We start from the raw sequence: 109,353 nt of genomic DNA on the forward strand, positions 1-109,353 counted from the left end.
CGATGGCAGATTTAAATTCAAATAAAGTGCAGAATTTTTCCCTGACGACGGCGCAACACTGACAGTTTTAGGCAGAATATTTGAATTTTAACCAAGATGCACTGAACTGCCAAATTATTGACTACACGTGTCTGTAGCATGATTAGACACTCCTTTATATAGTTTATCAGCAAAAAAACATGATTTGGGGTTGACTTGCTCTTTAAATAACTATAGATTAGTTCTGACCAGAAAGACGAGCTAACACTCACAAGTGCCTCAATCTCAAAAGCTTTATAGCACTTTATGAAAAAGCTGTTTTGTAACCTTTGCCATAAATTTCCCATTTTATGATAATTTAGTCAAAATGATTTTAAAAATGACCACTTCAAGTGCACAAGTAGCCAGCTCAGCTGATTTCTAGTGCAAAACAAAAACCATCCATGTAAATAATCATAATATGACATTCATGGTGGTGTATACATTTATAATGTTTACATTAATTGCTTTAAAAGAAATCCTTCTCAAAATGGAGGTTGTTCAAAGAGCTTTTTGAACTTTTTTTTGCTGAAAAATACTTATGTATATCTCAACTATCTCTTTAAATTTTTATTTTTAATAGAAGGTCAAACAATTTGTAACAAATTGCTTCACTAACATTTTTGTCTTATTCACATCTGTCTTTTGAAACATTAATTGTATGAAAAGTCATAGAAATCAGTTAAAACAAGTAATATTTTATGAAAAACATTTTTATTATTGTAGCTCTGCCTTTTGTATTTGGAACAATAAATATGCATTCTTCAATAAAAATTGTGTTTTAAAAAATGTATTCTATTTTTCTACACTTGAAATATCTTCTGCTTCATGCTATGACAAAAGTCACGTGCAGGTTTTTGGGCAAACCTTTATTTTGCATTTTTTTCTTCTTAAAAATCTTTGATTGAAGTTAATTATATAACAACGACTAAATCTTTCACATTTAATGATTCTTAAAGCTTCACCTGTTCTTCATTCGATACAATGTGTAGTTTTTACCTTTAATCTCTGGAAATATCCATTCAAACTTTGTTGAAAATTAATAAAATGATGTCCAGTTGTTGCAAATATTGGCAGCTTCGTACCATATAACCATACACATCAGGTCTAAAGTACATAGTGTGCAAGTCTAGCATCTTTAGGGGGATGCCATATTAGATGCCATGTTTCCTTCTGGCCGGCTTGGGCTACTGTGCCTGTTGATGATGTCACACTAGATGAGTGGCTGGATGTACGACTTATGGAAGTACATTACCATGTTCAAGAACATTTAGGCGGTAAGAAACATGAATTTAGTAACAAAACTGCTAAACTCTTTCAAAAAAGAGATGCAATACATTTTAACCAAGCGGTGTTGCCGTAGTGGAATGATGACGTCATTGTCAGACTCTTCGAGCAGATACAGAAACTAAAGCACCAGAAAACTCTCTCGATGGAGTTTGTTGGGTATTTTTATAATTGTACCTTTTTGAGGCCTAAAAGATGCCCATTTTGTGTTATTAACACTTCATGAATCTCTGTTTTTACCAACTGTTGCTGTTCATGAAAGGTTGAGCAAGATGTTGATTGTGGGTTTCCAACTGAACTGTACCTCTGTAACCTGAGAAGGCCCGCCTTCTCCCCCATCCTTGATTAATAAAGCCCCTGACCAACTAGGAGCACACGGGAGTGACGTGGGGAAGCCTCGGAGGAGGTTTCTCTGCGTTAACTCTCCATGTTTTGGGGATTCAGGGTAAAATGTCTTCCTTGTTGTCATGTGTGTTTATTTCAGGTTCCAGGGTTATGGAGATTAAATATTACTTAACATTTAATTACCAAACATCTTGGTAGAGGGTAGGCAGAGCTGGTAAGAGGTGAAGGCTTTGAGGCTGGAGCAGAGTGGGGGCTGGTTGGTTGGGCCCAGCTTCTCGCATGTTGATTCGCCCACATGGACATTACAAATAATCAGTTTACTCTCTCTCCCCGGGTGTGTCGTCCTTTAAGGTAATGTGGGATAAATCTAATTACCTATCAGAGTTATTTGAAGTACCATCAAAATCTGAGGAGCCATGCCAAGGCCGCACGCTTTCTGCTCCCCAGTTAATAACATTAACTGTAATTTTTTTAAAACTAGCAACAGTCACGGCGATATGGTGTAAAACTTCCCTGAACTGTATATACTGTCCCCTAGTGGCATGAAACTACACACTACCACTTTAATATGCTATAAAATCTACCATAACAACATATCATTTAGGCAGTGTGATTAACATTTTCCCAGAAAGATCAATTATCAGCTTAGGTTCCAGTCCGGCTCACGCGTCCACCCACTTACCCACCAGTTTCCAAAGAAATATCACGTTTACTCATGATCTGACATACTGTAACAGCTAAAGCCCTTTCAAAAGGAAGATTTTTTTTTGTCTAATTTTTCTGTGTCAAAGCACCCACTCAGACATGTGGATGAATGGAACATTTTAATAAAATCCCCCTTGGTTGCGTCAGTGGTTAATAAAATACATTTATTTCTTGATAAGAGGAGACTCAAGCATGATTCTCAGTGCTCACAGTTAATTTTTCTGCCGTGCCACGAAACTTTCATCTCACAGTTGAATGCTGGAAGCAGCTTTAGAGGCTTCTGCAAAACCGTTAATTTCTGACCAGTCTGACCTGAGGCAGAAAGATACTACTACAAGTTTGGGAAACGTGGCTGTCACACAAACGATCGATCTTCCCCTCTCCTGTCTCAGCTAAAAATCAATAAACGGCGTCAAATGTTCTCCCACAAAAATGTCAGTCAGCAGAAACACACCTGGGGCAGGTCTAGTAGTCTGATTAAACAGAAACCACTTGAAAATGCATTTGGGTCAGAAAAATAGTTAATGTTTCAAGAAATTGGCTTCATTAAACTGTATTCAGAGAAGAGCTGATTGCTGAATTCAGTTGCTCTGAACAGAGGCAGAATGCTCAGCGTCTTTTCAGCTGATTGCCAATTGAGGTTGTATGTGTGTGTGTGTGTGTGTGTGTGTGTGTGTGTGTGTGTGTGTGTGTGAAGCCCTCTGGGTGAAAAATACACAAATCAGAGCAAGTTAAGTCAATCTTCCAGCAGACAGCTGTTGCTTAAGGGTGTTACCATGGTGACAGGAAGGGGTATTGTGACAGAGGAGATTGATGCTTGTCCACGCTTGGGTGTGTATGTGCATTTCCTGTGTGGGCTTAAAAGAGCAGCTGCAACACACAAGCTACATTAGATTTCACTCTCTCCCATCACGCTCACACCCACATCTCTACAGCCAGCAGCATGGCGCCCCATGGAGGTGGAGCTGAGAAAGCAACAGCTGCAGGTCTGATTAACGTCTGAGGGTGACATTTTAGACCAGAAACACGAGCCCTAAACATCTCAAAATCTCATCTTTGTGCGATAATCAGCAGAAAATGTTTACAAAGATTTTGTCTGTTGGAGGGGGAGTTCTAGGATAAACAAAACACTCCAGACAGCGGCAATGGAAGATTATTTGTTTGAAGAATTCATAAATTAGACTTGACAGAATGATTATGAGACAAACAAGAATATTAGAAGTGCAAACATTGATCCCGAGACATTACGTCTGGAAAATGAGTAAACAAACTACTTTGCTCTCATGAGAATAAAACAAAAAGTAATCACGCAAGACAAGAACAAGGCAGAAAGTGAATTGCTTTGCACGTATCTGCTTTGTGCACCTGTTCATGACCAGAGGCAAAGTTTTGTATTTTCTACACATCTTTGTCAGGTCAAATTTTCCTTATGAGTGTCACAAAATGCCAGCTCACTACTCTTGTGAGCTGATCAATCATTCAGTCAGCATGAATCAGTCACCGTTAAAGCCGAGGCCTGTGGTGTCCCTCTCGCCTGATTAATTTCAGCAACACTTCAGAATGTATTTATCAATCTGCATTTGTGTCAGGAAAGTTGGCCCATCAGCTGTCTGTGTGCTGTTGCTGTTTTTCAGAGAAACGAGACAATCGAAGTGATTCAGAAGAAAAGTTCAGCTTTTACTGAAGTCAGTCTTTTGTCAGTCTTTACTCCACCATTATTCCCACTTTATCTCTGACTCACATAAATGTGTGAGCTAGTGTAATTTCCTCTGCCACACAAAGAAACCACTAATTTTATTTTGGATGAGTCCAACCTGTTAAACAACTTGAGGCTCCAACATTCACCCGGGCCCTGCACTGATCTGAAGAGAGGCCTCAGAGAAGCTGAATTCAGGGACGAATTATCAACTATTCAAAGTGAAACTAGTTGATATACACAATGACCTCTGACGTTGTGCAAGCCTCCACTGGGTTGTTTATTAATGTCCTCTTAGGGTGAGTGATTGTGAAAAAGAGGATTTCCAAGGTGAAGTGGATGAAAATGTCCTGACAGACTGGATATTGATGACTCTTCGCTCAACTTGTCTGCCAGCTACATTTCTGTCACACTCCAATGAGCCTGCTCCTCTAATGGAACCCTCTTCTCACCTTCTCCTTCTGACAAAAGCAGTTTCATCCCTTTCTCCTGGCCCTTTGTTTGGCCCATCACTATGGTTACTGCAGAGGCTCGAACAGATGTTAGGGGGTGCTTTTGTCTGAAATGTGTCTGATTTTTATTTCAGTAATGAGTCTTTTTTTTACATCAGGAGGTTGCTAGCTCAAAACAGAAGAAGAAGAAACAATATTTTACATAGTGCCTCTCAAAATAAAATCACGAGGCACTTCACAAGGACAAAGATAAAAAAACAACTAAGATTAAAAAATGATTAAATAATCATAAAATTAGGAGAAGTAAAAAATTGTGATTAAAAATGTAACATAATACAAACTGAATTTTGAGAGAATCTTCTTCTGGCTCTTGGAGGGTGCAGACGCTTTTTTCCTCCTCTCCTCCATATCTTATCCTCAAGGCCCTTTGTCTGTCTCTGTGTGCTGGGTGCACAGCTGCTTCTGCATTTTTCTGGAAACTGGAAACTGAAATACGTTTAAATGGATCTTGTCAGCTGGTCTCTCAACGCGATTGATACAATTTTTTCAACGATTAGAACGGGAGAAGGGGCTCCCGGATGCCCCTCCGGGACAGACCCAGTTGGACACATCATGGACACTTGGAAACAGTGAAACTTGATTTGTTTATCTCAGCTGTCTGTGGAGGACTCTGAAGACGTGTGGATATTCGTGGTGTTGGTGTCAGGTTTCCTGCTCATTGGCCTTGGAGGCTACCTGGCGTACCGTAAAATTAACGAGCTGTCGAGGAATATTGGTGTCATGTTCTGCGGGTGGAGGTGGCAGACCATGTGTGGTGGTGGGTTCCGGAGGCAGATGAGCAGGCAGACGGATGTAAAAAATAAAAAGATGTTCTATTTCGTCTAGTCTTAGCCCTTAAGCTAGCTGCTATTGGAAGGATGATCTCCGCATCAGCCAATCATGAAGAGCTTAAATGTACGCCCACCATTAGTGGGCCCCCTCGTGGTATATAACCGCAGTGACCCCACTGCTCACCTCCTTTTTCTCTTCATGCCAAGCTTGAGAGCTTTATTAAAGAGCAAATATTATCTCAAAAGAGCAAATTATCCGAAGACGACTTACCAGCCATGTCCAGCGACACCAGACCCTGCCCGACCTGCCAGACGGGCTCCATTTCCAGCGGCGACCTGCACGCTAAGTGTGAGGTCTGTCTCGGGGCTCACCACGCTGGCCTGGCCTTGACCCCGCAGGCCTCGTGCCCGTTCTGTGCCGCTCTGCCCGTGGCGGAGAAGATTCGCCAGGTCGAGTACTTCACTCCCGCCGCCGACGAAGAATTTCCGGTGGCTGACTCCTACCCGCTGGACAAGGCTTTGGTTTTCTTCGACGACGGTCAGGAGCCGGCTGGCTTCAACCGGCTGGATGACGTCACTGACAGCGAAAACTACGATGAGGCGGCGTCCCTCCTAGACATAACGGAGGTCGACGAGCTTCGCTCAGCGGGTCCTTCTGCCCCAGTGGCTTCTCGCTCCTCCCTGCCAGCAGTAAGAGCACTGCTCCAGGAGCTGCCCGCCATCATTTCTGCGTCAGCAGCCCGCAAGGGGCTAGCTGTGCCAGAACCGGCCCTGCCTGAAGCGGATGATTTGGCGGGAATTTTCGGGGCAACTCAGACACGCTGTCCAGACCCTGTCTGGCCGCGCTTCCCCGCTGCTATGAGCTGCTGGTCTGCCGCCTTCTCCGAGCCTGCCAAGCTCAAGGCGCCAGTCTCCACATATGCGCCCATCACCAAGGTCGAGGGGTTTTCCGACCAAGGCTGGCCGTCCGTTCCTCCACTAGAGCCGGATTTGGCCTCGCTGTTCGGCGCCAAGAACCACCTCGCTGGCCCGCGAGCTGTTCCCGCTTCAAAACATGACCAGCTGCTGACGCGGCTCACCGACCGCGCACATCAGTGTGCCTTTCAGACCGGCGCTGCAGGGAATAACATTGCCCTTCTTGCCTTCGGCGTCTCCAAGATGATGGAGGAGCTGGAAGCTCCCGAGGAGTCGAAAGCCGTCATAACTAAGACTGCTGATGCCATCCTCAATCTGTGTGCTGCTGTGCTCACCGGTTCTGCTCGCATCGCTGCCTGGCAGACCCTCATCCAGCGAGCGATCTGGCTGAAGGCCCTGCCCTCCATTCCGGAACATCTGCAAAGGGAGATGCTGGATGGCCCCATCACCACCGATGTTCTGTTTGGTCCCCATCTTAGGGGCGTCATTGAGAGGGCTCAGAAGACGGCCGAACTATCGGCTACGGTGCGAGACCTGGTCCACCCTCGGTCAGCCTCGCACTCCGGCCGTTCAGCCAGAGGATGGGACGAACGGCGCGGAAGCTTCAGACGTCCAGCTGCACCGCCCGCTCCACGGAGCCGGCCTCCCGCTTCGGCTCCACATCAGCGGGACCAGCGAGATGGCGGACAACGGTTCTGGCGGGGCCAGCAGACGCCGTCTTGGCAGTCCCAGGTGCAGGAGCCTCGCCGAAAGCAGCCACGGAAGTGACTCTTTAGGGGGAATGTGTGTGTTACTGATTGTTCTGATGTTGTTGGTTTTGAAATAAAACCCAAAAAACGTCACTCAAAGAGCTCAATCCTACAGTCCTCCGCAGAATCCTCTGCCGAGTTTTCACACATGTTCCCCACACCAAGCACTGCTGCACGCACACATGTTCCTGCAGGTAGTCATAATACACGGCCAGCCGTAAGGGTGCGCTCCATTTGCGCTCTGGCCCCAGCATCCGGCCAGGCCCAACTCGTCCCGCTCTCCCCACGCCGTTGGGTGGGGCGGGATGTCATGTCGCTGTCTCGACCACGCGCAGCGGCACAGTGCGCGGCTCCATCCGCTAGCACTCTGTCGCCCCCGTGCACAGGCCCGGCTCCCACTCGTCCTTCACTCTCGGACTCCACGCTCCGCGGTGTGGACCAGCCTGTTCCAGCTGTTTCGCACTTGCCCTTTCGAGCGCAGCCCTCCATGGGTCGCCCCCAGTTCTCTGGTACGGGCGACGGCGGTAAGGGCGCATGCACAACCCTCAGACGTTGTTCACGTGACCGCGCACACGCGTCCATTGTCGGAACGCGCGCACGAGTGGCGCCGCCTTTGCATCATGAGCAAATGGATATCGGACACCATTCATTGCGGTCACACACTTCATTTTCAGGCCACTCCACCTCCCTTCAACGGGATCGTGGAGACGACGTTCACATCGCAAGTACAGTCTCAGGCGCTAGAGCTGGAGCTGCGGGAACTTCTGTCCAAGGACGCTATTTCACGAGTCCCTCGCGGACAAGAGCTCTCGGGTTTCTACTCCCGCTACTTCGTAGTACCGAAGAAGTCGGGAGGAATGAGGCCGATTCTCGACCTGTCCCTGTTCAACTGCTCCATAGCAGTAATGCATTTCCGCATGTTAACGATGAGACAAGTCCTGGAATATGTGCGCCCCGGGGATTGGTTCACGTCAATCGACCTGAAAGACGCATACTTCCACATATCAGTAGTTCCAAACCACCGGAAGTTTCTGCGTTTTTCGTTCAAGGGAGTTCAATATCAGTTCAATCGCCTCCCTTTCGGCTACTCGCTAGCCCCGCGCTTTTTCTCCAAATGTCTGGAGACCGCGCTGCAGCCACTGCGCACGGAGGGAATGAGGGTCTTATTTTACCTGGACGATCTTCTCCTGTGCGCTCGGTCCGAGGACGAGGCGTCACAGCAAACCAGGAGGTTGACAGAGCATCTGTCAACCCTAGGGTTTTCTATAAACTGGGAAAAGAGCTCCATCCTTCCATCCCAGTCGATTGTGTATCTCGGGGTGGAGTTGGACGCCTCCCTAATGAGAGCACGTTTGTCGCCTGCAAGAGCGGCAGATCTCTCCACGGTGATCTCCCGTGTTCAACCCCGCAAGATCGTGAGAGCCCGGTTAGTCATGAAACTCCTGGGCATGATGTCCGCAGCCCATTCAGTAGTGCCGCTAGGTTTGCTGCGCACGAGGCGCTTGCAACGCTGGTTCGTCCGCCTCCGGGTACACCCAATACGTCAGAAGAGACGTATGTTGAGGATTCCCCCTTCAGTGGGCGGGGACCTCGCTCACTGGGGGAACCCCTGCATCCTCTCACGCGGGGTTCCCATCGGACGACCTGCGTCACACGTATCTGTGTTTACGGATGCGTCACTGTCGGGGTGGGGGGGCACGTGCTTGTCCCACACGGTGGCAGATCGCTGGCCCTCCCACACGCACGAGCACATAAATGTGTTGGAGCTTATGACAGTGAGGAATGTGATCAGACACTTCGCTGCCCTTCTCGAGGGCCGTCATGTCGAAGTTCACACAGACAACCGGGTAGCGGCAGCCTACATAAATCGCCAAGGGGGAGTTCGATCCCTCCCACTGTTGCGTGTCGCCACAGATTTACTGTGTTGGACACATGTCCACCTGCTGTCCATCAGAGCCATCTACATTCCGGGGGTACTGAATGTAGCGGCAGACATCCTGTCGAGAGGGGGACCCCGCGACTCCGACTGGCGTCTACATCCTGCACTGATATCACAGATCTGGATCAGGTTCGGGGAACCGTCTGTGGATCTGTTCGCGGCTCGCGAAAACGCTCAGTGTCGCCTGTGGTTTTCCCTGAGTCCCCGGGACGGACCCCCGCTCGGGGCGGACGCCTTCTCACACCAGCCCTGACCTCGAACGCTCCTTTACGCGTTTCCACCAGTCCCTCTGATTCCCCGTCTCCTGGACCGAATTCGGTCGGAACAGCTCTCGGTGATTCTGGTGGCTCCCAGGCGCGTGTCCGCGTCATGGTTTCCGGACCTGCAAGCGCTAGTGTCCGGCTCCCCGTGGAGGCTCCCGTGGAGGGCGGACGCCCTTCTCCAGGCGGATGGGATAATCAAACATCCTCCGGAAATAGGCCAACGGCTGTGGGTCTGGCTGCTGAGCGGTCACGCTTAGAGGCTTCTGGGCTGCCGCATGATGTGGTGGCCACGATTCAGAGTGCGCGGGCGCCCTCTACCATTGCCTCTTACGCTGCTAAATGGGCAGCTTTCCAGAACTGGTGCGCAGAACGGAATGTTCAAGCGCTCTCCTGCCAGCTGGCGGATGTTCTATCGTTTTTGCAGATACTGATGGACAGGGGCCTCGCATTCAGCACTGTTAAGACATATGCTGCAGCTATCTCATCATGTCATCAGGGTTTTGGAGATAGATCTGTTTTCAATCATCCCCTCACAAAACGTTTTCTAAAAGGTGTCAGAAGGAACAGACCTGTGTCCCGCCCGCTTTTTCCCCAATGGGATCTAACGGTGGTTCTGCACGGCTTATCTGAAGCTCCATTTGAACCCTTGGACCAGGTCTCACTCAAGTTCCTGTCGCTTAAAACTGCATTGCTGCTGGCGCTAGCATCAGTTAAGAGAGTGAGTGACCTAACCGCCCTCTCAGTGGCTCCCGCATGCCTCAGGATCCGGGAGGATGGCGGGTCTGCTGTTTTATGCCCCAACCCAGCCTTTGTGCCCAAAAGCATTAATGCTTCCTTCAAATCCAGGTCAATTTCATTGGCTGGACTTTTTCCTCCTCCCCATAATTCTGAGGAGGAGGCGGCTTCTCACCTTCTCTGCCCGGTGCGCGCGCTTGCACGATATGTGTCACGCACTTCAGGGATTCGTCGCTCACAAAACCTGTTTGTGCACTACAGGGAGTCCTCCGTTGGTCAGGCGCTGTCGGCCCAGCGCCTTTCACGCTGGCTGTGTGATGCCATTTCCCTCGCTTACACATCATCAGGGCGGGATCCCCCTGAGGCACTCAGGGCTCACTCGGCCAGAGGGATTTCCTCTTCGATGGCGCTCCTCAGTGGTGTGTCAATGGAAGACATTTGTCAGGCTGCTTCATGGGCTTCACCCTGTTCCTTTACTCGTTATTATTTACGAGATGTGTCTTCAGGTTCCATCACTCGTTCAGTGCTTGGACCCCAGCAGGCTAAATGAATGCTTATGGCACCTCATTGGCCTTGCTGAGATGGATTCTATCCTCTTGTGGATGATGTTTTTTAGTGGGGGCCCCTCTCTTATCGTGCCTGCCTCAGTCTTTAGGCCTGGTCTGAGGCTGAACGTCCCCCACTAGAGGAGATTTGATTGGGTGTGTCCATTGGTTGTGTTAACCAGTGGGGCGTAACCCCATCCAGCTGCGCCTTATTCCAATAGCAGCTAGCTTAAGGGCTAAGACTAGACGAAATAGAACGTTGGTTACGTATTGTAACCCCAGATTCTATGAGTCTAGTCGCAGCCCTTAAGCCACTGGCCCCACTGGTTATGATGGGAATAAGAGCCATTGGAGGTGAGCAGTGGGGTCACTGCGGTTATATACCACGAGGGGGCCCACTATTGGTGGGCGTACATTTAAGCTCTTCATGATTGGCTGATGCGGAGATCATCCTTCCAATAGCAGCTAGCTTAAGGGCTGCGACTAGACTCATAGAATCTGGGGTTACAATACGTAACCAACGTTTATTGTAGGACAGGAGCACAGGACGAACGAACATGGACAACGACAATGAACCGACAAAGACAACAACCAGGAGGGAGTTATAAATACACAAGGGAATCAGGAACACATGGGCAGAGTAATCAGCGGCAGGAGAGAACAATTAGGCTAATCAGGGCAGGAGAGACACATTCAGGGAGGCTGGGGCAGATCATGACAGTACCCCCCCCTCAAGGGGCGGATAACAGACGCCCACAAGCCACAAAACACAGGAGACACGAACGAAGACCAGACCAGGGCACACATGACAAGGGAACACAGAAGACGAGACCAGGGAACAAGGAACACCATCCAGGCTGCGGAGCAGAGGCCTCTTGGTTCAGGCGGCACTCCGTCTTACGACCACTCAGACGTGTCCAAGAACTCAGTCCAGGGAAACTCGGACTCGTAGACTTGGGCACAGGGGACTCGTAGACTTGTCTAGACTGGACACGATGGCTTGACTAGACTGGACACGATGGCTTGACTAGACTGGACACGATGGCTTGACTAGACTGGACACGATGGCTTGACTAGACTGGACACGATGACTTGACTAGACTGGACACGATGACTTGACTAGACTGGACACGATGACTTGACTAGACTGGACACGATGACTTGACTAGACTGGACACGATGACTTGACTTGACACGATGACTTGACTTGACACGATGACTTGACTTGACACGATGACTTGACTTGACACGATGACTTGACTTGACACAATGACTTGACTGGAACACTTGACTCCAGGAACACAGGACTCCAGGAACACAGAGACGAACTGCAGCAGCAGGCATGGGACCCAGCAGGAACTGCAGCAGCAGGCATAGGCCCCAGCAGGAACTGCCGCGTGGAGAACCTGCAGGCACAGAACCTGCAGGCGTGGACCAGGAAGTGGTTGAGTAGCGGGAGCGACGCGTGGAAGCCCAGCTCGGCGGCAGGTACTCGACATCCCAATCAGAGCAGGTGCACATCCGATCTGCTGGGTCCATCAGCGGAGGCTCGGGTGAAGGGAAGCCGGAGAAGAGTGGGGAGACCAGCCCTACCACACCGGAGAATAATGGCGTGCGTAGGCGGTGTAGCTCCCTTGAGGCTCCAGGATCCGCGGCTTCAGGAGACGAACGGGACGGGGCTAAAACAGCTGGAGGAGAACGACCCTGGCCACCCCGAAGATAAATAGGATGCGCCAGGATCTCCCAGAGGAACTTCGACCACCCCGAGAACAGGTAGGATGCGCCGAACACAAACTCCAGGCCAGAAATCTCCCACAACTGAAAGGGACAAAAAGAAAAAATAATCCTCCAGGAACAGGTGTGTTAGCTCACCACAGGTCCAGGTTTGGTCGGTTCATTCTGTCATGTTCTGCGGGTGGAGGTGGCAGACCATGTGTGGTGGTGGGTTCCGGAGGCAGATGAGCAGGCAGACGGATGTAAAAAATAAAAAGATGTTTATTGTAGGACAGGAGCACAGGACGAATGAACATGGACAACGACAATGAACCGACAAAGACAACAACCAGGAGGGAGGTATAAATACACAAGGGAATCAGGAACACATGGGCAGAGTAATCAGGGGCAGGAGAGAACAATTAGGCTAATCAGGGCAGGAGAGACACATTCAGGGAGGCTGGGGCAGATCATGACAATTGGCCTAATCCCGGAGCTCAGAGATGGTTTGCACCACGCTGCAAATTCACAGACTCACATAATTGTCGAGATGAATCGTAAGCTTGGGACTTTGGTGGAGATTCATTCTTTGGCACAAAAGATGGATGCCATGAAGGAGAGAGTGGACGAATCAGCACGGATTGGGATAGTTTAATGTCCATTATTGGGATTTCGAGAGGTTGAGGACCAACAAACTGTAAGACAGAGAGGAAAATATCTCTGTCTGGCCACAAAACAATTTCTAATCGGAATCTGGCGTCCTTGAGCCTGCAAGGCTCCAACGAAAACTCCCCCCTCAGAAGATATGTGGAATGTGCCGTCGCTATGGCAACTCAACTCTGCCTCCTTTCCCAGCCTGGGCGGGACAGCGGGAAGGCCGCCGAAGCGCCCAGGGTCACTGCAACCCTCCAACCCTCAATGCTCCTCCCCCTATCCACACTGAGGTGACATGCGCTGTGTAGCGTTAGGAAGTTTATAATGGTCTGCCCTTAACAGCTGCCCCTTCACACAGTAACACCGCCAAGGTCGGACGCTTGGTTCAGTATGTTTACATTCCAGGAGAAGAGACAGAAGAACAGAAGAAGAACGTTTTTCATTGATTAATCAAAGTACTTTATTTGTGATAAGCTAATCAAAGCATTTGTTGATCATTAATAATCAGGTGAATGATCTGTGAAATAAAGATGTCATGAGTTATGTGTTTAAATGAATAAACAGGGCTGCACCAGACACACTGATTTGCATTACCATGGAAACGCATGACACATTGTTTTCAACCAATCAGAACTTTCGTCTGTGGTAGGGCAGAATCTGGTTTGTTTATGAAAGTAGTCCAGTCCGGTTTACTAAGATTCTTAAACAACTGGGAGATATAAAAAGAAGGCAACGCCATTTTAAGTCAGTTCCACGTTAAGTTCCACTTTGACATCAGCTCTGCTCGATCCGAGCTCCAATGAGTTACATCATACTCTCAACATTGTTTTCAACCAGCTCAACCCATCACCGCAAAGAGGAATACAGGCTGGCCATCTGTATTTCCTGTTTTAAGCTGAGATCTGCAAGCTGGAGATTTCCGTCGTTTGTACCAACGAGACACCATTCCTTCAAAATAAGAGTGAACTTGCTGATGCCTGCCGACTACTACCGGAGTGATCCTCAGACGGGCGTTGTGTGCTGTGACCGCTGTTTCAACCAGCTCCAGTACAACCGAGGTCTTAGAACCTGGCAATTCCTGATCTACACGGGAAACTCCCTACGGTACGTGGTCACGGCAACATGGCGGCTCATGTCATCAGCTTCTGAAGCCTCGTGGTAGCCTAGTCATAACAAACCAGATTCGCTACGTCAGCCTAGAGATTCTGAACAAAACACACACACACACACACCAACACGAAACATCTAAATCCATATGCATTCATCATTGAGATAGTCCTGGTAGATTGTAAGAATTTATAATTATAGAAATTAAAGATTCTTAAACGATCCCAACTCTCTCTCTTTCTTGTCTCTCAGTCAATACAAAGTGTTTAAGTAAACTCCCTGATGATAAAAACAACCTATTCTGATGACTTTATTAAATTGTATAAATATACAAAATCAGGTAATTAAATTATTTAATTACAGTATATAAATATACACTTCAAATCACAACAGCTGCTTATTGTGGCTGCAGCAACTGAAGTTGGGATAGTCCCAACCCATCACCCCTCCTAGTGGACACTTATGTTGTGTTGTCTGAAGTCTGTTGCATATCTCTGTCTGAGGTGTTTTTTTGCAGAGCAAAGCTGCCCTCCCGGTGGAGGGTAACTCTGAAGTGCCTTTTTTTCCCCCTCCACCTGAACCAATCCTCATGTAACCCTCTGATCTCTATTAAGGTAGCGCGACTCAGGGTTGCGAATGACCACAGTCACCAATTCTTGTCATGTGTTTTGCCCACGTATGTCTGATCTCTGAATTGTGTGTACTGAAACTAATTTCCCTTTGGGATTAATAGAGTATCTTTGATATGAGAACATTTTTTAGACTAATGATAGTTGAAGGAGTCACCGCTCATCTTGGTGAGGTGCTGGATCAAAAGTAGAATTCAAAAAGATCAGAATCCACCCTACGCACTCACACCTCTGGTCGGTATTGCACAATTGAAGTGCGCGAGGGTGGAAGTGCGAGTATTAAGATTGGGCCTGAGTTTAGATGAAGCCTACAACAGATGAACCCAAATAAAATATTTCATGTATCGGCAGCAAACCTGGTTGTTCTGTTGTTGCAACTACAACCTCCAGACACCAGATGTCACTTTGGTGTTTGTGTTCCATATTACACCTTTAATTTACCAGTAATTTGTCTGTCTTGTTTTATTAATTACAATGTATTTAAAGGAGAATATTTTAAAAAAATGCAAAAATTGGCTCGGTAACACTTTACAATAAGGGCCCCTTTATTAACGTTAGGGCACTATTAAGTATTAATAAACTAATTGTCCCATTATTGTTAACTATTAAGTGTCCTTAAGGTTAGGACAAAGGACCGGCGGCAGGGTATGTGTGCTTAGTAATGCATTACCTTAGATGTATTTCTGCGGCTTTGTGATTTTGAGTAGTTAAGCAATTGTTAATATGTTATTTAAGAGTTTATTCAAGTTTAATAATGCACTAAGTAATATTAATAAAGAGACCCATATTGCAAAATGTTGCCATTTTCTTTGTTCCCATGATTCAAGGGGAGGCTCCGTTAGAAATGTTCGTTCTGTTTCTTGTCTTTTTTTCCATTTTTGCTTAATCCTGAAAGCTATTAATAGCCTGAGCGTTTCTCATGACAACCAATTACCCCTCACAAAAGCAACAAGGCTAAGTAAGGCAATTAAGTGGTGAAATAAAACTAATGCAGTGTGTCTGCTCATGAACATTTGTGTAAGGGCAGTGAAAACTTCTCATATGGCTTCTTCATAATACTTACAGTGTTATGTGCTTCCCTATCAAACACAAAAAAGTACTTAAAAAATCCCATTCCTGTATTCTTTTAAAACATATTGTTACTGTAATGCTATCTGACAGATATCCTATTTGAAAATAAGAAAGAGTGATATAAACATTTTTACAAGTTGGGGAAATAAGCTTTAGTAACCAAATGTAAATTGTATAGCTCTTAAAACACTAAAGCTTGATTGCCTTAAAATAAATAATTTATTGCTTTCAGGCATAAATAACAGATTATTTTCTGCTGAGATCATTTAGAAAAGCCCCATTCAAATTAGATGCCTTTAAACTTTCACATCTCTGTTAATTTATCGATCTATGTAGCAAACAGTGGAAAGACTGCACATGTGGCTCAGCTCAGTGGCCTAGTAGTGTCCACCCTGAGACTGGGAGATCAGGGTTCGATTCCTGGTCAAGTCATGCCAAAGACTTTGAAAAAACTGGGACCCAGTGCCTTCCTGCTTGACACTCAGCATTAAGGGGTTGGATTGGGGGGTTAAACCACCAAATGGTTCCCGAGCGCGGCCGTGTCTGCAGCTCACTACTCCCCCAGGGGATGGGTCAAATGCGGAGAACAAATTTCACACACACATCAGTGTGTGTGACAACTAATGGGACTTTAACTTAACATGTCAGAGGCTTTGCTAGATCATTGTCTCCATCATCACTCATCCAATATGTGGCTTTTAATTGACAAGAAAGATTCGGAGCACATCGTGTAAGAACAGAGGTTCATCTTCATTTGTGTGAACCACCAGTGAGCTTTTTGAGGTAGTCAGGTTGTCTTAGAGAGCCTGCAGCAGTTAAAAGGCAAACCTGGTTTGTTAAGCTTAATGGCCCTTGTATTGATTGTCTGGGCTATCCTCACAAATCGTGAGGACTATAATGACCAGTGAGATGCTCATTCAGGATATCTAAATGCATTTCAGCTTGCACTTTTATTGACCCTCCCAGAGCAGTCAGAGCAGCGTTTATTACGCACACGACTCGCAAGCTGGTTTTACAGCCTCATGATGGATCAGTGCAAGAAGTGTTGAAGGAAGTATTGTTCACCACCTAGATGACTGGTAATAGTGGAGGTGAAAACCTTTTACTTACGTAACGATCTGCCTGTTTCTGGTTAGTCGAGTTTAAAAAGCAAAGCAATCAAACCTTGATTGAGTAAGTTACATTAGAAGGCAAGGTCATGCTGAAAAACAGCAGTCAGCACACGGGAAGACATTGTGCTGACATCACAGCAGGTTTATCGCCTGGATGCTGCTGCATCTGTGCCGTTACTGTGGCCCATCACTAATCTTGGCCTGGATCAAATGATGCAGCTTCTCACATCTGTGATAAGAGTCTGAGGAAACTCTGTGTTTCCATGATGTAGTGTGTGTGTGCTAACACATGAATGGCATCAGAACACCCGTTCCTAGTTCACCTCATAGAGCAGGATGGGTATTCATGTGTAGAAGTCTCTAATATATAAATATATTTTCATAACTTTACTTAAACGCTAACTCCATTACTCACCTTTCTAAGAGCATTTCCTATTTTAGTCATCCTTTCTTGGCCATTTGTGTGAATAAGAAAATATTACATCAAGTTTTTTTGAACATCAAATACCTGAAGTATTCCACTAATTTCTTTTGACAATGCCATGTTTACCTTTTTTCCTGTGTGGCCTTGGGGAAAAATACTCTTTGTTTACTTTTTTAATGGACGTAAGTCCGTAGAACTGTACTAGAAGGAGGCTTAGAAACCTCGGGTATACTGTTACCATTAGCCCTAATGTACTTTTAAAATGGAAAGAGCATCAGAGCCCACGCACAAGGGGACTGCTGCATGCGCTGTTTGCGTAATGCAACCTATTTGTCATCATATCCAAGGTCGTTTAACTGGTCCTCGTCATGTGTACACAAGCACATTACAAATTAGTCTCTCTAGAAAACAAAGAACACTCAGAACCTGATAGTCTGTTTTTAGCATTTCTCTCTTCAGCACTAATGTTTGTAAAATTATAACTGGGGTATTATCTTTTTAAATACTGATAACATTTCGGAATCAGAATCAGAATCAGAAAAACTTTATTTATCCCCGAGGGGCAATTAAAAAAAAACAGCAGAGCAGCATGACGTTGGACATACGAACGTTGAATAAATAGGCAATAAGAAAGTAATAAAGCAGCAAGAAGATGGATAAAATCAGTAAAATATTCAAAAATCACTGAATAAGTGAATAAAGTGACTAAAGTGTCGTCTGTATAAAAGTTAAATAAATGGAGAGCCCAAGGAGAGGGTTTATGGGGTGGGGGTGGGGGGTGGGGGGGCATTTCTTATCTGCTGGAGGTAAAGAGCAGAATGGCTTTGGGGACAAAGGTGGCTCTCCTCCTCTCAGTCTTGCAGGAAATGCAACGGAGGTGTCGCCCAGAGGGGAGCCATTGAAATGCGGGGTGAAGAATGTGAGCGAGAAACAGCAAGCTGCAAAGAAATATGCGGATGCAAAACATGGTGCAAGAGTGCCAAAGATCAGGGAAGGAAGCTTTGTGAGAGTACAGAAACCATTCCATGTGAAGAAAGGATTGTCCAAGTTTCAGGATCCAACCAGAGTTATAAGGCGAGTGGGTTCACATTCGTATGTCCTAGAGAATGGGCGTACATGAAATGCTTCTCATCTGTCTCTTATCCCGGAAACATCAGAGCCAACCTTGTGCACCTGACCCCATACAACAGCAACCAGTAGGTCCACAGAGGCCTGAGAGGGTCAGAAAGACAACCAGCATGGCTGGAGGACTTTGAACACTGAATGTTCATCTATGACCTTTGGGGGGAGTTTGGGATAAATGTTCTAAAGGACATGAAGAAAGTCCAGATGCTGAAAAAAATAAAATAAAAAGAAGCTACGTTATTGTATTGTTCTGGTCTTAATGCACAAATGTTACAGGAAGGTTAAAGATGCCGGTTAAGATGTGATTGTCACGTATGATATTGAAGTTTTTTTTTTTTTACATTCTGAACTATATTTTTTTCATAGGCTTAAAGCAGTAGGAATAAGTAAAGTTTATAAGCCTCGGGTGTTCGGTCAAGTTATTAGAGTACATTGACAGGTCTGGAATGCGTCTGGAAAGCTAATCCTGATGAGTTCAGTTACAACTGTGTTTCTTATGTTACCCGTGAGACCTTTCCAAACAAGGGAATTAAGAATCTTTAAGAATCACCTAAAAACACACCTCCTCCGCTTGGCGTTTCCAGAACATGTTTGATTTTGGCCCTCTATTATGTTGAATCCATTCCACAGTTTTCATTGGTACACTCAATCCATCCACTCAATCCAAATGTGTTTCACTCATTTGTCCTTTACCAGAATGGTTCATCTATCTTATAATTTCCATTTTGTATTTTGTAATTTGAATTTCTTTTATTGTTGATTTTTTCACTATATTTGCTTGCAACTGTACCATGTTCAGCGCTTTGGGCTTCCTGACAGGGTTGCGGAAGGCGCTTTATAAATAAAGCTTTGATTGATTGATTGATTGAAGGGGGAAATACGTTGTGTTCTTAGATGTAGTTCCTGTATCTGACCTAAAGGTGGCACTGTGATGAGTGCTAATGTGAGTTGAGAAGAAGAAGAAGAAGTAAGTAAGTAAGTAAAAGTTTATTTATATAGCGCCTTTCACAGATAGAAATCACAAAGCACTGTACAACATGATAAAGATCAGGGCAAATACCTCTAACCAGTAAAAACATCCGAAAAACAATAGAAGTGATAAACGTAGAAAATAAAATCATGAGTATAAACAAAGTGAAGGTGTGAACCTGAACAAAGCCATCTTTTTGAAACATTTAGGGAGGGAACGCCCTGATGAAAAGATGAGTTCTTAGATGATTTTTAAAGACCTCTACAGTGTTAGAGAGACGGAGATTAGAAGGTAGACTGTTCCAAAATCTGGGTGCAATAGTCTGAAAGGCCCTGTCCCCTTTGGTTTTCAGTCTGGTTTTAGGAACAGCCAGGAGGTTTTCAGATGTGGATCTAAGGTTCCGGGAGGTGGTGTGTGGGGATAAAAGCTCAGATAGGTAGCTTGGAGCCTGGTTGTTAAGAGCTCTATAGGTCAGGACTAAAACTTTAAACTGAATTCTATATTCTACCGGGAGCCAGTGGAGGGACTGTAAAACTGGAGTGATGTGAGCTCGTTTGCTGGATTTGGTTAGGAGTCTGGCTGCTGCATTTTGGATGGCTTGAAGGCGTGAGAGGGAGGTTTTGCTGAGACCAGTAAAAAGAGCGTTACAGTAGTCTAAGCGTGATGACACAAAGGCATGGATGATTTTTTCCAGATCTGCAGTAGAAACCAGTTTACGGACTTTTGAAATGTTTCTCAGTTGAAAGAAACAAGAGCGGGAGATGGTTTTGACGTGTGAGTCTAAACTTAAAGCTGGATCAAAAATAACTCCTAGGTTTCTAATGTTGGCCTTGGCTGATGGGCAAAAAGAGGCAATTCCTTGCTCGATTTTTGGCTGAAGTTCCGGGGGTGCAGCGATCAGGGTCTCTGTCTTGTTAGCATTTAGGACAAGAAAGTTGCTGGACAGCCAGTTACTGATCTGGGTCAGGCAGAGTACAAGTGTGGCCATGCCTGTCCAACTGGTGTGGCATAAAGGACATATAGAGCTGAATATCATTAGCGTAGATGTGGTAGGAGATGTCTGGGAAAGATTGAATGATGCCAGCTAGGGGACGAATATAGAATGTGAATAGTAGAGGCCCTAGAACTGAACCTTGTGGGACCCCGCATGTTAGAGTGGCAGTGTCTGAGGAGAAGGTTTCTGACTTCACTGTGAATGTTCTGTTAGTGAGATAGGAAGAGAGCCAGTCTAGAGCAGAACCTGAAATCCCAGCCAGGGCCTTTAACCTGTTTAGTAGAACGTTGTGGTCTACAGTGTCAAAAGCTGCACTGAGGTCAAGCAGGACCATGACAGAGCATTTTCCTGCATCAGCAGCCATCAGGAGGTCATTATGCACCCTTACTAGAGCAGTCTCAGTTGAGTGCTGCTTCAGAAAGCCAGATTGGAAGGGGTCAGAGATCTTTGACTTAGAAAACCAGGATCTGAGTTGGGTTTCAACAACCTTCTCAAGTACTTTGCTGATGAAAGGTAGCTTAGAAATGGGCCTAAAGTTACTGGTGGAGCTGGCGTCAAGGTTGGGTTTCTTTAAGAGAGGGGTCACTACTGCATTTTTAAAAGTAAGATGGAACACAGCCTTGGCTCAGTGAGCTGTTGATTATAGTCAACAGAGATGGACTGATAGAGGCAAGGGACCCGACTAAAACAGAGGGAGTTAAGATATCTGATGAGCATAATGAGAGTTTCATCTGACTGATTATTGAGGTTAAGTCATTTAGTGTAATTGGGGAGAAGGAGGTGAAAGACTCGGAGCACTGGGGGGCCTTCCCTCCTGAGGGGAGGAGGGCTGGTGGAATACTGGATCTCAGATTCAGCACCTTGTTTTCAAAACAGTGGAGAAATCTGTTACTGTCATCAGCTGAAGATAGCTGAGCCTGCTGCGGAGGAGAAGACACAATGCTGGAGATGGTATCAAACAAAACCTTAGGATTATTCTTATTTTGACATATGAGGTTGCTGAAGAAAGAAGACCTGGCATTTTCTACAGCTTCGTTGTATGACTCGAGAAGTTCTTTAAAATATTCGCGATGAACAACCAGACCTGTCCTCTTCCACCGTCGTTCCGCTTTTCTATAGGAGCGTCTAAGTTCAAGAATCTGGTTGTTCAGCCAGGGTGAACTGGAGGGACTGGAACTGCGGCTGGTTTTGTAAGGGGCGACCTGATCTAGAATTTTGAGGCAGTGATCATTAAATGAGTTGGTAAGGAGCTCTACGTCATCAGAGGAAGGAGGTACAAAGTCAAAGAGGGAGGAGAAATTTAAAATGGTAGAACTGTTGATAATACGTCGTTGCTTACCAGAGACTGGTAAAAGAGATTCAGAATTTAGGATAATATGAAAAGAAACTGACTTATGGTCACTGAACACAACATCATTTTTCTGCAGCTTATCAAAAAGAAGTCCATGAGAAAAGACCAGATCCAGGGTGTGGCCTGCTCTGTGAGTGGGACCAGACACGTGTTGAGAGAAGTTAAAATAATTCATCATGTTTAGGAACTCCCTAGTGGAGCAGTTAGATAGATCCTCAGTGTGGATGTTGAAATCTCCAACAATGATTATCCTGTCTAGTTTAATAGTTGAAGATAGGAGATTCTGAAAGTCAGACAGGAAGGATGAAGTAGATCCAGGTGGGCGATAGACCAGAATTCCATAAACTGGTTGAACTCGACCAATTTTAATCATGATCATCTCGAATGAGCTGTAGGAGTTTTAGGATATAATTTGGCACAAAAAGTGTTTCTTAAAGATAACAGCTGTTCCTCCACCGCGGCCTGTGGTTCGTGGAGCAGAGAAGAAAGAGCAGTCTTGAGGACAGAGCTCACGGAGATGAGTGACATCATTTTCGCGCTGCCACGACTCGGAAATCCACAAAAAGTTTAATTTTTTGGTCCAGTAGTAAGCTGGAGAACTAGCTCGGTGAGTGACTCGAGCTTTGTGGCTTGGCGATCAGCTACAGCACGGAGCTGGTTCATTTCTGCTGTATGCTGATCCATAGCTGCGCGCAGTTGAACCACTTCAACACGCAGACGAGCGAACTCCGCTGGGTCAACTTGGGACTCTGTCATCCTGTCAGGTTTGGTGGCAGAGCTGAAGCGTGGATGAGAAGGTCTGTTGCCCAGATGTGGAGTGGTGGAGGTAAACAGCGTAGTTTAGATCCTTTAGGTTAGGTTTGAGGGCTGGTAAGCCTGAGAACTCGATACAAAGTCTGGTAGGAACGATGACAGAGTAATGAATGAACGCCGGCACTTCCGTTTATAGTGTCGGCGTGATGACGTCGGTGGCCACGTCGGTGGCGGGAATGTTGGGAAGTGGTGGCGAGAATGCCGGGAAATGGAGTCAGCTGGAGGAGTTCGTGACACCAATCAGTGTTTGGTTTCAGGAATTACCGTAATTTCCAGACTATAGAGCGCACTTCAATATAAGCCGCACCAACCAAAAAAAAAAAAGGTTTTCTACACACACACGCCACACTCAAATACAAGCCGCGGCGCAGCAGCCACATGCAGGTCTTCGGCGCACAGCACATGTATGGCCATAACATAAGACAGAAAGACGCTACACAGAGGTTTTTTGTTGTTGTTTTAATTCAACAAAACGAATTTTAAACAAGGGTGAACGTGCCTGCAAGTTTAGAAAAGAAAACAGCACTGATAGCATTCATATTTCTGGATGGTTATGAAATAAAAATAGAACTGACACGTTATTACCGTTATTTTGCATGCATGTTCAGAAGAAAAGAAAAGCGCTGACACAGCATTAATAAGCCCTGGATGATTAGAAAATAAAAACTGCACACAAAACATGCCTGGTTAGTAAATAAAACACACTTGCCTACCAGAAAAAGTCATTCGCTCTCATCTTCCTCTTGCGCACTAAAGCCATTAAAGTCCTCTTCCTCAGAAGAGCTTCGTCACATACCTTTTCTGTGGCGATGTCAGTGTCGCTGTCCGTGTTGCTGTCATCATCCCCAGGTGAAGCTGGCTTCAATGAGTTCTTCCCGCTGCCGTCTCCAGCGCCAAACCATGGATTCATTCATGCCAAGCTTACGTGCGGCAGTACTGTTTCCCTCCTTTACTGCCAGATCGATGGCCTTCAACTTAAATGCGGCATCATATGAACTCGTATGTGTAGTTACCATGATGAGGGGGTATGGATTTGAAAAAAATTCTTCGTCGTGCCGGCTGCTTGCATGTGCTAAATTAAAATGAGCACTTTCTTCGATTCCCACTTTTGACTTCCACCTGTTTCACTTTCTGCTAAAGCGCCCCCTGGCAGGTGAAGGAAAATCTTCAGTGAAGCCGCACCTCATTATAAGCCGCATGGTTCAAAGCGTGGGAAAAAAGTAGCGACTTATAGTTTGGAAAATACGGTACAAGCTTAAAACTAGCTGTTTCAAAAATACCCTGTTTGTGATGTCACAAACGGGGAGCATAGAACCACCTTTACACAGAGCCACACTTTATCTGAGCTTTTCCACGTAGCCTCCAGAAATGGTCAGTTTTTCATCCACAGTGTGGCCTCTCCAGTATCTGGTCATATGGAGACACAAGTCTTAACTGGTGCCTTTAATCTGCAAGAAAGATACTCTCTCCAGCTTCCTCTTATCTAAGACTGCTTTGCTTCACAGAACAAGAAGGATGAACTTTCATGATTAGATCATATAATGAAATGAACTTTTATAAGAATGAACCGTTAAAATAACAATGAAATGGAATGAACAATATGGTTAAATGTTACCTCTGCTGGACTTGGTCAGGGGCCACACCGAATCGAATTGCAGGTCCGGCCTGTTTCCTGCCCATCTGCTTCCTGCCTATGGATTTCACTAAGTGGAATTATTATTGCCCGTTTGGAATTATTACTTCCTGCTTGGATTACCGTTGACTTTTCTCCGGTGTGGGGGTTTGCTTTTCCTCACTCCTGTTGCTCCTTGCCTGGGAACTAACCTTTCCTTCCTCTACTGAGTCCTTAGGGCCTCTGGGATTGTTCAACGACTCGTGGTTTCTGCCAGGACCCCATGTACTTGAAAAGGGGGTGTCATGATAGAGGGTAGTTTTTTTTTACCCACGACATGAAGAATCATCACGGAATCAGAGGTAAGTAAAAATTCAATGTTATTTAGAGTTTGTGGAGGAGAGAAAACGGAGATCCAGAGGGCTGAGGAGCTTCGGGGTGTTCTGGAGAGAGAATGGATATGAGTTTGGATAATGATGCAGAGGATAATCAAAAGGGGAGAGGAGGCTTATGGTCTTCAGGAAGTTGGGAAGCGAAGGAGGGAGGCAGGTCAGGTCTGGCTGAGTGGGAGATTGAGACACTGAGGCTGGGAGCTGAGCACAGGGAGTAGGCTGCAGGTGTTTCCAGGTGAGCAGGTGAGTGGTGGAGAGCTGATGGTCAGAGGTGAGCGACATGGCTGAAGGCTAGAGTGAATCCAAAGTTATTGCAGCGTGATGTTCTTGACAGGTGAGGGAAATCTGGATGGGTCAGGAGAGCAGAGCAGATTAACGCAGAGTCAAGACACAACAAGACAAAAACAGGTTCTGTGACGACAAGCGCTAGGAAGTGGCTAGAACTACCCAAGACTGAGTATCATCGGCACTGGTGAGTTGACACGCCGCTCCTGAAACCCCCTGACCACTGATGGGCTGAACAGCAACAGCTGTGCTCTCCAGGACACGCCCACCTGCAGACAGCACTCAGAGGGAAAAAAACAGTTTAGCTCAGCACAGACCATGACAGGGGTGCTATGTAGCCTCCAGAAATGGTCAGTCAGAGTTAGGCTCAACTGACTAAAGCTTGGTTTATGCTTGACGCATTCACTTTCCGTGCGGTGATGCGGCTCGCGGATGGAACGCTCTTCACAACTCGCAGCGTTTATGGTTCATGCGGCTCGTCTCTGCGGTGAGCCAATATTCTCCCAAACTGAACGGGGCAGCATGGAGCTCTACAGCATGCATCCAACACTACACCATAGTAGAAGTAAAAATTACTGTTTACAACATGGCATTCCAGCATTTTTAACAGTGTCTCCTCGTCTTTTCCGACAGTGCAGATCTCTGAGAGCTGAATCATACAAATGTCTGTATTTACGAACCTCTGCCATACTAGTTCTTGCCAGTCCGCCATGTTTTTCCACGTCCGACCGTCCACGTGGTTAGAAAATTTCCTAGGTGTGCATTGCGGAAATTTTGGGCCGTGCAGAGGCGCGGTGGAGGGGCGTGGTTGTTAAAATGACGCAAAATGATGCAACTTTTCCGCGCTGAGCCATTAAGATGGTGATTTCACATTTCTGTTTATAAATGTGCTTCTTGGCCGACAAATGGAGCTAAAACACACTGTTTTACGAGTAATTTTCTCACACCATGTTGTGTTTTCATATATTTATATTTTAGAGACTTACTTGTCAGTGAAAAGTTAATCAACTCTGCATCGACCGAAGTATTCCTTAAATTTGACGCAAATAAGTGGTAGTCTAACGCTATTGGTTAGCTCTGGTCGACGCTCAGTTCCCTATTGAATGGAGTTCTGCAGGGCAGGGGGCATGCTGAGCAAAAAAACAAAAAAAAAAACAAAGACGTATTGCTTACATTTTATCACAGTACATGATGAGATAATCACTTTTCTGGATTTCTGAAAAATCATACATCGTTTCTGAAAGGGGAAAACTCTGGAATGCAGCTTTAATAACGGCCATATGAGGGTGACTAACGCACCACCAAAGGCAACTGGTTCCAAAGTGCAGGTGCCAACACAGAGAACGCACGGTCCCCCCGTGACCTGCACTTAGTGCGTGGAATGATTAACAGCTCCCTGCCGGCTGAGCGAAGGGCCCGCGAGGGGGCATGCCTATGCAAAAGGTTGCCAAGATATGCTGGATCAGTTCCTTGTAAGGCCTTGTATGCTACTGCCAAGACCTTGAATTTTGCCCTGTATTGCACAGGCAGCCAATGAAGGGATGCCAACACCTGGGATGCTGTACCTTCCTGTCAACCCTGACTGACGAGCAAGTGGCTACCTAATCCCAGCAGTAATCCAAAACCAAGACACTGCCCCTTCTAAATTCATGGTGATGAGAGTTAGCCAGAACCTCATTTGCACATTAAATTATTAAAGTAGAATGCCTCATCATTATTTTCCACATGACTGAAAATACAGTTATCTCCAGGAAACCAGAACTGACCTGTGTAGCATACCCAAAGGTCAAGTATTCACATCAACAGTGACCAGAAATTAACTTTTAATTTGCAGACACAAACTGTGTCACGCATCCAGGGACGCATTACATCTGTCTGGCCTCCAAACAAGAAAAGCAAAGATCTTCGACTGTGCAACCAGATAAGTTAGCCTAAGAGCTTTCATTATCTTTGCGAGAAGACAAGGCCAATGCGGAGGACGAGACTTCTGCACTTTCATTCTGAATACAGTTAATCTTCCTTGATTCCTAAATGACTTTACAGCTTTATAGGTTGATATAAACAAATGTGCTGAATGAACAAGATGTTTTAATCCCAAAGTGTTTGAATAATCTGTGCATTAAACAATGATGTGTTAATATGAATATTTTTCCTGCGATGATTAAATTCAGATCTTAAACTACACTAGATCAGTGTTTGTTGATTTAATGTTAATCTATGCAACACATTATAATAAGATTATTATTAATGTTTAACATTTTTGCTTCACAAAACCTTTATAACATTTCCACTTCACACTAAGAGTTAACCTCTGAGTTTCTGAGTGAAGGTGTGATGTTTGAGGTATTTTGGTAACCCCTTTTTAAATGTGTCAAATTCTGATTAGCCAAACTTATAAACAAAAGTTGATAAACACAAGAATCACTTCCTGATCTAGTTAGTTCTCCTGCTGCCTCCTGGTTCGGCCGGCCAGTGAGAAAGCATTTGGAGCCATTCTCTCTTTTGACCCTAAGGTCAAAGCCTCTCTGCAATGCTTGTGAGTGGTATCAGACAACGGCTCTTTTAAGAGCCACCAAACAGTCTCAGACGCGAAATAGACATTGCAGCTTCCTGCCGTCACCTGAAGATAACCCAGACTAGACAGATCATACTCAAAGCTGCCTACAAGCTCCGAGGTCCACGCCATCGGCAGTGTCCATCTCAACCTCCTGACCCCCTGGATCGCATGGGGATCTTCACACAAGGGTGCGTAAATCGGCACAAATTGCGTTGGACGGTTTTATATAAAACAAATTGAAGCTTTCAAACCTTACAGCCAAACTGATTTTACGACGCAGACTTCACAAGCTCTCTCTCAGATACTGACAAGGTTTTGCTAGAACATCTAGCTCACATTCATCATCTGTTATCTGTACAACCATCATTTCGTTCATACTTTGTCATGTATTTTTATTTAGTTTAGGATAAAAATAATGAAAATATTTTTTTTATGCTAATATTATTGACTCTGTCTGGATTAATGGGAAGTGTGTGTTCCCTGAATAGTCAAAGAAACTAAAGTCTGTTTAAACATTCAAAGACCGATCAGATTGATAATTCATATTCCTATGGAACATCACATCTCATTGATCATTTAAAATATCTGTAGTCACCCGTGTATAGCAGAACACCTTGTATGATCCAGCCAATTCTGCAATTTACCAGTGAAGGTGAGAAGCTTATCTCTGCGAACCAGAGTAGTTTCCTGTGTTTTAGGCAGTGTGGAGCAGAGAGGCACCGCCTATAAGATAACACCAAAAAGAGTAAATGAAACCATCAGATACGAAGATGACATGTGATCTACAACCACTATTGTTGTAAGCTCATTTTAGTAGTTGCTCATTCACATCACGCAACACCAAACAGCGCTGAAACATAGCTTTGTATTTGAGTTTTTAATTTTTTAACTCTCGTGAAATGATTATTTGTTCAGTTTCTGTTGTTTCCAGAGGAGTGACAGCTGATTACAGTTTTAAAAAATTCATACATATCCCAAACCGTAAAGGGTCTTACTGGTTGTTTAAGTGTTTATTTGATTCTGACAACAAAAACAAGCTACGGAGAGCAGAATGGAGATCAATATCCTGTCTGCTTGAAAGGGTTGTGGTAAAGGCTCCGAAAGCATTGTTATGGTTTCGTTTATTACTGTGTGTGCATGTGTGTGTGTGTTAGGGGTTGCATGACTTAATTTTTTTTAAAGTCGACAGTCAAGTAATGAAAATCGAGTTGACTTCGACTAGTCGTTGATGACATCATACACCTGAAGTGGCACGGGGGGGGGGGGGGGGGGGGGGGTCGGTAGGTTTGCTGGAGTTTTTGTCAATTAAAATTGCGCCCACATTTTCTAAGTTAAACAGATCTCTTTTAACAACGGTAGTTTCTGCATCCTACTTCAGCCCTCTCCCCCCTCCCCCTGCTTCAGCCCTCTCCCCCCTCCCCCTGCTTCAGCCCTCTCCCCCCTCCCCCTGCGCTGCAGCCGCAAACTCACTGATGCGCCTGCAGCCTCTCAGAGTTCCTGCTGCTCTAAATATTAAAATAATTATTTCATTTTCTGTTCCTCACTTCTGATTACCTTCAATGGTGTCTGTTTGTTGCAACCACCAGGTACAAAAACAAACTTGTTTTTATTTGACTATTTTTCTGTCCTGCCTGTTTATTATCTTCCTGCATCTCCTCTCAATCCTAAAGAAAAACTGCTACCTGGGTTCATATATATTCACCTCATGAGTTACCTTTGAACTGCAGTTCTAAAAGATCTACCGACCGCAAAAACAGCGGAGTGCCGCTGCTCGCCGGCCGACTACAACGGGACCGTTTTTGCTGTGGAGTTCGTGCCGGAGCGGAGCGGAGATAGTGGAATTTTGGGGGTGCGCCGTCACCAGAGGACAAAACAGGTTATGCGCCTCGCTCCGCAGCAGCGAAACGCATCAGGCACAAATAACAGACAGAAAATATTAAAGGAAATGAGCCGACATGAACGATCGCGTGTTTAATTTGTTTTTGAGGTGGTGACACCTGATGTGGCGGTGCTCAGGACGCAGATGTCTGGAGCGCGTCAACGATCAGAGCTTTGCATGCGCAAGCTGGTTAAGATTAGGATGGGAGTGAGGGGAAGGTAAAATTGCAAGAGGGAAAAGGTCACAGTTTGGTTAAATGTCCGTTTTACCGCCGGTGTCAGTACCGACACTCTGGCACAGCGAGTCGCCTCTGCCTCCCGACGCGCAGGGGCTCATCACCTGCTGTCTTTTCCGAGGACTGCATCTTGTCAGTCATTATCACGTGACAGCGACTAGTCGATGACAGGCATAAAAAGTCACTACAGAGCCGTGAAGTCGACTAGTCGACTAGTTCATACAACCCCTAGTGTGTGTCCATCCAGTATTCATTATCATTGGAGTATCAACTTGTAAGGGGGCTGATCTAATCTCTTTGGCTCTCTCTGAAATGCTGACAAGCTGCCTGCATCCACTCCAGCCTCGGGCATCCATAAAGAATTAAAGATCTGTGTGTGCAGCTCCTCCTTCTGCGCTGCTGCAGAGCAACTACCTCCCTCACCAGCCCTCCAATGCGGGCCTTAACTATAATACACCATGACTAATAGTCAAACATTCAAAGTGCTTGAAATAAATAATAATTGATTCAGTTTAGTTTATAACATTATTTCAGCTATTTAAACACCATGCCTTGTTTGGATCTATTATAGCTCATCCAATTAGTTCAAATGAACTAGACTTGAACTAGAATTTTCCTAATCGAGGAGGGTTTTTTTTTAACATAAAAGGGTTCAAATTAAACTTAATAAAAGACTCAAGTGAATGAGACACTTTTTCTTGCATCATATGGGTCCAATTGCACCTAGTCCTGTGTTTCAGGTTGTGTTTCTTTTTCTAGTCACACTCTGTTTGGGTTATTGGAACCTTACATTTTGGACATTCTGCCTCTGAATGCATTCAATTATGTTTTTTTTAACCACATTTGGTCATTTCAATAAAATGGTGTTAAATTGAGAAATGCCACATTTATATTCTCCCTGTGTTAAAAGTACATTTAAACATATTGTGGCTCTGTGAATTATTTTTCAACAGTTTCTTATGACTTTCAGATGCTGTTAATTGTCCAAAAGGAACATCTGTAATATTTAAGCTTTTCAAATTAAACAGATTCGAGTCAAAACCCTACTGGCGCATGGAAGTCCTGAATAGCACAGACCTCATGGACTTTACAGTTTTAAAATGACAGCAGGCATAAAATAAAACACAGAAATTTTACAGTTTAGAGCTTTTGTTTGAAACAGTTTGAATATGTTTTGGAGTGAAACTAGATTAGTTATGTTCTATTGTGTTGGAACGGTTGTTTTGCTTAGAGGGTGTGACCTAGACTGAAACTGTTTTAAGTTTAGAGCTGTGCTGTAGGTGCGGGAAAGGTGAAACCTGAGTTTTAAGTCTAGGTCACACCCTCCTGCATCTTATCAGAACAACCAATCCAACACAATAGGACATAATGACATCAACGACTCCTCTGGGGTTAGGGATGAGGGGTATTTGTAAGTAGTTTCAGCTCATTAAGCAACAACAGACAACCTCCGCATTCCAATCTGAGCTGACAAGACTTCTTGTATGAGAAACAAAACGTCTTCAAGAAAGAAAAGAGGTCTGGTTTCCTTCATTTAAACTCCCTGGAATTTTAGCTAAATACAAACTCTAAATCAAACTTTGACAATTTATTTTTCAAAGCCCAGTTTTAATAGCAATGTAGATTTGAGATGAATTAGTAACCTCATCTGTTTTAAGAACCACGTTATTTATACAGGACCACGTCACACACCCTGTAACTCACTCGTCACTATTCCTGCAAGTCAGTTCAGACAAAGTCACTGTAGCTGTGTGAAAACTACTGAGAGGTTAGAAGCACCTAGGATGTGTGCCTGTACCCTCAACAAGAATAAATGATGATTTGTAATAAAAATATTTTCATTTTAGGACTTGTATGTGATGCAGAAAATACTAAAACAGCCATCACAATGTTAGTGCTGAACTGTTCCTAGTAAAAACTAGTGTAAGGATTAGGACGAGCAGCTTTACTCAAGCAAATAACAGCAGTTGTTTCAAGAGGATTAAAACGTACCAAAAACAGTTGCTTTTCTTAGAACTAATCCAAAATTCAGTGCTTAACTCTTGAAAACACATAAAACCACATCAGCATAACATAAACAAACACGCACACATCAAATAGATGAAGCTCTTTCAGCAGGTTGTGCATGCAAATTTTGTTGCTTCTCATTTTCCTTCTAACCAGATTTTGTGACTTAGTGTCTGTCCAAATTGACTCTTGTTCATATTTAAACCAATGAAGAAGGAGAACCAACAATTAACATGGATCATTTAATGAGTTTTTTTAACATGGAGACAAGCATTTTGCAAGCAGCAAAATGAACTAACAATCATCCAAATAGCCATTTAGTGAGCTTTGCATAGTCAGACTAATGCAGAGGTTCACTTTTTCTGTATCCCCGTGAATTTTTTCAACTGTCTTCATGTGGCAAACATGTCAAACAATGTTGTATTTTTCAGTTTTGCTCTATCTTTAGATCAGATGTGGACAAAAATGACCATAAGCAAAAGCTGCAACAAAAAAAGCTACACCAGGTTCAATAAAGAAAGGGGCTAATTCATCATCCGATGAGGTAATCAATAATTGTCAAATGCTGCAGTTTGCATTCAATATATGTCATTCAATCTAATTTATTCTTGCTGTTTATGTTCCCACCTTCAGCATGCACGCCTCTATTGCACCGTCTGGCAGCAGCCTTTGTAACCTCCATCCTTTAACCTTTGGGAGTTGGAATCGAGTCAGTGGAACAGCAAACTTTCACGAGGACCCTTTGGAAGAGCAGTCCCTCTTCTGCTGCCTTCTGCTCATGTCTAAATGAACAGTTAGTGTCAAGGACAGTCTTTACATCAGAGAAGGGACCAAGCTGCTCGGGACAGATGGAGACAGTTTAACAAGACAGCTGTGGGCTGAGAATTATTTTGTTACACCAAATCTACAAAAAGGGACCATGCAAATATGAGCTAGTGCTCAGGACCGTTCCTGAGTTAGAGTGGCCTATTAATCAAAGCAATTGGTCAATGGCATTGGTTTATCGGGAGGAACTCTCCAAGGTGCTAAAAAGTATCCCTGAGCTCATATGAGACAGGAAACGATGGTGCACGAGACTACCCCCGCTACACACACAAAAAAGGAAAAAGGTAAATGAATCACAGATGAGCTGAGGGGAGGAGGAGTAGGAGGAGGAGGAGGAGGAGGAGGAGGAGGAAGAGGAGGAGGAGGAGGGATCCTAAACTGAGGATGCACGTTGAAAACACATTACACACTCAAAGCTGCACTTCACTAAAATCCAACTTCCAGCGGTCTCATCAGCTTGAAGACGGAGAGATGCGTTGATCCTCTCTCCATTCTTCTCCTCCTCCTCCTCCTCCTCCTCCCATCTCTAACGAGGAGCATCCCGCACACTGATTTCCACTCCGTCGGGCAGGCAGGCACACAGGAGGACGGACACCAGCCAGCCAGACACGATGCGCGGATCTCCCCGTCATGAGACGGCCGTGGGATTGATGGTGCTGATGAACGCGCTGCTGTTAGCGACGCAGGCTGCAGGAGGAGTCCCGACGGACCATCTTGTGGTTCGGTTGCACGAGGACGCACAGGACGAGGCGCACCAAGTTGCAACACAACATGGGTTCCAGAGTGCACGAAAGGTAGGGGGGGGGGGGGGGGGGGGGGGGGGCTGCTAAATCATGTGAGGCAGTTGATGCAGCAAAAACGTATTTTGGCTCCTGCTTGGCCAATCCTAATTCAGCACAAATAATTCAATAGATCAAGTGAAAATGCGCACAGGAAATATGTATAGCTGCTCTCACCTTCATGATGATTAATCAAACCAACTGGGTTCAGCAACCCAAGATAATATCTTTAGGTTTTCTTCTGGTTTGACCACTTTTTGGTCCACTTAATGACGTCATTTCCACTGAATTGCAGGCCTTGGTTTGTGGGTTGCCCACACATGAGCAGGACTATCCTTTCCTAAGAGGGATATCCTGTTTAACGATTTGAAAAGCAGTGAGAAAAAACAAACACGGTTTAATCCACTCTTCATCCCAATTTTTCTAAAAGAGGAGGTGTTTTTTATAATTTCTTTAAAGAAAAGCAGCAAGTCTGAGAGAGTACACTGTGTATCATCTTCTGATAAGGCTCACCTGAGATGGTGAATCTGATCAAGCCGCTAGAAAAATGCAGGCTGTCACACACAACTCAACACAGAACATAACCAGCCATTTATGGCTGACAAACAGAAATAATTACCTGACAGTGTGAGTTCCTCATCGCATGTCAAAATAAAGGTGTGGGTGAAATTGGCTGATAGTCGGTGAGGCGTAGCGGTGAACACAGCCTCCCTGCCTTGCTCTCATTGAAGACTGAATGTTTTTTTTGGTTTTGTTTTTTAGAAGATGTTTGAGTTTGTAACCTTTTTCATTGTGATATTTGTGTTGTTACTGTTCTGTGGTGTGTAGGCATCATCTCCAACATCTACTGCCTCCCAGGTTATGTAATCTGTGGCTATATTTGTCTTAATGGCATGTGCGGCATTAAACACGGCTTGTCTTTTCTTTGAACTATCCTCTTTTTGTAAACTAAGCAGACTGGGAGATCAGTCTGAGTATGCGAGTGATAACACAAAGAGATCTGGAATCAGACACTAATTAGAGAAAGAGCACATCCTTTTCTAGGAGGTTAGTTCTAAACCTTTTTAGTTGAAAAATGAAAATGGGAATAATTTTAATGCTTCCGTCTGCAACACATTGCTACATTTCGCCAGACAACAACATCCAAAAGCATTTATAGTGAGGACTGACCTGCATCCACGCTGTTACCAAAGCATAAGGAGGTCTTTAATCTGAGCACAGAGCTGGAGGGAACGCTCTGGATGATGCATCTCATTTTCTCGCCCGTGTGATTTATCATTGTTGATTCCAGCAATTTTCTCATGAACCTTAAAATAGTCCCTTGTCTAAACCCAGTGCCCTTGTTCTCATCTGGATCTGACCTGCTGTCCCTTCCCTTCGTTTATAATTCGTATTTAGATTTATGCTTTTGTGTTTGTTCTCATTTCACTGTCTGCTCCAGATCCATCTCTGTTTCTCTCTCTCTCTCTCTCTCTCTCTTTTGTAACCCAGCTTCCCTTTGGAGGTGGCTTTTTTCACTTCTATCCTCCAGATACATCAAAGAGGCGACGCAAACGCAGCGCTCACATCAGGCAGCGCCTTCAAAAAGACAGAAGGGTAAGTGTAAATCAAACTGGGATGACTGCTAAGTTATTAGAGCTGCTGCAATGACAAAATCCTCTGTCTCCACATCTAATTTTATGCTGCATTATGTGTATAATTACAGCAGTTACAGCTGATGGTGACAACCAGAAATCACTGTGGTGAAGACACACAGTTATACTGTGATAAACTGCATGGCAGCGGCACGTCTTCCGAGTTCATTTTTTGCTGCCTTGTGGAAAATAACAGCTGTGTTAATGCCACCAGGGCGACTCCGAGCCCTGTGGAATGTCACTATTCAATTCTGAGCACTAAATCATTTACTAAAAACCTGCCTGTGGTCATGGCTCTGCATCCCCTTTTATACCACTCAGAAAATATAAAAAGGGACCTTTTTGTCTTTTATCACAGCGTTTTGGCAAGGAAAGTAAAACAGGTTATTGTGACAGCAGGGGTACCAAACGTTTATTCTAATAAATACATAATTAAAAACACCTTGATGCAACAAAATGATCTAAATAATTGATTTATTTTGCTAATAACCTGTAAAGCAAATGCAGTGTTCTCCTCAATACACAGCCTACATGATCAGGATAGAATCTTATTGTTTTAATTGAGTCATGTAATTCATTTATTAATCACTTGTTGGTAACAAAAGAGGCACAACTGATTTGTTATGGTTTTTACTGGGAAAGAAGGATTAAATTTATGTTTTATATTTAAATAAAAATCTCTAGAATAAAATGGAAGAGAATAGAATGGGATATAAAAGAACAAAACTGAATAGCAAAGAACAGATTAAAACAGAATAGAACAAAATAAAACAGAACAGAATATAATAAAACAATTGGAAAAGAACAGAACTATATAGAAAAAAAAACCATAATAGAACCGAGTAGAAAAAAATAACAGAATAGTACAGAACATAATAGAACAGAATAGAATAGAACAGAGCATAATACATAGAACAACATAAAATTAAACAGAATAGAAAAACACAATAGAACAGAGCAGAACAGAACACAATAGAATAGAAAAGAAGCAAATTGAAAACAGCATAATAGAATAGAACACAATAGAATTGAATAGAACATAATAAAACAGAATACAATAGAACACAACAGAAAAAATGAATAGAACAGATTAAAAAAGAACATAACAGAAAAGAAAAGATCTCACCTATGGTCACAAGCTTTCAGTAGTGATGGAAAGAATGAGATAGCAGATAAAAGCAGCTGAAATGAGTTTCCTCCACTGGGTGGCTGGGCTCTCCCTTAGAGATGGGGTGAGAAGCTTGGCCATCTGAGACGGGCTCGGAGTAGATCCACTGCTCCTCCATATCGAGAGGAGCCATTTGAGATGGCTCGGGCATCTAGTTAGGATGCCTCCTGGACACCTCCCTGGTGAGGTGTTCTGGGCATGTCCTACCGAGAGAAGACCCAGGACACGCTGGAGGGACTACGTTTCTCGGCTTGCCAGGAACACCTTGGAATTCCCCCGGAGAAGCTGGCCCAGGTGGCTGGGAAGGGAAGTATGGGCCTTCCTGCTTAGGCTGCCGGCCCCTGGAATAAAACAGAATAGACAAAACAGAGTAGAACAGAATATAATTAAAAAGAAAAGAACAGAACTGAATATAACCAAATATAATAAAATAGAATAGAATAGAATAGAATAGAATAGAATAGAACAGAATAAAATAGAATATAATAGAATCCCTCAGTGGGGAAACAGTGTTGAAGCTGTTTCTACTGACTGACCTTTTTGCTAAACAAAATATTTTTATTAAAGCATTTTTGCACAAACAACAAAATGACAATTAACATTTAATTGGTGTTTGCATTGATCGGTTTTTCTGTGGCATTGTTTGAGTCTCCAGGCATTTAGAGCAATTGACTCAATATTCATCAACGTTTTATTGGCTCATTAATTATCAATTTTAATCATGTGCTGCATGGGATGCAGCGGTTAGCGATGTCACCTCTCTGCAAGAACGTCTTAAGCTTGGTTCTTGGCTGGAATGCTGTCCACGTGCATGTTGGGGCTTTCTCTGGGTTCTACGTGTAATTTCGCTGTCCAAAAAACATGCATGCTAGGTTCATTTGTGACTCTAAAAGGACTCAATCAGAAATTGTGTGCGTAATTGGCTCTGTCGTTATTTATTTAACATTCTGTTTGAATGGAACCACAAAAAGAGAAACCATGTTAGAATGATTAAGCTTTTGGATCAAAGATTCCCAGTTAAATGTTAATTAGCTTTTGTTTGTTTTAAATAAAAATGGTTAAGAATTAAACATGCTACATTCGTTGTGTAGCGTCTTTATTAGCACAAAGAAAAAAGCAGGAATAGTAAAGTATAGCACACCCGCAGCTCTAATGAGAGGATGTCTAAACCACTAACTGGGCTGGGACCCACAACAGGTAATGCCACCCTGCTTTAAAACAAACAAACAAAAAAAATCTCTCACTGCTGTTTATCTGCACAGTATGGGTTCAGATGGGCACTCCCACCTTTAATTCATAATGCAACTGATTTAAAAGCCTGTTCAAAGAATCATCCAGTGACAATTGTTCACCTGGTATTGGTTTACTAGGATTGCTTGCTTCATGTCCATGCCCACCGTGCTGAAGATACAGCTGGGTGGAAGCATTAAGTCTGTTTGAGTAATGAGAGGCAAGAGTCTGTTTGTTCCGGCACCATTTGTCTTCTATAGCTCAGCGTGTTTAGCTCGTCCCCCTGTAGAAGACAATCAACTGACCTCTCTAATTACGGTTGTGAGAGGTGCTAATGAAAGTAAATGTGAGCTGCCTCACCGAGCTAATACATCTAATGGAAACGAGACAACACGAATGTGGACAGGCCTACGTTCCAGATGCTGAGTTTTGTGGTGATGCTTATATGTGACACTTTGGATTTATGCTAGACTAATGTCTAAGACTAGCATTGTTTACTTTTTGGACCAATTCTATTACTGTTCAGCACCTTCAAACTGTCTTAAAAAGGGCTTATCAGGAATTTTACTACATTTGCTTATGAACTGTGAGACTAGCTGTACATTAAGTCACCTGGACTTGAGCGATATTTCAAAAGTAAAACCAGATGTGAAACTAGCATGCTTTGTTAGTTGTACACATGCAATTGTACTGCAACCACACGGCCAGCACAATGCTTTTTAGGCCATTATACCACGTAGCGGGGTTTTTGTAAAACTGAATATCCTTCCCTGACCATGTAGGATAAAAACTTGGGTCCACACCACCTCATTTTCAGTGAAAAAAAATCCAGTAGTATATGGCTGCAGACCCTGAGACCGCAGATTTAGGCCGACTGCAGATTCGGGCTTCTACTCTTGTTGACACAGCAACCTCTATTTGACAGATGTTTATAGGCCTTAGGGTTAGGAAAAAGTTTGGGGCCAGATTAAATTTTGTTTAGAAATTTGGGTAGAAAACGTACTCTGGTTTCAGTAAACAGTTAAACAAGTACTATGCTCCAAGTTCGCGCGGATCGTTTAACCTCCATTCGTTTGCTGCACACACGCGTTCACATGGACGTAATTTGTGGGGGGGACAGGGGGGACATGTCCCCCCCACTTTTTCCAAAGTCAAGTTTTGACTCCTGCACATTTTACTATCCAAAAACAATATTACACTATATTAAATTGACACTGGTTGAGCTCTAGGACTAAGCGGAAAAGCCTGTTTCCCATTAGAGCATACTGTAAAGATCCCCCCCCACACCCCCGTGTCCCCCCCACTTCTTAAGTGAAAATTACGTCCATGCGCGTTCATTGAGCATGAGAGTTGGCAGCTCTGAATACTTACCGTACTTTCTGCTTGTGATCCATCTGGAATTGCTATGAAACCAGGGGGTGGTGTTGTCTCAAAAGCAGTACAAGCTTGACTCTGCGGTCGTCCTGAATCTGCGGTCTCCGAGTCTGCAGCAACACCCTTCTCAAATTATCCAGAAGCCTATTCATAAGCATGCAAAGCCTGTAGGTGGCAGTAGTTCCCCAAATCTTCAATATCTCTACTGAAAAATATTCCTTAGACACAAAACAACTAGGGAGTGAGCAATAGCTGTCATTAACATCGTCCTTCACCGGTGGTCTTCTACAAAGAGCAGTAATTGAGCTTAAGCCTAAACAGGTCGCACATGTGATGCCAGAGTGGGCAGTGAAGTTGAACTACCTAAAACTCGTTATTTACTACCACTAGCCAAGGCTGGCAATGGAAAATTCATAAATCTCCACTTTGTTCTGAGTTTTCAAAAGACTAATTTTTGATTCATGTTTCACGTTTGCATGGATGACAAACCATAGGAAAATATATTTTGTTTTGTGGGATACCCAGCTACAGTGGTGTGAAAAACTATTTGCCCCCTTTCTGATTTCTTATTCTTTTGCATGTTTGTCACACAAAATGCTTCTGATCATCAAACACATTTAACCATTAGTCAAAGATAACACAAGTAAACACAAAATGCAGTTTTGAAATGATGGTTTTTATTATTTAGGGAGAGAACAAAATCGTCAAATTTCAATTGTCAACGCTGCAGTAATAGCTCGCAAGAGACATGGCACCCCCTCACTCACTGACTGTACGTTACGTCCCTCCTTCCTGTGTTTTGAATGGAAAAAAAACTGACTATCCCCACAGCCAGCTGGATATGAATTATGTTTCAGTGGAACAAAATGACTGAAAATTTAGACTCTTTTTGGATTTTCTCACTGTAAAATTCTCAATATATTCCTACATACTGCACCTTTAATGACACAGCCGTGCAAAAGCAATCAGGCTGTAAAACTACAAACAATCCACAGAGACATTGCATCTTTATTCACGTTTGTGAATTCACTAATCCATGAAAAAAACTATTTTGAAATTATTTGAATAACTCACTTGTTATTTTTTGACAGTGAACTGTCTAAATTGAGCACTGATTATACTTTTATTTATGTTTATAGGAAGTCATTTTATTGAGATTAGTTTATTGGTCAGCAGTTATTGTTTCACGAGTGTTCTTCTTTCGTAATCCTTGAGGCTGACCCGTTTCCGGCTCACTCGTTAATATTCTATTTGTGCGTTTCCTTTGCATTTTTCTTTGTGCTTCCTTGACCTCATCCTGTCTTGTCTTTTCAGTGTTCATCTGAGATGTCCCCTCATCTACTCCCCATGCATTCACCAAACCATCCATCCCTAATTTCTCCTACCCGTCTTATCTTTTCATCGTGCAAATGATTAAAAAATCTTTTCAAAGGAGTAACAGATACAACAGAGGTTTAAAGCAGAACATGTTAATGAAACACTTTGATTGTGGCCCAAGGACTGTAAAAAAGATCTGTATAGAAAATAAAACAGTGGACTGAAAAGGAAAGAAAACCAGGACAAAGGACAAAGGAGCTCTTTAATTTAAAGTGAAATGAAGTGTTGTGAGCAGGAGGACAGTGACAGTAGTACATGGGCAATGTTTGATGGAGAGGGTGGGCAGTATGACATGCTGTTTCAAGGGAAACACTAGCTCTTCTGCCAAGTGATGGAATAAATTGATGATGGATGGTGAGAAGGGAAAAAAAGACTTAAAATGGTAAAACAGTGGAATACCCAAACATTCATTAAAAATCTAAATTGACGACCAGCATGTCAATGCAAATAAAGTTGTTTTATTTTGAAGTCTAACAATGGCCTGCTGATGTACTGATTTACAGTGCGTGTGTGCCTTGTGATTGCTTGGAGTATACCATGAAAGAGACATGGGCTGAATAGGCTCGGGCCATTTTAGAAGGACACCTTAAGTGCAGCGCGGCTCTTATCTGAGGTGGTAAACACACTACTAGAAAAGGCCTGCTTTCTGAGTCACACTCCAGTGAATTTAATGAGGGTGAGCATAAGAGGGACACTTAGCCAGAGACCCATTTTTCATAGTGTGGCTTTGAAACTGATAAAAGGCATTTTTAGAACAACTCAGAAAATATTGGTAAATCATCACTTTTCAAAGAAACATTAATGTCATAGGTGTTTTTTCACCGCTGTAAACCTTTAAGGAAAGTCCTTTTGACAGTGAAGCACTACACCACCGACAGAATGAGGGAACCTTCAAGTGAAATCAGAGTCAGGAGAGACCTTGGGTAATATGTCTTGGATTAATGGTTTCAGCTGAGAAACGATAAGGCTCAAACTCAAAAACGGACTCATTCTTTTGTCACCTGTTCTCAATCTTCTCAACCTTTTTTTCCACGAACAAGCAGAAGTATTTACCTGAACCGAGTAAAGGACAACATTCAACCCAGGAAACAATTAGAAAGGAGAGCTCTTTATTACTCCCATCATTACAAGCACTCAGTGAAATGCAACGGCTTTATTGTTTGGTGGAAGCAGAAATGAAAATGTTCATCAGGCTGCAGCTAATTGAACAGCTGATCTTCATCTTCAACCTTAGATTATTTTGTTTAGTTTAAAAATCGGATTATAGCAGCATTTTCCTGCTCTAAGCAAAGCTGGTCTACCCACCTGGGTCTCTTTGATGATTCAGAGGGAACAGGCTGTGGCTAGTACGGCAGGTCAAGCCTTGGCTCCAGCATTTGGAGCAGAAAAAAGAGGTTGCTTTGATTGACGTGTTTGTCCTTTATGGTACAAAGAAGCATGGATGAGTTTTATGATTTGCACTGAGTGGCACACATTTTACCAGTCATTTGAAGTTCCTTTTCGCCCCCCTGCTTCTATCTAAAGTTTCCAGCGTGAGGACCGTGAGCTCATTGATTTTACCGTGTTCTTAATGGGCTTCTTTATAAAATGTTTTCTTAGCTCCGCGTCCACTTTAAACTGACATCGACATCTCGTTTCTCTGCTTTTTTCCTCAGGTAAAGGATGTCTTTGAACAAGAAGGTTTCAGTCGTCAAAAGCGAGGCTACAGAAACATCAATGATATAGATGTCAACATGAGTGACCCTCTATTCACCAAGCAGTGGTATCTGGTGAGTAATCAGCCAACTAGCTGTCTGCGCGCTGCCTGACCTTTTGCAAAAACTCACATTCTCCCCTGTTAATTACTAAGAGTCCAGGCGTTTTAGGCACTGCTTTCTGAATCAACGTTGTTACTCATTCTCAAATTAGCCTGGCCAAAACCAAGACATGTAATCTTTGCATTCATGCAGCCTAGTTTCCTCCCTGCTTGCTTACTCTAAATGGCAAGCATGATGTGTATGCAGAAAGAAGCTTGCTTTCATTAATCTTGCACACTAAAAGAAATGTGTTGCATCACTGACATTTATTCCCCCTGCTTTTAACCTTCACTGTTGCAACCCCACATGCACGAGTTCTCTTGTGCATGCAGAAATCCACTCTCTTTAGACTAATGGTGGCTCACCTGGGTGCCATGAGTCACGGGTGTTCTCCATATTGTCTGTGTGACTAGATAAACACAGGCCAGGCAGATGGGACCCCGGGGTTGGATCTTAATGTGGCTGAAGCTTGGCAACTTGGCTACACGGGCAAAGGAGTTACAATCGCAATCATGGACGATGGTGAGTAGTAACAATGATAAACAACCCAGAAAATAGGAATTTGTGGCTTCTTTCTTTCTTTCTTTCTTTCTTTCTTGTTTGCATTTTTAGAAAAATTAGACATTATCTGTTTAAAATTATATGCTTAATAAAAATGTAAAGAACAAGTTCACTGAGAATATTTTTTAAGAGTTTAAGTCCCATTAGTCATCACACACTGGTGAAATTACATGTCTGTTTTGGACCCATCCCCGTGGAGAGCGGTAAGCTGCAGCTGTGGTTGCGCTCAGGAACTATTTGGTGGTTTAACCCCCCATCCAACCCCTTAAAGCTGTGTCAAGCAGGGAGGCACTGGGTCATTTTTTATGTCTTTGAATTTGAACCCTGATCTCCCAGTTCCAGGGCAGACTCTCTACCACTAGACCACTGAGAAGGTTTCATGCTATTTTTAAATAAGATCAGTAACACCAAGGTTCACATGCAGGCTAAACATGAAAATAATCCTCAATTCCTATTTTCTGCTTAGTCGACAAAAGAAAATAGATGGGGAAACGCTTGGGCCAGAAAAAGCCAGACTGATATATAACACATTGTAAATTAGCATTCAAGGACTCAGCCATCTTGGCTCAAGACGGGGAAGGCTGTGAGGGAGCAGAGTAGAAGCTAATAGTTAGCATTAGCAACTCCACCCCATGGCAGAACTCATTTGGATTTGTTCTATTTGTATATAGATAAAACATCAACATTTCAAAGAAATCAGAATGAGGAACAACTGCACGACTGTTAGCCAATCAGAGGTGAGATTTCAGGATAGCATCACTATTAATGACTCTAAAATCCTGCAGTTTTCTGCCCCTCTCTCCCCTAACCCTGCAAACAGTCAATGTCTCATGGACGTGCAGATCATGTCTATATTGAGTCTGTCTGTCCAGCCCACATCTATGGGATGTCCAAACAAGGTCTTTGCACTGTGGAAACTAACTCCTAGTTCATGATATAGGAGCAACAAAGCTTTTTTTTCTTCCCAAAAACTCAACTCACAAGGCATTCATTTATTCTAGAGACCACTACAAATGTGCTGAAATAACGAGTGAATGACAGCTTTGAGGCTGCACTCTGACTTTTCACTAAACATGTTGAATGTTGTTGCCTTGTTGTTGACCTAAAGCAAATTCTGTAAAAATGTACAAACAAGTGCTCAAATAGGAATGCTCAAAAAGAAAAAAAAGAAAAAAAGAAAAATAATGTGCTCTAATTCATAATTTCTCATCCAACACACCATTGTCACCTTTTACAACTTTCCAGTAGATTTGCAAATATAATAGTTTTGCATTTGTAAAAACACTGAGACATTATATGCACTTGTGTGCATATAAACAACTGCGTTGAGAATTTGCAGACTTTAGGTGGATTTCAGTAAATTATTCCATTGAACCACACTGACAGTTTCAGCACTTTTTGGCTGGTATTCTTGTGTAATTTTGCCAGGACCAAAATTATTTCTCGGTTTCAGTCACGCTTGTCATCTTGTTTTGCATTTCTTCTCAAGCTTAATTATGCCACTGATTAATGTCGGAATCACATTTCAGGTATCGACTACCTACATCCTGACTTGGCATCAAATTACGTGAGTACTAAGTGTTATTGAATGTCCTAATTTCTTTCATTTCTTTGAAGTGCTGTTAATAAGCAAAGCAGGGGGTTTCAGAATTTCATGGGCTTCCTGTGACTTCTCATTGGCAGTGACAGGTGCTCTCCAAGTTGCCTTCACGGCTGCCTAGTCCACTTGTAGCCCTGGAGGACACAGAGACAGGCAGACGGCCAACCAAGCTGTTTAATGTTAATGCACAGAGCGCTGTGGCAGGCCGATCTGTCAAGAGCAGAGATAATGCCAGGGTAGTTGGTGCTGCATAATGTGATGTTCCTTCTCTAGAATACTGATAAAACTTTAAAGGACAAGAGGAATTGTTGAACGAAACATAATTATGAGGGTATAGTTAGGCTTCTATACTGGGTTTTGCAGGTTTGTGAGCATGTGAGATGTTTGTGTGCTCTTTGATTCTTGCAGTATTCAGTTTTTCTTACTTTCCTGCTGTACAGCTATAGGGAGCCTAAGTCTCCTCCTCTTCAGGTCGGGTCATGGGTCCCCAGAACAAAGAAAAAATGAATGCAAGTCTATGGGACTGCAAAAACTATTTCCTAATCCGCTTTGCATTACGCCCTGAATCGCACATATGTTGCACTTCAGTTTAAATGAAAATAAATCATGTGAGTTTTGACTATGTCTGTCATTGAATTCAAGTCAGTTTATTTATATAGCGCTAAATCACAACAAGAGTCGTCTCAAGGGAATTCACAAAGTAAACATTCTGATACAGTTCAGGTCATTAAGCCAATCAGTAAAACATTTCCTAAATAAGGACCCCAGCAGAGTGTATCGAGTCACTAACTAGTGTCAGTGACTTTACAGCAATCCTCATACTGAGCAAGCACGTAGCGACAGTGGAGAGGAAAACTCCCTTTTAACAGAGGATCCTGGCTCAGTGTAAGCAGCCATTCACCATGACTCACTGGGCATCGAGAAGACAGAGCAGACGGACACACACACACACACACACACACACACACACTCACACACTCACACACTCACACACACACACACACACACACACACACACACACACACACACACACACACACACACACACACACACCAAATATACCAAGTAGTATTTCTATGGCTACATTGTGATTTATTAGTAAATATTCTATTTAACCCTCCTACTGTCTTCACCCCGCCAAGAAAGTTGACCATTGAGCAGAATTGATGGTTTATCCCTTGAGGTCCACGTCAGGGGCGGATTAAGGACTGAAGAAGATCCGGGGCTTAACATACACACACACGCGCGCGCGCACACACACACACACACACACACACACACACACACACACACACACACACACACACACACACACACACACACACACACACACACACACACACACACACACAGGCTCACAAAGACATTGTGACATCATATGGTACCAGCTAACGTTCTTGGGTACCTCTTAGCCAATAGTGATGGCAGATTAAAATTACACACACACAAACACGCACGCATGCATGCACGCGCGCGCACACATACACACACGTGACACGCACTAGTCAACATCATATATATGTCTTGTACCACAAGATTTTTAATCTGAAGCTACATATTAAGCATATTCAGGGCAGCGTATTGTTCCTGTTAGTGTTTAGTGTGAGATGATAGTAAATATTCCCTTTCTTTCTCCAACAACTTTACCTGATAAGCTAACTTTAGGCAAACCAGCAGCACAACAAATATTTTCAAATAAGACTCACAAACCTGAGTCAACACCAGTCTCATCAAAGCCGGGGTTCTGTCGTTGTACTTTTTGTCTAAAAAACGTCCTTATGTCCATCTTCACTCATGCGTTTCAGGCAGAGACTGTAGAAGAAGCTGGCTGCTGAAGGGCTTCTTCTTCAGTGGTGGAGGCTCAGGCAGGCTGTATACAAACTACTGCCAACTGCGCCCTCTCTGTTGGACTTTGGTACTGCATGTTACTTCCACGTTTGAGATCCGGGCTTTTCATTAAAGATTCGGGGCTTGAGCCTAAGTAGCCAGGCCTAACGCCGCCCCTGGTCCACGTGGCAGGGGTGAGGAGTGAGCACCACCTCACCCCTGCGCCACGTGGACCTCAAGGGATAAACCATCAATCCTGCTCAATGGTCAGATTTCCCGGCGGGGTCACCCATGAAGTCAGTGGGAGGGTTAATAAGAGATAAACTTTATTGTCTTCATCTTAGTGAATCTGTCATGTCCTTTGAGATTTGTTAGCTTGTAAAGATTTGTAAATAAAACGACTACAAATCAAACATCGCATATATGACGTCACCACAGAATCTCTTGTCCTCTAGCTTAGCTGCTACTTACCACATGGCCAGATTTATTGTGGTTTTCTCCACATTTAATGCTCCATCTGTCATCCTGGAAAAATTATTTGAAGCTCACTAAGCTAATATTCTCCTTTTCATGTCTGGTTCTGTGATGTCATAATGGTGAGACGAACATTTGGAGTCCTAAACGTCTTTTCACACTAAACCTAGAATAACTTTTTCCTCAATTCAAAATTAATCTGTTTCTTGGCATCAAATTGTGTCTTTGAAATAAGCGGACATCACATGAAATCCATGGAACATATCAAACAGGATTAGAAAACAGCTTTTATAGCTCCATTGATTTGCATTCTTTTTTCCTTATTTCCGGGAAAACATGGTCCGGAAGTAGATGGGCATGACTTAGGCTCTCTATTAGTGATAACCTTCCTTCTTTGTTTCGTTTGAAAGTGGCTTGACTAATTATGTTTGTACACCAACCGACCGTGTTCAGCCTGGCTTTCTATGAACCTGCCCGTGAACAGAGATGAGTCGTGGCCCAAAATATCACTCAGACTCAGCTGTGGTGATGCAGGGGCATGCCTCGCTGGACTGATGCGTCACGCCGTGCAGAGATCTTAAGTGTGCATTTGAATTAGACCTCATGCAACAATAGAATGATCTTGCATGTCTAATTCCGTTTTGTTATACCGTTGTCATGGTGCCTCTCGGTCCTCCTGCTATCACCTGAATAATAAATATCATTTAGGGCTGCTTCCTTATAAAAATGTTTATAATCACAATTATTTAAGACAACAATGACTGAGTTAGGAATCATTATTCAGAGTTCATATTTTAAAGATAGCTTTTAAAGATAATGGCACCAAATAGGTTGCAGAATTATGATATTTATGGGTGTTTATAAAAAGTGCCTTGTAAGCTGTTTAAAACAGATCAAATGCATAGCATCCAGGCAATAGTTTTGATGAATTAATAGTCTTGCTTTGTGGTGTTTGGGATCTGAAACTGAAATTAAATACACACATAAATTGTGAGTTGCCTGTGTATTTGTGATTTTGTACGTATGTGAGGGTGTTATGTGTTCATTTGGTGTGATCACCATGCAGCAACAGCTCCTAAAATACATTTGAATGAGGCCGATTAATGGAGAATTTGTTTTCGGGTGAGAAGTTGATTAATTTAGCTGCACATTTTTCTTCATTTGAGCTGTAGTGAACTGTATGAACAATCCGTTTTACCAGCAACAGATGCATTTCATTGCAGATGCACTCATTAGTTTTTGACATTAATTGAATCAGATGCTGTTCATAGTGAAACAATTTGAACTGTTTTTTGCAGAGGAGTGTGCTCAAAAAGGTGGTTTGCTTTTTTATAAATGTTTATTTATTTATTGTGTTATAATATTATTAATAATAAAAACAATTTATATAGCATTTTTCAAGGCACTCAAAATGCTTTCCGTTATTCACGCATGCTCACATTCACACACTGCCGGTGATGGTAAGCTACTGTGTAGCTGCCCTGAGGCGGTCTGACAGAGGCGAGGCTGCCATTTAGCGCTATTGGCTGCTGTGTATCTCCAGAGGCAACCTTTAAAAGAAAGAGAGAAGGTGTGCTAATTGAGTATTTCTGTTCGCACATGAAATGATCAGAACACAAGGGATTCTAACAAAACACACTTCCAATTTTGTGACTTCTGCACTCACTGTGAGAACGTTCAAAGTAGAAGTTAATTTTCTTCATTGAAACGTCACTTTAAAAGCGGTTAAGATGATTTAAAATAATCAAATCTGTTTATTGTCTCACCAGGGTTATACAGTTAGTTTGGTTAAACTGCACAAACACGTTTATTGCCTTTATAATCACCATGCAGTAATAAAGTCATAATAAAATGAGCCTAAAATATGGAGAGCAATCAGGCTGCTTGATTGTTCCTTTTGACAGTGAACCCACATCCCATATATAATGAAAAAATAGCAATTAAAGCAACATAAAAATTACGAATTACCATGAAAATAATGGATACAAACTCCTAAATGAGTAATTTTTTTGATGATAGCTGACTTAATCAAGCAGATCTTTTATTCTGCAGGAAAAGAAGAAGTAAAACATTCAAGAACCCTTTTGGGAACAGTTCCTTTGTTTGAAGTATGTTTCCTTTTTGATTTTAGATAGATTATTTTATCATTTTAACTATTTGCTTGTAGAAAGTATTTTAAAATTACAACATTCAAGCAATTTCCAGAAGAGTTTCTGCCTTTATGGAGGATTATGATGTGTGAAAAGAACTTTATGCGCTACTATGCTTAAATCTCTTCACTGGTTACCAGTAAACTACAGAATCCACTTCAAAGTGTTTCTACTAGTTTATAAATCACTCAACGGCGTGAGGAAAAAATACATGCTGAATCTCCTTACAGCATCTACGCTGCAACCAGCAGTCCTCTGAGATCTTTAGAACGCAGCCAGCTGTAGAACCCAAACAGGATGAAGCTGCATTTAGCCACTATGCAGCACACAGGAATCAGGAATCACCTTCCTTATGACCTCAAATGTGCCCTAACTCTATGACTTTCCAATCAAAATAGAAAACTTTCATGCATTCATTAGCCTTTGATTGACTGTTCCTTATGCACCTTCTGCACTGTAACTGCTCACCCTTTAACTTTGTATTTTATCTGATTCTTAAATCTGAAATTTATCAGTGCATTTAATTAGCGCTGAATTTATTGGTGTGATTTAATAAGGCTGTCACGTTGATTTTGCTGTTCTTGCTCCTGGAAAGCACACTGAATTGCCTCTGTGTATGAAATGTGCTATACAAAAAAGCCGCTTGCTCTTTCAGAGAAACATTTTAATGTTTTTCATCAGGTTTTATTTACTTCATCCTGGATTTGGTTGGAAGGTGTACGTATAGATCTTTGTAATATTTAGGTAAACATAGATTTTGGTAGTCAACGATCACTTTATTTCTAGACATAGAACCGTCTACTTTCCTTTTCCAATTTTTTAATGAAGGGGACAGAACTTGTCATCAGATCAGCAAAGGACAAACACATCTGTGTCTTTTTAATTCCACAAAAATGTGAACATTAGCTACTTCCACCATGTTACACGCTCTGCAGAGGTAGACAACATTTATCTGGGGTGAGAAAGTCTTAGGTATTGCAGTGAAAGCCTAGCGATTGCTCTTTGCCATAATGAGAGGCTGTGGTTATTGCTCTTTTAAACAACTGCAGGGAAAGGTGAGGAGGATCGGCTCATTAGATTTAACCTGGATGCACACATGACCACCCTGGGGTGGTAGTTTGATCGATAGCAAAATAATAACCCAAAAAGTCCAGGAAGTGATCTATGGATTTTCCTCTGTTATTTACCAGTGATCAGGATTGTACACTTTGTGATTTATTGTAAAGGAGGAAGGAGCAAAGTTTAAGCAAGGATGGGGAAAAAAATCGAATTAAATGTTAACTTGGTCTGGATTTACCCAACAGTAACAGCCTCCCTCACTTTCTCGTGTGAACCCCGTCGCTGTTGGAATTCCTACCTTCCTCTGTAGTTATCTGCTCCACATCTTGATAATTACAGTATTTTTCCATTTGGTTCAATAAGCATGTTTTGTTTGCCTCCTCGTTCTGCTGCTGACTGAGTCATCTTCTCTAAATGCCAGCCAGTTGTCTGGCAGCAGCAACAAAACAGTCTCCAGCGCTGATGTGATGCTTAGAAACGAGGCCATAGCTTCTCTGTTCTCACGGCGGGCACTTGTTACAGGTACAGAATACAAGTAATCCTCTCAGTAAATGCATTTTATTCTAAATGTAGGGACAATTCTGAATATGCCAACAGCCCTTTGCAGGTTAGCACCTTCTTCCTTGGTTATTTGTGCTAATTCGATCAACCAAGTGGAATTAAATCATGGGCCATTATTGTCATCTTGAATCTAAGCTTTGCTTTTAATTTCACCAGCATATTTTTTATAAACAGTTTGGAACAGAATAGATTTTTAGAAGCAACTAAATTATAAGCTGCTATATTTATTCAAAAAGGAACAACGCACACACACACACACAAAATGAAGCAAAAATAAGGTGTAAAATGAAGATTTGTAAGCTGAACACAAAATTTAGGCAAAGAATAGCTAAAATCACGATGAATAAGGAATTTGAATAATTCTTCTTCTTTCCCAAACATGACCACATTTTCATCCGGTGTATTTATGATGTAAGGCATATTAGCGGAATACGATGAGGATATGATAAAGTTACAGGTTCCTGTGTTTGATGGACTTTTAACTTAGCACAAAACTAAAATCACAAATAAATCCTCACAAAAATGGATAAAAAGAAATTCAAAGTAACCCCCATGGAATGAGAGTGGCGGTAGCAATTTGCAAATGACACTACTGAGAAAAGTGCAACACAATATCACTGAAAAAAGATGCAAAATTATTATAATAGATACAAAACGTATAATGAAATGAGAGCTGAGACACAGAATAAACTAAATGAGGTACATTATGACCCAGATGGAACAGATAATAACAATATACAGATGCAAAACAAGTGCAATGACACAATAAATGACTGACTGAGACCAAAAAAGCTGTGAAGAGATGAAAAATAGCTGTAAAACAAAACCATTCACACACAAAAAATTCCCTAGAGATACATAAAGTTAAATAAATAATTATAAAAGTGTGCAATTGTGAATACTTTGAAATTCTTATTAATATTATTATTATTATTATTAATAATAATAATAAACAAAAGGGGGCAGCAGTAGCTCAGGAGGTTGAACGAGTTGTCCAGTAATCAGAAGGTTGCAGGTTCAATCTCAGCTCTGGACAGAGAATGCTGCTGTTGTGTCCTTGGGCAAGATACTTAACCCATGTTGCCACCTGGTGGTGGTCTGAGGGACCAGTGGCGCCTGTGCTCTGCAGCCTCACCTCTATCAGTGTGCCCCCAGGGTAGCAGCTGTGGCTACGGTGTAGCTCATCACCATCAGGGTGTGAATGGATGAATGATTCACTGTAATGTAAAAGCGCTTTTGAGCAGCCTTACTCTGAAAGGCGCTATACAAGTGCAGGTCATTTATCATTTACACAAATAAAATACGTGATTTCTGCAAGCCTGTTAGCTTCAGATTGTTTCACAACTCCCACTGATAGGGCTGCTTTAGCCAATTCTGCACAAAACGATTATAAACAAACACGACTGTGCATTCAGACGACGGGATAGACTGAAATAGGGTCAGCACTCCACCGTGAAATGCCCAGTCTCCTGCCGTTTTTCAGTCTCCGTGTTTTTATGCTTGTAATTTCATCTGTTTGGTGCTTTCAGAATGCCGAAGCCAGCTATGACTTCAGCAGCAATGACCCGTTCCCATTTCCGCGGTACACAGATGACTGGTTCAACAGGTAATGCTCGCCCGAGCAACCCCTGCGTATATGCACACACACTCTGTGTGTGTTTCTGCGTGCACATGTGTGTGTTCTCCCCTGGATTCTGCTACCTCTTCGCTATTGATTTTTCTCTCCACATAGTTCCATTAAGGCATTATAGCGCTGTATAAACAGTGATGTTGTCCAGCCAGAGACAAAAGGCAGTATGTTGCCTATTTTTAACCACACAATCAGGGGAGATAACGTGTATAAAACAAGACCATCCCAAGTCTTGTTTTCTCTCAGGGAAACATGCACATGGTGGTGACCTTGTGTCCGATAAAACCTTATCAGCCTCTCATCTCCTGGCTTCACTGTGATCCACTAGAAACCACCCAGAGCACAATAAGAGTCACAAATCTTTTCTTTCTCCACCTTTCCTGCCTCCCATCTCCCCTGATGTGTGTGTTTGGGCTCCCGTGTGTTGGATGGAGAAGGCAGAGCTTTGGTGTGGTAGCACTTGCTGATTGTCGGGCAATTCTCGCTGGCTAATCAGCTGGTTGTTATAAATAGCTGCCTGTCTGTTGCAAGGCATGCTGGGAAAGAGGGGTTGACTCTGCAGTGTCCCTGTGGGGAGCAAATGGATGGAAATACGTAACATGTAACACAGGGCAATGATACATCAGTGACGTGTGCAAAAATCATGTTGATTTAGACAATTTGAGCTTATTTAGATCAGTTCATGACAACAAACATTCTAAATACAGATTTGGTTTTCTGAATCCTTGTACAAGTCAGAAAAAAGTTCCCGACAACCAAAGCGATCCGGTAAATCGAAGCTCAGACTGAACCCACATGTGATGATTTGCAAATGTATGTAAATTCATGTAAATTCTCTCCAATAATTTCTTTGCCTTCTTTCTCTCTCTCTCACTCTCTCATCAGTCACGGCACCCGATGTGCCGGGGAGGTTTCAGCGGCAGCCAACAATAACATCTGCGGTGTGGGAGTCGCCTACAACTCCAAGGTGGCAGGTGTGTGTGGAGTTAAACCCGCAAGTGTGAACAGAGACAGGAATAACAATGAGGAGATGTGGATGTGAAATAACAGCCCTGATAACCGTGTGATGAGAGAATCACAGGTCTGATGTGGGTGATTCACTCTGAGGGAAATACGGAGAGCATCTTATAGAAATAAAACATAGGTTGTAGAATCATGTTCAAATGGAACAACTCCACTTCAAGAACAGCTGCAAATTACTGAGGCGGCTGAGTGAAATGTGTTTCAAGCAACACAATTTATAACCATTGCATTTCTCTTGTATGTATATTTTTATTCTTAAATAGAAAATAAAAGCATAAATATGTACACAGTGGCAATTTGCTGCTAAACGTGACACCACATTCTCTGCTGTTGCTCAGGATCCACACACGGTGTCTCACACACTAGCTGCACAGGCGATGTGGCTGACGTCTGCTTTTTGCAATCGCCCATTTATTGCTGCTTCAAGCAGCAGCAGAATTGGGAATCTAATAAAAACAGGATTGCCCTTCTGTCAGGTATCAGGATGCTGGACCAGCCCTTTATGACTGACATCATCGAAGCATCATCCATCAGCCACATGCCTCAGATTATTGACATCTATAGTGCCAGCTGGGGACCGACTGATGATGGCAAGACGGTGGACGGACCCAGAGAGCTCACGTTGCAGGCTATGGCTGATGGTGTTAACAAGGTAAGGAGAAATCACCATTTAAAGGGATACGTTGCAACTTTTCATATTTTTAAATCAGTTTTTTGAGCCAGCACGTGCTAAAATTACCCTTTAATGAAAGGCCACCCAGCCCCTCCACTTGCAACTTCAGAGTTGCTGGTCAGGATATTTGGAGCTGACATACCTGGCACTGCAGTCTGCTTCCAACACATCTCCTGCATGTTTTAAATCATGAACACAGCTGATTTGTTTGATGTAGTGGTGAATCGGTCATGCAGACACTAAGGAAGGCTGGGGAGACATTTCAACTGTTAGATAAATGTGCTAAAAAGATGAACGCACAGCAAGGAGATTGTGCTTTTGATTCTACAAACAATCACTAGAGGGTGCTAAAAGCAAGCCAAAACAGCCTGGTTCCCCTTTAAAGGTGTGGTTGACTGAAAAAAGCATTTTTAATAACTATTTCTAATTATAATTGGTCACTCCGAGTTTTTCATGCAGGCTCAACATCTACACCTATTTTCTGCTTTAGCTTCTGACAGAAAATAGATAGTGAAATGTTAGGATTTGAAAATCCTCACACTGTGATGTCACACTGTGAATGGGCATTTGCATCGTGGCTCGCTTCTGACCACAGGAAGGCTTTTAAAAATATTTTTGCAGCAAGGAGAGATAGCAGAGTGTGTTGGTGATAGTAACTTTGTAACATAGCTGATTGTGTTCTGTTGGCCAATCAGAAGCATTAATAATAATGAGCAATCCTGCTGTTTTCAGCCCACCTCTGCACAAGCAAACTTTTGCATCTCAGAACAGGAGCATCATAGCTTTTTTAAAATTACTCATAAGGTATTGATTTACACTAGAGAACACTGCAAATGTATTGAATAAATGAGTGAATTATGTAATTTATGTCATTTCTTGGTAGATTTTGTAGATTTGAATTAGGATTTATTTTTCTTCATTGTGGTTGAGAAGTTGTGGGGAAAGCGACAGTCAGACAAAACCTTATTCATTTTTTTCTTTTTGAAATAAAATCTCCTGCTTTCAAAAACTCCTTTAGCAAGATCAACTAATTTGAAAACATCGTATCGAACTCAACCTGCAGCTCACAGTTTGAACCCAATCAAGCTTTCATGGCACCGCTTCACAATCCAAAGGACCCAGGCCAAATGGTCAAACGACTGATCTTAAGTTCTTGTCTGAAACAATTTCCACATATTTGCAATACCAGGACAGTTGTTGACATGATCAAAATCATGTTGATGGAATAGTGTTTGCAGCTGATTATGCTGATGTTTGTAGATCCTGATATTCTTTCAGATTTCACTCAGTACCCTAAACCACATGTTTCACTCTCATGGCAGAAATGTGAAAAGATGGACAACCTAATGTTTTTGTGATACTAATAATAATAATAATAATAATAATAATAATAATAATAATAATAATAATAATAATAACAACAACAACAATAACAATAACAACAACAACAACAACAATAATAACAACAATAAAAATGACAATAACAACAATAATAACAATAACAAAAACAACAATAACAATAATAACAACTACAATAAAAACAACAATAAAATCAACAATAAAAACAACAATAACAATAATAACAACAATAATAATAACAATAATAATAACAATAACAATTATTACAATAACAATAATAACAATAACAACTAACTATAATAATAACAATAACAATAATAGTAACAATAATAATAACAACAATAATAATAAATTATCATTATTATTATTATTATTGTTATTATTATTATTATTATTATTATTACTGTTATTATTATGTGAGAGAGCATTTTGGGGATTTTCATTTTTCTGCTTAAAAAGATTTCAGCTATTTGAAAACCATCTGTCTCCAGCCAAAGGTGCCGTAGATCTTGGACTCACCCATACAGTCACCATGCTAATGACTGCAATGCCAATTAGCTGCTTGAATAATCATCGTGTTTTGTGTGCTTGCTTGTTTAAAACAGCCCCATCCAAGCAAGGCGGAAGCAGCGTTCATGTAATATTTTATCACAGAGCTAATCAAGTAACTGCTCTGCAGTGTGACACTCAGATTCTTGATCACTTCTGTGTGGGCAGCACATGATGTGCATTGTGCATGCATGAAAGAGTGAAATGAAAAAGCACTTTACGTCTCAGAAGCGCCAGACCAAGACAGTTCGCCAGACCAAGAAACATTCGCTGCAACATTAAAACTCTTTATCATAATAGTGCCGTGAAGTCCTAAGAACATTATGTTGAACTCAGTGATGCTCAAACCTCTTTAATTAATCAATTAATTTATTTATTTTGCTGTTCAAACAAAAGGACAGGAATGATCAGGAGAAGAAAAGGATGAGCCACTCATCCTCCATTTGATGAAGTGTCTTGTGGGGGAGCCGCCAGCCTTTTGTAAACACAGGTGCAGCAGAGAGTGCAGAGGATGCTCTCTGCCTGGAGCCCTTCTCGGCTGTTTCATCTTTTAAGGCTCAATTATCAGCAACAAACATGACATTTCACTGCGTGCTTAATTCGGTGTGTGTTTAATACGGTTGTTTCCAGAAGTCGTTATGTGGCTTTGTACACTAAGGTAAAGAAAATCACACAAAATAGAGATAAAATGATGCCAAATTGTCTGCCGTAAGCACAGCAGTGGCAGTTTACCAGCTGAGAAGATAAACAGAGAAACAAAAGTGGGTCTCAGGATTCTTGGATCCTGAAATTTAAAATCCTAAAGAAAACTTTTTAGTGTCTAACAACTGTTTCTCCTTTATAATAAAAAAACCATCATGCTATGATGTACTTATAAAATAAATAAAGCTATCAATTAGAATCCATGTAATAAATTTAGCTGAAACTCAATAATTTTCTTTCTGTTTAATTCTGGAAACATAATCACATGTTGCACAGGAGACCCTCTGCCAGCTTTGTTCCCAAAATGTCTGCCTTTCCTTATTTGAAATGTGTGTTTTGGAATGTGACTCTACTTGTGACAGATCTCATTAGGTTGTGTGTGAACAGGCAGTTTACGCCGCAGAGCGAGACAAAAGAGGCTAAAGGCAATTATTCCAGGAACAATCAGAAAACTACCACCTGGTAACAAGAGAGGTCTGATTGGATTTTAGTGCACGAGCGATTTGAAAACACACAGAGGAGACCAATTTGAAGCACTTCAAAGACAAACGAAAATAGCACACACGATACCTGTTGTATAATTACAGTCACATTCATTTCCATTATTCCCATTCGTCATTTCCACTACTTAAACTCACTGGAGGAATAAGCAGAGCTCCTGTGTGCTTTCACTTCACCGGCTGTGTGATCACATTGTTTCAGGGTCGTGGAGGGAAAGGTAGCATCTACGTCTGGGCGTCGGGAGACGGTGGAAGCTATGACGACTGCAACTGTGATGGTTATGCGTCGAGCATGTGGACGATCTCGATAAATTCGGCCATCAACGATGGACGCACTGCTCTGTATGACGAGAGCTGCTCCTCCACTCTGGCATCTACATTCAGCAATGGGCGCAAAAGGAACCCAGAGGCTGGAGTTGTGAGTGTTTGCATTTAATCAGAAACATCTACTCCTCAGTAGAGAATATCCTCAGTCCCTGATCTCTAGCAATTTAACGATGGCCATGTCTTTTATCTCTTAATGTTCATTTTTCTTTTTGTCTAAACATATTCTCTCTCTTGGTCTGAGAAATAATTGAGTCCTAGACTGCCCATGAGATTGGATAAAACAGGAAATTGCTTTAAACTTGCCAAAAATAATTTATGTTTCAGTGACCCAGATGGTCACTCTGACATTTAGACTCATGATTTGCCTTTGATACTAAGAGCATCCTCCATAATGTGTTTAGGCTAGCACACTTGGCACAGCTCCTTAATTTATTTATTAAAAAAAAATTGGGGGTCCGTGCAGTGGTGCAGTGGTTAGAGCTGTTGCCTTGCAGCAAGAAGGTCCTGGGTTCACTTCCCAGCCTGGGGTCTTTCTGCATGGAGTTTGCATGTTCTCCCTGTGCATGCGTGGGTTCTCTCCAGGTACTCCGGCTTCCTCCCACAGTCCAAAAACATGACTGTTAGGTTGATTGGTCTGTCTAAATTGTCCTTAGGTGTGTGTGTGTGTGTGTGTGTGTGTGTGTGTGCATGGTTGTTTGTCCTGTGTGTGTCTGTGTTGCCCTGCGAAGGACTGGCTCTCTGTCCAGGGTGTACCCCGCCTGATTGCGCGTTGACCGCTGGAGATAGCCCCCCCCACCCCGCAACCCTGCGTGGACAAAGTGGGTTCAGAAAATGTATGGATGGATGGATAAAAAAATTGGGGGGTTAAAGGTTCCTTTCGGGCACCAAAAACAGAATTTGCTGTGAGAACACACCACGTCTGTGGGTATTTACACAGTTTGAGTGATTATGCAAATAATTGCAGGCTTTTGATGAAGCATACTTAGGGTCTCTTCATTAATCTGTTATAATTTGTCTTTAAGCAACATATTTATTCAAAACAAGTAATCCAGTTAACTCATTGAATTTGCAGTTCAACAATCACTCATCAGTCTTGCAGTTGTAAATGCCATTTTAAAGGAGAAATAAGTAAGAATTATACAGTGAAATGACCACAAAACTATCGGATGTCTCAGTCATGTTGGAAAGAAGGTTACATTGAAATAGATTTCATTCTCAGCCAGCTGAGGGGTTGTCAGTTTTTCTCCTTAAAAAACACAAAAGAGGAACATGGTTACTGTTTATATGAGTAAGCATGTGTCTGAGTTTGGCTAACGCTGCAGCGCCAGCCTTGCCTGCTGGAAAAACCAAAATAGACCAGCATAGTTGGTTTCCAGCACATGTTGTGTTTTGGTGCCAGTGTGCTGGTCCAGCATGGGATGCTGGTGATCTGATGCTGGACCAGCACACTGGATCTGCTTGGCTAGTTTTTCCAGCAGGGTTTTTAATTTAAAGGCAAAAAGCTCCAGATTTGATTAAAGAACAAAAGCCAGTAAACAGGAGTGACCCAGAAGTTTGTTCCAGGGCAGCTGTTACTCAGAAGGTAGAGCGGTTTGACCTGTAATTGGAGGGTGGTGGGATTAATCCCGGTTCCCGGCAGAGCATTGCTGTTGTGTCTTTAGGCAAGACACATCACCCACCTTGCCTGCTGGTGGTGGTTAGAACAACCTGTACTCGTCAGCCTTGCCTCCGTCAATGAACCCCAAGGCAGCTGTGGCTACATTGTAGCTCATCATTCTTGGTCACTTTTGCTATCCGTCCTGAGCTGTGGTACTAATGTACAAATGGCACTTACACACTAGCATTGTCTCCACTCTTCTCCTATCCACCCAGCTCGCCCCAGCCTGGCCGGGTTTATTACAAATGAATCTATAGGATTTGCAGATGTGACTGAGGATATGGGCAGTGTCCAAAATTGGCGCAAAGATATTAGTGATGTCATAAGCACATCTCCGAGCAGGTGGGCGGGACGAAAGACGAGCGGAAAAGTCTGCAGGGGTGTGTGTGTGGGGGGGGGGGGGATCTTTACTCCACACAAAAAAAGCACAAGGTGATAAGTAAAAAGTATACGGTGATGTGTATGCTACACAGAAACAACTCAGCAGAAAAATGGTGGTGTTGCTGAATTGAGGAGAGGGATTTTACTTGTGACAAAAATAGCATGAGGCGATCATTAAACAGTGTGAAGTGATCTGATATTGCATCCAGACTGCTGTCTGTCCTGGCACAGCTGAAACTCAGTGTGTGTGTGTGTGTGTGCTTGCAGCAGATGAAGAGAAATGACCTACGGTGTGTGTGTGTGTGTGTGTTTGTGTGCGTGCACATGCGCTCTTCAGACAGGCGGCTTCAGTCAGAGGCTTCTCACTTCCTCAGGAATCCGGCATAATAATGAGTCGCACATGCAGGAAACCCCTGCTGGCTGATTCTGTCCACCAATTGGAGGCCCTAATGGTAGGCATGAATTTGAGCCGGCGAATCAGTCAGCAGTGGGTGTGTTAAACCAGTTGAGTCTGAATCAGATCGCCTTAGGAAGAGGGCTCATAGGAAAATCCAAGGTTACAATCTAAACACAGCCCAGGTGGAGTAGAGCCGATGCTAGTGTGTAAGTGCCAAAATGTCCCCACTGTGGGATGAATAAAGTCTTATCTTATCACCACCAGCGTATGAATGTGTGCGTGAATGGGTGAATGATGCACTATAGTGTAAAGCGCTTTGGAGTCCTCTGACTCTGAAATGTGCTAAACAAGTGTAGGAAATGTATTATTTCTTGTACATTTAAGAAGCCATGGCAAGAAGGCTAGAGGCTAACGTTGTGCTAACAATGCTAACGGTTAATTAGAAGCAAATAGGTGACTCTAAAAATGTCTGAAACTATTTTTTCAATTACCAACAACTTGATATTACAGTGAAATGTATGTAATGAATGAGTACATTGTGACGTTTAACTTCCTTTACTGAGTAGCTCAGAACTATAACAGCAAGCTAACAGCAAAACAACAAACAACCATACTTCCTCTAGTCCTGGTGGAATACCTCTGTAATAAGTGTAATAAGTGCTACTTACCGTTAAACACCCCAAAATGCCAACACCACGTATGACTCATCTTTGCTTGTCATCTAGAATCTGGTGGTGGTCGGAGGGACTGGTGGTGCCGTTGTTCAGTTGGCCTCGCCTTTGTCAGTGCACCCAAGAGGCGGTGGCTGCATCATAGCTCATCCCCACCAGCCTGTGAATGTGTGTGAGAATGGGTGAATGCCTGACTGTGTTGTGAAGTGACTTGGGGGGTTGTAGAACCCTAACAAGGCGCTATACAAATACAGACCATACACCAATTTTCTGGTGCTGATCTGTAACTGGTACATAACAGTCATGAAACTCACAGAACAGGAGTGAGAAAGTAACTTTTTTCTTAAAAGGCCTGCAGGGAGTACATTTGAGCATATGATGGCATTCTCACTTTATTCTTACATATTGCACCTTCATGTTTTCCCATTCAACATTACTGAATTTTGGTTTTTCATTAGGGTAAAATTTAAAGCACAGAAAAAGCCTATAGCCTCTGTAACTTATTCATAAAATGTCCTTCTTTTGCTCTGGTGGTTTCAGGCTACCACAGATTTGTATGGAAACTGCACGCTGCGTCACTCTGGAACCTCAGCAGCAGCACCAGAGGCAGCAGGTGTTTTTGCTTTGGCTCTCGAGGCTAAGTATGTACTCAGCAGTTGAGCTTACAGGTTCAGATCAATTACCTGCATGAAATACGATTAGATTACCTTATTCAGCAATTCTCATCTTAAGAAGGTGGCAGGCAGGAGGAATGATTGTATTTCCAGTCGTATTCATGATTGCACAACCTTGAGTCCATGTGTTCATGTAAGAATATTTTATAATCCTCCTGTCAATCCTCTCTAGATTAATTTTGGCCTCTGCTTTTCATTTCTCACAAAAAATGCTGACAAGACCCTCAGGCCACAACCTGACACCAGTTGATGGAGCTGAGTAAAGAGACAATGTTTGCTCGGTACACACGGTAATGATGTGGCTGTTGTGAGGACCGGATGTTCACCTCGTCCGGTGGCAAATAATCTACGAGCCTTTTTACTGCCCAAACACACTCGAGCCAAGCAACAGCATGGGTTCAGCCAGAGGAAGGCTGTGGACTATCTGCTCCAGTTTTCGACAGAAAACTACTAATGAAAATAAAAAAGTTATCACTCATTTTACACTAATCTGTGCTTGTAATTTACACATTTTTCTAATCTAATCTTTTCATCTTATGTTTTTGTCTTAACCCTTATATAACCCTTTAATTTTCTAATGTTTTTATCCTCTGAGCACAAAATAATGCACTAAGGACATATCAGGGTTAAGCAACCTTGTATGTCTGTGTGTGTCCCCCCAGTCCAAACCTGACATGGAGAGACATGCAGCACCTGTCTGTCCTGACTTCAAAGAGAAACCAGCTCCATGATGAGGTCCACCGGTGGAGGAGGAACGGCGTTGGCCTCGAGTTCAATCACCTGTTTGGCTATGGTGTGCTGGATGCCGGGGGCATGGTGAAAATGTCCAAGGATTGGAAAACAGTGCCAGAACGTTTCCACTGTGTAGCTGGGTCCATTCAGGAAGCCCAGTGAGTCATATTTCATTTTCGATAAATACTGCAAAAAACTGAAGCCACAAACGAAAATTCTACTGAGGACAAAACTGATCTAATAAGTGAATCATCTCAAAGTGCCTAATGTAATAAAACACCTGCAAAAGGAGAATCCACTAAACAACCCTCAAATATTTAGATTAGCTGCAAAGTCTCTTCTAGCATCTGAATTAAACACATTACAACAACTATCAGAACATCGATTTCAGAAAATTGTTTTGTGGCATTTTTATTTGTTTATTTTAAAAATGAAGACTGATGAATTTACCTACTTATTATTCATACTTAGATTTTTTTTTACCTTCAACTGAAAGAATCATTTAGGTTTAAAGGACACATAATATGTATTTTATTTAAAGTTATAATATTTCTGTGGTTTTATACAAAGCATATTTATCAATCTCTTGTCACATATAGCACTTTTCTTCTTGCCAGTTTCGGTACCTTCCAGAATGAGCCATCTCAGGGCTCTGTCATTTTAGGGGGAAAAAAGCTGGGGCTGGCCACGCCCACCTGTCCCCTGATAGGCTGAGTCTTGTTAAATAACTTTATTAGGCCTGGGCATTGGTTAGTCTAGAATTTATTTACCGAAGCAAAATAATTTTGCTTTGCATGTTGGTTTAGGTATGCTCCATTGGAACCTCCACAGCACTGGCCAGTATTGTGGGTGACCAATCACAGCACATTTATTTAGAAAAACAATGCGTTGTTTTATGTTTCTTTATGGCTTTGTTCGAGTTGAGCAGCGCCTCGCCTGGAAAGCAGACGAGAGCAGATGGACGCAGCAGGGGGAGTGGCTGAAAGCCGGCATTTAAGTCGTACAGATTTCCCTACATGTGTAGCTTGCGGGTAACGATGGATGAAGATATCATGTTAGAGTTCATACTTGTTTAATTATTTATTTTAATTCTGGTGCCTGTTAGCAACCGAAACACATCCTCACGTGCTTGTGGACATCATATATTGTATATGGAGACCTGACTGTAATAATAAGTAAAGGTCATCAGCTCTAGTTTTAGTGTGCTCATAGGAAACGTGACAAAAGAACACAAACCGCATTCTTCTTTATGGCCTATATTGTCATCATCAACGTAACATGATTTACAGAATACATGTGACCAACTAACATTTTGCATTCAACCACCGGATGTTTGGATCAAAATGTGAACCAATCAGATCTTAGATCAGGTGAGGGCCAGGCGTTTCCCGTCATGCCCTAGGTTTTGCAGCCGGTGGAGAGCAACTGCAGCGCCTTGCTCCAAAATCTGCGGCCGCCTTGATCTTGCAAGGTTATCGTTGCCTACGTATGCATGACGTCAGAGCGAGTCGGTGTCAAGTCGGAAACAAATCTAACCGGCATGCACTGTGCGCCGATCACCGATGGTCTAATCTGCGCAGAACTGGCTCATCTCGAACACGGCCAATGTTTTACGTAGTTCTTCCATGATGTAATGGTGGACTGCCCCGCGCTCGATTGGTTTGGTGGGGCAATCACAGCACTTAGTGGACGGGCTGTTACTGAAAAAACTAAGAGGGTGTCAAACCCTCTAGTGGCTGGTAGATGTAAACATCAACCCAGTGTCGTGCCCGGCAAAATAAAATGTTGATTATTTATTTTTGTAAATATAACTTTTCATTAAAATATTTCACACTCTTACTTTAAACACATAAATCACCCAGGCTATGTTCTATACGCCCCCACACATGTGTTTAAATGCAAATTTTAAAGTACATAAATATCAGCAATGGGCTGGTTACAAACTAACCCCTGAACCGCCTTCATTTGGTCCAGGACTCTGCAACGAGGCTCCTAACTGGAGCAAACAGAAGAGCTCACATACTCCTATTTTAATGTCTCTGCACTGGTTAACTTTAGAATCCATTTTAGAATTCTGACTATAACTTTCAATGCTCTACATGGTAAAGCTCCTCCTCACATTACTGAACCGTCAAAGCCTTGTGCTCCAACCCGAGCCCTCAGGTCCACCCACCAGAACCCTCTAGAAGTTCCAAAGACCAGATATAAAGTCGAGGTGATCGCTCCTTCCAGACTGTTGCACCCCGACTTTGGAATAATCTTCCTTTAATCTTTACGTAGTATTGACAGTCTGGACAAGGGTTGGGGTTAGGGCCAGCTGAAGACCCTTTTATTTAAAGTAGCTCTTACATAAATATTTTCTTTTCTTATTTTTAACTCAAATTTGTAATCATCATTCATTTGTTTTATGATATTTTATGACAAAGTTTTTTTCTGATTTCATTTTATTTCTGTCATAAGATCATTATAATTTTATGACGTTTTGATTTGTTTTGTTTTTTCTCTTTTTGTGATGAGTGCTATATGAATAAAAGGCACTTATTTATTTTTATCATATGCAAAGCACTAGAAATTTAATCAGTTTAGTATAAATGTAAAGTCACTCACCAGATTATTATTATTATTATTATTATTAATATAATATATAATGATGATAATAATATATAATATTATATAATGATGATATCATTATAATTATATAATTATAATATAATAAAAACATAATAATAATAAATGTGTAAAATAATTGTGGATTCTATTCTCAGATGTTTCTTATAATTTAAATAGGCTGCACCTCCATAATCAGGTGGTTCTTGTAACTGTATCTGACCTAACTTAGTTCCCCATCAAAACAATGAAAATACTCAAGGTATTCTTTGAGACAGTGATGTCACGGCAACAGTGACGTAAATGAAAGCTTGCATGTGCGTGTCTCTCTACGGTGGAGCTCAACACAGATGAAAAAAAAGGGCAGGTGCAAATCCGTGGAAACTTTTCCTCTTGTAGAAAATGTTTGTGATGGCAAACATTACCCAGCCAGCTGCAGAAAGTGAATTCAGCTTTTATCTCAGATACGACACCCCCTCCAATGTTTACGAAAAATGGTTTAGAGATGAGAAACGTCCACATTTCCCTTTTCAGCCTTTGAGTTGTGTGCTAAAAGCTGAATCACTGGTTTTGTCATATATTTTATCAGTTCCTTGTTGCCACAGCAGCCCTGCAGGGTTCCTGCTGCCTGCGTGGTAGAGCTATAATTACAAGCCCACCTCTGATGATAATGTATCATCAGAGAAAAGCAATAAGCACCAACACGGCCCTGCTCACAAACACAGCTCAGCACTGATCTGATAGCTCTTCTGGTGGGTTATGGCTTCCTTAGCTGGACGAAAACTTCTCATTATCAGTCGAGCCGGCACACAGGGCCCCCTGAGCAGTATGGTTGTTTTGAATCTCCACAGGTTGCGACTTTCAAAGGACAACCTCCTCTCTGAGTTCATAATTACAGTTGCTTTATAATCTGAAAGGAAAGGAGCTACTGCTGTACCATTTTGGGCTTAAAAATACATATTCACGTTTACAGTAAAACATCCATCTATTATTTTTCATTCACAGTGTTCTACACAGTCTACTGCTAATTTTTTAACTAAGTGGTGTAAAACACCTCTTTCACTTGCAGCCTTTTCCTCCATTCCCCGCTAACGGTGGTATTAAGCCTCTTTACAACCTTTTGGCCACTGCCTCTGCCCTGCTGTGTTATCACTCTGTCTTCACATCTAAAGAGATGGGAGAACAGTGTCTTCTCAGTCACAAAATAACCGCATCACCAAGAGCAACTTTCCTTTTTACACTGTGTTCTGAGCAAATCTTTTGTTAAAAGAATTCTGGGTTTATTAGAAGTCCAGCACACATCATAATCTCTTACATGTGCAGTCATGCAGAAAGAGATATTCATCTAAAAATACATGAACAAGATTTCTAAATTCTCTTCTGAATGTTGAAACATTCTTTATTATACTAGAATATTTCATTAAATCCTTTTATTTAAAACCTTCAGCATTTCTCACAAATCCTCATAAATCTCTTTTAACTTGAGAGATCCTTAACTAGTTCGAAAAATCATTTTTACGTAGATCTGTGCTCGAAGCTGAATTTTTGTCATTTTGGCGTCAGTGAACATTCACGTAAATCTAACACAAATTCAGACCTTGCTTTGTTGTCAAGTTCCCAGGGTTTTGTAGAAACCAGGAGGTTTTTGTCAAAGAACACCATCTAGTGGCAGAAAAATGCCCCTTTCCCTATTTTCGTGATCACAGCTGAAAAATCCACCTATTGTTCTTGAATGAGAAACAGAGCTAAAACTCATTGTTTCACAATAATTATTCTCACATTATGCTGTGTGTTCATATGTTTCAAAGACTTGTCCATTAGAAGTGTCACCAACTCTGCATCAGTACTCCGCAAACGTGCACGCTCTGTGATTAACATCACAAGAGGATGTTGAATGTTATTGGTTAATGCTGAGCGGCTCTCCATTCGCATTGCATGGGGCTCTACGGGACGAGTCAGGCAGGCTTAGCAAAAAAACGTTTTTTAAAGTATTTTTTTTACATATTGTCTAAATTATATCACAGAACAGTCAGACTATCATGTTTATGTATTTCTAAAAAAGTCATACATAATTCCAGAGAAGGTGAACAAACAGCACACTCCTGTTAAGACGCCATTTGAGTGTTTCCGATATTTGAGTTTTGCAGTTTTAACCTCCAAATTCTTGTCCTCCTTCTGCAGCAAAATCCAGTCAGACAGCAAGCTGGTTTTGGCAATCACCACGGAAGCCTGTCAGGGGAAGGACAACTTTGTCCGATACCTGGAGCATGTGCAGGCTGTCCTCACTGTCAATGCCAGCCGCCGCGGGGACCTCAACATCAACATGACCTCACCCATGGGCACAAAGTCCATTCTATTGAGTCGGAGGCCCCGTGACGACGACTCCAAAGTCGGCTTCGACAAGTGGCCCTTCATGACCACCCACACCTGGGGTGAAGATCCCCGTGGAACCTGGATCCTTGAAGTGGGCTTTCAGGGAGACCAGCCACAGCGCGGTGTCCTGAAGGAGTGGACTCTTATGCTGCATGGAACACAAAGTGCCCCTTACATAGACCAGATTGTGCGTGATTATCAGTCCAAACTTGCCATGTCCAAAAAGGAGGAGCTGGAGGAGGAGCTGGATGAAGCTGTGGAGCGGAGTCTGAAGAGTTTATTGAGTAAAAACAACTAAGGTTCAAATGTCATCTGCATGTTGCCAACTATGACACTTTCTCTCTTATTTTACCGTCTCTGCAGTTTCACACTGTCCTCAAAATCTAACCACATCTTCTTAGTTAATCTCAGTATTCTCTCCTTTCATACCCCCCCCCCCCTTTTTGCTTTTTGCAATTAAACATTTTAGTTATTCTGTTCAAAAAAGTGTCATGCCAAAGTGTAATCCTCAATTATCTGTTCAAAGTAGGGAAAACAAAGTGCGTCACCTGAATTTTTACACTCTACAGAACTGTACATATACCAAATATAAGCCACTCTACCATACTCTTGCTTTCATGCCCTGCACCTTTCTTCTGCCAAATGTTGTACAGATTGTGATTGTAAATTATTCTCTGTGACTTAAAGTTTAACTTCTTGCAAACAGTGCAGTGATACTTCTTTCTGTTTATACTTTTTGTGAAATGCAATGTTATTTATATAAATAAGGACACAAAAGTGTGTAATTTATTTTGCAAAGTGTGGTCATCGGTTCCTATTTCACAATCTTTGGCACATATTATAATAAATAAATAAATAAATAAATAAATAAATCTATCTATTCAACAATTTATTAAAGTATTTGAGTATTTGAGGTCAAAATTAACATGTTACTATAAAAAAAACTTCATTTAAAAGGCAAGTCACTCCCAAATCAACTTTTTTTTCCTGATAAAGTATATAAATGCATGTCTAAGCGTGCTGCAGACACGTGTAGTCAGTAGTTTAGCACTTGACTTCATTTTAGTTAAAATTTTTATTTTCTGCCTAAAACTGTTAGTGTTGTGCCGCTGTCAGGTAAAAACTGCACTGCATTTGAATTTTAATCTGCCATCACTATTGGCTAAGAGGTACCCAAGAACGTTAGCTGGTACCATATGATGTCACAATGTCTTTGTGAGCCTGTGTGTGTGTGTGTGTGTGTGTGTGTGTGTGTGTGTGTGTGTGTGTGTGTGTGTGTGTGTATTTGTTAGCGGCTCCACCCTCTCGGTCTGCTAGGCAACAGCATTTGTTGCATTTTTCAAACCAAAAGTGGGAGCGGAGTAATACTCTGGTAGAGGGTGACTTGCTCTTTAAAGAAATCTACAGCATATTCCTTTGCACAGAAAACCCATATTTCCTCACGTTACACATTGTATTGTCCCAAATCTTCAAAATGCTGCTTCAATGATTCTGCAGGATACGATGCAAAGTTTCCCTTTTACATACTGCTTTCTCTATGTATGATTTGGTAAATGGTAATTTGCCTGCGTAGCGCCTTCTTAGAGCTCTAACACCCCCCAAGTCAACATTCTTTCACACCCGAAGCATTGAAAAATGACGATGGCTGACCAAGCGTTTGTTTCCGTCGAGGCAACGCGCTGTGGCAGAGCATCGGTTTCTGACACCCGCGGTAAAACGTGCATTTCACAGACACTTAACCTCTAGCCTCTTGCTATTTAACCTTCCCCTCACCCCCATCCTAACCTTAACCCAGTTCTTCATTCTAAACTTCCTGTTAACCATGTTTGAGATGGACGTTACGACTACAGACAAAGTTTTGCATGTGCAAGAGGGTTGAAGTTAGGATGGGGATGAGGGGAAAGTTAAATAGCAAGAGGGTAAAGGTCACAATTCGGTGAAATTTCCGTTTTACCGCGGAAGTCAGAAAATGACGCTCTGGCAAAGCGCAACGCCTCCCAAGCGTTTGTTTCTCCCGAAAACAAACGCTTGGTCACCCATCATCATTTTTCAACACTTCAGGTGTGAGAACATGTTACCCCAGTTTCTTCACAACACAATCAGTCATCTACCCATTCACACGCTGATGATAATGAGCTACAATGTAGCCACAGCTGCCCTGGGGAGCACTGATGGAAGCGAGAATGCCAAACACTGGCGCCATCGGTCCCGTTGACCACCACAAAAGACGAAAGATGCATTAAATGTCTTGCTCAAGGACACAACAGCAGCCTTCTCTGTCAGGAGCCGAGATTAAGCCTATAACCTTCCAAATACTGGACAACCCGCTCTACCTCCTGAGCTACTGCTGCCCTAATTCCTCACATTATTCATATTAAACATGAAATATTTAAGAATAACGTAAGAATGACATTCTGTGGTCAATTATGGATACTGCAGCACAATTTTACAAACAAAACTCACTATCTCAGTAGGAAGTCATGTGAAGTAGTGATGTGAGTTTCATGGCTGTGGCCAGTTACAGAAGATTCTAGAAGACAAGCAAAGCCAATGTCACCTTACTTCCAACATGACTGAGAGACTAGACTGTTTAATTTCTAAATAGATTTCTTACATATAGCTCCTTTATGTGTAAAAACCATCAAAATTTTCCATTTAAATAAAAGTAAAAGATTTTTCTGTGGATATAAGAAGCCCACAGAAAACCATAAAAGCCCACAGAAATGCTCACCTTGCTTCACTTTTTTGCTGCTTGCTCAGGCTCAACCCCAATCAAACCCATTAATATAATGGCCTTGTGCAGTTTATGTTCGCACACCCCAAACAAAAAATTGGTACATAATGTTCAGTAATTGTGTTGACCATTCTGAGCAGACAGCCCTTTCTAAGACTGGATCTAAATGGAAGTATTCCAGACAAAATACGCTACAGCCCAGAGTCCACACAAACCTGTTTCAGCAGGTCTCCAAAATAAATTTTGTAGGAGCAATAAAATAAATATGCTGCTGAAGGTTCTCAGTTATTCAGGTCATGGTAATAAAATAAATACACAAACTACAATGTGTGACAGTTTTCTTCCCCATCTGCTCTGGTTTTGAGTTTACATGCTGTAGATAACGGCCCAACTCAATCTCATCATGCATGAGTGACTAAAACTAAACAGATTAAGACCCAAGTTGATGTTTAAATCTTTTATTGTTTAATATATTGAAGCAAATTGATTCACAGCAAATCTGCTGGGGGCAGAAGGTGGCATCCAATTAAACAAATAAGCTCAGAGGGGTAAATTAAATTCATTAATCCAAAGGGTGGCGCAATTTCTAGTGTATCTTGAGGTGGCATAGAGGTTTTCGTCTGGGGTTTTCAGACAGTAAAGGACTCGTAGCATTGGTGCAAAAGGATCAGAACAGCAGGACCCATGGAGCTGGTGCAGTTCATCTAGGACTCATCACCAGAGGATGCAAGCAGATGGAAGAGTTTGCGCATAACAGTCTTGATGCATGGATGGTTTCTCTCAAAGAGGTGCAAAAGTTTATCTCAATAGAGCAGTTTGAAAAGCAATTGTATCTGAACACAGTTACATCATCATTAGCAATGCCTTTCCTTTGAGAATCCAGATCATGTGGGATCAGAGTAATGCAGTCTCAATGTTTCTTCTTGGTAGACTTTTCAATCATGGTCTCCACCACCATGGAGGTTTCCTCATATCCCTTTACTCTGCGACCATTGGAGAACTTCTCCACAGACTCCACCACCTCAACCTTCTCATAGCTCATGGAGTCTGGGGTGAAGCTGCTTGAACTGGAGCTTGAAGATGAACTAGAGCTGGTGCTGGCACCACGAGGTGCCGGCTTTGGAGTAGGCCCACTGGGGCCGTTGTCGTCCTTCCTTTTCTTGGACTTATTGGCATCAGGAGTGGGATCATGGGAGCTTGGGTCCAGAGGTGGAAGTACAGGGCTAGTGCCTTTGGAAGAAGGGTCTCCATTGTTGTGTTTACCTTTTCCTCCACTATCTCTACCTCTTCCACCTTTGTTATCATCCTTTCCATCTCCAGGATGAACTGGCCTGGTGGGACTGAGGGGCCTGGGGTCCACCACGGGTGGAGGCCTGGGGTCCACAATAGGCTGCGGGGGTGGAGGAGAGGGTGTTCTGCGACCATAAGGCTCATAGGGAGATATCATTCCATTTCTGATGGTAACAAAGATGCGTCCAGCTGATGGCGTAGATGTGTGGAAGCATGGATCCAGGTAGCTGCCATCACCGGTAACTAGGACATAGCGACCTTTCGTATAGAAATCAGCAATCGGCTCTGGCCTCTTGTACCTCCGCATTCTGTCTCTGACAATGTTACAAAGAGTGTCAAAGGCTTTGCTGATCTGAGCTCCATCTGGAACATCTTGTGAAGGAACTCCAGTGAGAGGGGGTCCCTGCTCTTTACTTTTCACCTCCTGTTCTTCATGCACTTCCTCACACTGGGTTGTCTTTGTTTCTTCATCTCCACTGGTGGGCGCACCGATTTTTTCCTCCTGGACACTATCCATTACATCCTTTGGGGTCAGCTCTTTCTTCTTCAGGACCTTTTTGGCCAACACCTTCTGTCTGGGCTTGATATTTGTAATATCTTGGATAGCCTGGGTGATATCTGGATACAAATGAAATCAAATCAGCAGGATGCACTAAAATTATACTCCAAAATACGATAACAAAAATCACAGCTTTCAATGACTCTGATTAGCTTGCTTTTCTTGTTGAATCTCCTAAAAGTAGTTCTCTCAATTACGACGACTGCCGACTGTGCAATTAGAGGTGATTTTAAGGATAAACCAGCTGTGCGTGTGCTCATCGCTCCCTTACCTCTCCCCCTGCTTGATGCACTGGGTGTGTGAGTGTAGCGGTAATTAGCAGTAAACAGGGTAATGGGAGTGCCAATTATTGCAGAATTCAGCCTGCAGAGGAGGGGAAAAGCCAGAAAAAGACAGAACATGCAGCTTTAGTGTATATATATATATATATATATATATATATATATATATATATATATATATATATATATATATACATACACACATTCATATATAAAACAAATTACGCCAACATAGCTTTCTTGTAAATGAAACAAGTGGGCGGTACATTTGTTGTTTGACACCACCATCTGCTGGTGGATTCTGTGACAGATATTGGCTGGAACCAGTCTGAAGTGGCGCTGACAATGAGGCTTTAAAGCACACAATATGAGGGAATGCTATGGTGCCACCGGTGCTCTGATAGTCCAGTCCAACCTTTCTTTTACCTAGAATTGTTTTGGTTCCTTCAGAACTTTCCATTAATAGTGTTCTTTCAACGCCTTTATCACTTTGGGTTTTTAGCCCAAACACGTGTTTCTAAACGAAACATAACAACAGTGACAAAAACCGGTGTCGTAGATCGTGTGACCTCTATGGAACCCTGAGCGTAACTGAATCAGTCAGGTTGGCATGATCATAATTTTAAAAACAACCTACCCGCTAGTTGACTCAGAAAATAAGTGACGCACCTAATAGGTGCTGTTTTCAAACTAACCGTACATTAGCTCACTAATTTATGGGCTTTTAGATTTGTTTTTGCTAGATTTGTGCTTATTTTTTCCCAATTTCTATATGTCGTAGTTCCCAAATTTTTGAATTTACACCAACATAGTTAAAATCTTAGACGTGTGACAAAAAACTATTGCAGGTATAAAAATAATGCCAATAAGCCATCATCCAAGCCCCTAATGGCACATGGAGAAAAAGAAAATCAACAATTTTTTATGCACACAAATATATTAAAAAAACTGTTTAAACTTGTGTCACTTTAAAGACTCCAAAGAAGAGCCTAATCACCCTTTGTATTGTTTTCTAAAATCTTTTTTCATCACTATTCACGTGTCTTTATTACAGTTACAGCCAGGGGTAGACTGATATATCGGGCAAAGATTTACTGTTTTTATCGGCATCAGCCAATACATTTACCCCGAGTAAAGCCGATTTAAAGTCAGGCGCATCTTCGGGCAGCCCGGTGATGCTGCAGAATTGTATTTAAATTTATTTTTACATTCACTAATATCATCTGCATAATAACTACTCTAAATTAACTTTATCTCAGTGTCTGATTTTACCACTAAGAAGTGAAGATGTCACAGGTAATCACTGAGCCAGCTGAGTTATTTCAACAACGTTCTGCACTCCAGCAGACACTTATTTCAAACGCGTTACTTCCTATCTCTGGGTTTCAGAGGCCCGCACGTGTCTACCTGTTATCTTCGTTCTCGATGATCCTCTTGTACCGTTCCAGCTCGTTCTCAAGAGATGTCTGGTACATGGCCAAATGGCGACATTCACATGTGAACTTTTCCAGCGACTTCTCAGCTTCCTCGATTGCTTTTCGCAGTGAATCAATGTTCTCGTTGTATGCCTGGATCTCGTTGTCGTAGCTATCCTGAGTCTGTTTTATAGCTTGTTCCAGCAGTGAAGTCTTGGAGGAAACAGAATGAATAAAAAAAGGATGAAGAAAACACTAAAAATAATGTTGTTGTACATGACATGTACACGGCCTTGGGGATTTACATCATTGTCATTGTTATCAAACTGTTAATTATCCAAAATAGGTAGCATAAAAAAAGAACAAATAAAATTGGGCCAAACTGGTCAGTGGTTAAAATAAACATAAAATTAAATTATTTATGATACATTCTGTGAAAATAAAATACAAAAATAATAAAAAAAACTAAATAGAATTTGCAACTTCAACTTCTACTGTTGTGTTCACTTCTATACTAAGTTGTATACATCTGCACCAAGTTTATGTGATCCTTGTAGAATGAATTGTCAGCAAGAAGGAATATTAATGATTTGAGCATAAAACCACCTTTTGAATCCAAATCCCAAAGATTTTAGGCGCATTGAGCCGTAACTATTTCATCAAATGCCAGACTTTGCTGACACCTGGTGGTAAAAGCACCTAACGGCAACATTTTTATCCTGTTCACAAATAAATTTTTATGTCTCTTCTCTAAACTTTGGTTTGAAGATTATAAGTGTTTGCATATATTTAGTGTTGGCATGGTAACCCACCTCATTCTGCAGGCGTTGCTTTTGAGCCTGCAGCTGGCAGAGGGTGCTCTTGTATTCCTCCAGCTGATTCTGGAGCCCTGGTAGTTTCTTCTGGGCCAACAGTTTCTCCTGCTCCTTCACACATTTAGCACAAATCCATAACAACATGAATTGTGTTGCATGTTTACACAGAACAATGTTGACTGGTGATTTTATTTTATATTTTGAAAGGACCCCACACATAAATTGCCTGTGTGTGTGAATGTGTGTGTGTTCCACTGGTTCCAAGTGATCAGAGACAAGCTTTATTAACCATTGGCTTGCTTTTGCTGGAACAAACACAGCTCCATAACAAGGAACTGGGCTCACAGTTGTCGCCCATGGAGACTTAACTCAACCAATTAAACAATTGCTGCGTCTGAAGCGGCTTTGCTGCTGAGAAATATTTAAACAAACAAATCTCCAATCTTCTACTCTGACACCAGCCACCTAGGCGGACTGACAACAAAATTAGCATGCGCAGTCGTTCTTCGTGGCATTTGCTTCATTATGTGCCCTGACACTTTTAAATTGCTCACCTGCGCAAGCCTTGATGAGTCACTGACTCTCTGTCCTCACTGAGCATCCACTCACAAATGTGCACAAAAACAGTTACATGTTCAGACCATCAGTTGGACAGAGAAGCCGGTAACCTCATCAGCCACAACACAAAGCAAGGCTGACATGCATGCAAACACCATCTCCTCCCTCAGGGGGAGTAGCACGCGCACACACACACACACACACACACACACACACACACACACACACACACACACACACACACGCACGCACGCACGCACGCACGCACGCACGCACGCACGCACACACACACACTCACACACACACACACACACACACACACACACACACACACACACACACACACACACACGAGTGACAACATTAGTGACTTTACCTCAGAGATGCCAACTGACACATTAGGACCAAGAGGGAGTGTCTGGTTTATTTGCTGCAAAATGTTTACATAAGTTTGGATCTCTGCAAGGTTCTGGACAACAAAAGAACAGAAGACATTTTAAATGTGGAAGGGAAATATACAACACAGCAAACTTAGTTGTTTTCTAGAATAAACTGTCTGAATCAGTCTAAGCAGAAAGGAAATTGGAAATCGACTACTGTGTTCATTGTTAACATTCATAGTTAACATGGATTCAGTAAAGTCCTTTTGTTTGCCCAAAGACATGGTCCAATATATCCCGTTGGTCATCGCACACTGGTGACATTGGTCCTATCCCCGTGGGGAGTGGTGAGCTGCAGCAGTGGCTGTGCTCGGGAACTATTTGGTGGTTTAACTCCCCAATCCAACCCCTTAAAGCTGAGTGTCAAGCAGGAAGACATTGGGACCTATTTTTAAGGTCTTTGGTTTGACCCAACCTCAATTTGAACCCATCTCCCAGCCCCAGGGCGGACACATACCACTGAGCCACTGAGCTGGAAGGTTTTCTTTTCAAATCCATTTACACCAGTATGGTGTATGACTCTGATAAACATCATCTAAACATTGTTTCTCCAAAGAGAAACTTCAGAGTTCAGCAAATCCAAATGTTCACTGTAAAGCCTTCATGTCCTTTGTCAAGGTGCCTAAACACAGCAGTCACGGGATTAGTTCATCATCAAAAGCAGTGCTGAATGAAACTTAAAGTGAGACAAACTGCATGGGCACAGGAAATCTATTGAAAGTCCAACTGATGCACAGAAATTTCAGGTATTTTTTCCTGCCATTGTGTTCCAGTGGTTTCTGCTACACAAAAGGACATCTGTTAGTTTCTGTCTTTTCAGTCATGTGATGACACACAAATGAAGTTGCTAAAGCCGCGGGTTGATCACAGCACATTTCCTGGCACTCTCTTTAAACCTTTGAGTAATACTCTTGTTATTTTCACGTTATCAAAGCGTAAAATGCATTCTCTGGTTTTTATTTTTCATGTTGTGTTTTTTTTAATGTGAACTCTGCATCACTTTTCAGTTCTTGTGAAATAAAGCAATACTACTAAATTATTTAACAAACAAGCTAACGGGTAATCCCAGTAGCTAAAGAAATGATAAAAACACATCCTGTGTTGCTTTAAGTTTCCTGAGTTTTGGCGTTTTTATTTTGCTGCAACCAGGCATGAGCATAAATAGAAATGACTGCATTGTAACAGCTTGGTTACCTGCCTGAGGAACATATCTGACTGCAGACACATCGATATTTAAAGCTGCTGAGATTTCAAAATTACAAAAACAAAATCTGATCCCAACCATATGTCTTTTTGAGTCATTCCCAGTTTGTGAATAGATTTTGTGGATTACTGGTCTCTCTCCCAGCTGCCTCCCTGTCCTCCTGCTGCTGCACATGGGTGGCACAGAGAGCTTAGAATGGGGACCAAATGCAATCTTATCTGTAGCTGTGCAGATTCTGGGACATTAAGTCCATTTTCTGCAGAAATACTTTCCACGTCATGGTTCTGTCACAATGTAAATGATTATTATTTTTGTTTAAAAGAGATATTTTACTTGATGATTACTTTTGATACTCTAATTAAACCTGGTTTGAATCGGTGTAATGTAGCAAATTTTCCAAAGAAATTTAGAAATTTACCAAAATTATCTATTGTTGAAAAGTGGAGCTGATCAAGATCCTCTTGTGGTTACAAACTAAATATAATCAAGAAGATGACTAAAACTTTATTTCGTACATATTCATTCATTTCAAAGTTTATTTTACTTTTGCTGACCTTCTTGTGTCTGTCTCTGGTGGAATTGATGTCATCTTGCAGAAACTGAGACTGGATCTGATACTCCAGATTTCTTAGCAGAGCAGTGTCAGCCTCCTGCAGCGGAAAATAAAGAATGGCACATTCAAACAATTGTGCAGAAAAACTGTTAGAATAATAAAAAAACACACATATATATATATATATACATATATATATATATATATATATATATATATATATATATATATATATATATATATATATATATATATATATATATATATATATATATACATTTTTCCACTATTGGTGAAAATAAACATTCTTTGTGTCAAACAATGGCAAAATCACTAAAACGATGTCATAAAGTACCTTATTTAAATTTTCCAGAGTGCTCCGCAGCTGCTCTTGTTGATCACACTCATTTTTATATCTGATAAACAAAACATCATGATGCTTAGTTCAGTGAAGGTTGACACAAAAGGCATGAAAATGGACCAAAATTAAAGAGACAAACATTTTCTTTCCAGCAAGTAAAAACAACAGAAACAAAACAAACTAGAAAACTGAATAATTTTCTGAATATTTTGATTTTTAACGATTTTGTTTGAGAAACGATGCACTGCACGCACCCAGTTTACACATCAGTGAATAAATGTCCAGCTGTTTTGAAATATCTATCATTGAAACTAAATTTCTCTTATGGAATTTCGTTTTTTCCTGAATGAGGACTTCCACAGGTTTTTGGTCCTTGTGCAACATTATAAAATAAAAATGCAGTAAAAACAATTTATTTCTGTTTTTATAAAAGCAATACTTGTGTTATATGCAGCTCACATCTCAGTATTTCCTACTGTTTATAATCAGTTACTGGACTTCTACTCTTTCTAATTTCCTCACAACTGTATGTTTCACATTTTCTTCTGTTTGCACAGCTAAATCTCATTGAACACTACCTTCATGTTACTTCGTTTTTCCTCCAGAGATTTTACTGTATCCCTTTGCTGCTGCAACAGAGAAAACTGCTCAGGACTCAGACAAAGGTTGTGATCTATTATTTTTACTTTCTTAGATTTCTAAGCCATCACTGACTTGTTAGCTCTAATTACATTGAAGGACATTGAAGCACGCTCCATCTTCGGGATGAAACTTTGGCCTTTGACTTTGAGATAAAAGCTACCCTCCTCCTTACTTGTTGGTAAACTCATCCAGCATCCGGCAGGATTCCTTCAGCTCTCGCTCGAGTTTGGCTCGGTCAGAGCACAGCTCCCTGATGCGTTGCCTGTTGATACCAATCTGCTCTGTAAAGGTTTCCTCCAGGCCACTGGCCTCTTCCATCCGTTGCAGTGTCTCCAGCTGTTTACGAAACACGGCGTTCCGCTGCTCCAGGACTCTGGCCCGGTTGATGTATCGGGCAAAGCGACTGTTGAGCTCCTGCAGGCTCTCCCAGCCCTGGATGGCTGAGATGCCGGCAGAGGATTCAGGGTCCCTGGTGTCAACATCAAAGACGTCGGAGCGCTCATACTTTTCCTTGCGCACCTCGCGCCGGTAGCTGCTCTTATACATGGTGGTACACTTTCTCTGGGCTGATGGTCTCCCAGGAGTTCTTGGTCCCTTTCAGCACCGTTAATGAAAGAAAACTTGGGTGCTCACCCTTGGCTGTCTCATGCTAGACTAAACGCTGCAAAGCAATGCCTGGTAACCAGTGTGAGCCCATATGGCTTCTGCTGGCTCCCATGGCCTGTGTCACCAGTCCAGGACCTTCCAGGGTTTATTGTTGCCTTTGTTGTGGAGATTTGAAAGGCGATTCGGTTGATGACAATGCAGAAGCAAAAAAACAAACAACTGGCCATCCTGCGAAAGAACTGGGTTGACACCGACCATTATTTTGGTTCTTAGTCAGCTGCTTTGATACAGCGAGTTGGAATGCTGCCCCACTGCTGCTCAGAGGAGAAATTTCATGCCTTGCAGTTTGTACCATCACAGCAATTATTTTATTTTGCTGAGACAATGGGCTTGAAGCAGATGCACTGCAGTTAAATTTTTAAAAAAGTTTCAATTTTTCACATTTTTCTCACTGATCTTCATATATCCATTTGTTCTTTCCTTTTTCTCTTTCTTTTTCTACATTGTGACCTTTTACAGACAGAGTGATGGAAAAAAGAGACAAAAGAGCTCTTCTCCTGGCTCGTTCTCCAGTCTACAAAACAAGGTCATCCAAAGTGTCTCTCAAAAGGAATCTATGTAGCTGTCTGGGAAACAGCTGAATAAAACGCACCTCAAATGGCTTTACATCCGTGATTTTACATCCGGAATAAAACAAGAGCAGCCCACAGGTCACGGTTGGTCATGTAATAAGGAAATTACAGCGAGAAAACGAACCAAACAGCAGATAAATTAAAAGATTGCAATATTTTCCAGGTTTTCATGAATGATAAAAGGTATTGGGGGGGGGGGGGGGGGGGTCAGTATTGTTCCTCGAGGCAAATTAAATTGTTTCATTGTGATGTCACACTCTTAACCTCCTGAGACCCGAATTTGTACTTGGTGGGATGTAAAATTGTAAAATAAATTAAAGAAAAAAACTGAAACGAAATATATTTTTAACTTAAAATCACTGTCAAATGTTTCTAAATTTTAAAAATAAGAAGAAGCCAATGTCCTCATATGTGGACACAGGGTCTCAGGAGGTCAGATCTACACACCTTTACCCAAACTCTGCAGAGAAAAGCACCAATAAATGCAACAGACAATCCCCAAAGGGGAAAATAAAAAAGCCATTTTTAGTTTAAACCCCCTGCTGTTCTGTTTTTGTCTTCCACATGAACAACCTAAACTTGTGCAAAGCTAAATGGAGTGGAGGCGTTTTAAAAAACACATCTGCCATCAGCTGGGGGGAAAAGATTCACTAATATGAGAAATTCTTCTTTCTGTCTAATTTTACAGTGACATTTGTGTATTTTTAACACTTGCTTGAGCCCAGTTCACTTTGGTGTGGCAGATTTTGAAGTAACACTGAATTTTGAAGGTTTAAAGAACCCTGAACTAGATCTCCTTTTCTGTTCTTCACATATATAATGGAGTGTTTTGTTTCAGGAGAGGATACTTGAGTAGAAGGATCATTAAAGAGCGCCTTGAAAAAAAAACTTTAGAGCTGACACATTGGGACCAGATCAAGAGCTATATGACAAATCAGCAATTTGAGGGATTCAGAGACACCACTGGGAGGCTGGTGTAGAGCTAATAGTGGACATGGATCTCATCATATGTGGCTGCCGAGAGTTGGACATGATGACAAACTGTCAAATTTGACGCGTCTTTCGATTTCATTGTTATTCAAATTAACCGAGTGCAGCAACGGTGTACCTATTCACTTCTTCTTAGTGGAATTTGCTTCTAGGGCGCACGCATGCACTGCTGCCCTCCGGTGTTCAAACTCGTGGATCTTTGACCGCAGTGAACCAGCGAAGCCCAATATCCTCGGTCAGCTTACCTAGTTTGAGTAGTTTCATTACTCAGCAGCCACACCAACACGTTATATTTCAACCCATCTTAGACCAAGCAGTGTTATGGTAAATGCATAGATTTTTCCCCATGTGACAGTGTGAGTGTCCTGTCACCGTATCCCGATTGATCATGCACCCTGGCCACTTGACCACGGGGAAGTCCCTTTGGCTGTCTGGTTAATGCGCATGGCTCTCACCTGGGAGTCTGGGGATCGAACCCCACCCGGACCCCTGTTTCTCCACCTTGCCACACCCATTTATCCACAAACTATTAGTGAAAAAATTGCAGTTGAGCGACTCAAAAGTGGAGCAGCATCAACTAAAAGACCTGCTGTGTTTCTGTGGTCTCTCTCAGAGATCCACATGTGACCAGCATGACTACAGCCTCACATCGGAGCCGGTCCGCCTGGCCCAGCTGCTCCGGTAAACGGGAACAGCCTGCTGCCTGCTCTAACATCTGTTCCTAGCTCTGAAGTCATGTGGCTCTTAAGCTCATTAATTATTCAGCATTTCAAGCATTTAATTCCACTTAAAAAGAAGAGTTACAAAAAAATTCACCCCCTCAGAGTTGTGAGAAATGTAAACTAGATCTATTAAACCTAAAATGCTTTTTTGAACCAGGCTGTAAACATGTTTATTTCTGCTGTAAAATTGGCATTTTTAACATGGGAGTCATTGAGGATTTGCTCACTTCTGGTGCCAGCCCCTAGTGGATGAGCGTGGAACTGTAATTTTTGCCACTTCCATGATGACTTCAGGTCTGAGAGCCTGTGTTCAGTTCAATTTCTCCTGTTGGATTGGAGGGGGAGAGCATTCCATATGATTTCAGAAATCTTTCCGGGTCAGGCAATTTGGAGGAGGGAGCAGATGGGTAAAAATCATTTTGACGAGGCTCTGGATAGGTCAATCAGGGTTTAATGACACTATGCTCATAATGGGTAAGTGCCAACTTCAGTTGCTGTGGAGTTGCAGAAACTGTCAAACATGTCCTGAAGTTCTGTGATAAGTATGTGTAGCATCCAGAAATGGTCAGCTTTCATCCATAATTTGGCCTTTTCAGAGAGAGGTCATCTTCAGACATTAATCGGCCTCTTTGCGTCTTCCAATCTTCCGAGCTGCAAGAAATGTTCTACAGTGCGTGTTATTTATTTATTTATTTAAACATAATTTTATATGGAGGAAAAACCACTTGAGATGAAACATCTCGTTTTCGAGTGGGTCATCCTTTACAACAAAAAGAAGAACAAAAATTAAGAGCAAGACAGCAGAGCAAAAATCGAAATCCAAACATTACAACAATCATTTAAAGACACACACACACACACACACACACACACACACACACACACACACACACACACACACACACACACACCCTCAAAGGCTCACAATACTTCATCCCATGCACACGACATGACCCCAACTAGCAAGGACAAAACAAAAGCAACAGCCAGTTGAACAAATACAATTAGTAACATAGACAATTATTCCTGAAGATGATCGACCAGAGCCCTTCGAAAAGTTGTGAATAATGATAAACAACAAATAGATAAAGGAAGATTATTCCAATCACATGGAGCTTTGAAACCAAAAGCATGTTTCCCTACCTCTCTTTTCACTCCAGGAGCAACAAAAAAGATCTGGTCATTATGCCGCAGGCTGTAAAGTGAATTATAGGGAATTAAATGTATTTTAAGATAATCCGGATAATTAAAGTAAAAGGTTTTAAAAATGAACTGAAACCAGTGAAACTGTCTCCTGACAGCAGGTGCGAACCAGGACAACTGCCGATACATCACACTTCTATGTGTCCTAAATGGACAACGAAGAACAAAACGACAGAGGCTATTATAAGCAACATCAATAGAGTGCAAACAGGAGGATGAAGTGTTCTGATAGATAATGTCAGCATAGTCCAGAATAGGCAGAAGCAGCTGTGTGGCGATTCGTTTCCTAACCAGAAAGTTAAAACAATCAACAGATTAATACTTAGATTGTCAACATCATGTTCCGTCCTCAGGGAGTCTCCACCGAGCTGCTCTTATCTATTCCTTGCTTCACAGAAGAAAAGATAAACTTTCGTAATGAAATCATATAATGAAATGAACAATATGGTTAATGGAATCAGATAATGAATGGACAAGGTGTTTAATGAAATGTTTTGATTAACCGGTGCTTAAATTAAGAAGGTTGATTAATCTGTGCTTAAAATAATATGGATGAAATGAATGTGTTCTCACAATGACCCATCTATTTAATCAGTGTACGTGATGGGACAAGTTCACACACTCACCATATCTCCATGACGCAGGTTAAAGTAATTGCATGCACATAGATATTTTCTTATTCACAAATCAGAACATCTTTTGTATCTGGAAAGGGCGCGGGTTCTAAGGTTTGTTTGTTAACACCTCTTAACCTCTTTTGCCCTGATTGGCCACGCAATCATAATATGAGAATTATTAAAACAGAACTCACTTCCTGAGTGATTCAGTTCGAGTTCGAGTAGACCTTCAGAGTGGCCAATCTGAAAGAAACTCTTCGAACCATCAAAGCTTTCGACAAGCTGTCAAAGCTACCTGCTGCGACAGAGAAACGTGCTCCTTCAGCTATTTAGAAACAGCTGTTCTAGACGCAAATGATTTCCTCTATCGTTGTGACCCGGAGGCATCCCAGGACTGAGTTGGTCGCATCGAGGTTTTGTCAAAGTTGGGCATTTTATGCAGTGCTCCTTTATTGTGCAGAAGTCAGTTTTGGCTGTGGTTACCAATTGCATGTTTTTTTGAGATGTTTGCTTGTTTACATGCATGGATTTGTTTTTTGATTTTTGAGCATGGGACAATGAACTTCGGATTGAGAGCAGCTGTGCAGCTCATAATCACAGACCTATATGGCTCGGAATTGGACCCTTGAGGGGTTTGGACCTTTTAGAAGGACACTGACAGGTGAAGGAGGGGTGTGCAGTGGAACGGGGAAAGCAGCAACAGAGCAACAGCGGGATCTGCGCTCCGGAAACCAGCTTGGATTGCGGCACAGACACTTTCTGTCTCCTGGGAGAGACCAGAGGACGCCGCAGGAGGATCCAGCCATGAAACCAGAATAATTCAACGCCCGCCAAACAGCTAAGTAAAGGAACGTGAAATATTGTTGCTGTAACCTGCGTGCCTGTGGATTCTGGGGAGAAGTGAACGCCCCCCCCTGAGGTATTTCCTTGTGTTTTTCTCGCAGTGGCAGAGGAGGAGCCGAGGAGAGAAGAGGGGCGGGAGAGCGGCACACCCCCGGCTGATGACGCGTTGGAGTGGATGCAACCATTGACGGAATGAGGCAACCCCAGAAGAGGAAGTTGGGCCATATTTGGGAGATTATCATCATCAGTGGAGACTGAGGGAAATCTGTGGAAGCCCCCCCCACCCCTCCACCCCCCCCACCCCACCCCCCACCCCCCTTTGTTTTATTATGCTTTTAGTCGTGGCCTTGTTTTACTTTAGTGTGTTCTTTTGTTGGGGTTATTAGGAGCGAACAATTAGTAAGCTTCAACTTACTTTTGGATTCTTCAATAAATTCTGTAAATATGTAAATATTTACTGATTTATTAATTAATTAAAATATTCTTAGATATACGGGGCACCATTCCCCTTTAACCGGGGAAAAATTGAATCCAAAACTCTTATCAGTCTTTCTTGAAGTTCGTAGAATCCTTGGAGCAGAGACTTCTCTTCGACACAACAAAGCTACTGGAGACGAAAATCTGAATTTTATAACGTTTAATTAACAATTTGTCAAATGAATAAACAGTGGCATAAATGAATAATAACCATGTGATATAATAAAAGGATGTATATTCAAAATAATGTTCAAGGTGTTTGTGTGGTGTGTGTGAGTGAGTGTGTGTGTGTGTGTGAGATGAATGGGTCTTTGTTTCCCCAGAGTAGGTGGGGGGAGTGAGCTGTGAGTGTGTGTGGGGCTCTTCCCCTCCCCTCGCATTCAACAGGAGACCTGGATGTGTAAAGTTTTCTACTTTCCCGAACACTTAGTGGCTTAGAATCACAGTAAAACTTAACTCAAACACTTCAAAAGTTAACAAACAACAAAAGGTCACTTGTAAATTATTTAATCTAAAAGGAGTCGGCAGCCTGGCCAGAGCTGACGACTAAAAGCGATGATCAATAAGCAGTTTATTCTTTCAAAATGACCCGAAGGACGAATTGGGAGCGAAAGAGGAAAACACGAAGCTACTTTTTAAGCAATAGCGCGGTTTTATTGCTTATTCTGGACTATAGAGGAAACGGGAGAAGAAAAGGAGAGAAAAAAATGAGTTTTCTGATCACCAGATGAGCAAGGCGTCCCCCGCTGTTATGACTTGACGGTTCTCCGTTTTTCTCCGCAGTTTTCAGCGTCATCCGTCGGTTTGATGCTTTCTCCGTTGTTTGGCTCCACGTGTGTTTCTCCACGGCTGGACACAAAGAGAACGAAGTTTCTTTTGTGCTGAGTTTGACAACTTACAGCGTCTCTGAGAGCTGAATGGAGCTCCGCTCGTTCCCAGTCAGGTCCCGATGGAGTTGAGTGTAGTTTCCAGCGGTTGCGTGGGCTCAACTTGGCACTTAGAGCTTCCGCGTGCTCAAGTTGACGGAGCGTTCGACAAGCGTGTCCTTACCGCCAGGTATCCTGGGCAAAAGAACGAGGTTTCTTTGTCTCTGCTGAAGATTTATGGTCTTAGTTCGCGGGAAAAGCTCCACGGCTTCCCGCACATGCGCAGAACGTGTTTCTGGTACTAGGCGGTGACATCATCCCAATGCTTCCGTGTGCAAAGCATCATGGGAAATGAAGTTTCTTGGCGCTGATGTGATTATTTGCTTTTCAGAGCAATTTAAGCACAGTCATTTTGGAGAAAATCACTGCATAGTAATTTCCTCATGAGGTCAGACCCTCAACACTTTTAAATGAATTTTTTACAGTTTTTTAATCTCTGATCTGAATTTTTATCTTGTCAGATATTTATTTATTTATTTAAATACTGTACAGCACTTTGGTCAGCTGTCATGCTGTTTTTAAATGTGCTTCATAAATAAACATAGTATGGTATGGCCATCTGTTTTTCACATAAAATACTATGTAACCAGTTTTTTTGTGCTTGCTTTGTACTATTTTTTTTATTTGTTGCATATAGATATGCATGTACTCATTTACGTAACCGCATTTCCTTTTCTACAGTTGGACATCGCACAAAGCAACTCCAGTGCTGCAATTTAACAAAACAAAAGAAAAGGTTCGAAAGGACATTATAGACGCTGCTGTTTTCCCTCACTCAAAACCAAATTTCTGATTAGATTTTCCTTTCAGACAGCTCCTTTTCCATCTGATCAAAGCTCCACAAACACATTACGAGCTGCATGAAAATGGAGAAAGAGGTTTCTCTTTTTCAGTGGCAAGCCAAGCTCAAACATGATGGGACTTTTCATTTGGTTTGCTCTTGTAAGACCTGAAAGAAGAACTCCTGCAGCTTTTTTGATTTGTTGTAAACTTCTGAAATGACTTTGAAAAGACACATTTTGTAATGAAGAAGATGAAACAAATGTCTTAAAAGCTCCAAGCTCTGCTTTTTCCCTTTCACCAGAGCGAGGGTGTGAGCCACAGAATTACAGAGGGGTGAATACGAACGGTAGAGTAAGTTGTGTACAGTAAAATCCTGCACGACAGTCTCAGTTTACACGAGGATCGTGAAAGCTCTTCTTCACTGTGCTTCATCAACCAAAGAACAGGCAAGTAACCCCTTAGAATAACAGTATTAGTTGATTTTAACCAAATCACACTATCTTTGTTAAACTTACTCATTTTCTCTTCCATCTTTTGTACGATTGATGAAAGAGGCTCACTGTGGATCCTCTGATGTTTTTCCAGAGTCTGCGGTGCCATTGTGACTGAACTAAACCCTTCTTTCTCACAGTTATGGTTTGTCACTTTATTTCATGCGTTCCTGAGTCATAAAAAGGCCTTGAAAGCTTCTACAACAGTGGACTGACAAAGTATTTACATGCTTTGTGAAATAATGGGATATTTTGTCTCTTTCAGCACATGAATGGATATCCCCACCCCAAAAGGGAATAAAATGAGGACACAATGTTTTAGAAGTCCCAAATTGCTTCTAAATAACGTTTTCACCAAAACACCCAACATATTTGCACATGTTGATTAGTCTGTTGGCTATCAAATCTCTTGAGATGCTCTAAATAAACACAGACCTGGTGCTTATTGTCCAGCTGAACACGACAGGCTTACCTCTGCTTTAGAAAGCATTCAATAAATCAACATGTTGGAGGCTAATCTTCATGTTTCTTAGACTTTAAAACTGTGAATGCACAACACATAAAAAAACTCATCGCCGCAATATCAGTGAGCTCTATATTAATATTACTAGGGAAACTGGGAAGCTGTGATGTTTCCAGCTGAGATCCACATATAATCTACAAGCTGATGATTTATTTAGCCAATAGGATGAACCCTGATTTCCCTTGATGCTCACACCCAGTTTAGATGATGCTGGCTGAAGCAGATGGATGGAGAGTGTCATGCTGACAGAAGAAAATGTAATCTTTGATTGTTTATTGCAAGTGAAATTGACATTACATTCCATGTGCCAAGAGCCAGCTTCTGTAGCCAAGAATCAGAGCGCCAAGGTCCCCGCCCTCGACTACCACCTGCCACACACTGCACCCGACCCCTTTGGCCCCTCCCACGAGTGGTGAGCCCATGGAAAGGGGGACCCATGTTTCCTCTTCGAGCTGTGCCCGGCCGGGCTCCATATGCGATAGCCCAACATGTCCTACTTCCAGACCTGGCTTCAGATGGGCGCCACGGTGATCCGCGTCCGGGCGAGAGAACACGGTTTGCATTTATATTATTCATCATAAGAGGTCTTTGGGCTGCTCTTTGTCTGATCCCTCACCTAGGACCTGTTCGCCATGAGTGATCAGGCATAAAGCCTCAGACAACTTAGCTCCTAAGTCTTGTCTTGTCGAGGTCTTGTTCACAAGTGAGGGAAAGCTGGAGTGCGAGATTATTACGTTCCTCAGCTCGTTTAGGAGTGATGTGGTGCAGGGAGTAATAAAAAAGAGTGCGTGGTTAATAATAACAAAGTCAAGTGTCGCTGAACAACGGATTTTATTAAAAAATAATGGACTAAAAGATATTTACAGTAGAACGAAAGACTAAATATGTACACACGAAAACAAAAGGAGCTATGTGCAAACGAAATGGGTTTCAACAGAACGTGCCAGCCCATAAGGGGCTGGGAATATTAATCCTATCACCACCATCTTGGCCTTGTCACGTCTTGTCACACCCAGACAATCCAAAACTGCAAAAAGAGGTGGAGCTTAGAGTGGAAACTGTGAGGGTGGGAGCAAATGAACCAATATAGCTACTAGTTAACTGAGCTATCCCCTGAAGCTAAGACAGAGCCAGGAGTAAATATTGACTGTTCAGCTGCCCCGTCTCCCAGAGTCAAGTCATGCTGGTCACCTGTGGAGCTCTTATATGGACTGTTGAAATACAAGCAGAGCTACAGACAACTGCAATTGAATGTGAGTTCATGCTGCTCCCCTCCTGCAGTTCTTGCCATTTCTGTGTGCTTCAGCTCTGGGTTGGCAGGGTTCTGTAACACTGTTTTTAACACTGATTTTCTTTCTTTTTGTGGTGACCTTGCTCAGTTTACCCAAACTAAACATATTTGTTGTTATGAGGAACACTTTGCCATTGTCACAAGTTTTACAATGCATTTCTCAGAACAGCAGTGTCTTTGTACATCTTCTTACTCTGAAGAAGCAAAGCTTTGCGATTCAAACTGCTGAAACCCATCTTTTCCCTAACGTGCAGGATTCTACGGGTCTAGCCTTCTCCTTGAACCTCTGAATGTTTCCCGCTTTTCTGCTTCCTTTTTTCTCCATTTGCCCCACTGACCCCATGTGAGTTTTAGCTCCAGGTTGTTCTCTGGACCAGAACACCAGGCTGACTGCTTGAAGACAGCATTCCCCCCAGCTCTGCTCATGTTGTCACATCTGCCCAGACCTAAAAAACCTCTGCCTTAGCATTCTCTTGTTTGTACAAACTCTATGCTGCTCTTTTTCCTTCGTCTTAAAAACCATTTCGGGTGCATTTGGCTGAACTTAGAGCCAACATTTTCTGCAGTGCGGCTCCATAGAACTCTGATAGAGAGTCATGCACAACCCTATTGTAATTACAGGGGGAAAGACACATTTAGATTCAGCATCCTTTGTTTATAAGCAGCCAAATTCCTAATAACAAGTCTCCAAGGGGAGTGTTTGGTGGTTTTGCTGACAGTCTGACCCTTCAGTTACGTGCGGAGATTGTATCAATAAGCTACATTTGCATATTTTATTGATTTTCCTGCCCTTTGAACTTACAAAGGCTTCAATGTATGCAAGTGACATTTTTGTAACAAGCTTTGATTAAAACGATAAGTGCATCAAGACAATAAATTCATACCTCATTTACTTGTATGCAACAAATGATCATCTCATTCTGCATTCAGACACCAATAGGAGCAGTTCCTTGGGTAGAAATCAGAGCCCAAAATCTATGCAGGACAAAATACTGCATAATTCAAAAATGACTACAACCTACTCAGTGGACCAGTTCAACTATCAGATTTTGCTGATAAATTTCATGAGACTTTAAAGTTGCAGTATTGCAAAAAGCTGTTCAAATAAGCTATATTTAGAAAAAAGAATCACAGAATCTGATGGTCGTAGAAAATGGTACAACACCTGCATGAGACACACACACACACACACACACACACACACACACACACACACACACACACACACACACACACACACACACACACACACACACACACACACACACACACACACCAGGGCTGCCAACTCTGCATCTGACCCTCTCCACAGGCTCTCACACCACCTCCAATTTCTAATGCTGAAAAATCACACACACCCTTTCTTAACAAAAATCTTTAGGGTGTGTGTGTGTGTGCGCACATGCAAAATTGCAAAAGTAGACACACAAGAAAGAGGAGACACACAACTCTGCTGCTTAGTAAAATTTGTAAAACCAACACTGAATCAAACCAAATTTCCTTCATGACCCCCCCCCCCCCCCACACACACACACACACACACACACAATTCAGCATGTTAGCATACATAGCTTGCTTCCAGAACATGAATCCCACTCCAGCCTTTCTGCCTGTTTACATGTGCAAACACACACAAACACATCCATTGTTACACAGGGTTGTGTCCTGGTCTGAGATGAGTGGCACTAACCATCTCTGGAGCTTCTCATTGCAGATGGGGGTTCCTAAGGAGCAGGCACAGCTGTCGCTGATTCCCCAATCATCCGTCAGGGATTTAAGGAGCTGTGGGACACCTACACCTCCCTGGAAGATTACTCACGTTGGGTAGCTCTTGCCAAGCCTTCTGTATTTTTGACTCAAAGTGTTTGAACCACTCGTGTGATTTTATCCTCTCTTGTGCAACTCCTCTCAGGTTCTGTCATCGCCTCTTGTGCCTCTTCAAAACCTGCTGGATTTCAGTAGCTTCTACATCACACCTCTAGCTCCTCCTGACCTCCCACCTGTCCTCCCCCAGTGTCCTCGACCTCTTGGATTCCCTCGCCCAGACCTGACCAAAGCTCCTTCTCTGGCCTCTATTTAATTTCTGGCCTCGTAAGACTTCGTCCTCAGCCCTTCATTCTCAACCTCCATAAGAGATTAACTTATACTACTATGCTTCCAAATGACTCTCACCGTGTCCTCTTCATTTCTGCAAGAATTATCATTGTTTAACCAGTTATTACTACACTCAACAAAAACATAAATGCATCACCTTTGTTTCTGCTCCGATTTTTCATGAGATGGACTTAAAGATCTAAAATTCATTCCAGATACACGATATTACCATTTCTCTCAAACATTGTTCACAAATCAGTCTAAATGTGTGATAGTGAGCACCTGTGCTTTGCTGAGATGATCCATCCCACCTCACAGGTGTGCCACATCAAGATGCTGATCTGACATCATGAGTAGTGCACAGGTGTACCTTATACTGCCCACAATAAAAGGCCACCCTGGAATATGTAGTTTTTTTGCTTTAAAGGGGGTCTGGGGACTCAGAACCGGTCAGTATCTGGTGTGACCACCATTTGCCTCATGCAGTGCAACACATCTTCTTTGCATAGAGTTCATCAGATTGTCAATTGTGGCCTGTGGAATGTTGGTCCACTCCTCTTCAATGGCTGTGCGAAGTTGTTGAGTATTAGTGGGGACTGGTACATGCTGTCGTATACCCCGGTCAAGCACATCCGAAACATGCTCAACGGGTGACATGTCCGGTGAGTATGCTGGCCATGCAAGAACTGGGACATTTTCAGCTTCCAAGAATTGTGTACAGATCCTTGCAACATGGGGCCGTGCATTATCTTGCTGAAACATGAGGCAATGTTCATGGATGTACGGCACAACAATGGGCCTCAGGATCTCATCACCGTATCTCTGTGCATTCAAAATGCCATCAATAAAATGCACCTGTGTTCTTCGTCCATAACAGATGCCTGCCCATACCATAACCCCACCACCACCATGGGCCACTCGATCCACAACATTGACACCAGCAAAGCGCTCACCCACACAACGCCACACTCGCTGTCTGCCATTTGCCCTGAACAATGTAAACCGAGATTCATCCGTGAAGAGAACACCTCTCCAACGTGCCAGACGCCATCGAATGTGAGCATTTGCCCACTCAAGTCTGTTACGGCAACGAGCTGGAGTCAAGTCAAGATCCTGATGAGGACGACGAGCATGCAGTTGAGCTTCCCTGAGATGGTTTCTGGCAGTTTGTGCAGAAATTGTTTGGTTATGCAAACCAATTGTTTCAGTGGCTGTTTGAGTGGCTGGTCTCAGACGATCTTGGAGGTGAACCTGCTGGACGTGGAGATCCTGGGCTGGTGTGGTTACACGTCGTCTGCGGTTGTGAGGCCGGTTGGATGTACTGCTATATTCTCTGAAACGCCTTTGGAGATGGAAATGAACATTCAATGCACGAGAAACAGATCTGCTTGACATTCCTGATGTCAGCATGCCAGTTGCACGCTCCCTCAATGCTTGTGGCATCTTTGACATTTTGCTGTGAGACACAACTGCACATTACAGGGTGGCCTTTTATTGTGGGCAGTATAAGGTACACCTGTGCACTACTCATGATGTCGGATCAGCATCTTGATGTGGCACACCTGTGAGGTGGGATGGATTATCTCAGCAAAGCAGAAGTGCTCACTATCACACATTTAGACTGATTTGTGAACAATGTTTGAGAGAAATGTAATATTGTGTATCTGGAATGAATTTTAGATCTTTAAGTCCATCTCATGAAAAATCGGAGCAGAAACAAAGGTGTTGCGTTTATATTTTTGTTGAGTGTAACTTAGCTGCATTCCCAGACAATAACTCCAAAACTTCTCATGCACAGAGGTTATGTACAGCAGGATGAGAAACGTTCAGAGGACAGTTTGATGGATTAGTTATGTTAGTTATGATGATTAGTTATGTTTTGGAGGGGAATCGGTGGTTCATCCAGTATTGTACATTTCAGAGGCAATCTTTTCTTTCTTTTTTCTGTTTTGACAAATCCTTTGATTTATTGGTTGCCATTGGTATGTAAACTGTATTTCAAACAATATAGCAAACATGCTCCGCAAATCTCAGACGGTACCTGGTACGGTGGTGTAATTTTAAATGGCCAAGTCTTTGTTCACCTCTTGTTTTGGCTTGATTGTTTACTTGTGGTTTTATTCTTTTCTGTGTGTGTTTTTTAACCTTTTCTTGGATTTATTTTCTGTGGTATGGTTCTTGTTGTGTCTGAGCTTTTTGCAGTGCTACGGTTAAAGGTGCATTATGTAGAAACAAAGTAAAAATTACATCTTGTGATCAAATTTGGTTACTGCGACCATTTTAAACAACTGGAGGTTTTTACCGACCATCATTAAATTACAAGTGTTGGTGCTGCAGTAGCTCACAGGAGACACGGCACACCCACACTCACTGATGGTGAACAGTAGTTACATCCCTCCTTCCTTTATTTTGAAAGGAGAAAAACTGACAACCCCCGCAGCCAGCTGGATATGAAATAAGTTTCAATATAACCTTCCTTCCAAAATGACTGAAACATTAGACTTTTTGGGATTTTCTCACTTTAAAAGTCTCATTATATTCTTACATACTGCACCTTTAAATGTCATGCTATTCTTAAATTGTGCTATGCAAATAAGCTGGTATGGTATAATACCTTTAAGAAGAGCCTTTTTTTTCTGTTCACATGAGTGTAAAATGAGTGGTGCACATACTGTATGTTGATCCAAAAAACAGAGTCGAAACAACATTTAAACATCAGCCCACTCTTAGATCTAGTGAAGCACCACATTAGCTCCCCATGGCTGATCATCATGTTGGATGGAGGGCTGAAGAGCACCAACCAGCCGTAGAGTTATTGATCTGAAAACTCACCTGGTGTGATGACATGTTGTGATCAGTGGATGTTGATGCAGCTAGCACAAACAAAACCCAAAATAAAGACTTTTCCACCCAAAATGTAGATGGAATTCAACCCAGTCAACCTAGTTATAACATTATTTTTGGTACTCATCACAAAAAAATCCTACTGTGCTTGACACCATTTCCAAGTTGCATTGTTCTGAATTGATCTTAGTGTGCATCAGGAAGCACGCTCCAGTTTTTCAGAGATAATTTCCACCTGGCTTGGATAGGATATTAGATTTAACTGTGCAGACGGGATAAAAGACCATGTGGACAAATATAAATATTCAGGCCTCAGCATACACACCAAACCCAAAATGTTATCAAAACCTGGAGAAATATCAAAACCATGACCCTGATGTGAATACTAATCTGTGCATTGCCATGATGGAAGGGAACACTGATTTGTGCAGATATGAATCATATGTTTTATGGTGTTAATGAGTGAACACATTTTATTTTGAAAGAAAGATCAGTGACATTCACTGGAGATATGATTTCCACACAATGGACCTTTGTGCTCCAAAAGAGGGAAAAAACATGTCAAGTGGGTATAAAGGGAACATCTCATCCACAGCTTGATCATTTAAACCTTATTCACAGTTATTTCCTGTCGTTGAGGTCATATGAAAGATTTCCAGGTAAGAATGTGTTGAGTACCGTATTACCTAACTATTGCACTCACAGCTAACTAATGAGCAAGAGATGGACAAAAATATATTCAAATGTTCAAAAAGAGGATAGGCTTATATAGAAAATAATGATTTACAATGTTAATGGTCAGTTCCCCTTTGTGCATGACTACGTTTTTCAAACGTGAACATTTTCCTTTTGTATCCAAGCCCCCAGATGCCCACTTCTGTGGTTTCTGATTTCCTTCTTTTCATCCTTTCTTTGCAGTTTTGCCCATAAACTTCTTTGCAATCTGGCCACCTTCATGCAGACGCTATAGATTAAAGGTCTTGTGCATATTCTCTATGGATGAAGACATATGCCTGCATGAGGAACGTCTGAGTGCTGCTCTCTTTTTCATCTCTACTGACTGGTTATGAGCAGCAGTAAATCTGCAGGCTGGGTGAGATCAGAGACCTGTCCATAGCTGGAAATGAAAGCCTCGTGTTAATCCTGCGAGTCAAATCTCCTGCCTCTATGACAAAAACCAGTGAGGCAAAGGAAAAAGCAAATATTTATTTTATCCCTGTGGATGTAAAGTGAGAGCAGGATATGTTAAAGGAAACTAGTTTCTTCTCTTCCTGTGTGGATTAGATCACAAGACGTCTGCAGCTTCATTTGTGGCTCTCGTTATTCATTAATATGTTGGAAGTGCCCATCACACCTGATGCGAGAGGACACAAAGAGCCATGCTGCTGCTATTGACACATGATTGTCAGAGGAAATGTAGAAAACAACGGCGCTATCTGTTCATCACAATAAGAGATTGATCTTAGAAAGTCATCATTGCTGTGTGTTTGCAGAACCTGCTGTTCAGGATGGTTGAGCATAGACAGATGAAGCTGAAACCCTTTCACAACTCTGCTGACCTTTATGTGCAACAAACAAAGGATGTTTCTTTATTCTCGGGACTAGAATGTACATACTTACCTTACATCTTGGCTTCTGACAGGGCCTTAAGTGTGACATTAATGATGTCACAAAGATGCAACATGATGTGCAAGTACAGGTGAAACTGGAAAAATGAGAATATGGTGAAAAAGTCAATTTATTTCAGTAATTCAACTTAGGCCCAGTCCCAACACTCACAATTTCACCCTTGCACCCTTTGATTGCGCGTTCCCATCCTTTCGCACCCTTTATCCGCACTTCGCCGAAGTCCGCATTAATGCCCAAAACTTACGAGTATTTGATGACAGAAAAAAATATTATTTCACACAAAGATGGATTGTTTGCTTTCTGGTCTATGTTTGGTCTGGTCTGGTTTATGTTAAATAAACAAATAAATAATAATGAAATGCATAATTAAGTGTTAAATGCTCATGTCTTGACATTGCAGATTAGAATTAATGAAATCCCTGAAAAGCACTTTTAATCCCTTCAGAATTTCAAATTAATGAAACATTCAGTAGCACCTCCTTTTACAGTCCCATAATTACTAAGTACTTACATAGTATTTACATAGTAAGTTAGGTATATTATTGTGAAATTAAAGTGTATAATTGTAATAAAGTGTAATTATTGTGTAAAGCAGTATATACTTGGAAAGATTAAGAAAAATAAAAAGTAGAATTGAACCTGAGTTACATGGCAATAACTGTTTATGAACTCAGAAACAATAATACACTTTAACTTACAATGTAATTACCATGTAAGTACTTAGTAATTAAATGTTACAGGATTTGCCAAACTCGCTAAAATGTGAATGGAAGCTCTGTGTGAGTAGTGCGGGCATGATTTTTCCATGAGATGAACGTCAGGATGGGCGTGGAAAAAAGGCATTCACTGAGGGTGGGGGAGAGCGCGAGAGTGCTCTGGGGAGAGTGAGTAGACGTAGCTAGAAGGAAGCGGTAACGACCAGGAAACAGTCTGTAAAAGTTGGGTTAATGGGGGGAGGGCAAAAGATGGCGCTCTGAGTAGCATGTACGTCTAGGAGCTCTCACTGTTTCCCTCGAAATTGCAAAGTAAATAGCCTTTTTACTCTCATTCAGTTGGCTAAAATATTGTCGCTAGAGGAGTGAAGTCATCTTATGCATTTATGAGCTTAAAGGATCACGCTTACTGTGTGGAAATGTCGAGTGAAAAGTCCGTGAGCGGGAGCAAACGTGTTGCGCCGCCGACTACTCCTAACAAGCCTCAGGTGCAGTCCAAGAAGAAAAATAGGGCAGGGGAGGATAAAGAAACAGAAGATGGGGACTCTACACTGATAAAGATTCTAAATGCGGTAGCCAACCTGTCTGACAGATTTGATATGCAAGAAAACAAACTGGAAAGTTTCGCCACCAAGATGGAGGAACAGCATAGCATGCTAACGGAGCTAAAGAGAGAAGTCGCGGAGAATGAGAGCAAAACAACGCTGCTGGAAAGTGAACTGGTTAAAGTACGAGAGGAGTTGCTTGCAACAAAAGAAAAGTGTATGGAACAAGAAAGATATAAGAGGAGATGGAACCTACGACTTAAGGGTGTAAGTGAAAAAGACAACGAAGACATAAAAGGCACTGTAACTGCTATTCTGAACAAAATCGCCCCGGGAGTCCCGTGGAGCTTCCAGGATATGGTGGACACGGTGCATCGTATCGGGAAAAAAGATGCTCTCCAGGCAAGTAATTATTCAGTTCGTGAAGAGAGAGTGCAGAAACCTCATCTGGAAGCTTTCAAAGAACTGTGATGTCTGCAAGAAAAATGGTCTAAGATTTGCAGAAGATCTGATTCAGGAAGACAGAGAAGCGAGAAGGCTGCTGTGGCCGAAGGTGAAGGAGGCGCGGGAGAAGAACAAGAGAGCATACTTCAGAGGACCGTTTGCATTTATTGAAAACACCCAGATTTTCCCCTGAAGAAGGAGATGGGGACGGCTTTCCGAATGAGTGGCGAAGTCATTTAGAGGGACAGTTCTACTATTCACTAAGCTAGTCTTCTTTGGTGAAATCTTACATTCCTGTTATATCTAATTTAGGGTTTGTTTGTTTTTTATCTAATTATTTGTTTGTTTGTTTTTTTCACGTTTTTGCTTTTTGGGTTTAGATCTGTTTTGAATTCCTTATGAGTTCAAGAATATCTTTTATTTCATTAAACGCAAGAGGACTAAAGGAAATTACCAAAAGAAAGGCATTATTTCTATTCTGTAAGGAACAAAAAGCACAAGTTATATTTCTTTAAGAGACTCATTCGTGTGAAGACGGCAAGGCGTTCTGGAAGACTCAATGGGGAGACAGCATCCTTCTTAGTCATGGATCCAACAAATCTGGAGGGGTGGGGATCTGTTTTAACAACTATCCGGGTAAGCTTGTGGAATATAAAGCAGATTCAAAGGGTCATTGGATAGTTGCTGTTTTGAATTGTGAGGGTGTTTTGTGGATTATTTGTAATGTTTACGGATATAATTTGATTACAGAAAACAAAATATTCTTAAATGAAATTTCAAAAATTATTGGAGAATCTAAAGTTAAATATCCAACAGATAATATATTGGTTGGAGGGGACTTTAACTGTGTTCCTGATGAATGGATGGATAGATATCCCACTAAATTCTCTACACGTTTATAATCCAACATTGAGAAGTTTTTGTGTAAACAACTCGCTGTCAGACGCTTGGAGACATATTAACCCGTGTGTTAGACAATTTTCATGGATACGTGCAAATGGTAATAATAAGTCAAGAATTGATTTATGGCTAGTATCTCAAGCTATTTTAGACCATATCTCTCTTGCTGAAATATCGGCAGCCCCTGTTACGGATCATTGTGTAGTTTCTATAAACTTAATTCCTAAGACAGGAAATATAAGTAGAAACGGATACTGGAAATTTAATGCGTTATTTCTGAATGATGAGGAATACTGTAAAATGATTAAGAAACTATTATTGTCTGTCATAGAAAATCCTCATCTTGATTCTGCAGGGAAGAAATGGGAATTCTTCAAATATGAAGTCAGAAAATATTCTATTAATTATGGTAAAGAAAGGAGGAAAAACAATAAAGAAACAGAAAGACAATTGTTGAGGGATTTGAATAAACTTTGCGGAGATTGTACACTTTCAGATACGAATAGAGAGAAATATTTAAAACTTCAATCAAAACTGGACGAGCTTTATTTAAATAAGGCTAAAGGAGCTTTCATTCGGTCAAGGGCAAAATGGATAGAAGATGGAGAGAGGAATAGCTCATATTTTAGTAAATTAGAGAAAAATAGACAGACAAAAAATGTGATAAATTCACTAAATATTAATAGTAAGTTAATTAAAGATCAAAGAGAAATTTCAGTCAATATTTATAATTTTTACCATCAGTTATACTCTTCTCACTTTAAAGAATTAGATTCCGTAAAATTCTTTAATTACATTGAAAGGTTTATCCCTCAAATTAATTTAGAATTTAAAGAAGAATGTGATATGGATTTGAATATTTCTGAACTTGACAAGGTGATTCAAAAGGTAGCACTGGGTAAGTCTCCTGGCCAGGACGGTCTAACCACAAACTTTTATAAATTCTTTTGGAAAGATATTAGAGAGCTACTATTTGAAGTTTTACAAGAATGTATTCGGAATAATTCACTCTTAACTACGATGAAACAAGGAGTAATAATACTGATACCTAAACCCAACTAAGATAAATCTAATATTGATAACTTAAGACCTATTACGTTGCTGAATGTGGACTATAAATTATTCACTCATACCTTGGCTAACAGATTAAAAAATGGAATAAATGATTTCATTAGTGAAACTCAATCAGGTTTTCTTCCAAATAGACATATTTATGACAACATCCGTTTGATTCTTGATTTATTAGATTATGAAAATTTGGTAGAAGAGGATGGGGCTATACTGTTCTTAGATTTTTATAAAGCTTTTGATAGCCTCGAACATCATTTTATTATAAAGTAACTTCAGCACTTTGGATTTGGTAAAAAGTTCATTGATATTATTACATTCCTATACAAAGATATATCGAGTGCAGTTCTTCTTTCTTCGGGTACGACAACCAGATTTCCAGTTAATAGAGGAGTTAGACAAGGAGATCCTATTAGTCCACTTCTTTTTATTATAGCAACAGAAATGCTGACTTTACTAATTCAAAATGATCAATCAATTAAACCGTTAACAGTGGCAGGACACTCGCTTAAAATAATTCAACTAGCAGATGATACTGCATTATTGTTGAATAGTACCAAGGAAATTCCTAATGCCATGAAAACGCTGTCTTTGTTCTCACAAGCCTCAGGTTTAAGGTTGAACGCTAACAAATGTGAAATATTAACAATTCATGATACTGAGGAGTTTCATATTTGCGATATCCCTATTAAGAATGAAATTAAGTATTTGGGTATGAAGATTAATAAAATCTTTAAGGAGCGAGTGGATAACAATATTCAACCGATAATTAATAAAAATCAAAAGATTCTAAATAGTTGGCTCCAAAGAAATATATCAATTTTTGGTAGAATACTCTTAACAAAAATGGAGAGCATATCTAGATTAATCTATCCTGCTTTTTCAGTAGCTATCCCTGACCAATATGTTAAGAGAATAAATAATACACAATATGACTTTATTTGGAATAATAAACAACATTTGATTAGGAAAAACGATCTAGTAAAACCTATAGAAGAAGGAGGTCTGAAAGTCATTGACTTTGAAGTAATGAATGGAGTTATTAAATTACAATGGCTAAAAGAAATTTTAATTAAGAAAGATTCTATCTGGTTTTGTATTCCTTCATTTCTGTTTGAGAAGATTGGAGGTATAGATTTTCTGTTAAAATGTGATTTTGATCCTCTTAAATTACCCATCAAACTTTCTAACTATATTAAACAAGTGTTGATGTACTGGAAAATGATCTACTCGCACAACTTTAGCCCACATTCCTCCTCTATATGGAATAACATATTTGTTCTGTATAAACGGAAGTCCATGTATTATAAAAGTTGGATGGATAAAGGAGTTTGGGCCATAATGCAGCTGATGGACAGTAAGGGTACGTTTCTGGAGCATACTGAGTTCAAAATTAAGTATAATATAGACTGTTCTGTAACGGAATACTCTAGAGTTATAAAGGCCATTTCTCCAGCTGTTGGCCAGATGGTCAGTCAAAGTATTCAACATGGAACAAATACACCTAAGCTTCCTAAATTATCTATAGGTGATTTGAGTTTTACAGACCGTAAATGTAATAACTCTTACCTAAGAGCAGTCTTGTCAGACAAGTTCTATTTCGTCTAGTCTTAGCCCTTAAGCGAGCTGCTATTGGAAGGATGATCTCCGCATCAGCCAATCATGAAGAGCTTAAATGTACGCCCACCAATAGTGGGCCCCCTCGTGGTATATAACCGCAGTGACCCCACTGCTCGCCTACTTTTTCTCTTCATGCCAAGCTGAGAGCTTCTTAAAGAGCAAATTTATCCAGAAAGAGCAAGATTATCCGAGAAGACTTACCAGCCATGTCCAGCGACGCCAGACCCTGCCCGACCTGCCAGTCGGGCTCCATTTCCAGCGGAGACCTGCACGCTAAGTGTGAGGTCTGTCTCGGGGCTCACCACGCTGGCCTGGCCTTGACCCCGCAGGCCTCGTGCCCGTTCTGTGCCGCTCTGCCCGTGGCAGAGAAGATTCGCCGGGTCGAGTACTTCACTCCCGCCGCCGACGAAGAATTTCCGGTGGCTGACTCGTACCCGCTGGACAAGGCGTTGGATTTCTTCAACGCCGGTCAGGAGCCGGCTGGCTTCAACCGGCTGGATGACGTCACCGACAGCGAGAACTACGACGAGGCGGCATCCCTCCTAGACATAACGGAGGTCGATGAGCTCCGCCCAGCGGGTCCTTCTGCCCCAGTGGCTTCTCGCTCCTCCCTGCCAGCAGTAAGAGCACTGCTCCAGGAGCTGCCCGCCATCATTTCTGCGGCAGCAGCCCACAAGGGGCTAGCTGTGCCAGAACCAGCCCCGCCTGAAGCGGATGATTTGGCAGGAATCTTCGGGGCAACTCAGACACGCTGTCTAGACCCTATATGGCCGCGCTTTCCCGCTGCTATGAGCTGATGGTCTGCCGCCTTCTCCGAGCCTGCCAAGCTCAAGGCGCCAGTCTCCACCTATGCGCCCATCACCAAGGTCGAGGGGTTTTCCGACCAAGGCTGGCCGTCCGTTCCTCCGCTAGAGCCGGACTTGGCCTCGCTGTTTGGCGCCAAGAACCACCTCACTGGCCCGCGAGCTGTTCCCGCTTCAAAACATGACCAGCTGCTGACGCGGCTCACCGACCGCGCACATCAGTGTGCCTTTCAGACCGGCGCTGCAGGGAATGACATCGCCCTCCTTGCCTTCGGCGTCTCGAGGATGATGGAGGAGCTGGAAGCCCCCGAGGAGTCGAAAGCCGTCATTACTAAGACTGCTGATGCTATCCTCAATTTGTGTGCTGCTGTGATCACCGGTTCTGCTCGCATCGCTGCCTGGCAGACCCTCATCCAGCGAGCGATCTGGCTCAAGGCCCTGCCCTCCATTCTGGAACATCTGCAAAGGGAGAGATGCTGGACGGCCCCATCACCACCGATGTTCTGTTTGGTCCCCATCTTAGGGGCGTCATTGAGAGGGCTCAGAAGACGGCCGAACTATCGGCTACGGTACGAGACCTGGTTCACCCTCGGTCAGCCTCGCATTCCGGCCGTTCTGCCAGAGGATGGGACGAACGGCGCGGAAGCTTCAAACGCCCAGCTGCACCGTCCGCTCCACGGAGCCGGCCTCCCGCTTCGGCTCCGCATCAGCGGGACCAGCGAGATGGCGGGCAACGGTTCCGGCGGGGCCAGCAGACGCCGTCTTGGCAGTCCCAGGTGCACGAGCCTCGCCGAAAGCAGCCACGGAAGTGACTCCTTGGGGGGAATGTGTGTGTACATGATTGTAATGATGTTGATGTTGGTTTTGAAATAAAACCCAAAACATGTCACTCAAAGAGCACAATCCTACAGTCCTCCGCAGAATCCTCTGCCAAGTTCTCACACATGTTCCCCACACCAAGCACTGCTGCACGCATACATGTTCCTGCAGGCAGTCATAATATACGGCCAACCGTAAGGGTGCGCTCCATTTGCGCTCCGGCCCCAGCATCCGGCCGGGCCCAACTCTCCCAGCTCTCACTACATCGTCGGGTGGGGCGAGATGTCAGGTCGCTGTCTCGACCACGCGCGGCGGCACAGTGCGCGGCTTCATCCGCGGGCACTCTGTCGCCCCCGTGCACAGGCTCGGCTCCCACTCGTCCTTCACTCTCGGACTCCACGCTCCGCGGTGCAGACCAGCCTGTTCCAGCTGTTTCGCACTCGCCCTTTCGAGCGCAGCCCTCCATGGGTCGCCCCCAGTTCTCTGGTACGGGCGACGGCGGTAAGGGCGCATGCACAACCCTGAGTCGTTGCTCACGTGACCGCGCACACGCGTCCACTGTCGGAACGCGCGCACGAGTGGCGCCGCCTTTGTATCATGAGCAAATGGATTTCGGACACCATTCATTGCGGTCACACTTCATTTTCAGGTCACTCCACCTCCCTTCAACGGGATCGTGGAGACGACGTTCACATTGCAAGTACAGTCTCAGGCCCTAGAGCTGGAGTTGCGGGAACTTCTGTCCAAGGACGCTATTTCACGAGTCCCTCGCGTACAAGAGCTCTCGGGCTTCTACTCCCGCTACTTCATAGTACCGAAGAAGTCGGGAGGAATGAGACCGATTCTCGACCTGTCCCTGTTCAACTGCTCCATAGCAGTAATGCATTTCCGCATGTTAACGATGAGACAAGTCCTGGAATATGTGCGCCCCGGGGATTGGTTCACGTCAATCAACCTGAAAGACGCATACTTCCACATACCAGTAATTCCAAATCACCGGAAGTTTCTGCGTTTTTCGTTCAAGGGAGTTCAATATCAGTTCAATCGCCTCCCTTTCGGCTACTCGCTAGCCCCGCGCACCTTCTCCAAATGTCTGGAGACCGCGCTGCAGCCACTGCGCACGGAGGGAATGAGGGTTTTATTTTACTTGGAAGATCTTCTCCTGTGCGCTCGGTCTAAGGACGAGGCATCACGGCAAACCAGGAGGTTGACAGAGCATCTGTCGACCCTGGGGTTTTCTATAAACTGGGAAAAGAGCTCCGTTCTTCCATCCCAGTCGATTGTGTATCTCGGGGTGGAGTTGGACGCCTCCCTAATGAGAGCACGTTTGTCGCCTGCAAGAGCGGCAGATCTCTCCACGGTGATCTCCCGTGTACAACCCCGCAAGATCGTGAGAGCCCTGTTAGTCATGAAACTCCTGGGCATGATGTCCGCAGCCCATTCGGTGGTGCCGCTAGGCTTGCTGCACACGAGGCGCTTGCAACGTTGGTTCACCCGCCTCCGGGTGCACCCGATACGTCAGAAGAGACGTATGTTGAGGATTCCCCCTTCAGTGGGCGGGGACCTCGCTCACTGGGGGAACCCCTGCATCCTCTCACGCGGGGTTCCCATCGGACGTTCTGCGTCACACGTATCTGTGTTACGGATGCGTCACTGTTGGGGTGGGGGGGCACGTGCTTGTCCCATACGGTGGCAGATCGTTGGCCCTCCCACACGCACGAGCACATAAATGTGTTGGAGCTTATGACAGTGAGGAATGTGATCAGACACTTTGCTGCCCTTCTCGAGGGCCATCATGTCGAAGTTCACACAGACAACCAGGTGGCGGCAGCCTACATAAATCGCCAAGGGGGAGTTCGATCCCTCCCTCTGTTGCGTGTCGCCACAGATTTACTGTGTTGGACACATGTCCACCTGCTGTCCATCAGAGCCATCTACATTCCGGGGGTCCTGAATGTAGCGGCAGACATCCTGTCGAGAGGGGGACCCCGCGACTCCGACTGGCGTCTGCATCCCGCACTGATATCACAGATCTGGATCAGGTTCGGGGAACCGTCTGTGGATCTGTTTGCGGCTCGCGAAAACACTCAGTGTCGCCTGTGGTTTTCCCTGAGTCCCCGGGACGGACCTCCGCTCGGGGCGGACGCCTTCTCACACCAGCCCTGGCCTCGAGCGCTCCTTTATGCGTTTCCACCAGTCCCTCTGATTCCCCGTCTCTTAGACCGAATTCGGTCGGAACGGCTCTCGGTGATTCTGGTGGCTCCCAGGCGCTTGTCCGCGTCATGGTTTCCGGACCTGCAAGCGCTAGTGTCCGGCTCCCCGTGGAGGCTCCCGTGGAGGGCGGACGCCCTTCTCCAGGCGGATGGAATAATCAAACATCCTCTGGAAATAGGCCAACGGTTGTGGGTCTGGCCGCTGAGCGGTCACGCTTAGAGGCTTCTGGGCTGCCGCATGATGTGGTCGCCACGATTCAGAGTGCGCGGGCGCCCTCTACCATTGCGTCTTACGCTGCTAAATGGGCAGCTTTCCAGAAATGGTGCACAGAGCGGAATGTTCAAGCGCTCTCCTGCCAGCTGGCGGATGTCCTATCGTTTCTGCAGATACTGATGGACAGGGGCCTCGCCTTCAGCACTATTAAAACATATGCTGCAGCTATCTCATCCTGTCACCAAGGGTTTGGAGATAGATCTGTTTTCAATCATCCCCTCACAAAACGTTTTCTAAAAGGTGTCAGGAGGAACAGACCTGTGTCCCGCCCGCTTTTCCCCCAGTGGGATCTAACGGTGGTTCTGCACGGCTTATCCAAAGCCCCATTTGAACCCTTGGACCAAGTCTCACTCAAGTTCCTGTCACTTAAAACTGCATTGCTGCTAGCGCTAGCATCAGTTAAGAGAGTGAGTGACCTGACCGCCCTTTCAGTGCCTCCCGCATGCCTCAGGATCCGGGAAGATGGCGGGTCTGCTGTTTTATGCCCCAATCCAGCCTTTGTGCCCAAAAGCATTAATGCTTCCTTCAAATCCAGGTCAGTTTCATTGGCTGGACTTTTTCCTCCTCCCCATAATTCTGAGGAGGAAGCGGCTTCTCACCTTCTCTGCCCGGTGCGCGCGCTTGTACGGTATGTGTCACGCACTTCGGAGATTCGTCGTTCACAAAACCTGTTTGTGCACTACAGGGAGTCTTCCCTTGGTCAGGCGCTGTCGACCCAGCGTCTTTCGCACTGGCTGTGTGAAGCCATTTCCCTCGCTTACACGTCATCGGGGCAGGATTCCCCTGAGGCACTCAGGGCTCACTCAGCCAGGGGGATTTCCTCTTCGATGGCGCTCCACAGTGGTGTGTCGATGGAAGACATTTGTCAGGCTGCTTCATGGGCTTCATCCTGTTCCTTTACTCGTTATTATTTACGAGATGTGTCTTCAGGTTCCATCACTCGTTCAGTGCTTGGACCCCAGCAGGCTGAATGAATGCTTATGGCACCTCATTGGCCTTGCTGAGATGGATGTCATCCTCTCGTGGATGATGTTTTTTTTGTGAGGGCCCGTCTCTTATCGTGGCTGCCTCAGTCTTTAAGCCTGGTCTGAGGCTGAACGTCCCTCACTAAAGGAGGTTGATTGGGTGTGTCCATTGGTTGTGTTAACCAGTGTGGCGTAAACCCATCCAGCTGCGCTTTTTTTCCAATAGCAGCTCGCTTAAGGGCTAAGACTAGACGAAATAGAACGTTGGTTACGTATTGTAACCCCAGATTCTATGAGTCTAGTCGCAGCCCTTAAGCCACTTGGCCCCACTGGTTATGATGGAATAAGAGCCATTGGAGGCGAGCAGTGGGGTCACTGCGGTTATATACCACGAGGGGGCCCACTATTGGTGGGCGTACATTTAAGCTCTTCATGATTGGCTGATGCGGAGATCATCCTTCCAATAGCAGCTCGCTTAAGGGCTGCGACTAGACTCATAGAATCTGGGGTTACAATACGTAACCAACGTTATTCCCTATTCCTGTCAGAAGGAAAGTTCTTTCTCCGATTTTCTCAATTATAGATACTAAAGTCATAAGAACAGAGTTTCTTTCTTACCCTCTTCTCCCCAAAATGAAGGAAGTTCACTTTAAAACGATTAATAATATATATCCATGTAAAGAATTTTTAAATATCAGATTTAATATACAAGATAATTTATGTGTCCTATGTAATAGTGAAATTGAAACTCAGAAACACCTTTTCTATGATTGCAAATCGGTAAATACATTTTGGTTAGATTTATACAATTGGCTTTTATTCAAAAAGAGTTACAATATCCCCTCATTCACATATACTATTCAATTTGGGTGTATAGAAAAAAATTATCAGATTCAATTTGTTGTTAACAATTTGATAATTTTTGGGAAATTTTTTATTCACAAATGCCGTTTTATGAAAGTGAAGCCAAACTTTCCTTTTTTCCAAAACGATTTTATGCTATTTTGCAAATCTCTTAAAAAAGTAAAGACTGCACAGGCTGCTACACTTGTCAGATTTAGTGAAGATCCTGTGAACTAAGGTCCTCTGTCTTTAAATATGTATTTTTATTATTGTGTTATTATTAGTAGTATTAATATTAATATTGTATTTATTTTATTTTTATTTCTTTATCGTGTCTTGTTAATCTTATAAATCCGGTTGTTTCTGCTGATTAGAATATTTCTAATGGTCTAGTTATAAGGTTTTGGTTTATCTACTGAATTGTTCTTTTTGTTTTTGTTGAGTTTTGGTTGTTGTTACAATGTAATGTGATTGATGTTCACTAATGAAAAAAATAAATAAATAAAAGTTGGGTTAATGTGCGGTTAAAAAAATAAACCTGAAGGCTTCAGCAAACTCCATTTGTCTCCTGCAGTGTGTCACCACTAATTGACACTAATCTTGACAGCAACTTGTGGAACAGAAATTGGGGGGGGGTTTAACCCAGAAGAGGACAACTTCTGCCCCGGAGGTATTCTCCCCGTGTCTTCCGACCACGGTCAAGCAACTGAAACAGGAAGGGTTAACATAAGGGACTGTAAAAGGAAGCGTTACCAAACAGTCTAAACAAAAGAAAAAATGTAAAAGATTAAACTTTGTGCATCATTTTGTGGACCTGGACCTGAATAAAGCAGTAAATAATGGTAGGATTCGGTATCGGATCAAATCAAATCAAATCAAACTTTATTTATATAGCACCTTTCATGCATGGGATGCAACCCATGCATGAAATGCAATGTATGCAATGTATGTACAGTCTATGGATGCAACACAGAGTGCTTAACAGATTAAAATGACCCATATAACCCACATTCCCTCCCTTTCCCACACTGAAAACAATTGTGATAGTTTCACCCCCAGTCCACAAACCATTCCCAGGCGCACACACACACACACACACACACACACACACACACACACACACACACACACACACACACACACACACACACACACACACACACACACGCACACACGCACACACGCACGCACGCACACACACACACACACACACACACACACACACACACACACACACACTCGTCCACATAACACATTAAAAGACCACAGTAAACACTAGGCTGAGCTCAGACTGGACAGGTAATGAAAGACACGCCATCAAGGGAGCCATCTGCCTCGACAGCAGCAGATTGACGGCAGCAGCCAAGACACCAGTCCAGGGTGCCCTCGGAAGGAGGGTGGCAACCCCCACCACTACCTGGGCACTACCCTAGGAGCGTCCCAGCCGCCGCCACCGACCACCGGTCCTGAGGCAGAGGGCTCCACAGAGGAAACACTGGAAGGATTAACCCTCTGATGCATGAATTATGAAATCTTCAACCATGATTTTTTAAACAATTTTTTCCATTCATCTTTAGGTGTGAATGAACCAAATGTCAACAAATATTTTTTGTAACATTTTGTTAATTTACAAATAATTTCCATCTCAGTGGACAGCGTGCATTCTGAACATGAAATATGTTGGCTTGACTTACTGAAGCCCAAATGGAGGGGCTCACATGCAATAAAGTCTTCAACAGCTGTGCTTAATAGCAAAAATAAAGAAAAAACAATTTTGAGTACCTGTCCACTGTAGTGACCATTATGCATCAAAGGGTTAAAATACGTGACATGTAAAATAACAAGAGCTACTATGGAAAATATCTTAAATGTATGATGTAAAATATCCAATAAAATGTGATTAAACAAATAAAACAACATAAATGTGTAACACAACAGTAATTAAAAATAAATAAATAAGTAAAACAAGCAATGCAATAAATAGTAACCAGTTAAAAGCTAAACTAAAAAGGTGGGTCTTCTGTCACACCATGTCCTGTCTCCCCGTTTTGGTTCAGCCTTGTGTCTCGTTAATTGCTCCCACCTGCCTCTCGTTTTCCCAATCACTCTAGCTCCCAGCCCTCTTGTATTTAAGCCCCTTCTGTTTTGTGTCTTGTGTCGGTTCATTGTTTCAGTGTCCTGCATGTTTCTTATTAAAGTTTATGATAAACGTCCTACCTGTCTGCCTGTCTTCCTCCCGCGTTTGGATCCTCGCCTCACCTCCGCTCACTTCGCCCACACGCCGTAACATCTTGAGCCTGATCTTAAAAACATGAACGTTTTCTGCGACCCTGAGATCCTCCGGCAGCCCACTCCAGAGGCGAGGGCCGTAATAACTAAAAGACATCTCACCGTGAGTGTGTGTCCTGACTTTAGGAATGACAAGGAGATGGCTGCCAGAGGAGCGCAGGCACCGCAAGGATTCATATGGTAAAAGCAGTTGTGAGAGATAGGACGGGCCAAGACCATTAAGACACTTAAAAACCATTAAGGGTATCTTAAAATCGATATTTGGTCTGGTTTTTTTCCCCCAAAATAATAAAAGCAAGAAATCTGGATAATCAAATTTGAAGAAACCTAACCGTAATCGGAAGATAGCAGGTTCGAGCCCTGCTCAGTCTGTCGCTGTCGTTGTGTCCTTGGGCAAGACACCTAACCCACTTAGCCTGCTTTTGGTGGTCGGAGGGACCGGTGGCGCCAGTGCTCGGCAGCCTCGCCTCTCAGTGCGCCCCAGGGCAGCTGCGGCCACAATGTAGCTCATCACCACCAGGGTGTGTATGTGTGTGTGAATGGATGCATGACTGATTGTGTTGTAAAGCACCTTGGGGGGTTCCAGGAATGTAGAAGGAGCTATATCAAATACAGGCCATTTATCATTTAACAACCACATTTCTGGGATTTGCTGTTTTCACATTGGGAGGCTCTACAGTGAAAATAGTCTGCTGCTGCAGGATGTGGAAAATCATTCAAAAGGTCATTCAGTGACCCTTAAATACATCCACTGGCAAAGGTCAAGGATAACACACATATTCAGGGGCGGAATGATAACACAGAACATACATTATTGTTTTATTTGGGCTTTTTTTTACACATTTAACTAGTCATGCTGGGATAATGCTTTAAATAGAAATTCAGTTCATTATTGTTACTACTACTGTTATTAGCATTAAGAAGTCCTAGATGAAAGTGATTTCAAATTCAAATGACCCACTTATGCAACTGAATCCATTTCTGAAGATAATGAATCTGACCAGGCCTTTGAATATTTATCACATGTAATTGTCTTTTCTTTTTTTCCAGGAGGACAAACAATAAATCATGTTAAAAGCTAAAACGTGTATTAATACTAGCAACAGCATGCTAGTTTTGAATTTCTGCACAGCTTGGCTGTGCCTTGGATGCCACAAACCCTTTAAATCATTTGCTTCCCTAAAGCAAAAATAAAAATTAAATTAACAGGAAAGATCGGCGAGAGTGGAATCTCAGACTTTTTCCAAATCAAATCTACTTTATGATAAAGGTTAGTGGGTTAATCTGTCTCTAATAGTTTTGTGTCAATCAGTGGAAAAACAGAGAAAAGTTGTTTTCCTGCTGGAGATTTTTGCTCATGATAACCAGGACTGACGTTGTAGAGAGTGTTCTCCAAGCCTGGAGGTGGGAGCGCCATGTCAGATTACATAAGTACAATAATTTCACTCCCCACATGGTCAGTGACAGCTACGCAACATTAAAGTAAATTATGAGCACAGTGCAGACTTCTGACACTTGCCACGGCTGCTTCAAGTGACACGCCGACTCTACAACCACGAACTAGCTTCCATCATGTTGACATGGGCACAGCGATCACTGAGAACTTTTAAATACTCACTTTTTGCATTCTATGTGTCTAATGGGCCGTTTTAAGGTCAAAAACTAGAACAAGTTTCACCCCAAAGTGGTTAAAAATCACAGCTGCTGCTGCCTCTGGACATAATGTTTATTGACTGGAAAGTTTCTGTCCTGATTTGTATGAAAAATGTATTAAAAAAAACTTCTTACAGTAAAAAATTATAACAAAACTCCAAAACCCAGCAGTAAAAAGACCTGTGAACATTTTGTCTTGTAGCAGCCATTGATTCCTGCTCCATGTGACTAGTAACTAGCTTTTTTCTTCTTATTGTTGTTTACTAATATTGTTTTTTAAAGAATTGTCTTTTGTTGTGCAGCCTCGAAGCATTTTAAGAGTCCAGCCAAATTACAAAGCTCAATTTCCATCTCAGTGTTTATTCTTGCAAAAGAAAATGATGTCGTTTATAGGGACATGCAAGAACGTCTTGCAGAATTGAGTTGAACCTTGATCCATTCTCCTGCATTTCTCTGCTGAAATCATGAATGTGTAAAGAAGTATTTCAATCTCTTGCAAGTGCAGGGTTGTTTTCTTCCAGCATGATGTAAAAGCATGTTATAGCTCAATGATCGAGTTGGTAAATGAATGAACCTTATCCAGATTATTTCCCTGCGAGCA

At 42.6% G+C, this 109,353-nt stretch overlaps 2 protein-coding genes across 3 annotated transcripts; one reads left to right on the forward strand and one right to left on the reverse strand.

The window, feature by feature from the left end:
* Positions 1–32,596: 32,596 nt before the first annotated feature.
* Positions 32,597–66,783, forward strand: pcsk2 (proprotein convertase subtilisin/kexin type 2). Of its 2 annotated transcripts, XM_054750349.2 has the most exons (12): positions 32,597–33,028; positions 34,505–34,609; positions 41,452–41,565; positions 42,006–42,114; positions 43,683–43,720; positions 51,355–51,431; positions 52,341–52,429; positions 52,955–53,130; positions 56,464–56,679; positions 60,235–60,335; positions 61,031–61,258; positions 65,889–66,783. In XM_054750349.2, the coding sequence occupies exons 1-12, from the start codon at positions 32,846–32,848 to the stop codon at positions 66,376–66,378; spliced, it is 1,926 nt and encodes a 641-aa protein (XP_054606324.2). In that variant the 5' UTR covers positions 32,597–32,845; the 3' UTR covers positions 66,379–66,783. The 2 variants fall into 2 exon arrangements, with proteins under 2 accessions (XP_054606324.2, XP_054606325.1); XM_054750350.2 differs by lacking the exon at positions 34,505–34,609.
* Positions 66,784–69,256: 2,473 nt separating this feature from the next.
* LOC107376021 (filensin) lies at positions 69,257–77,642 on the reverse strand. Its single transcript, XM_015944903.3, has 8 exons — positions 77,105–77,642; positions 76,285–76,345; positions 75,931–76,026; positions 74,109–74,201; positions 73,172–73,285; positions 72,352–72,572; positions 70,935–71,026; positions 69,257–70,722 (listed from the first exon to the last, which is right to left on the reverse strand). Exons 1-8 carry the CDS (start codon positions 77,476–77,478, stop codon positions 69,725–69,727), a joined length of 2,049 nt encoding a protein of 682 aa, XP_015800389.3. The 5' UTR covers positions 77,479–77,642; the 3' UTR covers positions 69,257–69,724.
* Positions 77,643–109,353: the final 31,711 nt, after the last annotated feature.

Source organism: Nothobranchius furzeri, chromosome 12 (assembly GCF_043380555.1).
Source record: "Nothobranchius furzeri strain GRZ-AD chromosome 12, NfurGRZ-RIMD1, whole genome shotgun sequence".
Taxonomy (NCBI): domain Eukaryota; kingdom Metazoa; phylum Chordata; class Actinopteri; order Cyprinodontiformes; family Nothobranchiidae; genus Nothobranchius; species Nothobranchius furzeri.

Coding starts and splice junctions, on each gene's coding strand:
- pcsk2 (XM_054750349.2), top strand. CDS start 32,846: ATGCGCGGATCTCCCCGTCATGAGACGGCCGTGGGATTGATGGTGCTG. Junction 43,721..51,354: donor CTGACTTGGCATCAAATTAC/GTGAGTACTAAG, acceptor TGGTGCTTTCAG/AATGCCGAAGCCAGCTATGA. Junction 52,430..52,954: donor CTACAACTCCAAGGTGGCAG/GTGTGTGTGGAG, acceptor CCCTTCTGTCAG/GTATCAGGATGCTGGACCAG.
- LOC107376021 (XM_015944903.3), bottom strand. CDS start 77,478: ATGTATAAGAGCAGCTACCGGCGCGAGGTGCGCAAGGAAAAGTATGAG. Junction 76,346..77,104: donor CTGGATGAGTTTACCAACAA/GTAAGGAGGAGG, acceptor TTTGTTTATCAG/ATATAAAAATGAGTGTGATC. Junction 70,723..70,934: donor TGCATCAAGCAGGGGGAGAG/GTAAGGGAGCGA, acceptor ATTTGTATCCAG/ATATCACCCAGGCTATCCAA.